The 132,657-nt window shown below is 34.4% G+C and overlaps 1 protein-coding gene across 1 annotated transcript; it reads left to right on the top strand.

Annotated features, from left to right (window-relative positions):
• The first annotated feature begins 35,368 nt into the window (after positions 1 to 35,368).
• Positions 35,369 to 80,730, top strand: LOC132555092 (protein Wnt-16-like). The gene is made up of 4 exons (XM_060219432.1): positions 35,369 to 35,641; positions 37,539 to 37,774; positions 56,424 to 56,707; positions 77,342 to 80,730. Exons 1-4 carry the CDS (start codon positions 35,547 to 35,549, stop codon positions 77,804 to 77,806), a joined length of 1,080 nt encoding a protein of 359 aa, XP_060075415.1. The 5' UTR covers positions 35,369 to 35,546; the 3' UTR covers positions 77,807 to 80,730.
• The last annotated feature ends 51,927 nt before the right edge of the window (positions 80,731 to 132,657 follow it).

The following is a 132,657-nucleotide window of genomic DNA, read 5'->3' on the forward strand; positions in this document are numbered from 1 at the left end:
ATTTCTCCTCACAACAACCGTACCCATACTGTCAGTATGATATTTCTCCTCACAACAACCATGTCCATACTGTCAGTGTGATGTTTCTCCTCACAACAACCATACCCATACTGTCAGTGTGATATTTCTCCTCACAACAACCATGTCCATACTGTCAGTGTGATATTTCTCCTTACAACAACCGTACCCATACTGTCAGTGTGATATTTCTCCTCACAACAACTAAGCCCATGCTGTCAGTGTGATGTTTCTCCTCACAACAACCATACCCGTACTGTTAGTGTGATATTTCTCCTCACAACAACCATGTCCATACTGTCAGTGTGATATTTCTCCTTACAACAACCGTACCCATACTGTCAGTGTGATATTTCTCCTCACAACAACTAAGCCCATGCTGTCAGTGTGATATTTCTCCTCACAACAACCGTACCCATACTGTCAGTGATATTTCTCCTCACAACACCCATGCCCATACTGTCAGTGTGATATTTCTCCTCACAACACCCATGCCCATGCTGTCAGTATGATATTTCTCCTTACAACAGCTAACCCCATCCTGTCAGTGTGCTTTTTCTGCTCACAACAGCCATGTCCATGCTGTCAGTGTGATATTTCCCCCAAAGTATTATTTAAATGAGAACCTTATTGATATGATTATCAGAAAATGTCCTAATGTGAATTTATTTTTCCTCCCATAAGACGTGTACACCACTGACAGGCCATTTTGACCTTTTGTTGTTTTATAGTATAAAGGTTATAGTAAGTATATATATATATATGTGTGTGTGTGTATTTAAATCATTATAATATTAAACAGATGTCTTGAAATGCATTTAATTAAGAAATAAAATGGCATTTTTTTTCTAAAACTATTGTTAGTAACCTATGTATTGTTGCTTAAGCCCATAACAATGCTAAAACCATGGGATACAGATGATGATTTAAAAAAGTATTTAAATTGGTGTTATCCTATCAACCCCTGTTCGTCCATTGTGTTGTTTTCTTTATTAGAGATTCCTTATAGTAAGCAATTATTTTTATATGATTTTTTTCATGCTACTGCTCTTGATTTCCAGCACATGCTTTAAGTATTTTAGAATGTGTACATGAGTCAGGTTTTTTTGGTTTTGTTCAGCATTAGATAGCAGAAAAATTCTGTAATCAAAATACATGTGTACATTCCTCTTTCTGTTTGTGTTGACTTTAAAGTGGATAATTATGCTAATTAGTATATATTATTTATGTTTTGTGATTTTGAGTTTGCTGGACAATCTTTTGTAACTTCAAACTTCCAATTTATCTATTTGAAGATTGCTGTGTATTATTTCCCCCACTTAGAGTCAAGCTTTTCAGCTTTTTTTTTTACCTTGGCAATTGAAATTTGATTTGACATTACACAGAAGTAGGTGGTAGGAAATGCTATAACAGTATGTTTTATTGGTTAATGTAAAATCAGTGTTGATATAGGGATGTAGAAGTCAGATGTGTAATATCACCTACATGTAATGTGAAGTGTTCCCTTACATCTAATCAGTGTTAAGTATATGTAAAGTGAAACCAGACAGATTACACATGTCACCACCCTCAACTAAAACCACACTGTTTATGTATGTTACTTGGTAGTCAACATTTGGTTTTAATTAAGATAAATTACTGTGATATGCATTATTTCTGCTCATCAATTAAAATTAAATTAACTTTATGATTATTTAGTAAGTGTTGTTGCTATAAAGAGTTTGATTTTTTGTAGACTCGTTGATGGGTGTAAAATAAACAGAAGCTTTCCTTGTGTGATCCATTCCTATAAAGATATTCAGAGTTGACAGACAGGAGATTAAGTATATGTTGTATGGAGGATAAGGTTTCGTTAGTGTGCAAATAAGTCTACACAGGAATTTTAACAATAGGCATACCTCAAGATCCATGTGTTGCCCCAGTAGATTTAAAAAAACAAAAATATAGATATTTTGAACAAAGAATAAGCAACTAGCTAGATCATGCTCACTGTTTTAGATTGTATTTTAATTTTAAGCAACCACTTGATTTAATTTGTAGTACCGGTAAATATCAAAGAAAAACAGTATCCTTTATCATAATATGTTTAAAAAAAAAATTGTATTATACTTGTCAGTCACAGGGACCAGACATGTTTGTATTTTTTTTGTAGTGGAATAATTATGAAACTGTTACAGTACAGTCATATGTCTGGCCCCTGTGTTATAATTTCTACCCCTTGTGTTTATTAATGAGCTTTCCCATTCTCAGATGTTGGGTGTGCCATATGTGTTTGTAGAGGTATCAGGTTGTCCTGATAAAGATCTAGTCACTTGTGTTATTAGTTTTGGTGTTTGTGTCTGCTGCTGACATTAAATTTTTTTTTTATTCTGCAGCTGTAAAACTTCAGATCTACTTTTACTTGCAAAATTTCTATGAAGCATTTATCTATACAGATATTCTGATTAAAACCTGGAACTGATGAATATAAAGCAGATGAAAAATAGATATTATTTTGCTTGATCTTATCTTTATTATTGACAAAGAAATGCTTTACAAGACGGTAGTTTGGTTACTAGCAAACTTGTCTTGATAGGAATAAACTGAACCATTATGGTTTCCCGTCCCTTTTTAACAAATCATTAACATTTATATTCTACAGATTACGTAACTGCAGTTTTGTCAGTATTTGCTTGGCCATATAATCTTTGTTTTTGTTTTCATCTTGCTTATAATTTTTAGCACACCATTATTCAGTTCACATTGTATCCATGGTCTGTGGTCTGTTTGTCAAAGCATCTTTCCCGGTTTTCATATAAAGGTTGCCATTGGTCCCTAGTTGTGCCCTTTTGATTTTGGGACTGATCAACTAAACAAAGTAACTGACAGGAGGCCATCTTGGATTTGACTGTTACAAATCATTATTGATATTTCTAATGAGCTCTTAATTAAGAGCAGTGGAGAGAAGAGAAAAGAAATATTCAACTTTTAAAGAGCAAATAAAGATCTAACGATAGTAGGCAAAAAGATCCCCCGAGTTCTCTTGTTCTCCTATTAGATCATACAAACAATTTTGAGAAACACATTCATATAAAATCAATATTGACTTTTTTCAAATTTTAGTCCCATTTATTTTTTTCACCAAGCTTTTTTGGCTTTCATCACTAAACACGAAAAATGTTTTCTCCTTGTGTTCCTTATATGGAGATTTATTTTAAGTACTTGTGTTCTTCATTGTGTTTTTACTCTGAAAGGGATTTTTTGTCGTAAGTTGTATCAGCAACCAGAAATATTAAAAAAAGAAAATCATGAAATATCACCAAACTGGCAGTTCTTTTTTCTTTTGTTCATGCTATTATCTTATAATAATTATGATAAGGATTCTGACTTGGTCTTCATGAAGTCAAATAGTATGTCAACTAACCTATTTGAATTTAAATTAATTCCATGTCCCTATTACTTTTCCCTGGAAAATGAGTTGTGGAGGCCAGGTCTCTATTTGTAATTCAAGGGTTTTACTATTTGTTGTTTTAAAGTTAATGTAGATTAATGCATAAATGCCATTTCTTTGATACCAATGAAAAGAATCAACTCTCAGTATACAGGTAAGATTGGCTTATTGTGTGTATTGTCTTTATCTGATACCAATCCAATAGTTTATAGAACATGTTCCATATCATTAGGACATATTCTAAGGTTGGAAAGAAGATCAGTATATTGCAAGTGGAACCCTTGAATTTTGAAGTTTGACTGCAAGGCACTCTTGTTATTTATGCATTGTATTTCTTTGAATGTGACTATTTTGATTTGTAGAAAGTTAATTTGGATCACAATAAGTTCAGATGGTTAGGGATATTTCTCTATTGGAGTTTCGTTTCTACCTCCACATGGGGATAAAAGTATCTGATTTCTGATGTTTTGGAGAATTCTATTGGATTTTACAATAATTTGGTTTAACAGTTTGGAAAAAGTCACTCAGGAACAAAATTTTACATTCCTTTAAGACATTTTTGAAAGGAAAAATGAAAAGTGTATATATAGATATATATATATAAAGATATATGAATGAATTTGAAATAAAATAGAAAAGGTGCAAAAGATGTAAGACAGATTAAACTGTGCCGAAAAAGTACAAAAAATAAGCAGTCCATTCTTTTTTAACCCTTTATGTTTTCCCCTATCTATGCAAATTTGTTATTTTTTTAGGAATGTTCCTTGTGCCTTTAATCTTGTGACAAGTATATATATCTATTGGCATGTGTCAGTTATTTGGTGTTCTAATCTTATATATTTGTAAAATTAGAGAAGACAGATCTTTGGAATATTTAGATCTTTGGAATATTTTTTATGGAGAATTCAATTTAAAGAAGGAAAATAAGTTTGTGGAACAAAAAAAAGTGGAAATATTAAAATGAGTATAGCAAGGATGGCTTATTTTATCTATGTCAATATTTGTTTTTCCATGTCTACCTTTGTGGAAAAGTCTATTATAGCTGTAATATATACTGGGGCTTAACTTGGCAGAAGTTCCTTGCCTACTTTGTCATCTTTTTGACATCAGAATTCATCTGCCTCCACAAGAACAGATTTAGGGAAAATGACTGTTTTTGATGTAAGTATTCAAAATGAAAAATAAAAACATGCCTTGTTTATTTAAATGTTAAATCATTGGATGAGGACATGCATGCTTATTTGTCACATTGTGTAATCCTGTGATAAATGTAACTTATCTTTAGATCAGGAAATGGTAATGATATCCAGTCTGTGTTATTTACCTGTACAGGTATTAACAGCAACCCTGATAGAGGTCTACCATGTTCAATACATCTATTTACAAGGAAAAGTTTCCATATGAATTGTGTTTATACTTGAACTTTGGTCGAAGAAGTGAATTTGAAAAAAAATATAAAAATAGATAAAAAGGAACTAAAATTCCAGTTAAATGTGAGTCAGAGAATTAAGAAGCTGTATTTTTTAAATGCAAGAAGTTGAAACGTTGAATAGAGTACTTTTTAAAAGATATTAAGTAATGTGTTTATTCCATTTTAAAAAGAAATAAATGTGGACAAGACTTGTATATCCATTATTTAGGTAGGTAGGGTGCTATGCTAAGTCAGATTGAACAATACAGGAACAGCTATGATGTTTTATTTCTGAGCACATGTATACATTTTCGGAGAGTCCACCTATCTCTTTATTATTGTTTTAGTCATGTTGAATTATTTACAATGCTTTATCAAGTCTAATAGTGTCGTAATAAAAAGTTACAAAACTAATATATAGTTATTGTTTTGTTTACAATATAACAAATAATGAATGGTTGTTCGGTCCTTGCTAATGTGGTTGGGTCCTTCCTTGGGCAAAGGCACTGGACCTTAATTGGAATCTCACCTAACCCATAGGACGTGGCAGAGGAGTGTGACCAATTGGGAAGTGAGATGTAATCCTTTAGAATGCCATTTTCCTTTGATTTGATCAATTATTTTCGGCCATAAGTCAGGTGAGTGATAAAGGCCCAATAGGCCTTTGTTCTTGGTGGTGTGCGACAGGCAACCCATACCTTTTGTCAGTGTATAAAAGCATTCTTAGGTCAGAAGATGTAACCTTTCAAATATAACAACATTAACATATAGTAACCTATAGATGCTGCTCTTGTTAGTTTTAGCTCACCTGCCTGAACATGAGCTTGATGTGGTTCCGTTTTGTTCAGGTATGGTGGGGTAAAATTGAAAATGTTGACCAAAACCCCAAGGTCATATCCATTGGAGAGGGAAAATAAGTAAAATTGGACACCGGAACTGAATAGCTGCCTGTCCAAGGACCGTTTGCTTTCCAGACCAGTCTTACGTCAGCTTGTCCGCAGACGAACGCTGGAGCCGTGTGACCATTTTTCCTTCATATTGTTGCAGACGGACACTAGGACCAGAAGACAGTTTTACGCCAGTTTGTGTCCAGGCGACCGCTGGAACCATGTGGCAGTTTGTCTTCATTGTGCTGCAGACGGACGCTGGAACCAAACGCCAGTCTTATGTCAGTTAAACTGTTCGTCCGTAGACGGACGTTGAGATATCTTCAAGGTGTCAACAGACAGCCTATGAAATTAGGTGACAATTTTACGTCAGTGTTTTCTCAGACAGACTCTGAAATCGAGCGATCGTCAACTTTCTCATTAGTTACAGACGAGGTAACCGTGAAATCTTCGGTACGTTCAAATATGCACGCAGGGATATGTTGACGTTAAGTTCAAGCATCGACATAGGGATGGGAAAGTATTTACAAACATGCATTATACAAGTTGTCAGTGCTTCTTTAACTGTAGTATATATTTCTGGTAAGGCTGAATTAAATATCATGAGACATTTTAGTAACGTCCACTTTAAAAAGCCCCAGTACAGTTAATGATACGAACTTTCTGCACTGTGACAGGGATTGGGATTTACTGAAGGTTAGATGATTTACACGAACATTTAATGCACTTGCTTAATGCACTATTTTCATTACAAATTAAATGGATCTCTAAAAACAGAAAGAAAAAAAGAAATGAAAAACCAGTAAACCTTTCCACGTCTCCTCGCCTTTCTAGACGTTATCAGGGTAAAACTGAAATGTCAAACCGTCAGAGCTACAACTACATTAATACGTCATCATCAATTAATTTTGTTTACAATCACCACTTTCCATGTGTGACAACTTTACTTGTCTGATGTCCGGTTCTATAAAACGAGTTACTTTCTCGATAATATAAAGATAAAGGCGTCAACTTTTCTTCAACACCAAGTTAAGTTGTAAGTGAAAATATCTATCAGGGATTTAAGGATTGTCGTAAACAAAATTGATAAGCATTTTAGAATTGTTGAAATCGTGGTAGAGTCCTTTTATTTTGACACTTCCCAATTCCCTACCCCCCGTAGTGAGAGATTTTGTTTCCTAAATACATATTGCTATGGTTATGTTCACATAAATTATTAGGTGTTCACAATTTTTCTGGGATTTCGTAATTCAATAGGAAACTTGATATCAGAGTTATCGTTGTAATTCCGAATAGTGCTGACAGATGTATATTTTAGAAAAAGAACACAATCCTCCTGGACGGTTGGTATCAGCAAAAGATGTCGGTAAATCATTGCTTTAGCCAGTGTTATCAATCAATACTTGCTATTATGAACTGTCCATGACAATCCTAACCGGAGTGGTACCTGTGCATTTGTTAACATGTCTAAACTAATAATTAGATTTACTCACTAGTTTAAAAAAAGTCATAAAATATCAACATATTCTCTTAAAGTGAACTATGAACTAACAAATGTGTATTTTAAATGTCAGTATTTGATGTTGACCTTGAAATATTTATACGGTTCTGTGTGTGTATATAAGTGCTCTGAATCCTAAAGACAAATACTGAAAAATATAAACACATTTTGTTCGGAATGATAAAAAAGATCGAATTTCCAATATCTGTAATGATATCTATTTGGTCACAAATCATTACATGACGGTAACAAGTACACTGTTTGTAAAATCGACCGCAAAATGACATTTACAAATGTGAAAGCTACAGGGAAGCGGGGCCACCTACCGCACGTGACCATTGACATATTGACAGCATGTCGATTTCAACCGCACGAGCCACAAGACGCCACCTACCGGACACCCTCGTCCAGAGACAGGTATGTGTGATTCAGTTTTTGTGTATCAAGTTGACCATGTCTTTATCATTAATCAAAGTACCAGCAAACATTGAGACAAAATTGGAATGCAATTTCAAGATGAAGTCAACAGATACAACTAAAAGACAGATATCTAGAATCGTTATAGGGACGTTTTAGCGAAGTGTGCATTTTTTCTGCATTAAAATACATAAAACTTATTCCTTTTACAACAAATGGAAAACAAGCTTTAACCTTATATTAATCACTATTGTTGGCCCAGTGGAAGCGCGCTAGGGGTCTTTATTGTGGGAGGAAATCAGAGTACCCGGAGAGAACCAACGTGGTCGGGCAGATGACTCCATATATTTTCACGTCCGTTCCAGGAATCGAACTCGATACACCTAGGTAAAAGGATACTGCGTTACCGCTCCGCCAACCCATCTGCACAAAAAAGTCTTTGCAGAGTAAAAGATTAATAGTTTTCGATGTAATGAAACTGGGATACCGAATTATTGGCCGTTTCGTGTTTATTCATAGGCTCAGTTATTTTACAAGCATAACTATAAAACAAGGCAGTAAGACGGAAACTTTATGGTCACATTGATTATCCAGCTTGAACCAAATAATAATTTTTCGGATTTCCTCGCGCGATACAATCGACAGAATCCATCGGCAACATACGGAGCCCGTTAACTGACATGCTCCATACTTATTTTATTTCGAAATATTAATTCGTTTTTTCGAAATATTATTTCGTTTTTTTCGAAATAATAATTCGTTTTATCGAAATAATATTTTATTTCGTTTTTTCGATTTCGTTTTTTCGAAATAATAATTCGTTTAAACGAAATATTATTTCGAAAAAACGAATTATTATTTCGAAAAAACGAAAAAACGAAATAAAATAAGTATGGAGCATGTCAGCTAACGGGCTCCGTAGCAACAAGTTATTTCATCTTCTAAATTTTCATTAAAATCTACAGGTTTTCAGCACTGACCGAACTGACATTCATCAATTAACGTATTTGTCATTTAAAAAGATTAAAGATCGCACATTTTCTACTCAGAAATTGAAGGAAAGATATGGTGCAAGTCCATAAATCGAATGATGTTGTTGGCCATTTTAGTACATAAACAAAGGGCTTCTAACTGACTGCGAGAGTCAAAGGGGATTCATGGTGTGTTTAAATGACAGAAGGCTAGCAAGTTCACTGAAATATGAGATGTGATGTTCGAAATGTCAACGTTTACTTTGATGTAACATATGTCGTATTGTTCAATAAACAGATGACATATATTTCTGTATATATATTATTTCTAAAGCAGTTCCGACTGAGTGATAAAAAACAGTGTCGCGATAAAACAACAAATGTGACGTAGTTGTAATCCCATAATGCACTTTACCAAAGTGTCATGGCTTTCAGGTGTGTCTGCTTCCAGTCTCACAAAGAAAAGGGAAACAGTATAATTCCGGGGAAAAACAAAAACAAAAAACATACAGTTAGGTATGTCTCATCGCATTGCTTTTACATGAATTTGCTTTTCTGTTTTATTACAATTCATTTTTGGTTTTACATTTTATTACGACTAAGCAATTTCCACGGTTCCAGGTGTGATCGCAATATTGTTTGTTTAAGGTTGTTTGTTGATTACGTTTCACGTGTTTTAAGTACAGTGATTGATTTCTATAGCTGATGTACATTTGAACCTAAACATTGTTTTGCATACCAGTAGCAAGTGTTAGAACAACTGACAAAACGGTTAAAAAAGTATATTTCGATTTTCCCTTACAAAGCCTTGTAAATGCGGCTACATACATACGACCTCAACGAGTTAGAATTAAAATCGATAAAACAAAAAGTACCCATCCTTATAAGAATATCATTATGGCGGTTTTTTTTTTTTTTTTTTTTGTTTGATTTTCGACATTAACATCTATGTAGAGCCAAATACTATATAAACAGTAATCACTCTTGGGACCTTTGACATTAGATAGAGTATGCATATTTACATTTGGAAGCTATTTGAAATTACCCGTTTTTTAACGTAGATATGTGTTGCATGCTGCTACTTCCCCTTAAACAAACACAGTGCTGACGCATATTTGCTTAGGTGGTTTCGTTTTAATGAAAAGGACATTTTATTACATACTAAATATATTCAAGTTAAGTGAAACATTTAAAGAGATTATTCCATAGACGAACTTCAGTTACAGATATATGTCATTGCAGCGTTTTTTTCATTTTTGTATGGAATTCAGTTTTTCTGGTCCATTTGTTCATCGTCAGTCTTTTTATGAAGCTTAACACCTCGCCAGTCTTGTCAACAACCCGTGGCTCTGTTTAATCAGAATAAAGTCTCGTGCTGTGAAATTTGAATATTCACACATGCTACACAGGCGTTAACACGGGGACGTATCGTCATGCAATAATTTGTAACCTCTGATTTCATTAGTGATATACTGATATTGAAAAATTTTCTCACAAACGATAATGTTTGTGTCAACGTTGGTGTTAGAAAGCGATATCAAGGACATTTTTAAAAATCAATTACATTGATATCTCGGAAACTATTTCATTTTACGAGTCATTAAACAACCACTAAATCTAAGTACTGACTGTAAATGCTACTTGACTATTGGATTACTGTGATTTGTCATTTATAATTGAACCATTTGAGTTATACAGATATTTATATTCATAGTTTCACTGAAATCAATTTAAAATAAAGTGAATTCCTTTAAAATCGTTAGATATGCATTCGAGTTGTTAAATAAGATCTTAAAGTACATCGCAAAATTCCCTGTTCTGAAAACACAAAGTGAGATGTGTTTTACCTGTTTCCTAAATCACTAATTGCTTTACGGTACAAAATGAGTTTTCTCCAGTCTTGCTGAGTGTTTTACAATAATTTTTCCCTTGTATAATTATTAATGCGTTATTCAGTTGACAATTTCCATTGAAGTGCTAACACGTCTTTTCCCAAAGTATTATAGACAATTATATAGTGAAAAATGGTGGAATATCCTACAATATACAACAAGCATTTCTCCTTGTAGCTAATCACTGGAGTGTAAACCGAACCTTTTCCATTGACTCTCTAACCTATAGTATACAATGGAGTTTCCCTTCGGAAACTGATAACTAGAGTATAAAGGGAACATTTTCCATTGACTCTATAGCTTATAATATACAATAGGGATTTCCCTTGGTAACTGATAACTAGAGTATAAAGCGAACCTTTTCCATTGGTGCTCTTTACCTTGTAACTGAAGTGCAAGACGAGCCTCTGCCCAATGTGTGATATACAATTATGCAATGGGAAACTAGTCCCTTGTTGCCAAAATACCCTACGAATTGTCCAGAAACTTTCCTACAGTAGTTATACACAGAGAGGCGTCGCTTGTTACAAAAGTACACGTCCATTGCGACACTTGTGCAAATGACTTATTGCCAAATGATTGGTTAGATAATTGGAAGGTCCGTAAGAGCAAAGAATGATCAAAGATGGAAGTAATTTCTTCGAAAGCAAGCACTTGCTTTAATACATATTGTATAACATTATAGATGCTCCGGATCTAAGGCGGGGTTCGACCTTTGTCGATGTTTTGTCAATCTTGCTCTGCAGCAGACATGACCTATTGGGTAATTGCCCATGTGTAGGTTCTCTATCTTACATAAGAGTACACCTTCCCCCTTTATCATAGTGAAGTCAGCCATATCGAGTTATATTAAGGGTGTTCGTATGTCAGTAAGTTGTCTATAATAGGAGCAATGATGAGTGTAATTGTGGTTGATTTTGTACGAGAGAGAGGAAAGTTCTCGATCAGTGTTTAATAGTTTTTCTCTATAAACTTTATTTATTCAACAACAATTGCGAAATAAGCAATTATCTTATATAAATCACGTTTTTACAACTTTAACTAAAGTACTAAACAGTAAATGTTGACATAAGAACTGAAATTACATCGACTCGCATGTATATTGTTAAGATGGCTTCTTCGATATCGTAAACACATCTTTTATGTAAATTATGACACATAGGCTATATATATATATAATACATCGTGAATATTACGGTTCTTGAATTTGAAATAACTTTAAACTAAATGTAACATCCGTATAGAAGTTTGTTTGACTGCTATATATTGCCTGTCCCAGTGTCTCGATATGTGATATAATAGTATATTTTTAACTAGGATTTGCAACATATATTACATCACACCATTTATCATATATATTTTCTATCTGAATTTAATATTGAAAATCAGTGTTATAACGACCCAGGTATATTTAGAATGTATGTTTGAACCCTAGTGTCACGTTGGCTTTGTTGCATTTTAGAGATGCTACACTTTTCAGCTATATTGATGACATATATCTTCAAATAACAGTACACCTTCATCCCCACCCTATGGTCTTTACATGTTGCTGTTGTTTCGATGTTCAATGACCTGTTACCTATATCTTGATTTCGTGTTCAATATCGACAAATGACACAAAAAATTTCAACACAGGGTTTTGAGAGCTGCAGTTTGGTGAAAATGATGGGGAATTTTTTGTGTCGTTACAGCGATCACATTGAGAAATATTCTATTTCTTTGTTCGATATGAAGCTGTACATGTTTGATGCTGTTTAGTTTGTGTGTAAATTCGTTGTTTATAACTTATTCTCATCTGGGAACGTGACATTACTTACTTGAATTGACCAAGATTTACATGGCGGGTATTTCCGGTGTAACAGAAGACGCCATCTCGAACTCCTGTTCTTTATCTGCTAGTCTCCATGCTCAGTTTTTGTTTCTTTCGTCATATCTCGTGTTAGTTTGATTGGATTTGTTTGGAGTATGATTCTGCTCACATATTTGTTTTGCTGTTTTTGTTTTACAAGATATGTTATTTTAGTCTGATTTTCTTCTACACAGTCTGCTTGTTTCAAAGCCTACCTGTAACATTTTTCCATAAGTAGTTGTTAGTGTGTTAAATTGCTGAAGATTGAGATCCATCTTCCTATAAGCTTCACGAATGACAGGTTTATAAACGTATTTATTGTCCAGATCTATTGTGATTCAAAGTGACGGCTGTATTGTAAAGGTACTCCGTATATGTTGTTCGCATACGCGTGTGTCTTAAATGTTCCAGATGTATTTCAAACGTTTTCCGTAAAAACTGTCAAGGTAGTAACTCTATAGTTTAATGTTTGTTTCTGGTGATTTTGATTCTCATAACTTGCCCTCTAATAATAAATAGAAATAAGAAACTCCATACTTTAGACCCTTGACATCACAACAATTGTATGGTGGAGTTGCTACAAGGTGCATTTAACTTATGTGTCACTGGAACAATTCTGTAGTGCAGCAGCATTTGAATCCGAGATGAGAAAGGGAATAATATTGTCATGGACAAAAGACAGCCGGTGAGACGATACCCAGACACGGGAGGAGTCTCGGAGACGAAAAACTTGTCCACCAACCAACCAACCATTGGATGGTGGATAAAAGTTGGAGATCTAAGAGTTTGTTGTTTGATATTGAGGCTGTATTAGAGATTGGTTTGATATTGAGGCTGTATAAGAGATTGGTTTGATATTGAGGCTGTATTAGAAATTGGTTTGATATTAAGGCTGTATTAGATATTGGTTTGATATTGAGGCTGTATTAGAGATTGGTTTGATATTGAGGCTGTATTAGATATTGGTTTGATATTGAGGCTGTATAAGAGATTGGTTTGATATTGAGGCTGTATTAGAGATTGGTTTGATATTGAGGCTGTATTAGAAATTGGTTTGATATTGAGGCTGTATAAAAGATTGGTTAATATTCAAAGCATTGCCTTATTGATATGGTGATATGCAGTTCTTATAATTGATTTGTGAAAATGAGAAGCATAAATAAGGAAAATGTCCAATATATTGAACTGACGATTACATTTCAGAATTGTGTCAAGATGATGCGTTGAAATATTGCCTAGGTTGTATTGTGTACTGGGATGCCTTTTGAAATTTTAGCGTTTTTAGTAATTACATGAATGAATTCTTATGAATGACATCAAATGAAAAAAAAACTTATGTTTTCTCAGGTATTGAACCTTTTTTTAAATATATGTAGAATATATCAAAAGGTTTCAGCAATCGACTTAACTTGTAATGGTTGGAGAAGAGAGAGAGTTTTACACATTGACTTACAAATCGAAAGTTACTTATTTCTATTTGAAACACTGGCCATGGATTCCTTCGATGTTGACGTTTTAACAAGTTCATTGAAACTAGATCAATGGTAATCTAGAGATTTCTGTAGGGGTTCACCATCGAAACCTATCAACTGTTTTCATTAGGGCACCCCACCTAGACCCACGCCTGTTCACTTGATATGTGAATTGGTTCATGTGTCCCATTACAGGTTTGTGTACGACTTGTTGTAAACACTCAGTCCTCCTTCTCATAATGATATCTACTTGTAATTTCTTCAATTGTGAACGTTCATGTCGTTATGAGAGTCGCATACAATATTAAAATACGATCTTATAAGTGTAAAACATGCCAATCACTCACACCGGCACATCGTTTGATTGATCGTGTTTGACACCTTTACAATCCCTTACGTTACAAACTCGTGCAAGACCTCTACACCTGCCTGACGGTATGACGTAAACACGTGTAAACGTCCGTATTAATACGTCTAGACCACGACCTCTCCTCACGTGCCTCCGATGACACCGTAAGGTGGTTTAATTCCTATGTGTTCTATGAAATACCTAGATATTAGAATTGAAACTTTACGGTAGCTTCCAATTCAATTAACAGGCAGAAAATCGTCTCGAGTTATCGAGATCACACATATCACGTGACAAGAGTTGCTCAAAGCGGAAAACAGAAAAGAGAGAGAAAAAACGTCCATGATTGATTCAAGCACTCAACCAAAATATTGATATGTTGATAACACTTGTCACCATGCGTATATACCCTATACAAGAATATGTGTTATGTCACATAAATTATTCAAGAGATTAAACACAAGAGAAGATTTTATCAGTTCATGTTGTTTGAAGTTGATGATCACGCTAAGACATAAACGGACTTTAACATTTCAACTTGTCCGACGAGCAAAAATGATACAACTTTTCATGTAGTTCGTAGTTCATGAAAGTTGATAAACGATTTTAATGCTTGGTATTCACACATTCATACCTTCCTTTCCTCTCGTTTTCCCTCGGTATGGCCTCTTTTCTGTCTTCTTTTCTCTTATATTTCTCCGTTTATAAATAACGAAAGTTTTTTGTTACTGTACACGTTGTCAAACGATTTTTATGAAAAATATTGTGATTTTATCTTGAGATTAATAAACATTAAAATATCTTCACGTTGAATCAGATTTTTTGTATAGTTTTTAATGAGACTATATTGTTTAGAGGTAAAAAATACATGCTCTACGTTACCCCTTCTGAGAAGATTTTATTTCAATTGTCAACAATTCAGTTTTAATTGCAATCTCTCAGGATTAATTTATGAAACAGATGTAATCTCTCAGGATTAATTTGTGAAACAGATGCAATCTCTCAATCATGATATCATGTCACCATGGTACTTCTTATTACTTCCGGTTCTCAGGTTGACAATATCACAGTAATTCTTGTCGTGATAAAAGTCATAGACTTACTCATGCTTCAAGAAGTTGCCTATCAACATTCCGTGTTTATGGATTTTTGTTTCAGGTTTGTACATGTCTTTATCAATTTGTTTTTACGTCAATTTGATAAAATTTAATACGATTGAAAACGGAAACTTTAATAATTTAACACTCAGTTACCTCAGCGTCAAAGACTATAAACAACGCAGCCTCTCCGATTCCACAAGCTGACGGCGGCGTTATCCTCCCTAGTAAGATTTCCGGTAAATTATCACGGACCTCAATGTTGTGTGGTACTGAATCTGAGGAAACATTGGTCTATATGTTATCGAGACGCTATAACCGAATTCTCCAGTCAGCGCGTGAAGGGTCGTGCAGGTTTTACTTTCTTTGGTGTACATACCTCAGCTCCTATTAATGTCACATGCAACGGAAGCTGCATTAGAAATACAGCCACGTATTTTAAATAACTTACAAAGACCCCATTTTTTTCTGCCCACATAATTTCGGATTCTGACATAGCTTTTAACCTTTAGTCCGTATCCTTTTTCTATTTAGATGAAATTCGACCATTGTTATTATTTTGTGTGAGATTTTGTCAGTAGCTCTTGATGTGGGCTATACACGTCTCGGCTTGACTAGCAGTAGTGACGTATGATATACACAAACGATAATTATCTGTTGCCACACTACACAGATTATAGCGTCAATCTGCCACTAATCGGGTGTGACACTGATGATGTCTTACAGGTCGCATCCTCCAAATTATCTGCCCCTGTTTTTGCGGTATTATATAAGATGGCGTTCCGACGTTTTATTGTCTGGATTTGTTATGCTGACAGTGTGGATGAAATGTTTAATCCCCGAGTTTGTTTTTTTCCTTGGTGTAATCATAATAAAAAATTATCGCGATGTTTATGAAGCTGGTGTTAAGTTTCTTGTAGTCAGGTGTGTGAAGATTTTCACATCGACGCTGGGCTGGCATAAGAACAAGTGTTACAATTATTTTGCGACATAAGTGATTCAGTCGTGATTCATTGAGTATAACTTTACTGCTTTGTAGAAATGTTCAAATTAGTCCTCTGTATGAATCGTTTTAAAACCAGTAATTCTTAACTTAGGTGATATAATTGGTGAGTATCCACTTTTTTCGTCAAATTCATTGTCTTGTTTAAAGTTTTGCGTCCTTGTCACACCAATAGCCAAACGACGTCCATGGCCTTAAGGAAGAGCGTTGTAGAGCGTCACACTGAAATGTTATGAATTGGACACGATCGGTTTACACTCCAACAGTTGGGGTCATTTGTGGCCAAACTACAAACTGTGAGAAGAAATGGCTAGATAAAAATGATAGGTAGATTGTAATACAGAAGAATAGTATATGACAAGTTAAAGTAGCAACACATTAAAACGTGTTCCGTTGGATAATTCAAAGGATAGAAAGTTAATACGTCTAGTTATAACATCTAATTTGGGCAACAATTTTTTGCTTAAAAGTTCTCTGACAAAATTCAGAACATGGTCCGTCCGAAGGACGTGTACAGGCTATTCAGGTCCTCCACCTGGAAACACTTTCCACAAGTTTGTAAAAAGATCGAAAACATTGTAGGCATAGCAAACACTTCGCCCAATCACATTGAATCCATGTCCTCTGCTTAAAACAATAAAAGAAACAATGTCACACGAGATCGATTTTAATTAGATGTCCCCTAGATGTATTCTGATATCCCAAGAATACGTTATAATCGCCGACGTTATGTCTCCTGGCAAATTGGAAAATATTCATGTAGAACGTCAAAACGTGTTGTCTTCAAAAAATGTCTATTGAAGATCATTTGGTTGTACCAAGGGGCTAGTACTGGTATTTTCGACCTCATAAATCATCGCCAATCTAGCATCGGAGAACATCAAGAAGCTAAAAACCATGTGGTTGATAACACAGTTCTATAATAACTTCAGATACTTAATTATTAAGTGATTAATCCAATAAGGAGTAAACAACACATATAAATACTAAGCATGATGCGCTGATCTTAAAACATGTTCTATTCGTAATTATGTATGATTCTGTGAGCCCTTCCTCCAGAATTCATTTGTTCAAATATCAGAATGTTCCCCCCTATCAAGAACTTTTCTTTTTCTTAGCAAGAGAATTGCGATAATGAGTATTTTGGTGCGTAGACGCGACCAATTTGCAAATTATTGAATTTCTGTTTAATAATATATTTGTGGTGTTTGGAAGCAGGATTTTGTCCAACAGATAGGTTAGGGATTCCTTCGCTGTGAGGACAACTTATCGAAGTGCTTATAAAACAAGTTTGTCTCGTTAGGTCTTTCAATTTCAGTTATATTTCAGCTGGCTAGTAGCACTAGCTTCCAAATTTATCTATTGGGGACATCGGTATCCTACGTTATTCTACTTGTCAGTTTTCACTGTGAATCTATGGTCGAATGTTTTAAAGTAAAATTCTTGCCTTATCATTTAAGATATCAAACTGTTTTTCAAAATCACAATCAGCTTTTTTATATTCTGTACAGAACTGATGTCGAAAAATTAAAAAAAATCACTAATCCTTTAATTTAAAAATGTACTATCTGCTTGATAAGTTTTATCCATTATAGATTAAAATTTTCTTGAAGTTTAGAATTCTTATTAAATTTGAATTGTCTTGTAGGAAACTGAAGTATGGGGCAACTCTCTTTTCATTTGATGATACAACAATAATTTATCATACATTACAACTTGCTAGTGACCTATTCACAATAAACCATGTAGCTCGGCGTACTTTTTAAACATCTAATAACTTGCAAAATGTTGAATAATAATGAAAGGATATAATTAAACTCCTATTACAAAACATACAAGTCTTGATTCATTGATGTTACAAGTATTACCGACACAAGTTTTCGTAACTTACAAAATTATTAAGTGTGTCTCTCTTTGATTACTGGAGTTTCTTTATTCCAGAAAAATCACTTAATAGTCTTTCTTTGTGATGTGTAGAGCTGAATCATCCTATATCATAATTTGTTGTTTTTATATACGATTTAGTACTGAATTGTCAAATTAAGGTTTTTCTATTGAAATTTCACACATTTATCACTTTAAGCAACACTATTACAATGTTTTCAAAATTATCATTCATCAAATGTGAAGAAATATGAAACACCTGTAAATCTCAGGTAAAATCCAGGTAAAAAAAAACAGCTTATATGACACGGTATATAATTGACTTGTCAGTGTTTCTTAAAACAACACTTTCCTATAGTTTAACGTGTTCCAGATTGAGTTTTTTTTAAAATTCTCATCCAAAGGAATAATTATATATAGAGAGTTATTTATCCGTTTATTGGAAAATATATTTTCACAACTATCTAACATGATGTTTATTCTATAATTTCAGGAGTTATTCAACTTGTTCCGTCACTACCTGCCGTGCAACATTGAACACCCGTAATCGGATACTCGTCGGAATTAGATATCACCTCCACAACCGATGAACCGTTGCCAAGAGATTTATCGGGTATATTTGTTTTATTGCCAATACTCTAGTTTTATTTAAGATATATTTGGGTTTTTTCCCTAATACTCTAGTTTAATCTCAGGTACATTTGTTTTTATTTCCAGTACTCCATTCTTATTCCAGGTATAATTGATTTTATTTCAAATACTTTTCTCTTTATTTTTAAGTTTTGTTTCTGATACTTTATAGTATAATCATTATTAAATTATTGTAAAATGATTATCATTAATGTAATGTTTGGTAATTACGTTAAATATTTTACACTATCTAGGATATATAACTTAGTTTTATATTAGTTCTATTACATATTTTCTCTTCATATTATACTAATTTTGGAGATATATTAGAGTGTAGTGCCAAATCATCCAATATAACGATTCTATTTATTAATATATGCTTTATTGCTGAAGAAACAAAAGGGCAGCTTATATGAAACATTATATAATTGCCATGCTCTTGTTAAAAAATGTTGGCACTCAGAGAACACCCTGTTTGAAAAATGCCGGCATTCAGAAAACACCCCGTGCATTATAGAGGGCCCTTATGTTTATCTATGCGCATGTTGTACACGTTAATATCAATATCTGGTTTACACAAGATAAAGGACCACACCCACTCGACTCACACCTGTACTGTCGCATCACGTGTAGCATCAATATAGGTAAAAGCAGTCACTATTTACATTCGAAAGCTATGAATCAAGACTTGGGGTGGAGTCGCTGATCACCTTCGGCTGTAACAAGCTTGCAATAATCGGTACATCAGGTTTAGGTAGCTAGTATTTCATTAAAATTAAATTATTTTTTACATAATTTAAAAATCCTCAAAATTCAAATTTCTCTTGTTTTGTTTGAATTGAAAAATATCACCATCTGAAAATGGATTAGTTTGGAAAAATATTTTGAAATTTTAATTTAATTCATTAAGTTAATGATGCTTAAATTTTCCAGTTAGTTACGAACAATGCATACTGGTGTAAAAAATGTAGTATCGTAACATCTAGAATAGTGGTGTGCGCTCGGCTATCTAACGAAAACTCAAGATATTACAACATTCTTCTGACATCAGATAAGTCGATCCTATACAAGTGGCCACAAATTAAAGTTGGTATCGCCGCCATCTTAATACCGAAGAGGTATGATGGAGTGTACCGGATGTTTTGTGACTAAGTATTAGGCGGAGTGTTTTACATTCGTCATAAAAATGTTAGGATAATTTTCTTTATTAATCTTGGGGGTTGTCAGCACTGTTACTAGTATGACGGGTACCGATGTTAGGTATGGTAACATCTCGGATTAGGTGGAATCAGGGCCCGTAAATATCTGTGCTCAACTCCACTTTATTAAAACTCGCTTCAAATATGGGAGTTACAAGGACATATCTTATCATTGAAAATAATACCTTACTTGAATTTTTTCGGAATCGTTGAAAAGATATTTATTCAGATATCAGATTTATCAATTATACAAACTGTGTCTTTGAGCATGAGAACGGTTCCGTGAATACAGGTCCAGGAATGGTCTTAACCGCGATAATAGGCTGATTTTGGCTGGACGTCGGAGTTGTAATGCTAGTTGAGTTTTAGGGATAAGACTATGTATAAATAAATAAATAAATGGTAATCGTAAAAATGTGTTCTTTGCAATAATAGTTGAAATTGAGCTATTTGAGCTTTAGATAAACATTTTTATTGAAGTCACAGTGGAATTTGATATTGTTTTAGGATGTAGAATTAGCTGTGGGAGATAGTCTAACAGGTATATTAGCCAGAGGCAGCAGCGCACTTCTACTATGGGTAACATGCATGTAAACATTTTCTGCAGGTCGTCTCTGTAGTATAAGGGGAGGGCATTGGATCTATGGGGATGAATTCGACAGTCTAGGAGTCTCAGCAGCGGTAGATGCCTTTAATGAGTGTGTTATAAATGCATAAAAGTTTGTGATTTCTAGTATGATACAGAGCATGTACTATTTGAACCAATGATATCGCTGTTGGCATGTTCTGACTGTTGCTTTTTTCTGTATGGTCACCGGTGGCTTTCTGATTGGTCACAAATGTTGTATTCTCACTGGTCACGGAGGTCGTTTTCTCATTGGTCACTTTTGCTGTTTTCTCAGTAGTCACTTTTATTGTTTTCTCATTGGTCACTTTTGCTGTTTTCTCGTTAGTCACTTTTGTTGTTTTCTCATTGGTCACTTTTGCTGTTTTCTCAGTAGTCACTTTTATTGTTTTCTCATTGGTCACTTTTGCTGTTTTCTCATTGGTCACTTTTGTTGTTTTCTCATTGGTCACTGATGTTGTTTTACTCATTGGTCACTTTTGTTGTTTTCTCATTGGTCACTGATGTTGTTTTACTCATTGGTCACTCTGCTGATTGATAACCTGTTGATTGGCCGCAACGCATACTGAAATGTTCTCATTGGGGATGAGTTACCATCAACCGATGGTGTTATGTAACATTTTCATTATTTGTTACTGTTGTTTATAGTTACTTTGTTTCATATTTAATACACTTATCAGCTGGTTAAAGGTCAAGTAGTGGGGTCGGGAAAATCCCTCTGCATTTTCAACCGTTTATTTTATAAACATTCTGATTTTACAAGTAAACTTAATCTACCTTTCATTTCGGCGAATGAAGAAATGACACCAAAAGTAGAACTTGCTTTTGAAACAAATAGAGAAGTTTTGAGTGTTTTCACGGGGAAATTCTTGCATACATCACGTCCATTCGTACAGCGATCAAGTGCGATGAGTTTTCCCCGCCAACATTCTTGACAAAAATCTTTATCGGTGAGTGCATGTCTGACTAGAGAGAGTTAACATGGCGTTAATATGTTACAGGGGATGAGATAAAAAGTGTTGCGTTATCTTTAAAGATTCTCTTTATATTTGCATTTCGTTACTCAGTATAAAAGTATAATCTCATCAGGGATTGCACTTATAGATCAACCAAACATGCTTCCCTCTGTTAAAAACTTTAGAAAGCTAGTTGTGGCAAATGTTTCCCTTTTTTATTAATTTTTAATTAAAAAAAAACATGGAATTTCATCCCGAAGTGTTTGTATGATGTAATCCCGCTGTCTTGGAGAGCCCCGAGTGTATAGAACAGGACCCCTGTTGTATTTAGTAGCATTCGGCAGTTATGTAAGTGTACTAGGTCTGCAATATACAACAAAAACATATATGCATAATCTTCATTCAAACTCAAAATTAATGAGGTTAGATTTAGTATAGGGGAATAAGATCAAGCGTTCCGGAAGGATAAGTGTTCTGATTCTCATCTACAGATTTAAAGGATTGTTCGAAATTTTCGGGCGACTTACATTTACTTTGATTTCTCTCACTTTACATGTATGCTCTACACTAGTTCGTCAGATGTTTGTATTTTAATAAACATCATTAGGTTTGTTCTAGTATGTAGTCTAATCCTGACATCTCATTTTTACTACATCCCGTGTTGTTGTGCAACATTAATTTTGTGATCGTTGATATTTGTTTTTGTTTCAAGCAGACATGCGACGTGTCCGTTACTTTTGACCTAAACTCAGTTATAACGCAGACCACCTTCATTTGACAAGGTTTACCTTATAATCTATTAAAAATTCTCGGATCGTCGGTTGATACATTATATGGTGCGCTAACCATGTTCTGTCGACTCTAAAAAGCAGCTGAATGTGTGCAGCGCGAGAAATCAAGAGTGATTCGGTCAGAAAATCGAACATAATATGAAAGAATTTGGTATATCAGTGATGAAATACGAAAATGATAATACACAAACCAAAATCAATTAGATGAATGCATGATGTTACCGCCTCCTTGTCAAGAGATAGCAGTGTGAATTTGTTTGAATCTATATTCAAGAAAGACAATATGATCACCACAACAAAATACTCCTTTCTCGTTAGAGCATTGTGGTGAACATCGAAGCTATTCTAGTATTTAAAACAAGAATTTCATAAATGTGTTTATCGCTACCGTTAAAATCTTACGGGCATCATTGAACGTAGAAAAACCTCTCCGAAAGTGGGAGTAAAAAAATAAAATGATCGTGACATGCAAAATTGCAAGGACATCCCAAACACTCACCAAGATAACATCACCATGACGTAATATAAAAGGTGAAAACCAGTACATGTCGGTCAAATGGTCACAGAAAAAGTGCGAGGGAAAGAACCCAATTTCTCTTTGTCTTGAATCGCGATCTGGGTGTCCAAAAGATCAGTTACCACAGAGGTCAAATAATTCGATATATATTTTTGTGGGTTATTTTTAAACATTATACTGATTACGGCAGCGTGGCTAGTTCCTGTCAGCAAAAGCACAAAGTCTTGGGATGCCGGCGATAACTGAAAGCTTGAGCAACTCCAAATATCACGTGGAAGCGATTACACAGAGAAAGTGCTTTATTGGCTCGTCAGCCCTCAGTAATGATCAGGAAAATCTTAATGATTTAGATAGAAACGTGATACCAGATCAAATAAAACAACCTGTAATTTCTACATATCAAGAAAATAAATTTGCTAACAAACTTTTAAATTACGCCATTGTGACGACCAGCTTTACAATCAGCTCCATTCAGTTGATAAAACACAAACCGGAAAAACAAAACGGCTCTGAATTGAAGTTTAGAATCTGTGGCGAAAAGGTAATAAACGGCGCATTCCGGTTGGGATTGTTCGTGTGTTATCTGTAAAGATTATCATTAGAAATTACATCAAGTATAATTACTAATTTTAGCCGATAATAAGTCTGTTTTATGTGGCATACGGTCTTTGTTGCTGGGAGAATACTAATTATGGAGGTCTTTCATCTGCTTTCTGATATAAGTAATGCATATACGTTACACAGGGCCCAAACAGACATCAAACAGAGGCTAGCCCTTGTACATAAATATGGTGTACGTGTCGTTAACGGCTGTTGCTTAATAAAATACACTTGGGTAATATGTCCTACTAAATACCTAGAGGTTACTCATCAACTTATTCTGTCGTTTTTAAACAAGTATTTGAGTACATTGTGTAATTATTCGTGCTAACTATAGTTTCTCTGTTCTGCTGAGTGGTTTTTTAAAAAATACAAACGCTTTTTAAAATATACATTAGATTTTCATAACAAACTTTAAGTAGCTTCGCACTTGGTGACATTTCAATTATCCGTGGCAAATCCTCTCCTTGGAAAAATGGAAAACGTTGACATGTTTCGTAGGGATATCTATATGGGCAGTAGATTATGTTAGATGTATCGCATCATGAGGAGTGAGAAATTAGATGGTGATGGAAAGTCAAACTTTTGATATAAACCAGTGTAATTTCTCGATAGTTTGTTCTTTATAGGTCATTTGGAATTCTCTGTTTACAATAGTAATTATATACTGTCATTGTGACTTCCCGATAGGGGTAAGTTCTTTCGATATATGTGTATATCACTTCCTTATAAGCGATGAAACTTCCATGTAATACCAGTTAGTAGGCTGCTGGACTATTGTATGTGCATGTATCCCAGTGTAAGAAGCAAGTTTGACTTCTTTACAAGTATATGTAGCTGTTATACTTCTTGGTATTAGGACTTTAGCATGTCTCTCTACGGACGACAGGACTCCGTGGTTTTGCCTATATGACTGGCTTGCTTCATGAACAGAGGACGTTTGTAGAAATATATATTATAGTTAGTAACAAGCTTTACGAGGATGTAGGATAGAACAGAAAAGACTTTTATACGGACGGGACATTATACAGAGAGGAACGTGCCATCTACATGGTAGTGATTTTTGGATAAATCACAATGCTGTGGGGAGGCGTTTGAACGTACTGTGTCACACCTTCAGTGACTAAGCATCTGAAATATAAACTTTAAACACATAATCCATTAAAAATAGGGGAAGTGGGTTGGTTCACGAACATCTGGAAGGCGTGAAACTGAAATTTAGTACGACGATTGGATACAAGTAAATACACTAACGTTTCAAAGATACAACCACTCCTTTCGATGTTGTGAAATAACTCTGTATTTTGTTACCATTTTCAACAATTTCTGTAAAATTCGAGTCTCTGAGTTATATCTGAGACATAGCGAAAATACGATAACGATAAATTTATCATCGTTTGATACCTAAAGTGTAAGATATCAAATAGTCGATCCCAATGAGTTTTAAAATAACACCAAGCAAAACTTTCGTCCTTTTTAAAGCAGGTTGTTTCTCTCCTACTGTCTAAGCAATAGGATTCGGCAATGTCGTTGTGGAGAATTGTTCTTTGTTTACATGTTATGTCGTTCGACTGTTAATTCTGAGCTTGATTAATAGGTATCACTGTTCCATATTTATTAAAATAAAATCGAATTATTGATCTAAACGTTCATAAAATAAAAGAAAATGTGATTTGTATGCTTAATTTCATAATATTTTTGTAATATTTTGACTCTATATATTGGCTCAGAACGGACCTATATACAAAAATGTCTTAGATTGAGATTGTCAAGATAAAGAGCCTAGGCTAGTTCTGTTAATAATCTGGACATTTCCTCATGGGGGACGATTGGTTTTTTTGTTTGTTTATTACATTTTATAATAGTTTTCATTATTACATTATGTAATAATACAAACGCAACTGAAACAAAAATTTTAATCTCACAGTAACACTATCGGGGTCAAATGTATTTGTTAGGCATTGTTCTAAATATGGCGGCGGTTGTTTGCTTTGAAGTCAAATGGTGAGTAAAACATCTCTAATTTCTCAAGTAATTCTGTTTCGGATGTAGATTATCAATTCTTTGTAATTGTACCATAAGGTTTTTACGGTATTTCTGGTAACTTTTGAACGAAATACGCACATTTTTGACAAAGATAATGCATAACAGTTTGATAAGTTAAACACGTGAGTACTTCTGCATCATTAGAATATAGAATTACCGTCATGGTACATCCATGTGTGTAACAGGTGATTGTAATAGTTCACCGTGTGTAACAGGTGACTGTTATAGTTTATCGTGTGTAACAGGTGATTGTAATAGTTTACCGTGTGTAACAGGTGACTGTTATAGTTTATCGTGTGTAACAGGTGACTGTTATAGTTAACCGTGTGTAACAGGTGACTGTTATAGTTTATCGTGTGTAACAGGTGACTGTAATAGTTTACCGTGTGTAACTGGTGATTGTAATAGTTTACCGTGTGTAACAGGTGACTGTTATAGTTTATCGTGTGTAACAGGTGACTGTTATAGTTTATCGTGTGTAACAGGTGACTGTTATAGTTAACCGTGTGTAACAGGTGACTGTTATAGTTTATCGTGTGTAACAGGTGACTGTAATAGTTTACCGTGTGTAACTGGTGATTGTAATAGTTAACCGTGTGTAACAGGTGACTGTTATAGTTTATCGTGTGTAACAGGTGACTGTAATAGTTTACCGTGTGTAACTGGTGATTGTAATAGTTTACCGTGTGTAACAGGTGACTGTTATAATTTATCGTGTGTAACAGGTGACTGTAATAGGTTACTTCTTGTAACAGGTGACTGTAATAGTTTACATTGTGTAACAGAAGACTGTAATAGTTTACGATATGTAACAGGTGATTGTAATAGTTTACCGTGTGTAACAGGTGACTGTTATAGTTTATCGTGTGTAACAGGTGACTGTAATAGTTTACCGTGTGTAACAGGAGACTGTAATAGTTTACCGTGTGTAACAGGTGACTGTTATAGTTTATCGTGTGTAACAGGTGACTGTAATAGGTTACTTCTTGTAACAGGTGACTGTAATAGTTTACGATATGTAACAGGTGATTGTAATAGTTTACCGTGTGTAACAGGTGATTGTAATAGTTTACCGTGTGTAACAGGTGACTGTTATAGTTTACCTTGTGTAACAGGTAACTGTAATAGGTTACTTCTTGTAACAGGTCATTGTGATAGGTTACCGTGTGTAACAAATCACTGTTATAGTTTACCGTGTGAAACATGTTACTGTAATAGGTAACCATGTGTAACAGGTGACAGTAATAGCTGACCGTGTGTAATTGGTGACTGTAATAGTTTACCGTGCGTTACAGGTGACTAATAGTTTACCGTGTGTAACAGGTAACTGTAATAGTTTACCGTGTGTAACAGGTGACTGTTATAGTTTACCGTGTGTAACAGGAGACTGTAATAGTTTACCTTGTGTAACAGGAGGCTGTAATAGTTTACCGTGTGTAACAGGTGACTGTTATAGTTTACCGTGTGTAACAGGAGACTGTAATAGTTTACCTTGTGTAACAGGAGGCTATAATAGTTTACCTTGTGTAACAGGTGACTGTTATAGTTTACCGTGTGTAACAGGAGACTGTAATAGTTTACCGTATATAACAGATGATTGTAATAGTTTACCGTGTGTAGCAGGTGATTGTAATAGGTTACCGTGTGTAACAGGTGATTGTTATAGTTTACCGTATTTGACTGGTGACTGTAATAGGTTACTACGTGTATCTGGTCATTGTAATAGGCTACCGTGTGTAGCAGGTCGATGTCATAACTCAATGTGTATAACAGATTATTTTGTTTTCCGTGTGTAACAGGTAACTGTAGTACATGCAGTTTACCGTGGTAACGGGTCACTGCAATAGTTTACACGACACTATAATAGCTTACTATATATAACAGGTCAGTTTTATAGTTTACTGTTTGTAATACGTCACTGATAATTCACCTTGTGTGACAAATTATTGTAATAATTTACCATGTTTAACAGGATATTATGATAATTTACAAGTATTTAAAATCACTAACAGTTTACCATCCATTACAGGTCACTGTAATAGTGTTTTCACGTGGAACAGGTAACCGTGTATATCATGTCACTATCATAATGTATCACGTATAACATGTCGCTAAGATAGTTTAACACGTGTATCAAATCACCTTGATAGTTTACAGTGTGCAGTAGGTCACTGTGATAATGCACCATGTGTAACAGAACACTTTAATGGTTTAACGTGTGTAAAATGGCACTTAAATACTTAACTGTGTGTAACAAGTCACTATAATTTACTGTGTCAAATATGGCACTGTAATTATTCACTGTCATGATTTACAGTTTGCAATAAGTTCCGTGTGATAGTTTACAGAGTGAAACATGTCACTGTTATGATTTACCGTGTGTAACATTTACAGTGTGCTAGGTAACAGTGTGTAACATGTCACTGTCGTGATTTACCGTATGTAACCTGTACAGTGTGCTAGGTAACAGTGTGTCACATGTCACTGTCGTGATTTACTGTGTGTAACATGTACAGTGTGCTAGGTAACAGTGTGTCACATGTCACTGTCATGATCTACCGTATGTAACATGTACAGTGTGCTAGGTAACAGTGTGTCACATGTCACTGTCATGATTTACCGTGTGTAACATGTACATTGTGCTAGGTAACAGTGTGTTACATGTCACTGTCGTGATTTACCGTATGTAACATGTACAGTGTGCTAGGTAACAGTGTGTCACATGTCACTGTCATGATTTACCGTGTGTAACATGTACAGTGTGCTAGGTAACAGTGTGTAACATGTCACTGTCGTGATTTACCGCGTGTTATAGGTCCAGTATGATTGTATAACAAGTCACTCTCTCACGAATTACCTTGTGATTACGTTCCGTGTGATAGTTTACAGTGTGTACATATCACTGTGATGATAAACCGCGTGTAGCTTGTTTAGTGTGCTAATTTCAATGTGTAACAGGTCACTCTTATGAATCATAGTGTGTAACAAGTCTAGTATGATACATTTTAACAGGTTACTCTGTGTGTAACATATTCGTTATGATAGATAACAGTGTGTAACAGGTCACCGTCATGATTTACGGGTGTAAGAGGTTCGGTGTGATTGTGTACAGTGTGTAACAGGTCACTGTCATGATTTACGGGTGTAAGAGGTTCGGTGTGATTGTGTACAGTGTGTAACAGGTCACTGTCATGATTTACGGGTGAAAGAGGTTCGGTGTGATTGTGTACAGTGTATAACAGGTCACTGTCATGATTTACGGGTGTAAGAGGTTCGGTGTGATTGTGTACAGTGTGTAACAGGTCACTGTCATGATTTACGGGTGAAAGAGGTTCGGTGTGATTGTGTACAGTGTATAACAGGTCACTGTCATGATTTACGGGTGTAAGAGGTTCGGTGTGATAGTGTACAGTGTGTAACAGGTCACCGTCATGATTTACGGGTGTAAGAGGTTCGGTGTGATAGTGTACAGTGTGTAACAGGTCACTGTCATGATTTACGGGTGTAAGAGGTTCGGTGTGATTGTGTACAGTGTGTAACAGGTCACTGTCATGATTTACGGGTGTAAGAGGTTCGGTGTGATTGTGTACAGTGTGTAACAGGTCACTGTCATGATTTACGGGTGTAAGAGGTTCGGTGTGATTGTGTACAGTGTGTAACAGGCCACTGTCATGATTTACGGGTGTAAGAGGTTCGGTGTGATTGTGTACAGTGTGTAACAGGTCACTGTCATGTTTTACGGTGTAAGAGGTTCGGTGTGATTGTGTAAGTGTGTAACAGGTCACTGTCATGATTTACGGGTGTAAGAGGTTCGGTGTGATTGTGTACAGTGTGTAACAGGTCACCGTCATGATTTACGGGTGTAAGAGGTTCGGTGTGATTGTGTACAGTGTGTAACAGGTCACTGTCATGTTTTACGGATGTAAGAGGTTCGGTGTGATTGTGTACAGTGTGTAACAGGTCACCGTCATGATTTACGGGTGTAAGAGGTTCGGTGTGATTGTGTACAGTGTGTAACAGGTTACTGTCATGTTTTACGGGTGTAAGAGGTTCGGTGTGATTGTGTACAGTGTGTAACAGGTCACCGTCATGATTTACGGGTGTAAGAGGTTCGGTGTGATAGGTAACTGTGTAACAGTTCACTGTCATGATTTACGGGTGTAAGAGGTTCGGTGTGATTGTGTACAGTGTGTAACAGGTCACTGTCATGATTTACGGGTGTAAGAGGTTCGGTGTGATTGTGTACAGTGTGTAACAGGTCACTGTCATGATTTACGGGTGTAAGAGGTTCAGTACAGTGTGTAACAGGTCACTGTCATGATTTACGGGTGTAAGAGGTTCGGTGTGATTGTGTACAGTGTGTAACAGGTCACTGTCATGATTTACGGGTGTAAGAGGTTCGGTGTGATTGTGTACAGTGTGTAACAGGTCACTGTCATGATTTACGGGTGTAAGAGGTTCGGTGTGATTGTGTACAGTGTGTAACAGGTCACTGTCATGATTTACGGGTGTAGGAGGTTCGGTGTGATTGTGTACAGTGTATAACAGGTCACTGTCATGATTTAACAGGTCACTGTCATGATTTACGGGTGTAAGAGGTTCGGTGTGATAGGTAACTGTGTAACAGGTCACTGTCATGATTTACGGGTGTAAGAGGTTCGGTGTGATTGTGTACAGTGTGTAACAGGTCACTGTCATGATTTACGGGTGTAAGAGGTTCGGTGTGATTGTGTACAGTGTATAACAGGTCACTGTCATGATTTACGGGTGTAAGAGGTTCGGTGTGATTGTGTACAGTGTGTAACAGGTCACTGTCATGATTTACGGGTGTAAGAGGTTCGGTACAGTGTGTAACAGGTCACTGTCATGATTTACGGGTGTAAGAGGTTCGGTGTGATAGGTAACTGTGTAACAGGTCACTGTCATGATTTACGGGTGTAAGAGGTTCGGTGTGATTGTGTACAGTGTGTAACAGGTCACTGTCATGATTTACGGGTGTAAGAGGTTCGGTGTGATAGTGTACAGTGTGTAACAGGTCACTGTCATGATTTACGGGTGTAAGAGGTTCGGTGTGATTGTGTACAGTGTGTAACAGGTCACCGTCATGATTTACGGGTGTAAGAGGTTCGGTGTGATTGTGTACAGTGTGTAACAGGTCACTGTCATGATTTACGGGTGTAAGAGGTTCGGTGTGATTGTGTACAGTGTGTAACAGGTCACTGTCATGATTTACGGGTGTAAGAGGTTCAGTACAGTGTGTAACAGGTCACTGTCATGATTTACGGGTGTAAGAGGTTCGGTGTGATTGTGTACAGTGTGTAACAGGTCACCGTCATGATTTACGGGTGTAAGAGGTTCGGTGTGATTGTGTACAGTGTGTAACAGGTCACTGTCATGATTTACGGGTGTAAGAGGTTCGGTGTGATTGTGTACAGTGTGTAACAGGCCACTGTCATGATTTACGTGTGTAAGAGGTTCGGTGTGATTGTGTACAGTGTGTAACAGGTCACTGTCATGATTTACGGATGTAAGAGGTTCGGTGTGATTGTGTACAGTGTATAACAGGTCACCGTCATGATTTACGGGTGTAAGAGGTTCGGTGTGATTGTGTACAGTGTGTAACAGGTTACTGTCATGTTTTACGGGTGTAAGAGGTTCGGTGTGATTGTGTACAGTGTGTAACAGGTCACTGTCATGATTTACGGGTGTAAGAGGTTCGGTGTGATTGTGTACAGTGTGTAACAGGTCACTGTCATGATTTACGGGTGTAAGAGGTTCGGTGTGATTGTGTACAGTGTGTAACAGGTCACTGTCATGATTTACGTGTGTAAGAGGTTCGGTGTGATAGGTAACTGTATAACAGGTCACTGTCATGATTTACGGGTGTAAGAGGTTCGGTGTGATTGTGTACAGTGTGTAACAGGTCACTGTCATGATTTACGGGTGTAAGAGGTTCGGTGTGATTGTGTACAGTGTGTAACAGGTCACCGTCATGATTTACGGGTGTAAGAGGTTCGGTCAGATAGTTTACAGTGTGCAACATCATGTATTTTATCAATGAAGGTCAGGATCAAAGTATTCTTTTGATACCGCGAAATAACGAAATCGTACATTTATTGTGTTAATGTACTATGAATATATTTGGATATTGCAAACCTGATACTGGTTCCCATAGTGATGAGTTGAAAGTTATATATTGTAAACGGTATCTCCGGACTTTCGTGTAGCATGGTTTATTGTATTGTAAAAGTTAACTATGTTTGGCAAGGTTCCACTATCATTTAATGTATGTAACAAGTTACCTCATCTCTGTACAGTAGTTATAACATGTGTAACATTAATTATAACAGGGTTAACTACAGCTACATGTAACATGACCGGTCACGTTAGGAATCGTGCGAGATTGATAACACTGATAGGTGACAGTGAACGCTGACCTGACGGAGCGATACTGTATGTTATAGCTGACAGTTATAGACTTCAAATTGTCTGCAATAGCTTGCTATTTCCTGAACCCATGATACTGTTATTAGAGTAGATTTTTTACAACATCACGGCAGAAGGTGGGAAATCCACATTCAAATTTCTGTTTTCAAGTTCTTACAATAATTTTGCAGGTCGAGGAGAGAAATTTATCTCATGTTACTCAAATGATTCCTTTGGAGGCGACTAATGTGAAAACACCTTGTAGAAATGTTGAAGTGATCTCACCGAATACGTGGAACTCGTACCGACATAAAGGACTTTATCATTTATACTTTGTCATATTTAACACATCACTATACTAAACGTATTTTTTTTAAATGTTATGTTTTCTGTTTACAGACTAAAACAAACTAATATCTTGTAATTCACTGTAACCGTATCTTGAAGCTCATTCTCTCGCGCACCTATGACCAAGTGTTAAACAAAGCCTAGCCGAATTGACTTTATTACATTGTTACCATCTTGTATCGTTTTATCTTTAATCTGTTTACTATCTCGTCACACTATATTCGGCCTTATTGTACATGTGATTTTTGTACAACCAAAAAGTTGGCCGGTTCCTTACCATCTCGTACACTACAATGTCAGTACTAGTACTATCTACAATGGTCATTTGTCTAATGTAGGTGACCATGTAGTCATCGAAAGATCACACTCTAATCTTGTACTAGTTGTGCTATAAGAACTTCTATTCTATTGACATTACCAGCCTGAAGAAAATGTTCCGAAAAAACGAGATACCGCTTTATGTTGTACAATATAGTATATCAGAAATTAAATGCCCGTTTTTATTGTACTCCTAAACCAAAGTTCATATTTTCCATCCTGGGTCATCAAGGGTGATAAGTATACGTTGATAATAGATAATGTTCCTGTATTTTAAACCATTTTATCGTCCAGACTATCAAGGATCCGTTGTGCATTTTCTTATAATATAATAATGATTTTACTCTTAACAGAAAAATATCTTTGGTTAGGGTCCTGACTAAAGAAAGTTACAGTGTCCAAGTACAGCAGTTAGATGGCATATTTTTTTTTCAATTTCAAAACTAACATATCGATAAATAAGATTTTCCCATTAAAAGCTGGTTGATAGTCTCTTTGTACATTCTGTCACGCAGTAAAACTATTTATTTAAAAAATAAATATCAGTCGTTAAAAGTACGTTTAGGCTCTCTACAATAAAAGGTGTTATTTATTCCAAAAAAATCATAAATAACACCTTTTCTCTCGTAAATGTGTCTATCAGTCCTCCATACACTTAAAATTTTGCATTGATATGCCATTTTTCAATTTTCACGGATTCGATTTTTTGTTTCCATCGATCAACTGGAGAAATTGATTGATCGATTGATAATGACAACGTATAAATCACAAGATAAGAAAAACATGCCAGCAATTTAATCATTAAAATGTTTTTATTACCTGTAAACTTAAAACATATGGTAGGAATTGACATAACCGTGATACAGCTTGATATCATCTGAAAACATTTACTGTTATTGATTTAAAAAATGTCATTAACGAGACAAACGTTTCTCCATCAGAAACTGACACTGACGCTAAATATGAATCGTCTAGTCATGTAAAGAAATCTAGAACATATCATTTGTGATCGATCTATTAAAGACATGTTAAATTATAGTTTAATTGCTCAAAGTGACATCCATTTCGTTGTGGATCTGTTAATTCAACACCTAATTTATATAGGTAATTATCTAAACTTATTTTAGATGTTTACGAATCACAGTGTAGTTCATCGCTATACCATACAGCATTTCAGTTTATCTAGCTATGATACATGTATGTAGTTTATCTGTTTATCTGTATATTATCTTCATTTAATTTATCTCAGTTTATCTTACGTAATTTATCTGCTAGCAGTTTATCTGTACAAAGTTTATCTCATATAATTTATCTTTATATATTTTATTTTACGTAGTGTATCGTTTATTTTAGTTTGTCTGTACAAAATTGATCTGTTCGTAGTTTACCTGTCGTACATACTCTTCGTTTATTTGGAATGATTTATCTGTATGTAGTTTAATTATTTATCGGTACATAGCTTACTTACATCTTTATCTATTCATACTTCAGCTGTATCTCTAAATAGCTTATCTTAGGTTATCTGTACTATGACTTTTCCTATACATACTATATCTAAGATTATCTGTACAAAGCGCATCTTTGTTTATCTGCACACAATTTACCTGTGTGTAGTTTATCTGTTAATAGATACATAGTTTATCTTAGTTCATCTGTACATCTTTATCTATGCGTAGTGTGTATGCCTATTTGTACAAAAGTTATATGTTAAATGGTTATAATGAATGTTAATTGATTTGTGTTACCTTATCTATACAATGTTCACGCTTATCAGTGTCACAGTATCCTTGGGATACTTATAACGTGTGTTACTTAATGCAATTCATTAATTAATTATCTTTTTGGAATTAATTTAAGCCTTTCGAATGTCATACGTTCGTAAATAATTCAAATAAGATTGTATTCCATTTAAGCTATATTTTGAAGGAGGTGGGTTTACTATAAACAGCGAACAGTGAAGAGAATTTAATTGATTAAATGGGTTTATCAGCATAGTGAAGGTTTGGGCTATCAATGTTTTTCGGTCGTGCTGTGAACAATAGCATTCGACCCTTTTACTAAGATATAACTCGATACGATTGTTCCGCGTCTTTTGAGTTTCACTTTAGCTACCTTTGTGACAATTCAACACGGTGGGGTACTTTTAAACAATCTAGTGTTTTCCTAATCAATTTAAAATGTTTGATCATTTCTCTCTCATATTTGCTCACGACCTCTCAACCAAAAATGACACCCTCGGCGAGTAGGACATCTTACGAAAGGTGATTGTTATCGTTGCCTATATGCATTGTCACACGATCGCATATATTTAAACACTGTGTGTAAACACCCTAGTTTTCTTTTCCATTCACACATAATAAGCAGATCATTAACTTTTGTACACGTGCGTTAGACTGTTAACCATTCTTGTAAACTTTCATACTCACTGTCCTTTTCTTATCAAATTGATATTATTGACAAAACACTGATGACTAAATACACTTAGCGAGACCCTGAGGTGATAAGTTCCTCGAGCGAAAAGCTAGTGCTAAGAGACGAAAACAAAAAAAATCTGTGGTAGCTATAGTATATATACTCTCTGTATATATTTGTACATAGGACAGTTAAAACGTAAGTATTTGACAGCGCTCACTAAGATATACGTATCAATACAAACGTTAAAAGTCACATGCGGTTTTTATCCAATCACATCCATCCTTACAACTGTACCTGTTTCTACCGAAGCCAATAGCGTATCGAGTCTGGCGATGAGAAGGACTGAATGAGTTACCATCGGGTTATCATATAGATTGTGTTGAAATGTGACGGGTCCACAGCACGAGATTTTAACTCGCCCAAATGTGTCTGTTTTCATCGTATACGGAGTTCGTTCGATCGCTATGGTGGCCCTACCTGTACTTTAAGTGAAAATGAGGATTTCTCGTTGGAGTTTCCAAGGTTGGATTACACTATATGGAGTACTTGTATTAACATGGACTCCGTCGTTTTCTCTCGACAGCTGGATGTAAGTTAATCATAGTAGACAATATAATTATATTTTTACGCATTAAATTAATTAATTAAATTAATTTAGATAAATTATGAAATATTTTTTAGTGAATATAAATACTCAAGATACCATCTACAATATGATTTTACATTTTCTAAATAGTTTTCTTCCCTAGTGATAATATCGGAATTATAACTGATTTCTTATCTCATTGCTTCAAAAGTATCGTCTAACTGATCTTAATTTACTGTGTGTGGAAAACATGTAAGAAATTTACGTACAGTAGTGTTAAATGCTTCCTATCAGGAAAAAAACACGATACAATTGCGCATTTTTTGGCGTTGCGCCACAATCGACAACTTTTCTTTTGGTGCAGAAATATCGTCGGACAGACATACGTTTAAATCTTAATCTTTTAATGTGGCACTTTTCTATTATCAGCGAGTGGGGGATAGGTCGTTAACTTTTATACCACACAGAAACATACCTATAACGTATACACTATATACCTATATATACAATTTCAAGAATGTTTTGTAAATAGTAGGTCTAACGAACTCCAATAGTGTTCCTTATGATGAAAATTTATATTTTCTTTTCGTTCCATTTTATGCTTTTGTTTAATTTCATACGCAACTTCGGTGTGTATTCCAGACTTTCAATTTAAAGAGACAGAATGCATAATTTCATCATTCAAATTCATATAAAGTATTGAAGATACTTCTTGTTTCATGATTAATTAATATTCAGTTTGATCGCCTTTGCACCTGTCTTTTAGGTAATGCACATATTTTCTCCATTGTTTTAGAGTTACTCAAAGTGTTTATTTACAAGGAGTGTTTCAGCTATAATTTACCCAATCAGGAGCACTCGATCGTTCCATATGTTAATTAATCAATTTAAGACATGAAAGTACTGTGAAAATTAGACGAAGCCTCCCCGTCCTTTGTTCTCATAGAACATTTTATATCTAATTATTTAGAATAATAAGAAATTCGGCATGCAGTCGCTAGTGGGAAATTCCATGTTTACACGTGTGGTCCCCCAAAATGCACATGCATGTATTAGGTGCAGTAACGATCGCTATAACATTGACCAATTTAAATACATAGAACATTTGGAAGATAGAAATTAAAGACGAAATAATCATGTAACAAATTTAACGGGGAAAATGTTGAAATATCTTTAATTATGGTTTTCTCTGGATTTATTGTTGTGAACATGGCGTGCCTTTTAAAAAAGTACGCCTATTCAGTATGTATTTACATCGGAAGACCCTAAGATTAAAAATCGGTTTTAAGAGATAAACAGTATGTGTTTATTTACACATTACTGTGATAAACAATCTGTATATATTTACATATGATTACGTTGATAATTTTGGAGATAAAACTTACAGTAATATCACAGCTCGATCTACCACTTGACACACTTGAAGTCTCCACTTTATCAAACAGTAGTATCAGCTCCATTAATTTCTGTCCAAGATAACACTGAAGTGTATTTTGTGCATGATCTACCACTAGCACGATCAATCTTTCAACAAAGATTGTATTCTGTTATTTCAACAATCAATTACCTTTACGTATATTGATTTCTCTTTCGAATATCTTAATTATGGATGAACCTAACGATAAGTGTAAATATAATGACAAATGAAATAAAAAGAAAATTAATTTCCGACATTAAAAATTAACTTGAATAAAGAAATATTAAACGAAAATCGATAGGTTTCATAGAATTTCTAAATAAATAAAACACCTGCTTCGAACCTTATTAAAACGCAAACCGGTTTTATAAAGGTATATATTTTGATATATTCTTAAAATAACAAAATGTTGACATGTGATTTTTCGTATTTCGGATCTATGGACATTGTGACGTAACAATGGCGCTATTTGTCCCCCTACAGGCACTTGGGTGTGTCGTCACTGGCCGCTGTCCCCCAGGACCGCGGCACGTGTAGCTCAGTCCCGGGGCTGGTGGATTTACAACAACAGGAGTGTCTTAAAAACCCCGAGTCTATTTTGTGTGTGAGCCGGGGCGCTAAGGCGGCCATCACAGAATGCCAGAAACAGTTTAAATTCGAACGTTGGAATTGTACAACGTCCCAGAACTACAGTGTATTTGGACCAGTTTTAAAGAAAGGTGGGTATGATTTAATTAAACTTGTTTTTAGACCTTTAATTCCACACGGAAATGTTATGTATATAACGAAACCCACAGCATGCTTGCAGAGTGAGGCATTTTTTTCTCATTCATAGGATAACTGTGATGGATGGCTGTATTTTTACTAATACCTGTGATTTAAGCTGTTTGGTGTATTAACTCTTCGCCATGAAACAGAAGATACATAGATATTAGACTTGATCAAAAGAAATAGAACCCTGAATATGATCTAAAAAAACAACAACAAAAACACCTTGTTAGAATATTTAGACAGATATAGAGTATTTGCACAGGGAATTTCTCCGGGCAGTTTCAGCGTTACAAACTTTACTTTTTTCTCTCGACAATTACGGGTTTTATTTTCAAATTATTCCGACGATAAACTCGTGAAATTCTGTTTAGCGAGTTCCCTCTTTCTTAAACAGGATTGACAATTATGTAACCTATCTTTGTTTTTATTTCATTTGCACCTGTATCGTTTCGCTTTCAACCATAAAGATAAAATAAACTTTGATGCCATGGAAATTCTCTTTTGGCTATTAGCATAATCCAGAAGGTTGTTTTTAATATAAAACAAAATGATAAAATTTCACACAAAGCAAGGAAGAGATAAAATTCTAGAAGCGTGTAGACAAAACACAGGTTCAATATCTTGCCAAAAACTTCCCCAACTTATTGGATAAAACTTACCCATGTAAATATGGGTTTCCACAATATCATGTTCTCGTTTTATTAGACAACCTCAGATTTTTACTTTTCCATTTGTGAAATTTCGAGTATAAGTAACAGAAAATATGTTTAGAGAATACAACAAAACATGCGGTTGGGATAAACTATGTAATTTAATAATTTTGAAAAGAAATTTGAATATTATTACTGGGTCTTATGCCAAACGTTTTCAAACCACAGAACCATGGCGATAGATTTATTGCTTTTACGCTTTTTACATTCCTATAAAAGTACATATTCATGCAATACCCCCGACCTTAATTAAGCCGAAACGGTGCTGAAATGGGGGCCAATATGGCTATAAATACACGAGGTAGGATATTATATAAACTATATCTCTCATATGACATTTTGTTGGTACCCAGTACCCGAGCCAGCGAGCGCGCTGTGATGTTGAAACCATGCCGAATATGTCTTATAGTGGGGGTCCATTTGCATTCAATGAAGTCAGCAGGGTTGATTTATATTACCTGTCTACTATTGAGGAAACTGACAACGACATATGTATATCATTTATGTTCAAATGCAGAAATGTATTTTTCTGATCTAGACAGACATGAAATATATTCAGATCACAGCGTAAGACTGCCCCGTATCGTCATAGTGAGTTAGTTGCTATCTGACGGAGCTTTGAAGAGTCGAGATACTCGGCGAACGTAGTGTAAGGTTGTTTGAGCAATTTGTTGGTGACTATAGATTAGATAGAGCCACATTTAAAGGTTTTCGTACGATACAGTGCGCACATATATCTAGAACTATAAGAGGTGCCCATTGACAACTTCGCACCTTGAGACCTATCCTTTTACCCTCGTCTGTTAAGCGAAAAAAGAATTTTATTTAGGGGTGTATATACCCTTTTAAAGGATCGCCATATGGAATAAATATCCATGTATCTAAAACTTGAGCGTCAAGCCCTGTCGATAGGAGCCCGGATAGCAAAGCTCGCGCGGTAAACATGCCGTTTTGAGGCAATCGGGCACTCTCTATAAGACTCAATCAAACCGACCAGACACTTGTAATGTATAAACACATAAAATAGACATAGGCAAGGACGTCTGTATTCATACGTTCTGCTCTATCAATCATTCATGTCTAGCGTGCAGGTATATCGCGGAAAACAAATTTTGATAATGAGCGTTTTGTTATATTTGTCGCGTCACGGGACGTTAAACGCTCAAATATGTGCTAACGTGGGACGGTACGGCTCAGATAAGGCTTATCATCACTTTGACTCTAGCTTATTAGTATATTTTATTTCAAAAAATATACATGTTTTGACAAATTACGGAAGTCCTTTGGGCGAAATGCACGTATCTGCTTATAAACGGTTATGTTTTGTTTGTTTGGTTACTGGATCTACCGCCCCATGGACAACCAGGGTCATTTTGAGGTGGTGAATACCTTACTGAACAACAAGGGGGAGGTCCGTCGTATATCATTCAGAGGAATTTGATTGACATCGATAGCACGACCACGATAACACAGATCGGTCCGTTTCTCAGATTCACAAGAAAAGCATGCTGCCTAGGGTATGGAGTGTCGAACCACGCACCAAAACCGGTCCGGGTGCTTCGTATACCAATCCAGAACCAAACATAGTCTGCTGTTCACCAATGTTCTGTGAAATAAATAAATTCTGAAATTTCTCTGGACAAATATATATATTACGGTACATCGTCACGTGACTGTATCATATAATTTTGTTCTCTAACTGGCTTTGTTATTGACTTCAATACCGATACTGTGGAAGGTAGAGTGTGTGAAGTTGAAGAACTCCGGTATAGGCAAGTCTGTGTCCTAATTTCCGTTTGTGTGATATAACAGGTAATGCCGTCTTATGGCATATCGAAACCTTTATTGTCCCTCGGTGCTAGTTGTTGACCATGTGTTATCAGCCGTTTACTCCGATTTTTTTCTTACAAAGTAACCAACACGGATAGCATTTCGTTAAACAAGCGTGATGATTTTAATTGTGACTTTATGCTGAAATTTCATGGTTGTCACGGAAATGTATTTCCTGGTGTGATATGGAGTGCGAGATATTTTCCCTGCTGATCGTGTTGTTTACTTTGTTCTCATTTGAGAACGTGACATTACTCTGATTGACCTAGATTTGCATAGAGGTTCTCGTCGATGAAGCGGACAACGATTACTCTTAAGGAACTCCAGGTTTTATCCCCTTTGACCGTTAGAGAGGTACGCATTAGATGTCTATATATTTAAAAAATGTAAATATCAGAATAAATGTTAGTATTGTGTGGATGGCCTGAGAAATGGCTACAAATCTTCAGTGTTGGAAGCAATGACGCATGACAATGTTTACTTCCGGTCTAGCGCACTCGGAATCTTGTGTATGGCAGGTTACTATGGAGGCACGAGTCTTGTGGAAGACATGCCGTTTGTGATGCGTTTCCAGTGCTCACTCCATAGCTCAGGAGTAATAACAGTTAATAGAAATTCAGTTGACACGACGTTGGCTGTCCCCATCAAACTTCATTATACAGAAGATCGAAATAGTTGTGGTACATTTACCGACACCGTCGGACGCCATGTTGAAAGTTCAATCGGCCTCCTGTCCGATAAATACTCGCTAATGTATGGTCTCTGGTCTATTCAGTCACTACACGATGGGCCAGTTAATGGCTTTTTAAATCGAACATTTACGGTAAATCTCAACTTGACGAGCGAATGAGACAAAAATACATAGAGAAACGGAATAATTTGTGCCATATCGACGAACACTTGATTTAAATAGCAATGCATCATTGCTTAGTTGGTAGTGGAGATATAAAATCCTGGTTAATATAAACACATTTCTTTCCCCCCATAATGTTTATTCGATATACAACCAATTTAAGTTTTAATGTTCAAACAAAGCGGAGACATGATCGCACTGCCGCCCTTCTCCGTCGGAGCCGACATATTCTCACTATCAGTCATCTATTAATTTTCTGTATAAATTTATAGAATAAAAAAAAAACAAAGCAATCAAAAAGAATCTCTCCTCATAGTTTCTTTCTGCCATTTTGTATTACTTCTCGACATCGCCCCTCCATAACTGACTGTAGCATTCGCCCCCTGCCGAGTCCCACGTGCGTGTTTGCTATGTGTGCTACAACATTTCAAGGTCTATGTAGCATGGATTATACAACATGGCTAGATCTACAGTCTTTCGATCTGTCCCCATCAACAAACCCAGTAAGCTATTAAGAGATGAAGCCATGCCCGGTTACACGCACGCAAATACGCGTTCTTTGCTATTTTTTCTGTGGCAATTATCAAAACGAGTCTAACGACTATGATGCAATCTTTCATCGCTTTTGGGATGGAAGAAGTGTAAGGTACACAGACAGCTTATTTCTACAGCAAACACCAGAAATTACAAAGTATTTGTTGAAGATTGTACTCCAGAACAAGAGTTGTTTTCAACGACAGCTGACTTGGACACGCGATCTGACAAATGAACCAGCAAATCTTTCGTTAACACTCAATAGAGATCATTTGAATTGAAATACTGCACCACAACTGTTGCATCATGTATTATATACAACCTTATGTAATATGATAGTACAACAACCAAACAACAGATGCGTCGAGACACTAGTACACTTTATATCAAAATTCCTTATTATGTATGACAAACAAGTAACAATATTTACGAAGTCTACAAAATACGATATTTCTTAAATAACCGGATTCTGTTTCCATTTTCATGCTCTTCTACCTTAAGTTAGGATACACAATATTGAGGTGCTTGTACATGCTACATATTCGTTCGCCACAGTTTGTTTCAATGTGACCTGATCCGGCTCTGGTTGCTATGTATCGTGCTAGCATTTTTGTTCTTCCCAAACAATATGAATGCTGCTTGAAAGTGCTCAGAATGGCGAGGAAGACTTTTAACTTGAAAGACAATGATACCAATAGATTATACTTTAGAACTTCTCCTTGAGTATGTTTAGATATCAACTGCTCTTATTTCAAATCGTCTTCTTGAGTGTGTATGGTATCATTTAGCCGGATATGATGTTGTCGTTTGCTTAACATCTTTTTAAAGGTCAAATAGTGTGACGTCAACGTGTAATATCTGATGTGAATGGAAATTTTTATTTACGTTTTATCTTATCAAGGGTCAACTATATTATCAGATACGTTTGTTTATCAGATACACGAGTGTTTGTTTATGTTTGTAACATTTGCATCTCATAACAGGCCTAAAATGACCTTGATGTTCCCACCCTCATTTACATCCCGTAACCTACCTTACTTCTTTATAATCTCTTTCCTTATCATAAGATCAAGAACATGCTATCATGCAAATTATATTTTTTCTAGCCTTACCTTTTGACCAGGCCCAACATTGGTATACTGGTCAGATATTTTCTAGATTGATTACCGGGCCCTGTGTATTTCGTGTGTTCTCTAGTTTTATTACTACAAAGGTTATGCATACCACGTGGTCTTAAATTACTTGATTAGAATATTTTACTGGTTTGCTTATAATTTTTCTCCTTCGCTTAGTTTCCTTTAGGAATACAAACAAAGCCTAGCGGAGAGAAATTGTACTAAGTCAGGTAATCCGGTTATCCCAAAATACATATATAGGGACTTTCTGGAACCAATCGACTAAATGCCTTTAGACATCACAGCAACGCGGGTAATATCACGTGGTATAATGTGTGATTCGGATTCTCTCTGGCTTTATTACTAGAATCGGATTCACGAAGGATGTATCAAGGAATTCTCTGACTTTGTTATAAGTTATCTTTACCTTAATTTTAAGAGAGGCGTTGATAATGGTGGCTGATGGTTTTTCTTATGTAATATGAAAGCTAAATTTATATAAAAAGTTGATCAAGCACTACTACCCGTGTGTGGTACCCCATGTTATCTGAAGAAACTGACAGATTTATGGAGCTATTTAAATGGTACGTCCATGAAAAAAGACATTTTTGTCGAGTTAAGCTACTTTTTTTCCTAATACCAATGTATATGTTGCGTTTTGTTAAGGTATGAAAATTTTCTTTATATAAATAACATGAGATTTCTTTTCCTTTTTATGGCGATAACACTTTATTAATGTTTTTAAAAATGTAGGTCAGGTTTTTTTTAGTTGCATTTATTACTTTTTAATTTGACTTATCAAGATATCAAATGAGACACATCTGAATGCAGCGTCAAGATGTTCTGATGTCCGTATAAAGTCTAGTGAGATTCAGGGAGACCCGACTTCTCAGTGAGTACATGATGATGTCCTCATAGCCTCATGGAATAGAAATTAGCAGACCATTCTATTTACCACGAATTTGTAGAAAAATACATAGATACTTATGATATTAACATGGATAATTCATTTGGCCTGTTATTAACTACACAGCCATGTGGTAAGGCTGCTGTGACCTGCTGTTGTTTGATGTCCTTTAATTGATCATTCGACCTACACCACAATTGATACTGAAATATGTTATTATATGAGTTTCTTGGAATCCATATTTATTTCATTTCTACATTTTACATACAACTATTCTACCTACAAGTTTTTCCCAACATCATTTGCCCGATTAAAAAAAAAATCGTTTCAGTAAGACCTTATTGGATTGGTGCAAAGCTAGATCTTGATCCTTATGTACGTGTCTGTAATAGGAATAGTGCCTTTATCAGGGAGGAAAATACAATTTAAAAACGACGAAACTTGGTTAAATACGTTTATGATTTGTGTGGCATTTCGGGCAGACGTTTTGAAATTTATTGTGCGTTTACAAATCAGATAAACGGAAATTTGATGGCGATCGGTTAGATCAATGATCACACTATTTCCTGCCATATGTTAAACCGTCACAGCTATGAGCTTGTCTAAAACTGTTTTGTTTTAACGTCCATCAATACTGTTACGTCATTTCGGGTCCAATGGGATCTTGTGAACAAACCATCTAATACCTATTGGGTTTTGATAAAGCACTTAATCATTAATGAATAAAAAAAATTGAAATCAATTACTCGACGGCGTTGAATTACTCCCGAACAACACGCCATCTCTCCATTTTCTTGGTCTAATGCGGTTGTCCGCTATATGCGGGTATGACAACAAACACAAACCTCTCACACTCGTGTTTCTCACTGTCAACCGCATCAACTTAGGCTGGAAAGCATGAATTGTAAATCAAATTACTAATGAACCAAAAGCAGCGGGCAAAAATCTTTGAAGAGAGGTAATATGAAAATATCTTTGTATCGCTTCATTAAGTTTGACTCTAGGGTCTGATGGTTTTAGCAGACCCTTTGCATATTGGTGAAAGCGAGAATAAACCGGCTTCCGTATAGTCAGAACGCTGTTTCTCCACGGTACAATGTAGCGCTGTTATATTGCAATGTGCATTCACAGATCGGCTTTTGAGAACGCCTTTACTTCACACTCAAACACCAGTGCAACAATATACAAATTATCAGATATTTTCCGACAGAATAGACATGGCTTCTTAGGTCTTAGTCGCTCATGCTTGATCATTATGTAATAAGAAAATACCAACATGACAACATCATCATAATCCCAACTCAAATTCAATAACACTAGGGCAAAATGTGAACAAAAGAAAGATATACACGGAGACTCCTGAAAAAGTACAAGGAGACGGCCCGTATTCATGAAACTGTTCTCATGCTCAAGTATAAATTTTGTGTTCAAGCCTTATGTCTTGTTTAAGTTAAAAATTAATAAATAAGGCTGATTTTGCCAAAGATTAAAAAAATTGAAAAGACTTCAAGTCAAAGTTATATTCAATGTTTATATTTGACATTTGTATTATTTTGTATGATTTAGGAGAATTATAAAAAAATGTTTTCTTGAGCACAATATCTATGCTTGAGCATGGAAATGAATATACGCCCAGATGTTTCAAACGGTCAAGTGTCTTCATCGACGATGTAAACCTATACTAAAAAAATATGTCACGTTTTCAAATGAGAACGAGGTATAAAAACAACGGAACCAACAGGCAAACTAACGAGCTTCAAGCATGTCCAGCTTCATATCGCACAAAGAAATAGAATAATCAATGAGATCACTATGACGACCGTAAAACTTTCCCATAATTTTCATCACCTAGCATATTTTGAAACTTTATTTTAACGAAAATAGTGAAAATGGAACAGGCCCTAGAATGTCGAATCAACTGCGACATGCTAACACCATAGGTTAGGGATGCAGGAATGTTGCTAATCAGAAATGTACAATTCACAACAGGGAAAGTTGGAATCATCACGCTTATCACACAGCTTGGTGGAAAGCTGTCCGTGTTGGTTTCGTTGTAGAAAAAGATCGAGATAAGCAGTTGATGTATCAGAGAATGTCGTGTCCTTGGTTTCAAATCCTGTTGGGTATCATATACTATAGATAAGGTCAATAAAATTCTTATTTATAGACAAGACGTCATCAATATATCTACAAGTGATCAATCTAGATCACTGCAAAACTGAAAATTCAAATATTTCGAAAGAACATTCAGAAATTTGATATCATAACAACAATAATCATTTGAAATATTTATTCCCGAAATATACATTCTATTTCCAGTTGTGGTGAAGAAAGTAAAGGGGTAATTCAAACATAATTCGAAAAGGAAGCTTTCAAGATCAAGAAAAACAGATATTGAAACTTTTATGGAATATACATCTATTTGAAAATCGATGTTACGACTCTAAAGAACCATATTTAGAGACAGGGATATTGAAGTCTGCTATTCTCAATGTCTCTCTGTTTCAGATCTTCACACTGATTTCTGTAAAACGTATATACAGTTTTTTACCTCAGTTAAATTAAATCAGAATTGTAAAACCCTAACAGCTGATTTAAATAGTATTTACGACTCGAACGTAATTACAAAACGTGCATGCTTTTATTTCAGGACGATGATCGACACGAATACGGAATAGACGCTACGTGACAAAAACTCGTTCAATTTAATAGCAGGGCTTGAAGTTGTTTTTTCATTAATGAAAGTTTTGCGCATGACTTAGGGTTAAAGCGATATTGATAACTGGTGCAATGAGAATGGTTTTCGCTTTAATTGATTTATCGTAATAGTCTAGGTAAAACGTTAATTATAATTACTTCAGATATTTTCTTAATATTACCAGATAGCTGTTGCAGTGTCCGATTATATTTGTAACCGTTCTAAGGAAACGACTTGCCTCAGATGTATATAAATAGTTAATTACAAGATTAGATCGGAAACAGTCCCCTAGACCTGGCAAATAGACATCTAGCCCTAGTAGGCATGCACTTTTGCTCAGTGTGAAATGGGAAAATCAGTAAATTTTGGCACAAAGTGCAAGGTGTCTGTTGCAGAGTCTCTTACATGGGGTTGATTTTAGGCAAGATTTTCTAGTCTAAACACCTAGATGTTTCTATGGTATTTGTATTAGTATTGCTATCAAGTTTGATAGTAGACTTATGTGAAATAGTTCCGACAAGAAACACGCTGGAGAAGAAAATTCAATGTTCTGACAAACCTTGACTACAGAAATATTTTGATTATTTCGTGAAAATGGTTACGTCATAAAATATCTTCAAACTTAATTTGAGCAGTACCAGATGAATATTCTCCCAAATAACATTATGAGAACTGAAGACAATTAACAAATTTAGCTAAATATGGTATCCTCTGTTATCAACTGTTCCTTATAATACAAGCAATTTCTCTGGATTAGGTAGACATTGATTTTTAGTCGGATCATTTAAACTAAGGTTTTGTTACTTCAAGACAATAAAACAACGTTTAGGTGGACATTGACCAATCGATAAATCTCCGCAACTGGCGGATGTCTGTGACCTTAAGCAACTTCGTGAACGAGACGACCTAATTATGACCGGAAACAATCCAGATCTCGTCTGAAATCTTGCCTTATCTTCATACTTGAATATCACACTGAATTATCAAAAGTACCGGCTCAGGGGTGATTTAAGTCCTTACGGGCCATATTCATACTTTTCTCTCGTGACTATACTAAGGGTCAATATAAAGAGATAGGTTCACAAGACAAACAAGCTATACGATAAATTTGTAAACAAGGTATGAATAGGTAAATCGCGTAACTTACTGTTAACTGCTACGAACTACCTACGGCAAACGCTCGGTTTTATCGGTTCCTTGCCAAAGGTCTCTCGTGTTGCCATGCATTTATACCATATAAATAACCAGTATTAGGAAATTTCAACAATAACCTTCTGTGAGTTTACGTCTTTGGAACAGTAAATCTTCACCACAATGACAGAAGTTTATCCATGGGCAATTTCTGCGCAGGAACGCACATTCTTACGAAGATAGACTCTTTAATTTACTGGCGAGTTATAATGCTCGGTATTGGAGTAATACTCTAGTTGACAGAAACGAGGCCGTAGCGGGGATACGGAACACAATGGATTACAATAATAAAAACCAGAAAGGGCAAAGGAATTCCGCTTATCATTTTTGTGTTTGTCGAACACATGATTTCGTTGCGCCTACGCCGGAAGCATATGTGTACAGTGAAAAGTGTGAATAATTGATTCACAAATTATCCATGATCTATAAAAACAAAAACGTTTTAAGGGGTATATAATTAAGGTGATGAAAGACAAAAAGAACAATGGAAAGATAAAGGGAGACTAAATATAAGTATAAAATGAAGCATAAGGGCACAATTATGGTACTTTAGTTATACAATTGGATGGGCACAGAAGCTATAGATTGTGCAAAAGATACATAAATGTATTGCACCTTTTAATACAGAGTAATATACAGTATAGCCACACAATGTATTAAAATTCAGCAAACAGTAGTTTCATTCTTCTAACACTCGTCAGTGATGCTAAGGGCCTGAATTTGGAAACCTCGAGAGCGACTGAGGAAAATTCAGCATACAGCTGTTTCGTCCTTCTAACAGTCGTCAGTGATACTAAGGGCGTGAATTTGGAAACTTAGGGGGCGACTGAGGAAAATCTCGAAAAGATCGAAAGAAATGGTAAAAAAAAGCGAGACGGGGAGGTGTACTAAGCTCAGTTAAATCAGCCAGGAAAACTGAACACATATTCACCAGTATCACAGAATGAATTTCATTATATCCGTCAAAATATGTTTTATATACACTGGAATGCGGCAAGCCAATTTATTCATTAATTTTTTACTTGGTATGTATAATGTATTACCCGTGGTATCGTCTAAAGTGTATATCAAAAATTGAAGCCAGTGGTAATTTCTGTACATTTCATAGAATATAAATGACCTAATTATGGAAACATTGAAATGTATATGTATTTGAGTGATTTTATTGATTTCTTCGCGTCATTTAAGGTATTGATTGCGACAAGTTATTCTGTTTTACCGCCGAGATCTGCACTTTTCAAACCGGTCCAATTATGTGGGGCGTTACGGCAAGTGTATCATGACACTCAATATCAATTACCATCACATTACAACCTGTTAATTAACTTTGGGTCATGTTATTGACAAAACATCAAAGACATTCTAAGTATACTGATATAACGTTTTTGTTGATATTTCATTTGTCGAAAAATATTTTCGGATTCCGAAGAAATGTCGTTTAAACACGAAAATATGGAATAAATGAGATGAGGTTAATGAATAATTTTTATAGTTTTCGAGCTTATTTCTTATTATGTTAATTATTTGTCATGACACAACTAGAGTACTTTATTAACATAATGAAATGCCATTACAGGGGTTGCAAAAATTAAAATTTAAACAGCTTTAAAAATGAAATCGGTTGGGTTTTAATTATTTTCCTTGCATCTTTGAAACAGGCCATTTTGCCTTGTGTGGAATTAGGAATTGTTGTGTTGCAAATGCATTTAAATTCATAATAAAATCAAAGACTTTTAACTACACTTTCAAAGGAACAAAATGATTGTTGTGATGTATGTGATATTGTTTTTTGATATTCTTGTTACTTAATTCGACAGTGCCGCTCACTACGAGAACTGAAGCCATGGGTTTATATTTCAGACAATACTAATTACCATAAGCACGTTGATTTATGCGTTGTTATATTGTAGGATAATTTCGATATGATCACATTGTCTCAACCAATCCTTAGTTCATATCTATATGCAAACACATTGACTAGAGAATTTTGCACACATCATTATCAACCTCTCCAGTGAGTCAAATTTACACAATCTATGGAGTAGTTGGAAAAATTGAAAAAAACAGATCAAATAAGGAAGAACCCAAACAGTATCAAAAATTATATATATATATAAGTTGCAGATAATGCAGATGATCTGGAGATGACAACGCATCTGGTAATGTAATGTGGGTCAATCAAAATTTGAAAATAGCAATGAAATTTGGCCGGATATTCATAAAATGTGTAATTGACATCCCTTTATTTTTATGTATAAAAGAAATTCAAAATTATCATATCAAAATCAAGAATATTTCCTCCAAAGTACTTAGCAGGATAATAAAATGACAATTTTGGTAAAATGATATTGAAAAGTTTTCAAAATACAATATTTGATGTGTAAATCACTGTGTCCTATAGATTTGTACGTCAATATAACCAGATTTCATACAGGGATGTGTGCTCTTTTTTTCTTATGGGAAGAGAACATTTATGTGTAAAAAATGTTGATGTTGACAGATAAAATGTCGGTTCGCATTCTGTCTGTTTTTAACTGTCAGATTCGTTTAAACTCAACAAGTCGAGAGATTTACATACACATACCATCTACGAAAACTCCTGTTCCACTTTACTTTAGTCAGATGATACCCAAATTTTCGAAGGTATGATAAATAATTTAAAGGTTGAATTACGACAATGGCATTGTTCATTTTCGTTAAAGTTACAAAATAAAAGATTGCTATATCGGTGTATAAAATCTCATGTTTCACTATCATTCACCTTTGCGTTTTATGTCTATGCTCCATATTGTTTAGATAAGTAAACGAGACAGCCGTTACATAAGACATCCGGGCAGACCTCTCCGTCTCTCAAATCCGTGTTAATTGCTTAGATACCATGGAATCATGTTCACACTTTTGTGACGTCTCATGGATCACTGTCCCGCAGAAAATAACTCGTGACGTCACCTTATCCGTGACCTCAATTGACCCTTTTGAGTGATGACAGGGTCGAGTTGCCTTATTTTGTATTTTGCCGTCTCGGAATTCATTCAGTGACTGTATACTGGTAGTAATAAGTAGGTGTGATTATTTCAGACAGATTTGATCCTTTAAACTGTGAATTCCAACTCTTTCCCACCAAGTAATACAACATGTTCACGGTCATGTCAAAGCGACGGTTTTATCAACTCTTTTTCTAGACATCAATCAAGGAAAAAATATGTTTTGTAGCTGAAGGAGGTTTTAAAACCTTGCGTACTTAGTGAAAAAACCTATCAGATCTAAAACTTAATAAGGTTCTTTATAACAATTTGCTTATTAATTTTCACATATTTTAAATCATTGCAACTAAAGTCACATTTTGTTCTGTTGAGATTTGTAATATTTATGATGCACATTTTTTAATTGCTCTTGGAGCATCCAAGACGTTGAAACAACAACTTACTAACAATCGGGGAAATAAGTAAAATATTCGCGTTTTCTCACAATTTCTATATGCCCGAAACTGGTTTAAAACGCATTGTGACCAAAGCTTTGACCAACATTTGCTGATAATACACATTGCTGATCTTGGTGTACGTACAGAGCGCCACCTAGCCTTGTCATGGTAGATCAATCATATCGCAAGTCTAATTTCAAATGACAAGATACAATTACTCTCGACGATTGTAAGACATGCGTAATGATTAACACGTGTTAAGGTTTTGCGCGCGAGTACTGCTCCCTTGCTGGAAGGGCGAGAGAGGTTAATACTGCTGAAACGGTGGCGGGCAACGAATGCAAACACCGTCCCGGCAAAACAATCAACAAACGTTTTAAGTTCAAAGTACCCGATAAACCTGTGTCTTGGTTGTTTTGGTAAATAGAATTCCGGGATTAGTGTAATCCCGGCCTCATCAAAGAGAGGGTGGCTGGCAGAGATAAGTTATCGGCAACATTCTCTCCGAGGAGCTATTTATAACCATCAGGAACATAGGCTCTCGTGAAGAAGAATATTGCTATGCCACAATTAATTATATCACGGAGTATTCTACTCTTTATATACGATAGTATTCTGTAATATTTGAGTTAATAAATTGATGACCTGTTTGTTATTTTTTTTTTTTTTTTTGCTGAATATATATTTTGGATCGTTTTGGTGAAAGCGACATTCAAATGAAAACTTACTATTTGCCAATTAGTAAGTACCTGTGATGTTATCGTGCCCTATTGAATCTGTCCGTGTCGCTAGGACACAACCAGGTCAGTGTCGCGTCCGCAGGATCTTACTGTTGTACCAAGTCATACGTGATTTTAACGAGAATTATCTTCAGATGACCGTTTAGCCAATAAGTAGGTACGGTGTGTCTTGAAATACAGTTTTCTGTTTTGCTTAACACAGATGTGAGTTATCTTCAGTGCAGTTTGAGTAGGTAGACATAATAAGTTGGCCTAATACCAAACATCACACTATAATTATGTTGTAATGTGTATGATTTTAAATTCTCAGCTCCTGATTTTAAACAGAGTTATTGCATGTTTAGTCCAGACATCTGATTAACACGCATGAGTACAACGTTCTTATTTCAGTATCCTTTGGCCAAGAGGTAATGATAAATTTTGGTGCACTGATAAATCAAGACTAATAACTCGATGTCAGGTTCCTTGAATTATCCAGTTTTTGTGTCCGTAAGATTTTTTCTGTGCTCTTCTCTGTGTCCCACGTTGTCATCAAAATGATATTCGGCTCTGATTGTGAATAGATTAAAGTGAGATTGTAAGGTCATTAAGGTGAACACAGTAATGTGATTATACCGTGCTGTCAAACAAGAGCCATTCGCTTAATTATCTTATATATGTCGTATTTACAATCTGGACCTCACTCACGGGTTCGGGATTGTATCAGTACGTGCTCTAGTTAACATTATATTGTACCTAGAACTTTCGTTTACCTGGAAGCTTCGCAAGGCCTCTGTAGGAGGGACATTGCTATGCACGAACATGCATCCCTGGGAGTCCATTGTCTCACAGTGTTTTCAAGAGCTTTACGTACCGGTTAAATAGGATCCTAATATCACAAACAGAAAAAGCGAACTTTTAATAAAGTTTTATAAAAATAGTTTAAAGTAGTATTTACCTTGTTTTGTTACTGTCAATTAGGGATTACTGTTAATTTTCAAACAACAACAAACAGTCAAAAATCAATCACAATATCAGTGGTAAAATAACTCGCTCGTCTTTTTTTAACAACCTGCAGGACACTCAGTACAAAATAGGTTAAGACATAATACGTTCGTTTACTAAACATGCTTGCATAAGCAATGCACATGTTTTCTTCAAAAAATCTGATTTTGTGAAAAAAGATAGTATTATAAGATGATAAAATGGGGGAAAATATATGTTCTATCAACGAGTACATTTATCTGATTTGTATTTAACTCTTATCAATTTTGAAGGTTTTGGAATTGAGCAAGGTACTGGAAGTCTTTTATTATTCAAAATCACATCGTAGATAACTAAACTAAGGTTGGAAATTGCCGAGCAAGTGTCATGAATGTTAATTGGATGTGAACGGAAATATTTTTTCTTGAAACGGTTAAAGAATTGACTTTGAAGCAAGACTTCATGAACTTTGAATCTACCGAGAGTATTGGCGTGATTGTGGTTTGTTTTTTGTTTGGATAAAACGACTGGAAATGTCAGAACATGGGCTACACAGACGTATGTTTATACCAGTGTCTCCTTGAACAAAACATTATCTGGTCATTGAGTTGATCCAATTGTCTAAGCAATCAAAAATATTTTTTTCACAGTCACGATAATAATAAACAAAACACTGATCGTATCTGTTTAAAGGGATTGCTTTTCTCTGTGTTATATGGGACAACTTTTTTCTTCCGCTGACTGCATATAACTGATGTATTTTTCTCATTTTCTGAAAACGCCGTTTAGATACGAAACGATACAGCATTCAGTAACCCCCTTTCATGCTCTTAATTAAAGTACGTGGGTGCGAGCGCAACATGACAGACTAAAAAATACATTTACACATAAATCATTTCAATCTATTTTATGGTCTCTAAAGGTCGACTATAAGATAAAATATTACGGTAACCTTAAGAAAGATACAAAGACTTTGAAAGAATCGAACCGCTTGTGAAGTGATCCTCTCATCAGCATACGCCATTGATAAAGCCCTATTAAAGCAGCCAGCGGATAAAAACTTGACAAACGTCTGTAGTTTGATGTGAGTGACACATGTTTGTCTAATAATTTATTTATACACATGAATCATCAGTGATACTCCTAATAAACCCACCCAAGAACTATGAAAATAAAGTGTTTAGGGTCCGCAGGTTTTGTCCTTCGATGGTCGTGCCCTTTTTCCTCCAATAATGGCTCTAGTTTAAACCTTTTAATAAATTTATCGCGAGCCAGTGTGTCCATGCTGTGAATTGCAGTTAAATACTGTGGCATGCGAAAAATTTGGAACGATCATAAAAAAGATTGATTCGTTTTTATGTATCTAATGCCTTTTTGACCCGTTGTCGTCACTCGACGGTATGAAATAAGAAAAAAGAAAGGTTTTTATGTACTTGAGAACACAACTCATCACTAAAGCCTGGAACGTTTAAGTCATAAAAATGGTACAAATAAAATGAATGATATTTTCTGGGGAGCTTATTTAAGTGTTCACCGACTCGGTTTCATTGCTGAATCCGAAGTGAACTGGTGTATTGCTTCTACAGACGGGTCTTTTCATGTTCAGGACAAATGGCCCACAAACTTCCATGCTTCACTGCTAATATTGGACAAACGAACGAACGAACAGCACCCTTCCAGCCAACTACGATAGAACAAACACACGTGTACCCTAAAATACCACAATCGCTATATCGGCAAAAATACTTTTTGTTTTGTTTTTCTATCTTTTTACAAATTGTTTTCGACGCCTAGTGCTCTTAATTCTGATTGTATTTATATGTCTTAATTAAGAAATTCTTTGATGACCATGCCAACCCTACTCAAGGTAATCTTTCGGTGAATATGAGTGTATCGTTGCTACCAACACACGAAGGTATGGGCGGTGAAGTCGCCCTGTACTACAGAACAATTTGCTTTCTTATTGTACCCGTAAAACAATAAAACCTGTCATGTTATATTGACGTAAGTTCAAGCATTGACTGAAGTCAATGACCCCGGACATAGCGGAAATTTAAAACATGTATACAGAAAAATACTAATAAGAAATTTAAAACATTGTTAATGACCATTTTGTTAAATGTCGTTGTTTATAATGATATCTTAATTATCATTGTCTGTTTACGAACTTATGAGTAAACTCTTATGTCAAGTTTTGTTTTCCTCGTGTCAGCTTTGCAACTTTGAAATGACATAATGTATATAACTTCAGAAATACCAAAACTGCTGATGAAACATTGATATGCAAAATAAATAATAAACACACTGGTGTAACACTACAAACAGAAATAAACCTATTGAATCACTGAAAAAAGTAGTTAGTCCGATAATCCATTGATCTAACAAGGCTTTTTTTGGGGTCCCAGATCGTGTCGAGGAGACAGGTGTTCAATAAGTACATGTGACAGATCTACGCAGATGTCACAGTAGATAGCGACACACACTTTACCCATCAGCACGTCACCCCCAACACGTGCAGTCATTAAGTGTCCTTCGTCTGTCAAACTAAATGCCGACCTGCCTCGGGTGTTCATGCAGGTGTTCCAAGTTTCGTTTAAAACGAAAGTCTACATGAGAATATGCCCGATCTAGGTATTGTTCAGAACGTTGATAATGCACTTACAGCACACCGTATATAGTCGTAAACATTAGGCTTCAGTCAATATTTACTTGTAAAAGTTGTAGAAAAAATATTTCCTTACGAATACTTGAGGTTTCCACTGTGAGCATAACAACGTCCCCGAAAATACGATATAATCTACTTAAATAGTTGAACATGTACTTCATATTACTGATGTACTTACCAATATGTTGGTACCAAATTATTCAGCTGTATGTGTTAGATCATTGTTATATGTGTGGCGAGGGATATGCGAATGGTCTTGCAGACGCAATTTTACCTGAGCAAACTCATTTTGAAGTAATCAGCTTACACAAGCAATAAAGAAATGACTAACATTTCAATTTCAATGTTTTAAAGAGCAACCCTGTATTACATTAACGTGTACGATATTGTCCTTGCGTGTTCTTTAATCAATTTGGCCTTTTGTGGGGTCTTCGATGGTATTTAATTATGGAGATGAAATTGATCGATTACACAAAACACATGTCCGATTTGACACGTGTCGTAACAAAACTTTGATAACTATCAAACGTCAAGCAGACACGATGCACTCAAAGATAATTAAACGTGATGCACTTGTATGTAATTCGTTTGACAAATTAATTACAAAATTGTCTTAATTTGCACTTATCGCTGATGCCATAGGTGATGGACGCCTTCCCTTTCATTAGTAGTTCGAGGTTTCCATTTCAATTTCCTTTCGTAAGATAATAAATTCTCGAAAATGGGCTTTGACATATTGCCTTTCGTTTATTCGTTGTAATAAAGATCCATTTTCCATGAATGACAATGTATGACAAATCTCTCGCCGTCACACTTTCATGACGAATCATTAGGTCTTGTAAAAGGAGGCAATATATTTTAATATTTTAAAGTTTTCGTTATTTGTTACGTAATAAAATACTTTCAAAAAAATTAATTTATCGGCAAAATGACTATTTCCATAATGATTTTTATTGTGTCTATATTTCAGGAACAAGAGAGACTGCATTTATATATGCTATTTTGAGCGCTGGAGTTGTGCACGCGGTGACGACAGCCTGTAGTCTTGGCAACTTGACGGACTGCTCGTGCGATACGTCACGGTACGGCGAGCACACGGTGGAGGGGTGGAAGTGGGGAGGGTGTAGTGACAATATTCATTATGGAGTGTCATTTAGCAAACGTTTCGTCGACGCCCCGGAAACGCTGATGCATCAAAGTTCGCAGAATCTGCGAAATAAAATGAATCTACACAACAACGAAGTTGGACGTCAGGTAAGGCACCATGCTGAGTATATTCTTAATTCCAAAATTATTCTTTTATCCGGATACTTGATTGGTTTTAATGTAAATAAGATTTGTATATATAATTAAGATAGTATCACCTTTAACCGGATAATGTTCATTGGCCATGACCTATTTCTATATACACCCAACACAATTTCTGTGTTCAATGGAGCCTTCTATTCCGGATATCCACTTTTCTGAGTTAATCAAATTTCGGAATAACGAGTTCCAGCTTTACTTGTATAGCTGTATTGAAGGTGGGTGGTATCTGCCACCGTATAGACTCGATTACCTTCATTGAAGTTTTAAGTGTATAACGCGGCTGTATATATCTATTTATAGCCACCAAACTTGTAAAACAATAGCTCAGTGGCACGCATTGCATTGTATACATAATTGAACCGAAGAATTATTAAAAAACAAGGAAACATCATGGAGAAAATCGGGTCAATCGTGAAATGTTGCCAACTCTACAGTGTAACCAAGGTCACTGTTACGTATCTTAATCGACTCCCTTATCACGCATCAAAGTTGAAATGAAAAAAATTGACCCTATTCCAAAGAAAAAAGAGCTGACGTAAGTGGTGGGTAATTGAACCTGTTGACCCGGAAACGATTTTAATGTGTTACTAAACACGAGCAGGGTGCGGACGTGGAAAAAACCCACTTCAAACAGCGACCCCTACCGGCTGTATTATGTCATTATGACCGGTAATTTTCAAAGGTCATCTATTTGAAGATGAAATTTGCTTTAAATATCGTGTAAAACCGCTATATAGACAAGTTTATAGTATCTGAACCGTTGAAAAGTATGCGAACAAAAAATAGTATAGATTTAAGATCGGACTATTCCACTCGTCAAATAAGGCAGTTGGACTATTCCACACTTTAAATAGGGAAATCGATACAAAAAATGGATTAGTGTTTTTCTTCATCAAATGTTCAATCAAAAGCCATATAGTTCACGAGGCCAATGATTTTTTCTGTTAAAAGATTTTTAATATTTTATATAGTAAACACTTTTTTAAAGATTAGGCAGGAATATAGTTAATTGATCTACGTCGTCAGATCAACTACACATTGGCTCATCTTACCATACTCATTTGAAATTAAGGACAAGCTAATAATTGTCTCTGTTTTATAATTTTTAATCAATATCACTACTACGTAAGGTATTTGGAGAGAACGAGAAGCAGTAAGATTGAATATTATTTTGCATGAAGAACAATTTTGTGTCAACTACCAATTGAAGTGTTCCTTTTGAATATCAACTGTATGCACATAGAACACAGTATGGGGACGGTACCATAAGAGGCATGAGGCATATTTGTGAGAATTGCTTGAACTATGTGCTAACTAAGTAGTGTCAACATTACTGAAAAGATGGCCCTATAAAACGATACACGAACATGTTGGCTGTTACGGTGTGCGGGATGACAAATACTATAAAGCGACCCTGACAAAGACTATCCAATATCGCTCAACATTATTGTTCATTTCACTGTAGAACGCGAAACAATTAAAACGAGTTATTGGCCTTTGATGGTCGTCAGGTTTGTGGTTGTGATTAAGCGTACTTTGGTTAACGTCCGCCATTAATTCTCATCTCGCTCAAGCGACTGCCGATGGCATTTGTCACATTTATAGGGACCGAACTAAACGAGCCAGTTTGTGCTAACCAAAGACAGCCGATATCACAAGTATTGATGAGTCTATCTTTGAGGAATCTATTATTTTCTTTACAGATTTTATATGGGGCAATTACATATGTTGATTTTGAGTTTTCACGTCTTCGCAACACTTCAGGTAATATGATGTTTCCTCGTGCTTAAGACACTCATTGATCACTTTATAGAACCGTTACCTGGTATGTCTGCTTTGGACAAGGGTCAGACTGGATGATTTATACCAGTTTTCATACCTTGATTTCGCACAGAAAGTCACGCGAGTGTATAAGGTATATCAGTATATTGTTTATAATCCTAAAACAGCTGACAGTCTTTCAGCGTGTCAATGACTCCAGGCTTGTATTGTTTGATATACTTAATTAATCCCTAGTTATTAACACTACCAATAAAATTACACTCACAGGACTATGACGGATCTTCATTTATACGCCGAGTGTAAAATATTTGTCATGAGTCGACGACTTGGTATGTGATTAGAAAACCTGTATTTTACGCTGCGTGAATTTACGAGCGATCAGTCAGAGGAGTGACACTTCCGTTATCATTATTAATTAGAATCTAGACAGTTTATGTCTTCATTTATCGGTCTACTGGGTTTATGTGGTCAATTGTGGTCACTTGACCGAGTCCGGACAGTGTTGATACATGTTGGTAAGCGATTTACTGATCAGAGTGTTAAAAAATCATGCCATTTTCTTTAGAATTTTTTTTGTTTTCACACACCTCTATTTTTTTATATATATTTATACGACACTTTACCTAAAACATCACATGACTTATCGGCAGACAGGGCATACGGCCCTATCCTTATGACCCTGCTGACAGACAAAATGATCTCAAATATCATAATGTAGACAGACCATCTAACCGTTCTGAGGACTTTTTTTTCTACTTTTGAGCTAAAATTATACCATTACGGCTAATATAACGGATACATCTACCCGAGATTTTCACCTGCGTTAATGTGTTTAGATAACTACATTCAATCTAAATATCAACATCTGTCTTAGTTCAACAAAGTTAATACAAAAAATCCGAGGACGGATGTCAGTTTTTGAGCATGTTGACGTAACCCGTTATTTGTACTTCGGTAGGGATCCGCCATTGATGTAAACGTAATGAAATAGATCACCTGTCATAGCTCGGTGATCCGTCTTGTAAATATACAATGACTTAAATGGATAACTACTAGCGAAAAGTGTCCTATTCAGAAAGCATGAATTATTCATACTACAAATGCATCATATTATGATTAATCTGTTTTCATATGTGATAATGTACTTGTCTAACGGAAACACGGAACGTTATTCAAACATTTTTTCAGATATTGCTAAATTTGGAATAGGCGATTTCAAATAAAAAAATGTATCCTTTACCTTAGAATCAACGTTGACGGATTCTAAAATAGTTCTCTTTTTAACCTTATAGGTGTAAAATAGAAACACTCACTGCTGGTGTACATATAGGCCCCCAGGTTTGGTATAACATACATACGTTATATAGCGGCACGTTTCAATATATACCGCTGTAAGATGTTGTTTAGTTAATTTCTGACTCTATTTTGTCTAATTCTATATATGTATTGAAAGGTGATCTTCACAATATTTGTTTTCTCCTGTAGTTGTTAAAGAAGGGAGCTGGAATGTAATCGCCGGGGAAATTTTATTATCTCGGTGATACTGATCTAGCGTAGATTACAATAACCTTAAGAACGTCATAGATATTTATTTCATTCGTTTTAGGTTACGTAAATGTATATCTATGTAGGTACTTCTGAATGTATTCAAACGTCCACCGTAAAGAAATTGCCGTTTCACGTTTTATTTCGATTTACACATTAAACAACTCAAATTTGTGAGTTTTACTCATTTATGGTACGGCAATTTTTGTTTGAATTTTAAATATTTACAGTTGTGCAAGTGAAATATGAGGAAAACAGTTAATCTGTCCGTGTTATTTCAGAACACGAATTTTAATTATAAAGTTTGTCGTTCTTAGATGCCATCAATCAAACAGCGTCCTCGTTAGCGCAAATATATTTACTCAGCGAGGCTCCAGGCGATATTCCCCGGGGGTACGGCAAGGTTCAAACCAATTTGTTTGCAAATCTGTTTTTGTTTTATTACTAGCACGTAGTTTATTCAAGTTTCAGGAACTAGGCTTAACTTGCCCATAAATTTCTACTGGATGTGCCCTGTTGATTTCAATGTTCTCATGAAAAACGAATTCATTACCATTAAGTTGATCAAAGTAATTCAGACTGCAGCAGTTTTTATAGTCTTTTTTCCTCGATAGTAAAACTGCCATTGTACACATGCAATTCGTATAAGCTTACTGCCTCCCCCATCCCTCCCCCTCTGCTTGACAGACTTATGTGGCATGTAGGCTGAATGGTATAGTCCTGCACAGCAATCACTGCCTGGCTTTGCAAGACAGGATCGAGAAATTCCTTGCTCCCATCCGATGCTGCCGTTGCACATTAAAGTAAAACGATAGTGTTAATTTTCTCTCTATAAAAATACGGTAGCCCTCTATCAAAGTCAGACAACAAAGCCTTGGCATTCCACTGTGAACTGTTGCATAGTCTATCTACACATACTGCATATCGCACTCATTTCGCGTTGATTTATTTTTGCAATTTGAATATTTTCTTATACCGAGACCCTCGTTATAAAATAGCGGTAGATGAAGATCGGTCCAATCATATTTAGAGACGGTATACTATTCAATGTAACATTCTTAATTGGAAAATTAAAACACATGAATCGAGAAGTTATTTCAGTCCTGTATTAGTGTAAAATAAGATCGAGAGGAGGAAAAACACCTTTTGAGGACAAAGCAATTAATATTCGTTTGTGGAGAAAGTGTGAAACTAAGCATGCATGATGAAGTATGTGTGTTAAAGACTTTTCAATTAGCCAATATTTATAAATTTATTCGTCCTTCGAATGATTGCCATTTATAGCAATGTTAACTTTGAAACCAGGTAACAGTGTCCTCCAAATAGAAGGTATATCCAATGTTGACGCTGTGAAGGTTACATATTAGTTGGAAACAAGATATAAAAGCTCCTATTGTAAAAAAATTACAAACAAACTATACCCTTTCCTAATTATTTCCTGACCGACTTTCAAAATTTACGACAAATTTCTTATCTGGTCGATTCTAAAACTTTCTGGATTCCAATGTAATTTTCTTTCGTTGTTTCTCAGGGTTAACATACACATTCGGTATCCGGGAGAATGTCACTGCGTATATAATAATAGATATAGTATAATTAACAGTTTAAATAACTGAAAGCTGATAGGTGTCCCAGAGATCTTACACGGGCTTTTTCTCTCTCTCTCGTGTAGGGTCTATCACGACAAACTACCGACACCCAATACTTCACCTGTACCCGACATAACACAACTTCTGATCAACTTAACGTCATAGATATACAAAGACTGGTTTATTTCTTAATCAATGGTTCTATGGTAAATGCAGCATTTTAAAGATCTTCGAAACTTATGGATTAGAAATTGTTAAAGTCACGAGGAAATTTACACCAAGTCGTGCAATATTCTTCGCGTAATGATTGAAATAATTACATTTATCGTTTATCTTCAATTCTATAACGTTAAGCTAACACATCTTTATTATAGACGGAGTATCACTGTTCTCTGAATGAAACCAATTTTATGACCATTAAGATGGACCTATAATCAGCGGTTAGAGAAAAAAACTAGAGGGGTCATAATCTAAACCTCGACAAAAAAATAGAATGAATGCTTATACACTTAAATCAGTATAAGTAAGGGAATAAATCGCCGGTAATGATACCTTATTTGTATTTCAATAATTCCTATGCAGATCGGGTCTGTAATTTGCGACCTTTTCAATACGTCATCTGTTCCCATTAAGATTTAATATAATATAAGGAGAATCGGTAATAATTTCCACATCATTTAAAATTTATTTTCAAAATTATTATTGTCATGGGTCACATTTATTCAAAACAATGTTTTATCTTCAAAATTGGTATGTACATCGCGTTTCTAAAAACATCCAAACAAAACAAAATCTAACCTTAAATTTTACAGTCCGGACAATGAGTGAGAACAGCTTAACGGAAGAATACCAGCGTCCGTAAACGGGATAGGATAAATTAAGTTGGTATTTTATGGTTTGTAAAAGTCATGGGTTGATGGGTAACATCTGGAATTTTTTATTTCTGAATGAAAACGCTCTAAAAAGGATTGCTGATCTGGAGAAAAGTGCAAATTTTCGATTTGTTATGCTTTTCTTTCATGATGAAAAAATACATTGAATTAAAGCATATTTCATTAGGGGATTATATAGACTGATTTATCTCATAAATCTACAAAGGAAAACGATATTCATAAAGAACAAACGACAAAATAAGCTTATTTCATCAATGTCTTTTTAACTTTGTTGTTTAATGATCATCGTCAGAAATATGACGTATGGAGTTTTTCTATTTATTAAGGATTTCATCTAACTTTCTATACATCTTAATGTACCACATGCCGCTGTTCATTACTTTCATGTTCAAAATTTATGGCTTTGGGCGGTCACACTTTTTTAAGAGAATTGATATATTTCATATTCAAAACATTATTTCTCTTTTAATGAATAGGCCTAGCCCTTGAAGTTAAAAGCATTTGTTTTATATAAGGATTCGCATTTGTTTGTGGTATACAGGAGTGTTTGTGGTGTATCAGTTCACGAGATCACTTTATTTGAACTGCCAGGGAAAAGTCCGCATTCGTTTTGAAAAGGGTGTGTTTGCTTCATGAGTGGTATTTCATCTACGTATGAATCTGTAGGCAATCATTCTTTGGGAAGATTTTGTAGTTATCTTGTTCGGTCATCTAGTGAAACTCTCTTAATATTTATTTGGTTTCAATTGTTTCATGTTCGTTTAGCTTAAAATAAAACCCATATTCAAGCTCAATTCGTGATTAAAAATGTGTAATCCTAATCATTTCAGTTGATTTGATTTAGAAAATGATCATTTTGGAATCCCAGATATCTTTATACTGATAACTGATAACAGATATCACGTTATCAAATTATTAAAGCTGGTAAACTTGCTATTACTGTCAATTGTAAAGGTTTGCTCTATCATTCTATGTATGTAAGGCAAAAGATTAAACCTTCAATTCCAATTCTGGTCTGGATTTTATTCAGTAGCTCGTTTATTTCAATCCAAACAAGATAACAATATTACGTTGATGAAGAAGAAGACGCTTACTCTTCCAGAACACAATGTCTTCTTCTCCTTGTACTTATTCAGGAGCCTGTCTTTTGTTCAAATTTTTCCTCAGGATTATAGAATTTGAGTTTGGATTAACATTCTGCTAATATGTCGGCATTTGCTCTATTTTGCCCAACAACATTACAGATTTATCACGAAAGTATAAGGGAAATATACTTGTTTAGAAGGGAGCACATATACCCACTTTCCTGTTTGAAAACGACACAACATTGCATCGTACCTAATACAGTTTTCCTGTGTACTTCCTTTAAACGTTTGATACGAATAGCTTTATTGTATAGCTGTTGTAGCTTTTATTTCACTGTTTCCACAATTCAATAATCTAAAGGTTTGTTGAAGTTCTTGATTCTCGTTAAAATTCCGATTCAAGGATTCAAGAACACTCAAATGAAATAGTTATACCAGGTAAAAGAGAGGATTGACAATTATACAAAGACGTTCGTGAATTTGAGACTAGTATAGGGTGTCTCCTAAAAGGATCTAATGGGGTTATCTGATGACCCCGTGTCATCTTAGGGGGTATAGTTTCGGGGCTGGTGTCCCGTGAAAGGGACAGCTGTCAGCGATGAATGATAGCGAGCTGCGAAGTTTTATAGCTGCTCTACCAAAATATATCGTATATTCCAGAACCAGATAGTACATTGTCTGTCTGTTTGTAGGTATCGATCCTTATATCACTTTAAAGTGCAAAGGGACAAACGGACAAGACAATGCCATTATATACAACGTTTGGACAAAACGAAGTTTTAGATATGCTGTCAAAATAAAGATGTAAAAATCAACGACTTAACATTCGGAACCTGTCGTCATTTTTGCTCATAATTGGATAATAATATACGTTCTGTTTCTTGTAAATTGACAACATATGTGAACAATATAGATATTCCGAAATTCAGCCATCCTAATAGAAAGGTCTAACGCCCGGTAATTTATGTTGGGAGGGCTTTCAAAACAGTACTCTTTAGTGTACTCTCCATTTTATGCTGTCGGTATAAGAAAAGACGTTTGTTATAAAGTGGTGTGATTTTTAGATTTAGGGACAAACCTTTGGTATGTTTCCATGAGCAAAGTTTAGATCAAAGCTTTGTCTTGTATTTTGGTTGAGAATGTTTGTGAGGTCTTCTCTTGCGTTTTATGGTAGACTAGTGGTGCCTCGCCTAACTTAACAATAAATTCCACGGCTGGGAATTTCGTGTTTGGAATTGCATGGATATTACTGTCTACAAAATTCAACATTTTACATCACAGCGCGCTCATGATTGTGCTAAACCGTTCAACGTTTGTACTATAGGTAGACAGGTTGTTCGGATTATCCGGGGTTCTTCTTTAATCAAGAGGATCGTACTGTTTAATTGAGCTCCATAGTTCGACCGATATGATGGAGATGTAGGATATTGGGTTGGTAGGCCTTGTGCTTATTGTATGGAATTGTCACAAATAAAACATGTTTATTGGTTGTATGAAGCTTTATAATTCGTCGGTCGATACACCGAAAACACCAGTCATCGTTCCATAGAATTTGTGTTCACCTGCTGCCACTCAAACAGTGTACTGATGGCAAGAGTATAGCGTCAACATGGCGGAAAACGAATTATCAATCAAGTATTCTAAACTGAAGATATTCAGAATTGATAACAAACGAGATACTAGTTTTAAAAAAACCTGACTATCTCAGGTTTAAGACGGTTGATTATGAAATTTTACTCTGGCGGATAGTTCATCATTGAATTCAAACTTCTCATTGTAAATCAACATCCTTTTAAATATTACCGTATTTAGTCTTTTCGAATCTTTCTGTTGACCCTGTGATAAAAAACTTTAATGAAATTCAATGTTTTTTTCTTCTGTATCTAATTTATAAAGAATTAAGACTACACAAATTTACACAAATTTAAGTGCGGCTCAGACGCCCCGGTTGTTACAAGAACGGTAGTCTTGAGTGAGATTTGTGTTGTGTGGTTGTTTTTCTATCAAACTTACATCAAAACATGCCATTATGATGTTTTTCATATTGAGGCATTACCTTTTTGACCTTCCATTAGCGGCTGTCGATATTACCGCCCATTAAGCCTTGACTTGCACTATTCTCTGCTCCATACCATTAACGCTAGTATATCGTCTCTATAACTGTTTGTAATTTCCTGGTCCAAATTACATGTATGTACACGTGTGTTTGAAGAAAGACGGTTGTTGTTTATAGTAACTAACATATCAGCTCCAAAATTAGTATACATTGCTAATATTACGGAGGAAATGCGTTGAGAAAGTTATAAAACTATTCCGTTTTGATATAAATGTAATAATTACGCGACTTTTTGTGTGGTTAGGTGAAGGAAGTTTCTCCCGGTCACTAGCCATTTCACTTCACGCTACACCACATCTTCAAGTGGAGATCGTCCAGAAAAAAGTTTTTAATAAAATGCAGCCTATCCATAAATAATATGCCCGTAAGTGTCTGTACCTCATTTTTATTTTCTCTATAAAATTCATGCATCATTTAACAGAAAATATGTGTTTCTTATACACCACGTGTATGAAGACATTTGAACACGGAAAGTATTCTCCCTCCCTTCTATGTCGCTTCACTATGTGTAATATTTTTATGTTTAATAGTAAAATGTATTAATGGAAAGATTTATCGCGCTAACGATCACGTGAGAAATGGCGGAAACTCATTTCTAACCCAAACGCCGTTTGCGGAATCATGGCCGAGAAGGCGCTTTCATTTACTTGTTAAACCATCTAATAGTAAAACGGTCGAATGACTTTGAATTGTCCTTGCGCTTCTTTCGTATTCTTTACCGCGACGGTAGTTTACTCGGCGGAAGAAAGCACTTTAAGTCCAAATGTCAAATGTATAAAAGAAATAGATTTATGAATTTCTGTCAACTAAATCGCAATGTTTGCTTTTTCGTCACTCTAGGAATCCATGAATTTAGTCGATTCGTGGACGATACATAAAGTGAAAAGGCATATATTTCTGCTTTCTCCAGCTAAGCACACAGGAAAAACGTAAACTTTACGCTAGTTATCCTAAACACCAGAGGTCGCCTTTGGTTTGGCGAAAAAACCACGAAATTACGTTGATAATGTAATATACAGGTGTGCACTCTCTATCGGTAATCAGAATTCCAAACAGTGAACACATAGGATATGAATACCAGAGGGAATACCGAAGAAATGACTAAACGTTTACGGCTTTCCCCGTTACAAAACTAACTTAAATGGTCCTTACCATTTTCGACAGCTTGATGGTTCGGAAATTATTATGCCATTAAAGCCACCTGCCTCAATTTCACAGCTCTAAATCGATTAATTGGATTTTCTATATTTCACCCTGTTTCGCCCCATATACCACAATAACGACGTCGCGCTCCGAGAATGATTGGAGAGTCGGCGAGTCGAATACACCCGACGCCCAGACCTCCTCGTCATTAATCTAACGCTATAGTTTCCCTGCCGTAAAATTAATCCCAAGAGTTTATAAATGTTCATATATACATAATATGCATTCTGGCATCTGGTCGATAAGACATCGACAATTCTGGACGTGATTTTCTCCAACTAAGGCTAATACATGAGTTGTGTGTAATTGCCGTGTTTACAGCATTCACATAGTGTAAAATCTGTTTTCTTCTTACGTGCGCTAAATGTTGACATTCTTATCTGTATATCTACACAACAAGACATCAGGAAAACAGGTGTACGCTCACGTGTCATTTCATTTAATCAAAAGTGGTATAATAAGAACAATTATTATATGCAAACTATGCGAGAACTACAACTGATTACCAATGTTTAAAACTAGCCCGATTATCATATATTTAAGATGCATTGTTATATGGTATTTTGAGCACCTCTCGGGTGTTCATTATGCAGCATGCAATGCTTCAACACGCCAACGAAAAATAACGAGACACACCATAACAGTCTGTGTGAATCTAGCTAATAGATAAACGTCAACACATAGGGACAATGAGTTCAATTTCTACTCAACACCAAAGTACAACCTAGCCTCGCATCTTTAATAGACAGTGATAAGATTCGAGGACAAAATCAAACTAGCAGAAAGACACACGGTCCTATGTATCGCAACGTCAGAGTCATAAAGCTAGGATACAAGTAATTAGTACCTTTTAGCCAAATACTAAATATAATAAAATCTCATCAAACAGCTGTTTCTTCTTTGTAGGACTCAAAAGTACGCAAGCAAAATACCCCATCAGAAAAGAAAAGAGTAGTAAAAAACGCAGACAATTCCATTTACTGTGGAAAATTCCAGAACTCATCTTTGTTATGTATGAGATTACAGGAGTATTTCAGTTTGAAGTCGATGCGATGCTGAAGAATCTGTTCTATTTCCAGCCAGATTCAATAATTTTGTAAGTGATTTGTAAAAAAACATATTGCCCCAATGATAATTAGTACTTCCTACTTTCAACATTGATTAGCTCCTTTGTGTACACTGAGGGTGTGTGTGGTATGTTCCACAGATAAACAGTGAACTGTCTACATCTACTTAGGTTGAAGGTAATTTTCAATGTCATTTAAGATTAAATAATATATACACATTAGAAATGTCTATCTTTTCTATCAAATGTCAAGGAAAGAAGGAAACAGCACACGCGATTGACAGTAAAGACATCAACAGTTATCGAAGGTGTTTAAAAGAGATATCGTTTTAAATACCATCAATATCTGAAAATGTTTCATTACATCATTATCAGGACTGAAGTTCTTATTACACAACCAATAGAAGATCTAAGTGTGACCTTTCGATGACTACACGGTCACCATCATCAGACAAATGACCAGTGTAGCTCGTACTAGCACGTAGTGTGTACTTTTTAAGAAACCAACCATTTTTTCGACTGTACTTCAATTCTGTGTATACTAAGGTAGAAAATTAATTTTAAAGAAATCATCAAAAAAATGCACAAGATGGTGGCATTTTAATGTGGTTGAAGAAAATGTTCAGTCGGATATTCTTTAATTTTGTGTTGAGGAATTACTTGTACAATATCGAGGTGTTGGAACAAACAAGCTCTGGTAGAAAAGAAAATTAGTTATCAATACTCGAAATAACATTGTACGATATTGAAACACCTTAAACTGACAATCAGCCAATCAAACTCTTATGTTATATACTAAAACACCTGCTGTTGAAAGTGATTCAGAGTACCTTTTGAGCGTTCTTTTCGTCGATGTTGTATTCCAGGTTTCTCCGCTGTGATATCTTTACTTATTTTAGTATGGCCCATTGTATTCACACAGAGAAGGCTATTTTTCTGTCAATCATACATAATTGGATGTCAATTTCCAACTTTAAGCTGTACAGAGAAAATTTCTGAAACTCAATATGATCTTAAAGAGAAACGCATATTTAAAGACAGCTATCATCATTTTTATTTCGGTCTTTGATGGGTCATATGTCATTCTTTAAGTAATTTTTGACAAATTTGCAACCGATAGCGTGAAGAATTATAGGAAGCAATTACCCAATAGTCAGCATAAATCAAAAGACGCACACTATTACATAAACTTTATTGATTTCAGAACAAACGCTTATGCTGTTAAATGTTGATATACTACATTCATTGACAACTTAAGCAATTCTAAATATGCATTAAATATTTCTATTGCACATGATTAAAAACATAATTCCATCTGTTTTACTTAAGACAGATCGAAATAAGATTTTTTCCAACAAGTTTTGACGATTGCAGTCTACATTGTGCTTGCTATTATTGAAATCTATTTCTCCATCTGGGTAACAAATCTGTGAATGTTGTGCTTTACTGCTATTGTATATAATTACCAAGGTGCTGTGGGTTAAGATTGACTCGTATAGGGTTTCTAAGTGTTTTCAGAGTTATGAATCATATGTTGATCATATGAACTTGTACCCGTAGATAGCTACAAAATAAAGACAAAATATGACAGATAATTACAACGAAGATCTGTTATCAGGATGATATGTGTGTTTCTTGATAACCAGGGCCTTTATTGAGCAAGCTTTGAAGAATCTTTCAATATCACAGATTTTTTTGTGAATGTAATATATCAATCATTTGAACAGTTCACAGGGTATACTCGTTGTGGTCATCCATACCTCATTCTGTTAAATTTTAATGCTGCGCCTTCATGGTGTCAGTAAAATCCACCACTTATAGAATCAGAAAAGGTTTATGGAAGACGTCTAAACTAAAAAGATATAATAAGATATCAGAAATACCAATTTAAGACGTGAATCACTTAAATAAAGTGTGTTGATCCTGAATTATGATTTAACAAGGTCGACGTGTCTACAGGATTTCATTTGGGACCGCATTGGTTTATTTCATAATTTCTTCGTAAACTTAAGTTTATGCGATTTGATAGATGAGAAATTTGATTTGTTTGTTATCCAGCGATTGTGAGATCGTATATTTGTACGTCTTAAATTGTTAAATATTAAATGAAAATATTGTTTAAACTAAAATTAGATAAATCAAATACAGAAACCTATCGATATCAATGCAGCACATAGTTACAGTAATTCTACCAATCTTATAATTTTCTGGTGTATAATTTTCAAAATGATTATTCAGTGAAAGAAAATTCAGAACATTGATGAAAATAAGTATGTCTCATATTTAAGGTTTAAAGGTACAGTTGTTGAAGTGTTTCGAGACCCCTAAAGACAAAAACGAACGTGAATGCTTTTAACCTAAACTTGTTATGAGGCATTGTGCGAAGGACTCCTACAAGGCACACTGCATGGTCTTAGTTGATACCATTGACCTTTCGGTTTGTTTAACCTCTTCGAGGTAAAAATTAGGTAAGTAGATTCATTCATGGAATATTTCCCGTAGAAAAATTGACATTCCATTTTGTTTTTGAAAAATATTTTTACTGACAAAGGTTTGGGACTAGTTATAAGGTCACTGGGATTATTTGTTCAAAGATTTTGAGATCACATTCTTATGAAATGATATATAGGATGATTGAGGTTTGTTCAGTGGTGTAGTTTGTGAGAGAAAACAGGTAAAGAACTTTAAATGGTTGTTTAACCCCCAAGATAGAATGGATTGTAATTGAAATGATTGTGAAACCCCGTGGTTGGAATGATTACCATCCCATTGGTTGTATTACCCACGGGAAATGTAGCAATCGCTATTCAATGTGTTGTGTAACCCAACGGGTGTGGGTTGGGGGGTTGGGGTTCAGGAATTTTAATTTAGATATTTTTTAATGCGCGGTGGTTGGGGAAATCATAATTTAAATGGCTCGGTAACCCCAAGAAATTGGATAAATAAAGTGTCCATATAGGAATTTCAGTCACTAAAAGCCTTAGATGAATATAGAAATTTCAGTTACTAAAAGCATCAGTTAAAAATAGAAATTTCAGTCGGTAAAATCCTGAGATGAATATAGGAATTTCGCTCACTAAAAGCGAGTATATATTTGACTCGGACATTGTAAATTTTACTGAACGAGAAAAGGAAACAATCAAAACGTCAACGTTTTAAAGCTGATTTCCTTATTTCAACGCTTTACATACATTGATATTTCCATTCTTCCTTGTTCCAAACATAACTACAATGTATAGTGTATATAAAATATAAATCTGAAATCTATTTTGCTGCATTTAGAAAAAAACCCACTTAATCATAACTTATATCACTGAAAAAAATACATATTACAGTACAATTTTGTTTTTCTTTCTTACTGAAGACTTTGCTTCTACACACCTAATCTCCTTTCATGTCTATTGTAGATTTGATATTTATTTCTTTCTGATTAGTCATGCCTTCAGTTACCATACCCTTTTAGATTTTACCCTATCAGTTGTCATAATATGTTGATCCTATGACATGTGTTGTCCATTTACTTCGATCAATGACGTCTACTTATCGCTAGTCACGATGAAAATTGTTTTCTGCAAATACGTCATTATTTGTGAACGTAAAGCGAATAAAACCGTCAAAAGTATGATTTAAATACTTGGGTTATTGAATATACATGAATACATTATAATATCTAGATGATGATTTTAAATAAGAATATGTAATGGCGATAGTTTATGTGGTCTTTACTGTCATTTAGATAAATTTGTAAGGGGCGAGAAAGTGTGACTTACGTCCCCCAGGGCCTGGTTAAAGAGGTCCTTCCTTGTCAGAATCATGGCATGGTGGGGGGCGGGGGTGTGCTTGCGTCGGCCTTCGGGTTCGTTATAAACCATACCTGTCGGGTTTTGATCGATAACCGCCATATTGATTCTCGCCGCACCATTCTCGTCACGTTATCGACGCACAGGAATGCGGTAATGATATTTATATGATGACGTCATAAACCATGACATGAGACTTTTCATATAGAAGTGAAAAATAGGATATTTTTATTGAGATTTTTGCATATATTATACACGTCCTTTGTGATTTGTCTTCATTAAAACATATCTTGAAAAGTCGTTTTGATCAATTGTTAATGTTATGTAATTGTAGGATGCACATTGCAAAATACAAGCACTCAGACATTCAAACGATGGCATCAGCTGGCTCTCTCTCTGTCAAAGAAATAATTCTTTCCAGACGAAAAGTAATCTTTCATTTTATATCATTAGACTGGTTGCCTTCTTAGTAATTCTATCATTCAAAAGATATTCCAGGTGAGTAAACAATAAATATAAATGATTGGAAATTGTGTAATTCAGTTCCTTTGATATCGGTGACTGTCGTCTGTTTAAATCAAATTGTATCTGGGCTTTCAGTGGATTTCCAGATTGATTTCTCCAAGAAAATTTTATCAAGAACGAAGCCAATATAACTATAGTTCACCAAGACCTCCCAACTGTTGTATGTGATATCTCTCTTACACAGACACAAACTTATCAACAAAAAATAAATAAGAAGATGAACTCTATTTAAAAATGTGAGTTTATCGGATCTTGACAAAGTGAACCGATGAAAGGCCTTTACGCTTTCCCGACATCACCGCTGCGCATCAAAGTATCTTACCTTACTAAACACAATAGAGGCTTGCAGAGGGAGGGAGTGCTCCTGTGCCTATGGGAAAAAAGTTTAATATTACCACTGATAATAAAATAGGGGCTTTATTGAGATCTGAATTGCTTGGGCAGATAGACTGGACATTTTCGTCCTCACGATGATTTACAAGATACCCACAACCTTCATTGAAAAGTACATTTTTGTCGTAAACAAAATTTCTGAACTGTTAAAATAACTGACAATAAATACTCTTCTTTGTGCTTTGTCTTTACTTTTCTATATCTATTAAATGCAATTTTGAGTAGTCAACATTGATTTAAATGTAAATATTTTCAATATCAAATTTTCGCCAGAAATATGTTTCTAAAATGATTTAGAAAAATGTCTAATGTTTCGTTTAGTACTAAAATCATGACTTAAATGTTAATTTTCACCCCCAAAAAAGGCAATCTTTTGTTTTAAAAAAGTCCTGTCAGCTATTGTGTAAACGCAGTATGGTTGCAAGAATATCTGTAGTTGGTAGCACCGTTACCTTACTGCACATCTGATGGTAATAACATTTTATGTGCATTATGTTTTATCGTACACTGCAGCTTTGTAGCCATAATGTTTAGAAACGGCATTAAAGAGATTAGTGTATTTGAAACATTCATATAATTATATCAAAACTAAAGAGAAATGATGATATCATCTTTTTATACCAAATTATGAATGGAACTTTTCAGATATAAACAAGCTTGTGAGTAGATTAATTTCCCCAACTCCTACGATTTTGATAGCTAAAGTTTAACACTATCATCCTAAAGATTACTGTTATACAATCATTAACAGCAACCAAGGAATTATTCATTTATCTAAATAGCACATAAGATTGTCTTGCAGAACCTAATAAAATTTTACGATTTGGATCCTCATGATACATTCAATAGGCTGAATCTTAAAGTACCGGGCATGCTCATCTGTTTCTGAAGAAAATTCGCTGAAGGATTAAAATGACACGAGGTATAGGTATAAAATAAAAAACTAATCCGGACCGGATTAACCAATTCAATCCACCATGTCATGCATGCTATGCAAGAAATTATATAAAATCACATTTTAATGTATTTTTCTGAAGTGTAATATTTTTGTTATGGATTTTAGAATGATTAATCTGATGCCATAGGATCGTAGTTATATAAATATGCATCCGAAATAATTGTTGCGGATCCGGAATGAATTTAAGTGTTGCTATTCATGTTTCTAATTTATCTAATAATTCTCTTTTTATCATGAACGATCATTCATCATCCACTGTTTGGCAGATTTCATGTGAAAACCCCTCGAATTACTGTATCCTGGTTTAATTTGATTCTCTGGGATAAACCGATGCACATGTAAACAGACGTATTTGCAATTATTTCTGACACAAACTGGATCATGCACATTCTGTGGTTTATAATTTGTGTGGAAGCATGTTCAACTCTTTAAAGTACTGATCAGTACAGAATGGCACGTGAAAATAACATTATGAAGCGAGTTAGTAGTAATTGTGTATTTAGATAGGATTGAAATTTGTATTAATGTGTCATCATAAGCACGGATTTAAATTTGCTTTGAGTTTTCATGAAGGACACATTATCTGCTTCTTCATTTAGAAAGAAGACAAATCATCCAATTATGACATGCCTACTTTTATATATTACTAGTTTTTTATATCTGTTTTTAATTTTTAATTTCATCAAAAAACCTTTCAGGATATTCTTCATGCAATTTTAATGAGCATTGAAACATGCGCGTTTGTTTCATCTAAGAGATATTTTATTCATAGTTAAGAACAAATATATAAGCACATATAGATCAGGTATAAACATCAACTTGCTCATTTATAAATTAAATGATTAACACATCAGATTATATATAAAATGACTTTTATGATCGATCCAAAATGACGTAAACGTATTAGTTCTTTGGATAGTCACTAAGGTAAATGAAGATAACAACATGGTAGTTTTAATGTGGCATGTTCAAAGTTGTTAGCCCTCCATCCCCCCACCCCCCACAAACACACACTCACATTACATACATACAGCCTTTATTTTGAGATCCTTACAATACAACGAACCACATGATGTATCATGTTATAATATTATTATCGTTATTTATTTATATTTATAATACATAATATATTTGATGTAATCATTATGCAATGCACTAAGTCACTGATTACGTAATGAAAATAATTTGGCGTAATGCCAAGTATCTGCATTTCTGGAACCTTCTGCATGGCTTCTTTGAGACACGTGTAATGCTTAGCTGAAATGTTGGTAGATATAAGGCCAACAGTATAAAGTCTGCATTAAGGCCTATCAGAGAGATGCTATTTTTCAGAAAAGTCTCCTTGTTCGTTTATTTTCCCCTTTCAAACCTGAACTGAAATCAACATTCTTACATACAGTAAAACTGTTTGCAAGTCATGTGAAATCTTAAGGTGAAATGTTGCCTTTTGATTAACAAAAGTGACAATTTTGACTCAAATTTTAAAGGTCAAACGAAAAGTGATATTATTAATCATCTTATTGCTAGTCTGTATAAGCATAAACTTTAGAAATTGTGGATCTTGGGAACAACAAGTGCACCTGAAGTATGAGGGCTTCATCTAAAGTGCACGTTGTTTTGTATATTTGGATAACCTCTACCCCAAGACGGATGACCTTCTTCGAGGTCTGGCAGCAATTGTGAGCGGTGTTTGTTTACTGCATGAAGATAATTGTAAATGAAAAACAAGATGTGTTTGCTTTGTAATGAGTATGAGGCATCTTTACTGTCTTCGGGTGAACCTTTGTCTTTTTGAAACTGAAGGGAGTATATCATTTATAGGTAAACACCTATTTGTTCAACCTGATGTTTGTAAAATGCATTCCGTTTTTACTATTAATTGCATAAATACGTACAGCATTAACCATTGATATCACGAACCATCCTTAGCATCTGAGATGAAGATGTGACAGGGGATGCACTATAATCTGCATTCTGATGAGATGCCACGATTATTAATTGTTAAGAGAAGAGTTTATCTTTATGCCTACTCTTGCTGAAAGTATTGACAATAGATAATGAAAGAAACTGGAAAAATAAATAACTGAATTTTACCACCACATGTAAACTACAGAAAACGATAAAAAAAAATGATAAAAGTATGCGAGGAACACCAATTGTACAGCTGGACCACGATATATCGCGTATTGCGAGGCACTTTGGCGTAAGATTCAACAGCAACGACAAAATTCGTTTTTTATCCTGATTTATTATCGATTCAAAACGTTTATAAGTATGAGGCGAATTTGTGAATGATTATTGAGGCGATTAATTTTTGCTGATAAACAACAGAGGAGAGAAATATTCGGATGCCTATATATTTCGTGAATATATATCTCCATTAATACGCGGAAAATGGACCAGTCATTTTTAACACCAAAATCACGGAAAAATCAGATGGATTTTTTGACGATTAGTAAACTTAAAAATGCTAAGGGAAAGTCTTCGTAAGGAATTCTTTCTGTGATTGTTTTACATGAAAACATTGACAAGGAGTGGACAGTCACTTCCCAAGGTTGGCTGGGACTAATTGATGGGATTATTTCCTTGCATGGTATTCCTCAAATACTGTACAAATCACAGGGATAACATACTATATAAAACATGTTTAATGTAATGGAGGAATTAAAATGTACCTTTTCGTTTTGTTGTTTCTGTATTTTGTTAAGGAAAGATATTTTTCAACAGGTCACCTTTTCTCCTAAATTGACAAACTGACGTACCGCTCCGTGAAAATATGTTCATGGTTTTAAAGATTGACCTAACGTCCTTGTGAGAGAATCAAGAACTTTAAAAACATGCTAAAATTATTTTCAGATTTATTTGTGCATCTCAGAGCATCTTTTGCTGAAAAATCCATTATATGTACATTTAACAGTTCGAGATTATATAAAAACAAGCAGTTTATTTAAAACTGTTTCTCTAACGACACTATCAGATGGTCGAAGCGGTAATGACTATATTCATGATCTGGGATCGTTACTTCTGCCCTAATTTACTTACGTATCTGTGATTAATCTAATGCTCTCATAGTATTATGGTCTCCGCTTTACGATAAATTATCTCCAGGGAATCTGTTACAGCTTTCCGTCAAGGTATTACCTGTTAGCATTTAGCATGCAATCTTTCCGCGCTGATGGCTCCGATATTCTCTCGGGAACCACAGGAAGTGCTGGATTAATTGTCTGAAATTAAATCTTTCTTCATTTTATCCAAACGTATCAGCTTTAAATCTGTTATAATCAAAATAGACTCTGTGGTTAATATCTGAAATAAAATGATATACTATATTTACAGTTATGTGTGTGATTATCATCTTGTGCGAGGGAACGTAAGAAGCAATTGGATTTATATTTTTCTTTCCATTATTGTATCTCTTCTCTGTAAATGTTTGTAGCAACTCCATCATTACAATATTTTTCATTGTTAATTTATCTGAATCAATATATTAAATTATGAAACAGTACATATGAAACACAAATATGATACATTATTACATTGAAAGATCGCTGATATTGGTCTTCAGGATGCATTTTAACAATACAATGAACGACATATGATTACTAAGCAATATTTATATTTACAGGTCATAGAAGGGTCAATGAAACTTCGGTGTCGTTGTCACGGTGTCTCTGGATCATGCGCAGTGCAGACATGTTGGAAAAGTCTGCCGGATTTCCATCAGATTGGCGAAAAACTGAAAACAAAATATGAATGGTCAGTAAGGATTGCAAGACGAGCACGAAACAGACTTCGAAGGCGTGACAAGACCAAAAGGAACGTACCAGTGGAGGCAGATAATCTAGTATACGTCCATCGGTCCCCGAATTACTGTCGATCAAACCCTAAAAAGGGTATTCTTGGAACACGGGGCCGTTTGTGCAACAAGACTGTGAGTGGTCCTGAAAGCTGTGACTTACTCTGTTGTGGGAGGGGCTATAATACTCAAGTGCTGAGACACGTGGAGCGCTGTCACTGTAAATTTATATGGTGTTGTGATGTGCAGTGTAAGAAATGTGAAACGCTCATCGACAAATACACATGTAAATGATATTGACGTAAGAAGGTGATGGACAGTTGTTAAAAATGTGATTCAGGGCCCAAAACGTACTTACCATGTCTTTTTTCGACGTCAAATCGGATTTGCTGTCATGTGTGAAAACGACAAAACACGCGGACAAGTTCGGTTCTGATAGGCATGTCAGTAACAGCGACAGCGCATGTCCAACGGAAATGCTTCGTCGGGGTTGATTCCATGATGCTTAAAATAGCATGCTCACGAACTTGTTGCCGCCGACGTATAATTTGATATAATGTGAAAAATGTTATACTTTGTAACTCAACTTAGATAAGAACGTAGCGTTTCAATTAGGGCAATGACTGGTTTTTTTTTTTATTTCGTTGGTTATGTGCATTGTACACAATTTATTTTTTTTTAAATTTTGTTAAATGTTTTACATTCAATCACTATTAACCAAACATAACATCACACCATCAGTAATTACTTGCTGTCAAAACATCCAGTGCACGTAAAGTCGAGACAACATGCGACCTTTTGATGCCAGTGGATAAATGAGATGTTCTGGTTTATCTTTAACGATAACACGATATTTTCAACAAGGATGCATGCTACTGTTACAAATATAGTTGTGATTTTTGTTAGAATAATTTCCCTTGTTTTTATATGTCTAATTATGTAGGATTAATATCAATTGTTTTGTAAATCGGCATAAAATGAGCTTAATGTCGTCACGTAACATTGCATGTATCTTCCACGGACAAAAAATGTCTGATATACACTTACATATAAAGTAGAATTAAGACTTGTTTCATGCATTTGTGCCCACAGTTATTTAAGACTTGTTTCGTGCATTTTTGCCCACATAGTTATTTTCATGACCGGAACTCATATAAGATAAACGTGACTTCATGCGGCAACATGTCAGTAACTCAACAACGATTTTTTTTAGTTTGTCATTCATTTTTGTAACCGAATAAGATGTTGATTGTAGAGGTCTTGCTGTCTAAATCAATCGATACAGTATAATTAGTTATACGCCAACAATTATAATTATCAAAGACAAATGTGACAAGTGTTTAATTAATTTCAACCCTATTAATTTGACACTGTCACACCGTCATACAAACTGCGCACAGGCAAACATTTGTTTTATTATGTGGAGCAGTCATTATCTCGATTTGGTGTCGTATAAGTGTCAAGTGGACTAATTGAGGGACCAGGGACCCAGTTTTCGGACTTTGGCGATTATGCCAAGAGGGTACCTGTCTGATCAAATCAAACAAGGGCACAGAAAGTCTTTAGGAGATCCACTTCATTTTGATTTCAAACGACTGTTTTTATCATTCAGATAAAAGATATTATACCCTTGTAATTGACTCGGTATCCACGCTCTGCAAGCAGAGAGCAATTAACATGTGTAACGCTAGCAGTTTTATTTGGCATCGGCATTACACATAGCAAGTTGTGATCAAAGGCAGCGAGTAATGAATTCTCCAGTTATTACAACATAAAGCCGGAAAGTCTCTCTCCGGCTCACAACAGTTGTTTAGGCACTGCCTTTGAAACGCGTAAAGCCCTAGTAAACCTACGTAATTTATGTCTTGGAAGAATCCTTCTGTATGATCCGTTCTAGTCAATTGGAAAACAGACGGACGAGAAAACGAACTAAGCTGAATAGTGTTTTTCCAGTTGTGAAGTTTTAACTTTTGAAAAATTATACCTAGATACATTTGTGTGGAAACAGCTTGAGTAAATAACAGAAAGGCAATGTTTTTTTCACCATGTACCAATTATATATACGAATGATAATGCTTCAACTATCAACTAACCACCGATATCAAACGGAAGCACCTGTCATTAAACATGGTCTCTCGTGCTAGCAAATTCACAACACTTGTGTAAATCTCTAAAGCGGCAAATGACACCGTTATCTCAGTTAATCGAGGACACAGTCAGCCCTGTAGATTTTTCAGAAGTTTTAGAAAATACCGGAGATTAAGTAACTGTAAAAAGACTTGAGAATAAGCTCATAATAACTTGTGAAGCTAGATGTTGCTTTATATAAGTGATATTTTCACAAACATTAAACAACTCAGAAATTAAGAAATACCGTATGAAGGACTTGAAAACAAAAATTTCATGTAAGTTCATGTTTCCATATTTTGATTGTAGTTCTCCTTGTGTCTAAAATATTTGATTATGAAATAAATAGTAATTATTTTAGAAAATTGTAAACCGATGCAGAAAGGAAACTTAATGAAAATAACCATTTGTACGATGGTCACATTCATGCACTTCTGAGACAGGTATGGTAATCAAGATCAGAAAAGTCCCAGGAAAACTCAAAATCAGAAGATATTTTGTAGACAACTTCGTATGCTGAAAGAATTCCGGGGAAAATGTCGAAATCCTTCAATTACTATTGGTCAGTATCTGCATCGTATTGTTCACCTGAAAATAAAATCTTCCGTCGTTTGTTTCACGTCAATTAAGATTCGTCTATTTTGTAATTGCTATCTTTTTGCAATATGAAGAAATTATCAATATTTCTATAAAATTGACTTTAAAATAAAAATCTTTGTCTGTGTATGGCAGTAGAAATGTACATGTTTGAAATTAAACAACTAAGCATATAAAATCAATCTGCATTTGTATATACATGTGTATTTTCAACAAATCGTATCCATTCACTTATGAGCCCAAAACCACGATTTTACTTATATCCCAAGCAATGTTGTCTCATCGTAAATTAGGTTGTAATTTTATTCTTTGAATTTTAATTTAATAAAAACACTACTTATCATCTTGCATTGTAAATATAAACATTTGAGATTTGTAAATATACAGAAAATATTTTGTCAACTGTTTTTGTCATAATTACGATATTTACTGTATGCATGTACAATTCACACCCAGTTGTATATTTATACTTGCAATAATATCTAAAACAAGGATTATATTGTATGTGTTGTATTTGTAAATGAATGTCAAAATATAATTTATATCAACCAAAGTATCAGCGTTGTGGTTAAGAAATTATGTTTCCGCGGTAACACGCATCATTTACACCAATTATGTCCTATGGTCCTCCTTACGTATACTGAATAGCTGTTTTCCTTTGGTTGAATTTTGGATGATTTATTAGCAAACAGGATGTATTCATAAACGGCAGGTTGGGTTTCTTCATTAATCAGCAAAAAGAACACCGACTTGTGACCAGAATTAAAAACAAAACAACAAAACTTTGAAGAAACTGGTACAAAACATGGATAAAATAAAGATTTACATGGAGAATCATATGTGCAGGGGTAATAAGACCAGGTGTTTCGGAAGGGTAAAGCGTCTTCTGCTTTATCGACGACATCCACCTTGTAAATCTTGGTCTAACCAGGTAAATAATATCATGTCCTCAAACCGAACACTTCCAACTTTATATTGAACAAGTAATAATTTGTAATAAAATTGTAAAACTTTCCTGTAATCTTTAATAAGTTTATTATCAGGATTTCGCGGTGTAATTCTTTTTCTCAGAAATAATGAAAAATAAAAACGTTTTCAGTATGCATGTCTTTGGTATTGTGGGGATAGATAGTGTATGCAAAAGAGTTGACGGAGCTTTGACATTTGACTAAGAGTGTTCCCGTGTACCTCGCACGCCCAGATTATCGGTGTTATAATATCACACATACAAATTGTAATGAATAATTTTGTGTAGCGTTGAATGATAACTAGACAATTATAATACTGTGTGTTTTAGGAGTCATTACGTGACTGGCAGTATATTTTATTTAAGTAAAATAGAACGAAGTTTAATGTAATCAGTTGTCCGGGAGATATTCCAGCATACACTTCTTCAAGAACATCTCTATAACATTAGATTGAGTATTTGACAACATTTTACAACAAGACAGCAAATATAATCAATTATGCAACTGATATTAAATAGATAAAAACACCATATTTCAATAAGCCAATAACTTAGCCTTTATTAGGTTAACATTGACAGAATTCCCTATTAGGTATTCAAGCGCTAATGCGATTTTAACGAATACCAGCTGCTGCGATGCAGTTCTAAATTGATATAATAGACACCTCCACCAACTTGACGAGTAATAGATACATAAAGATTTTTTAATGTTAACGAAACTGCTATGGTAGTAACCTCTCAAAAGTTTATTACTGGGTAGCTGTATAAATATATGCAAAATGTTAAAAAAAAAATATGCGATATTATCTTAAGACAACATGGATTTAAAAAACAGCTTAAGACAGGAAATAAGGAACAGCAAGAAGCTGTTGTAATTATAAATATTGGTAATTCGATCAAGATGTTAATTACTCGTTAAAATAACAGAGGTAATTAAGGAAATAAACAAGGGAGAAATAAAGTAGAAAGATGCGCTGTTTATAAATAAAACATAAAGTGACGCAAAACCCATTCAACAGGAATTACACTTACTGCACGACTAGCCATGACTGACAAACATCAAAACATCTCGGTACATTACTCACAATTGTAAGAATTAAGAGGAAGTAGTTATGTTCGTATGTCTCTGAAATATCATTTTTAAATTTATTTATTTGGCAAGAGACTATGACATCAGTACGATCAAAAGCAATCTAACGTAACAAATGCTAATATAAGGGCTTTTTAAAACAAAAATATTTGTGCAACAAGAACACGCGTCAACAAGCACATACCATGCACCATATTTACACACTTCTACATGCTGTTCGAGATCAAATTTGTGTTTGAACCCGGTCCTCAACAACCATATTGTTATTTCAAGTACATCTAGATCTGATACATCAATGGGTTTTTTTAATGGAGGACACAGATATGACATCATATCGACATCCGTGTGTATAAATTTAACAGGTCAAACACGACTGAATTCCTCTAATCCCTACAAACCCAAGAATACCTACCCTCCCCACGTGCTTAAAGAGCCAGACCCTCTCCTCGACCAATATGATTTTATATATATAAAAAAAATCATGATTTTCTATTTTTCTCGGGTAGCAAAAAGTTCTGATTAACCCTATAATACCTCAATTTCAAAGTAAATCACTACCAAACTAACGTAATAGATAGTTTTAAAAAAGAATTCGAAACGACTCGGTGCTAATTCATAATTATGCGGGAAGTCCTGTCCTCTGACGCATGCGCAAAGAACTGTAAATTAATCTTCTGTCTTCCAACATGGAAAGCGTGCGAGAGAAGCGGGGAAGAAACGTGTTATGACGGACTTTGAGGCGAAAAGAAGGAAGATGGCAGCTGGTTCATACTCTGTATCGCTCTCTGTTTGGCTCTCTCCGTGTAGTATCACTCTAAAATCATATTCATAAATACTCTTATAATCGAATATTCGCTTTAGGGAGATCCATTTCGCGATGTTCTATATGTTCGTTACCATATTGTAGCCCCCATTTGAGGGCTTCTTTGCAATTAATCGTAGTTTTTCTCGTAATCTGCACGTTTTTGTGTCATATCTAAACATTGAAAGATGTGATCAATACATGCGTTATATGATTTCCATATAGGATATAAAGAGTATTGATTGCATTTATCAGTAAAATCTCTTTACAAGCGATGTCACATGGACGTACTACTCACCTCTTCCTCCATCTTTGTTTTGGTTCTGACCGCGTCTGAACGTATCACGTGACTTTTCCTCATCAATATTCATATCCTGGTGTTGATTTATGAGACTAATTCCGGCACAGATATCTCCGGTACCCTTTCAATTTCAAGTCCGAAACTTTATACAAGTCTTTATCTACATATTATCTATTAGTATACAACAACATTTCCAGCCAATAAAATATGAAAAAAAATCTATAACGGAGTGGGTCAGACTCTTTAAAATTCGAAATGAATAACATACATTGCCAACTGAACCCTATGCGAACAAGCTACGAACTACGAGTATTTGGTATATAATTAAATAGAATTTGCAGTTCCAAGATACTTAACCAATTTCCACACCTTTCGAGAAAGGGACAGCCAACCTGTCAACTCTGTCCCTAGATTGGCCTCCAAAAAATACACCAAATCACATCACAAAACATGTAGCGACATGCTACCAATTTTCATACAATTCGAATTTTTTCCATGAACATAATTCAAACTCTCAAATATACCACATTACGTTTATATTTCAGAAACTGTCTTACTGATATATCTATCATAATCAAGACAAACGTTTCAGCTGTTTCCCTGTGTGGGATAGTTCTGGTAAAATTCAATATCTTTTTCAACACAAAGAAACTGCTATATTGTAAAAAATCAGATTCTTCTAACCGATACGGCACAACATAATATTTTATTCTACATCAGGAAAATGTCGTCTTGATGTCAATATTCAAACAAAATGGTATTTTTCTTAAATTCAAGAAATTGATTTAACCAAAGAAAAAAAAGAAAGAAAAGATTAATGTAAAAGTTGTTTATAAAGAAGAAAAATATCCTGATATTGAATTGTGTTTACGGGGATTAAAATATGATTTAGAAGTGATAAAAATCCAATTGAAGTCAGATTTTTTTTACTATGACGATAATGAATCACCACGAACCAAATCAATATTACGTTACCTAGTCTATGTGAATCAAACCGCGGATAATGTGACAACGTCTCTTCCAGACAATTGATTTCTATTAGGTATAGGTTTCCTATTACAGTCGTTCTCCAGGATCCAGGATTCCAGAAAGCATTTGTTACAAATAGTGCAACATTTCTCTCCATAATTGTATCATTTCATTTCTTCTTTGTAATTTCACCGTCTTGATGTATGAAAATAGTCCACACATCTTTATTAGGAATACACATTGGAATGAAACCGGAGTGCGACTAAATGTATATGACAAGACAAAAAATAAAATTTTAAAAACGTTTGTGATCAGGAAATACAAGGGAAAAAATCGATATATTGACGAAATCTTACTCCAAATTCAAAGTCTATGAAACTAAGACAAATAAAAATATGGAGACCTTTTACTGTTTCTGAAAGTGAATTAAATTTTACACATATCAACAAGGCCAAACAGTGGATATTCACTAAGGGCTTCCTCTAATCATCGCTTATCGGGAACGTCCAACACAATAATGGCGATAACACAGACGACGATGATGATCACGGCTATAAAAGTAGACCTTGTCGGTACATCCACATCATATAATAAAATGTGTGACATTCATTCCAACTATCTTTAATCTGTATCTTTAAAAATACACTTAAAGTCTTTGTGGTGAAAAACCGTTCTGTATACGACATTCATTCGGAAACTAGCATTCCATAAAGAAGACATATGAACCAATATCATTATAACATCAAAGACTGAATATGTTTTATGTGAGTCGCTTGAAAAACAACTTTTCATAAAGTAATTCTAAGCCAACGTACCTTATCACCAAAGCCAAGTTTCACAGGTTGATTTTAACTCGAGGTGTTTTTAAGATCGATAGCACAAACGATCACTCAACACACAAGATTTTACCTCGCACAATGTTATTTGTTTTTGTATTACTGTTAAAGTTTACTTATACGTGTAGTGTTAAATTTCCTTGAAAACAACACTGTCTTGACAATTCAGAGGCATAAAAACTGGGATTAGAGACGTCATTCAAGGTCAATTTGAATGAATGCCAGGGCCACATAAATCATAAAGTCAACAAAGTGTAAGTAATTTGTTGAAAGATGTGTGTAGTTTTACCAGTCATGTTTATATCTTAACTGTAATCACGTCACGGGGAAAAAACGTTGGAATTGGTCGTAAAACCAACATCATTAAATGATATCAAAAGATAAACTGAACTCCAAACTAGTATTATCCCTGAATAATTGCCAACATTTTATGCCTATTGTGATACATTTTATGTTATGTTCATCCAAAATAATGTCTTTATGCCACTTTGAATTAGAAGGGGGGCGTTGAATTAATTGCACAGACCGTAAGTGTACTTGAATTAAAGGGAGGTAACTAGATTGATTGCATAGTCCAATGTGTACAGAGATTTGAAGTTAATTGAGCGGTAAATAAGACATTTGAAAGAGCTGAATCTGTGATGCGTACCATCTACAATCACTGCAAAAGGATATTGCACAGTATGTGTTTCTCTTAGGTGTCAAAGGTCTCGATTTCCTCCACGGAATGCAGGGGCGTAAATGCTTTATCCATACCTCATATATTGCACAAACGCTTTGGTTTCTGTGTAAAGGCTTAATCTACACAAAATCAGAACCGTCTGTGAAGATCAAACGTATATCATTGAACAGCATTGCCTGCTTACAAGATTTCGTACCCAATAGTCGATCCTCTGACTGAATTACTTGGAACAATTAATCTCCACGTTTGTATGCAGAAAATCATATTTCAGGGAGGGTATGAGCAAAACGATTTTGTGTAAAATCAGAAAGGACGATTACAATTTATTGTAAAAACAGGAAAAGTTAAAAATATATTTATATATTAAATGGGTTTCAATTTTAGATGAAATCATGTACAGGACTCGTACCACATTAAATGTATCAATGTGAAAATGTCACTGATTTTGTTACCAATAGGTGAATTAACAACGATAATTCCGTGGTATTTCTTGATAAGATATAAAGAATCTTCGTTCATTATCATAATTTAATTTCTATCGCCATAAGGAATATCATTTCAATCATTAATGAAATAGTTAGCACAAACATTTAATATTTTCAGTAAATGCCAAAGTCAGGTACGTATAACATTAAAACTATAATTGATAGATTATATGAATGAAAAAAGAGAAAGATGAATTAGCTAAAATATCTTTGAATGTTATTTGTTAATGATATATGTATCTTGAATGATCTCAGGTAAGTACATACGCTGTCATTCGGAGAGGCCGTTTTCACCAAACTATTGAACCATATTATTGCAATAATGACAAATAACCTATCGAAATATTTATATTCGCATGTGAAATTGATAAATCGTGGAGCAGACGACAACTGATTCGGGCGGAAAAGATATATGTGGTTAATTAATACTGTTACCGATTTACGGTAGATCACGTCTCCGCGAAATCGAACAACTGTCATGTGTTTAAGACCACTGCACAGTTTGTAGGTGGTAAGATCAGTCAGTGTTGCCATTAACGGCTGTTCGAGGACACTATCCCCTTAGCCACAGGACAAACAGGTGATCTTTTATTGACAGCCATATTAATTTACTGCAGTGTATCAAACCGATCACGTGAAATCTCCGGGCGTTAGTATATATGTACGTTACCATGTGTCTTTATCATTAACCACAGATACAAATACATACCTGTCTGATATCACACCTGAAGCAATAAACATATCCATTTTTTTCTTACACAATTAACGAGTTTTTCCCCTTTTTCGTTACACCTGTACACGTCTCTAAGAGGATTTAACTTATTTTAGTTATACTTGGTAGTTTATCACCGAAATATATTATATACTTATATATTTTTGACGTTGAAACACAATTGACTAAGGAAGATCGTTTTCGACTGGTGTCCTGTGGGAACCTCAAACGAAACCTCCTAGCCAGGAAATTCCAAAACTGTCGAAGTGACGTTATAGATTTTGTCTAGAATTCTACTTATTAACAAGTATTCGCATGTTCTGTCGGTTACCATCACCACTTTCTGTTGTTAGTAAAATCCGAGAAAAATTTATGGTCACCATCATTAAGTTTATTGGAAGCTACATAGATATGTTTGTTTACGTGCATAAGAAAAATGTTAGATGTCCCTTGATTTCTATATTTATCAACATGGACAGCTCTAAATCATTCTTTAACGCCGTATTTTCCAACATTCTTCCTGTCCCGAAACTTTTACACAATATTTTTACTCGTTGAAAATATTTTGAATTTGACTTTTAAATAGTATTCGAAATGTCCTTGACTTTGCGTGTTTCGGATAATATCTCTGAAGTAACATCACGCAAAATAAGAGGTAAGCGAAATGATCACAATAAAATGAAGCAGTATTGACTGTCACTATTTGTAATATCACGAAATCCTACACAGATCAACAGCGATCAGCTAGCTTTGAAGGATATCAGAGACAGGTATGCATATCAGATCTCATTTCATTCAACTTTGGTACCAATTAGCATTAATGTGACATATTAATTAGCCTATCTGAGTGGTAAGTCGACCGTGCTGTCACATGTCGACAGTCCCTAACGAACGGGAACACGTTACCATGCCAGGACTCTGTTATTTACAATATCATTAACGTTTGATTTATATCCGTATCTGAATTGATCTTTTTATCATCCTTTCAAACGTTTTTCAAATATTAATCAGTTTAATACAATGGTAAGCCTCTGTTGGTTTGAACCATACATACATATCACTTTAACGCATTGAAGTCCACTCACATGCCGGAGATTCCTGAAACCTATTACGACTGGCATTTATTTCAATACTTAGAAATCATTTGTACCGGAGGTTAGATTGTGATGATTCCTAAAACGATGTCAATGTTATACATGTAAAATCTTATATCAGTTTTTGTTTCATATGAATATTGTGAAAGATTTTTTAAATTTTTTTGTAGGCGTGGCGAGCCAAAAATTTAACTTCAAGACGAGTTTCATAAAATCTCACATAAAATGAAAAGAGATTTAAGGACCGCTTAATCACATCGAAAAGAAGATGGACAAAATCAAACGGAGGCAGTTTTTTTGTGCCGTTATCAGTTCATGACGTAACGTCATTATCCATATTTATGACATCACAATAGATTTCTGACTGGCGTAGTTAATGAAATCACCCTAATATATATCAGAAATATTACACGGGCGAACTCACTGGACAACAAGCTGATTATGTGATAAAAGAGAGTATATTGATGAAGTGAGAGCCAAAAATTTGGTGTAGAGATATTGAGTAGAAAGAATAAATTGGAGTGTATTGGAAACAATTGTAAATTATGACACGGAAGAATAAAACTTCATTCTAATCAATAGTACTGATTACCGAACATGTTTAAAGAAACAAGACACGTATGTATAAAGTTCTGTTAGGATTATCTATTATTGTCAAGAAAGATCTTCAACTTAAAATTATCTATACAAGTAGGGTAATATTGGTACAGCATTTCAATAGAACATTGGCTATGTATGATATAAACTGCTGTGATTATTTCAATATCACAACTAACATGGGTATATAATTCTTAAGATTGATAACATTTTGTATGCTTTGATACGATCTGATATTCATTTCGGGTCATTTCCAAAGAATCACGTCAGATTACTTCAGAAACAGTTTAACAAAATGTCCTTCTTCTATGTTTTCAATAAAATGATTTCCGCGGAGCCGAAAAAAAACACAGTTTGAAGTATAACCACGAATATACCTAATCTTGAAATCAAACTGTCGCGCAGTATGTTAATGTTATACCCTAACCTGAGATACAGATTACGGAGATATCCGTAAGGAATATAAGAGTAAGTTCCCCTTACACACATTTTTATCAGTGTACTAAGAAAAAATTACCCGAGTGTCGTCCTTAAAAATGTTTCATGTTCATTATCAATAAAACTAATCCTTGTTATCTCTTTACAAAAAGCTTAATATGTGTGCCTTTATTTGGAACTCTTTAGCAAAGGAGACCGCAAAGTCAGGAAGGTTGTGACGTCTTTAATAAAGGTGATGTAATCCAGATTGGAAGAGTCAAAATTTTGACTGTTGATATTCCCATTGCCCAAACTTTATATTACAGCTACAGGAAAAAGTATACAGAATTTTATCAACAAATTAGCTTCTGACATGCTTGTTTAAAATGATGTCAGACTATGAATTTAAAATGACTTAGACACTTTACCACTCATTCACAACGTAAGGGTGTAACTGTAGTGTATTCAGAGGAAAACGAGAAGCTAGCTTTGACATTTAGCAGGTGAAATATAGATGTTAAAATTTAATGAGGTGTGTCGGGGATTTTATCAACCGCAGCCCGTGGAGGTACGAGATTTGATCACTTCGTTAAGTGGTGCTTGCCTTTTATATTCGTTCTTGCCAAAAAAAAGGGCACGATGTATTCAAAATTATCAGAGCAAGGTGAAAAGTGAAAAATTCATTGATAATTTACACTGAAGTATCTTGTTAATATCATATATACATACATACATACGTCCGTCGTAAAAAGGCGGTATACATCTCTATCTAACATTGTAACGTCGTGTTTCTCTACTATTCACATTTATCATTTAAAAAAAGAACGTGTTTAAATTATACGGTAACAAGTAAACAAAAGTCAAACACAATATCCTTTACCAAGTTTACCATACATTGCTAGGTGAAAAATGATGTCTATATGCTTTGTCGTTGATCTATTGGTAATATACGAATCAAGAGGTTGAGTGGATAGAGACTGTGATGGGAGTGTGTAGGAATATGTAGTGACTTCAGAACGGAAACAACGAGAGCCTAAATCTAAGCACGCGTAGACAGAAACACTCAGAAAGGATTGAAAACATGACATTTTCAACAACAAAATCCTTGATTACAAGTGAGAAATGCATAGTGTAGCCCAAATGGTACCCGTCATAATATTCTGGTTACCATATGTCATATCAGTCTTGATGTTTACCGCCAAAACATTTGTCACCCATCCTGATGTCTCCCGTTACCAATGTCACTCGTCCTGATGTCTCCTGTTACCATATGTCACCCATCCTGATGTCTCCCGTTACCATATGTCACCCATCCTGATATCTCCCGTTACCGTATGTCACCCATCCTGATGTCTCCTGTTACCATATGTCACCCATCTTGATGTCTCCCGTTACCATATGTCACCTATCATGATGTCTCCCGTTACCATATGTCACCCATCCTGATGTCTAACGTTACCGTATGTCACCCTTCCTGATGTCTCCCGTTACCGTATGTCACCCGTCCTGATGTCTCACGTTACCTTATGTCACCCATCCTGATGTCTCCCGTTACCGTATGTCACCCATCCTGATGTCTCCCGTTACCGTATGTCACCCGTCCTGATGTCTCCCGTTACCATATGTCACCCATCCTGATGTCTCCCGTTACCGTATGTCACCCGTCCTGATGTCTCTCGTTACCATATGTCACCCATCCTGATGTCTCTCGTTACCATATGTCACCCATTCTGATGTCTCCCGTTACCATATGCCACCTATCCTGATGTCTCTCGTTACCGTATGTCAGCATCCTGATGTCTCCCGTTACCGTATGTCACCCATCCTGATGTCTCCTGTTACCATATGTCTGACATCCTGATGTCTCCCGTATCATTTTTTCTTTTTCCTTATTTTTACCTACAATTTGGTATAACACCCGATAACAGAGCTAGAAGGTATACATATCACCAGGACAATCAGAAAGTAGTTTTAAGATATGTTGAAAATTGACTCAGCAGAGGCCAACAAAGCTAATGATCGGGCTGAGTGAAAAAAATCTCTGATATACCTAATGTATGTTTTATCTTAAATCATTGGCTTTTTGACTGCCTTAACACATTCTCAAGTATAACGGTTAACCACAATGCAGCAACTCTTTTGAATGTTTGAAACCCACCAAACTACACTGAAGAGATTCGAGGGGCGGGGAAGGGGAGGATAGGAGGGAGGCTGAGATTTAATGTTGTATCTGGCTAGAAATCCCACCACATTATGGATTAACAGACTGTTCAAAGGGAGGAAACTCGAAAAGTTGTCCTCGATTTTCAGTTTTAGAGAGATAACTACCCTCTGAAGCTTCATTCAAATATTATCATTATTACAATAATTCAGTTTAGGATTTGCTGTATTATAGATACGTATTATGTCATGTGATTCGAAAATTAGACACAGATATAAATTAGACAGAGATACAAGTTAGACACAGATATAAATTAGACAGAGATACAAATTAGATAAATGACATAATTTGTACAATTCATTGATAAATCTATGCCATTGCTGTTCTGTATCATATATCTGCCTTCTGTTCTCTAATCAATATACATTGTATTTTTTGATGTTCTTCTAAAATGTTTCCATATTTCATCATGAAAGAACCAGTAAACCACTGGGTCAGATAAAAATGTGGCGGCCGCAAAAAAAATCGGTGACAGGCGCCACATAAAGTATTGTTCACTTGGGGCATCAGCAGGCTTCCGTAGTTTTTCTCATGCATCCTTCTTGTGTGCTTACTCTTATTTTCGGGTATATATAAGCCGTTTTACTTATTCAAACTGAAACTACGGACTTTCATGTATCCGTGGCTCAACTATGAATAAACGTGATTAATTTTACAACACAGGTACAAGATATACAACATAATAATAACATCTTTCTATAGAAGATAAGATACAATAAAATATTGACTTCTACAGCACCATGTATCTGTTTTGTCATTTCAAGTCGAAATTTAGGTAACTACTGAAGAAAATAAAACTTTGTCGAGAACAATGTCAAACTATGGATGTTGGAATTCCCAAATCTTCTATTTCAATAAACTTGGTAACAACTACGCGTTGTTCTGAGCAGAGACGTATATATACGTCTCTGTTCTGAGCCCGTGTGTATTTCCCCCTGTGAACGAGATAGATAACATTAACTGTATCCAATTAAAATCACACAAAGCTTTGTTCAGGACCAAAAATGTTATCAGTATGAATGCTCGAATCACGGGAAGGGTTAGCATTAGTTGAGCTTGTGTTCGGTTTTATCTCCACATTATTTCAGTTTCCAGCATTAAAGTGAGAATTGTTCAGTGACATACCAGCTGTATAATGTACATCTTGTACGTAGTGTTTCTTTGTTTATCGTTTTTTTATTAGAAAGAATATTTTCTTATGAGTCTTTCGTGAAATCAGTTTGACTGTTATAAATATCCTATTTGTTTTCCAAAAAGTTGCAATTAATTCTGTAACTATCCATAATATAAATAATTGTTATAGAAAAATGCAACAACAACCTTCATAAAAAGTAGAATTTTATCCTGGAACATTTTAGAAGTGATGATAAATACATTATCAATTTAATAGTCTCAATTACATAAATAACATGAAGGAACATGTTTGTAGTTAACCTATAATCACCATAGAATTATTACTTAAATATAAAATATTTCTATTCAAGTTTTTTCACTCTGCATATAATGGTGTATAAACAATACAATTTTGTTTCGCTGAGAAATATTGCTTTTTATCTGTACCTCGTTTTACTTTCAACGTTATACCGCCCGCATATAGCTTCATATCCGGTTCAGGTCAGTCCAAAACAAGTGGCTGAATGATATTGGCGACAAGGGTCTGACCACGTCACCATTATCCATTTCCCGGCGGTCCTTTCTCAGCGTCTGTGATTAGTCATGCATGATATCGAGTTCCTTTCTAATGGACGAGTAAACTTAATATAAAGCAAATTTATAAAATATCTGTCGAATTGACATTATTTCACGTTAAATCACAATATTGTATTTTATCATTATAAATACAATAATATATAAACCTTGATATACACAATATATTTGGTGTGATTGTGTGTACTGATAATATTGTAAGGCTATTTTTTCCTATTTGATTAACATATATTATCAATGAAAAACAATTACTGGATATTTATCAAGTAACACGAAAATTTCTTACCATAATTTATTTCTATAAAATAAGAGGCCGCTGATCGGGATATGTATTATGAGACTGCGACATCTGACATAAGTTTCTCGCCGTGTAAACCTCTAACATTATTTGAGTACCCATAAATCCCTCAGTTTGAATGCTAATCAGTGTCCTGATTTTTTTTCAGTAATTTCTTAGGTATCAGCAATTGTTATAATCACAAATGTTTTTATTCTAATATGTGACTGACACATCGTTTACACGGAAATTTAATAATTGAGGTTTTAATACTCTATTAATTCTATATACTTTTTGTTGGCGATAATTCGTGTAAATTTGCAGTTTGTTTATATATTATTATCTGTGTATAGACATGCGAGATCATCAGACAATTTAAAGCGAACAGATCAGCTTTGTTTAGTTGTAAGTATCAATTTATGTCTGATGTGTTCATCAAAATCTTAAATCATTTAAATTCTTAACCAAGAAATTAATTTGGTGAATTTGAGTACATATTTGTACTAAACTACATAAGATAGCTCCATTTTTTCTAACAAAATTGTATTATAAAATATATCATTAAGTTATTAAGAAGAGAACTGAATTGCGTCCAGACTTTTTGCTTCGATGCGTTAAATCTTCGTTCAGTATGTTTATTTATCGCCTTTCGTGAAATCTCTTGCCAATTAAAACGAGTAAATATGGTGAAAACGCCAGTCCTTGGTGTGTAAGATATTTTTTTTAATCCAGACTATCAACATTTGCAAGGTCTGAATTATTTCTAAATAAATCAACAATGAATGACATTTATTTTGTTTCATACGAGGCTGGCTATTAGGTCTACTTAATGTCACCAATATCACGTGGTTATATCTTACCTCTATTTATAGTATTTCTGATGCTTTATTTCTAGTTATGATATCACTAATGATTTATCTCTAGTTACAATATTACTAATTATTTGTCTAGTTACAATATCACTAATGATTTATCTCAAGTTATGATATCACTAATTATTTGTCTAGTTACAATATTACTAATGATTTATCTCTAGTTACAATATCACTAATGATTTATCTAGTTACAATATCACTAATGATTTATCTAGTTACAATATCACTAACGAGTTATCTCTAGTTACAATATCACTAATGATTTATCTCTAGTTATAATATCACTAATGATTTATCTCTAGTTACAATATCACTAATGATTTATCTAGTTACAATATCACTAATGATTTATCTAGTTACAATATCACTAATGATTTATCTAGTTACAATATCACTAATGATTTATCTAGTTACAATATCACTAACGAGTTATCTCTAGTTACAATATCACTAATGATTTATCTAGTTACAATATCACTAATGATTTATCTAGTTACAATATCACTAATGATTTATCTAGTTACAATATCACTAATGATTTATCTAGTTACAATATCACTAACGAGTTATCTCTAGTTACAATATCACTAATGATTTATCTAGTTACAATATCAATAATGATTTATCTAGTTACAATATCACTAATGATTTATCTAGTTACAATAACACTAATGATTTATCTAGTTACAATATCACTAACGAGTTATCTCTAGTTACAATATCACTAATGATTTATCTCTAGTTACAATATCACTAATGATTTATCTAGTTACAATAATACTAACGATTTATCTAGTTACAATAACACTAATGATTTATCTAGTTACAATATCACTAATGATTTATCTCTAGTTAGTTTTACTAATGGATATCTGTCATTACCTTATTTTATTTTATTCAATCCGGAATATGTTGAATTTCTGTTCTATGATAAGAAATGGTTGATTAGATTTCACCAATTACGTATACGATGTAGTTAATTATTTCATGATCACATTGTTGGTTATCTTAGCATTCAGTTTTAGAATGTTGATCATTTTAATCAACATTCACAAATTCACAGTAAGTTACGACAATTTTTTTTTTTTATCTTCATGAAGTCTAATCTAGTTATATACTTTTAATGAAATTACCTACATTTACCCCCAGTATTCAAAGTAAAGTTACAAAGCGTCAATTTTTTATTTCTGGAAAATTAATTTCAAAATTGTCGTCGTATTGCAGATATCTTTACCTCTAGTTCAAAGACTGTACATTTCGTTATAGCATGATATACAGTCTCTCTATAATACATCGAAATTTCAATCTAGTTTTCTTTATTTATGCTAATGTTTCGCTGTTTAAACCACAAACCTTCTCTTTTCTTTGTCTATCCCTAGCATCACCATTCCCAGCCACGGTCACGATAAAATTCATATTTGTTTAAGGAAAATCATCTTTTCTAAAAAAAAAAAACTTTGGATAATTTGATTGGTACAACGATAACAAACCATAAAAAAAAGTTTTAAGGACGAACGCGATATCTGATGTTTGTTAATAAATTCAAGTCTGGGGCCTGTTTTACATAGATTCATTAATTGTTCAAACTTTATAACTTTATAATTATTCAAAAACGAAATGCTGATGTAAATGATATAAAAACAGAAATCATCATTATCCTGTAGATGTCATAAAAATATAAAAATTTGCTAACAGGTATTTATCACAAGTGTGTGAAATATTGCCAAGTCGTTGTATAAAACGTGGATGTGGGATGATGGCGGAGAACGAGGAAACCTCAGAGGCATTAATAGCTAAATCTGCATGTCTTTAAAACTTAATATAGCACAGATAGTGTTATAACAAACAACATTGGCAGAATGGCTTGATGCATGTCCATCATCTCGTGTCTGAAATGGAAATCAGAGGCGGAAAGGTTAACGGAACCCCACACTGTGCGGTTTTCGCTTGAGTGAGCGCCACTTATGTCACTCAATGTGTACTATAAAAGATTAAAATATTATAACTCTCTTTTGCTTTATCACAAGGTATGTCCAGGGTGTGATAACAAGACTGATTCCTTAGAGAAGTATGGGATATCGTGGGGAAGGCCAAGGTAGCCTCGTCCTGGCGCATCCTCAGGTATGACGCTTTTTTTATGTTTTAACATTTAATCAACTTGTCGAGAAAAATGAGAATATGTTATAAGGTGAAAGTAATGAGTAACTATTTTTTTTTTTTTTTTTTTTTAATATTTTTGCTCTAAGTAGGTATTTCATTTAAACCTTTACAATATATATATATATATATCAGGAACTGCGAGCCCGAGGAATGAACATTTACAAAAGAGAACCTTTTCGTAACGTTAAAAAAATGTGTATATGTTCCGCGTTAAGATAAACGCTTCACATTTTAGCTTCTTAATTATTGCATATTGTGTCGTATTATACGTTATGAATTTTAGCCCGAAATTATTTAGTAAGAGGGTGATGTATATTTACACAATGTAAGAACATGGAAACTGACGGTTTGTGTTTCGTTTTTGTTTCTGTTTTTTGTTTGTTTTTGTTTTCTTTGTTTTTGGAGCATACCCAATGATGATAAACAGCTTACAGTATATCTAACATTACTTCTCGGTTTTTGAAATTGTCACCAATCTGTTCAGGCAATGTAGCGAGTTATGCGTCATTTCATAGATAGAAGATTTAATTTCCACTAAAAGGAAACATATACATAAGAAAAATAAGGGATTATAATAATCTATTCTCAATTTTTTTATGAACACTTCTTTGTGTGTTACCTTAAAATTTAACTTATGAGAAATAAACAAATATCAACAGATAGAAATGTTTTCATCGACATATACATATGTTAAATGATATTTAAGCTTTGGATACATATTCCAGAAAGTACTATGAACACGATATTTCTTCAAAAGGCATTATGGAGTCAACATGCAGCTGAATAATGGCTTTGAGATCTTGGTTTGGCCCCCATTTTCCATTTAAGGTTACACATGGCTGTGTGGAGTATGTCTTTTTCAAATACTTAAGAAGGTTAAGCTTCCTAAAATATTTTATGAATATATGAAATTGTACAAAGTATGAAGCATAAATATTTCGTATGTTTTATAAATATTTAAGAAGAACATGTTTCTTAAAATATCTTAGAATACGTGTTACTTAAGATATTTTAGTCATATATAATTATCCAAATATTTTAGTTGTACATAACCATAAAATATTTAAGAAACACGTGTTTGTTAATCTTTTTTTTTTAAGAAAACATTTCTGTAACACATTTTAGATTACGTGATTCTAAAGAATACTTTAGAAAAATATACGATTTTTAATTATTTTAGAGGAACATGTTTTTTGAGATATTTTAGAAATATATTATTATCAAACTGTACATAACCCTTAAATATTTTAGAAGTACATGTTTCTTAAAACCCTTTAGAAGAACATGTTCTTGAAATATCTTATAACATGCGGTTATGAAAATTAGAAGTACATCGCTTTTAAAACATGTCAAAAGAACATATTTGTTCAAAGATTTAAGAAGTACGCAAGTCTATGTTGAGGAATCTTGCTTTTAAAACATTTTTAGAAAATATTCAATTGCAAATAATAATACACGATGCTTTGAATACTCAGAGGGATGTGTTAATTTGAAAACGATCCTCCACTGGTCTGTCCGTCTACAGCCCCAGGCCACTGACCAATGAGTGAAGATGAAGGAGGTGATCACGTGTAGAACACGCTTGATACACAATAGGTCTTAGTGTTAGATATAAAAGTCTGATAAATATTGAAATCCATTTAATTATTATTATTGATATCATTATTTGCTGTTATGTTTATTTTCATAGCACTGAGGTTACGATTACGAAATGAAACAGCCAGAGATGTGTAGCGGTACGCTGTCATGGTATTAAAATGTAATCATTCGGATAATTTAAATGTATGTTTGTAAAATAATAACAATTTCGTGTCATGTTATTATTCATTTCCTGGACATCCTAAGTTTTGTTGTAACGAAAAACAAATGATTTAATGACTATCAACTGACCGAAATATATACAACAAATGTGTGTGTCTGAAAGCTTACCCCACTCTCAACACGTACAATATAAGTAGTGGGAAATCTATGTGTTATTGGGTGGTCCCCCCTGGGACTAGAATGTGCCACTACATCATGTTGACGAAGTAACAGGGATGTGTTAGTGATTACAAGCGGCTGATAAACAAGGTCTTACAAATAACGCCTACTTAATCAAAACACAGTGGTCAAGAAAAGTGGGAGAGAATTGCTTGAGTGAATTTACATCGAACACCAAAGTAACAATAATAAACTAATGGTTTTGATGAATGACCAACTAGTATTTTGAAATCCTAACAAACTCTTGTGTTATTTACGTTATTGATAAGTATTCCAAAGCAAACTTTGCCGTTAATCCGACACTTTGTATGCTTACTAAAGCTTATTATACGCCTACTTTGGTAAGCGTGTACATGTAGTAATCAATTTGAGCGTTCATGCGTTCATGCGTCCGATTTTGTACAAGACTTGTCAGGAACCATCAAGCTTTATCCCCTGATTTGATGTGTGGACATCGGCCAAGGTCAAAGGTAACAAAAAAATCAAGAAAATACCATAAATCTAGGGCAAAATACGAATAAAGAAAGGTTTACAGGGATACTACTGAAAAAAGTACAAGAATGATACCAGGTGTTCCGGCAAAGTAAGCGTCTTCTACTTCGACGACAACTCCTGATGTGTTAACCTTGGTCAATCCAAGTAAGTAATGTCACGTTCTTATATGATAACAAGTTATACAACAACGGAATCAACTGTCAAACTAACGAACGCCAAATACGTCCAGCTTCATGTCGCACAAAGAAACAGAATATTTCTCAATGAGATCGAAATGGCGACCTTAAAAGTTCCACATAATACATGTACTCATCTACCTTAATCTTTTGAACCCATGTGTAACGAGTTTGTCCGTCAGTTGATGATTTCTTGCACGAAAGCCGTGATAATGGGAACAGGCCCTTGAATATTGAATAAACTGTTACATGACATGCTTGAAGATGCAGGAATATTGCTATTAAGAATTGGAAAATTCGCAGAAGAGAAATTGAAATCATCATGCGTATTATAAAGCCGTGTTGGTGTTGTTGTAGGAAAATATCGAAATAAGCAGCTGATATAGAAGAGTCTGCCGTACATTTGATTTCCAGTTCTGGTGGGTACATACGATGGAAGTGGTCGATAAATTTCTTGTTTAATAAAGACAAGACGTATTTCGAAGTTAGCGTCTTCTGCTTCATCAACGTCACTTGTTGGTCAATCTAAGTAAGTAACGTCATGTTCTCGTTTCAGAACAAGGTACACATCCAGCTTCACATCGTACAAAGGAGTAGAATATTTTTCAACGGGATCAACATCCATTACTTTAAACCCTGTGTATCGAGTTTGCCCGTTATTTTACGACTTCTTGCAGGAAAATCGTGACAATGGGAATAAGCCCTTGAGTATCGAACCTACTGCGACATGTAAACAACATAGGTTGGGGATGCAGGAATGTTGCAATCCAGAAATGAGAAATTAACAAGAGAGAAATTGAAATCATCATGCTTATCATACAACTTGGTGGAAAGCTGTCCATGGCGGTTTCGTTGTGGTTAAAGAGCGGCTAATGTAGAAGAATCTGGTGAACTTCCATTCTAATGTTTATATACGATGGACATGGTCAATACATCTCTTGTTATTTAAGAACAAGACGTCTTTAATATATATAACTTCGGCCTCATATAAAAACAAAAACAGGTCAACCAACAGAGAGGCACTGTTAGATCCTACAGGTAGCCAATAGTCTGTTGGGAGACCTCTCACCAATCTCGACGAAGATGTTCTCAACACGAAACTCACGATCACTTTCATGAATTCGTCTTCCACATATTCTTTGATTCGGACGAAACGCGCTACGTATAGTTTACAACCATATATTGATACCGCCGTTCAAAATTAACGGAAAGGAAAACTTACATGGCAAGGGAACGAATGTGTCCCTTCATTACAACACGTAGAATGAGCCTTTAGGAAATCAAATCTGTTCGAAAAAATGTCAAAAATCTACCTTGGGAGGTTCCATATTTATTATAAAGCTGTTAACAGCGTGACCAATTAATAGAAATAAGAAAAGCATCCCAGAGTTTTCCTTTTCATGCAATTCTTCGTACCCGGAAAGACCATTTTCTAAACATATATGGCTGTCAGCCACAAGATCTTTTAATATCCGGAGGTGAACAGCTGATCTATTCAACGTAACTATGATGTCAACCATATCGATTTTGTCGCATCCGTTTCTGTACTTTGTCTTGATGAAGACTGATAAAAGCATGATGTTAGTGCAGCGCACTGAACATCAGAGATTAAAATCGTAAAACCTGTACGTTACATTCTCATTTCCGGATGGTCAACGCTTTGCACATTTCCTGTTATAAAATGAAACTGAAATATAGAATAAAGGACTGTGCTTTAAGGATAGATATTGTCAATCTATAAATTGTAAGAAAACTACATAATTAAACAATCATAGTTTATTAACTTTATAGTCGTTGTCTTGACGTAGAGGCTATTATCTTCAATATAAAGTTCGCTAAATGGAGAACTGTTGATTTATTTTATGCAAGATATCTATCATGAGCCATTTCGAAATTAAAATTTAGCTACAGAACAATAAAACTAAAAATTCAGTATCTACGTATGTTTTCGTTTAATTTCACCATTACATCAAAACTGTTAGTGTTGACTGTCGATAAAAGTCTTAAAGTTTTATCACCAAACTCTCTGTAACGTGTACGGGAAAAGCCAGCCAACGAAGTAGGCACACTGGTCGGGTTCTCACGTGGAGAAAACATTAATATTGAAAGATAGATAATGTAGGAAGACAATTTTGGAATTCGACACACTTTATCGCTTATACACTAGTTATGCTAACTCTAAGGCTTAACGATGCTACAATTGTATATACAATTATCTGTTTTAATTGAATTGTGTACATACGTATTTGTCCTATGTGTATATATAAAGGTATACCAGTCTTGTAAATTGTTCGTTTTTATCAGTAGATCAAATTATCCGTCACGGAATATGGAGCTGTGTAAATATAGAACGTGCTGAAATGTACTGCACCCATGTCGATGGGAGAGATATATTTTCGGACCATGTGCCCGGACGTATAACATTGCCTGTGGTGCTGAGACACAACTCGGCGACATATCCGGGTGATAGAAATGTGCATGTTGGAGGTTTAAGACCATTCCGGAAATCAGACATTTAAATTATCTTCCTGGTCTTTCTTTAAAGAACTTTAGCGATTGAACGTTGCTAAATATGCCAAATTTTTAATTGTTGTCATAGAAACATTTGTAATAAGTGTGATATGATTGGGTCGTTAATTTACCGCGGAGAAGGAAACGCAAGTCTCGTTCTCGCTAACATGCAGGTATGTTAAATAACGTACAGTTGTGTATCAGAATTTTTTCAGAAGAATATGGTTATAAGGCACTGTCTGGTAGCAAAATATGTAAACCTGGATACACATCACAAGATATAGTGGTTTTATCTATATTTCCATCTATTCTGTCTATAATCGTTTCTGTTACACAATAGTTTGACGTGCTTTGGAAAACAATATATTTCATTAGTCTCAAGAGTTACATAAATTAATACATTAATTGCATACAAAAGTAAAGAGTAAATATATTTTGATAAATTACTATCAAATTCAACTTTATTAGCAAAATTTGATGGCTAGCATGACCAACACAGAAATAACTAATTAAGGTTTACAAATATAGTCAAGATTTTTAACCAAATAATACTAAATCAGACTGGTTACAGGCCTGTCTTCCCCAGTTCTGAAGACTTTTAATATATGAACATGTCGGAGGTGTGATTTTCAAAGTGAATGACATATTTTTTGTAAAATTTGTGTAATCCCTTAAGTAGTATTTAAGATTTCCACAGTTTGGCATTACAGAATGAACGAAAGCAATTGTACATACGCTTATTTCTATAACGGTTGTGAACTTCGTATGTAAAATCGCGTGTGTGAACGTGGGACTTTTAAGTTATTGTATGGTCACGACAGACTCGGTCATCTATACCAGTCATTGATCATGACTTACCTGAATCAATTATTTTCCAGCAATGAAGCCGGCAGTGACAGCATTCCATCGAGCTGTATGACAAACGTGATAATTTAGATTTCTCTGATATGAATATTCCCTTTCTAGTTTGTAACAATCCTAGTTGCTTCCCCAACCTACGAGGGTTTTGCATATCATAGTTTATTCGATATCCAAGGGGATGTTATCGATATCACGATTTTCCAGGAACATCTAGACAGCTGGCAGATATATTGAAAACGTAGGGTTTATAGAGATAGATCTATAGGTTAAGGAATGTTATGGAGAAGTTTTATATCGTGATCACTATGATTTCATCAGAAATTATTAGACGATTTTGATTATGTTCTTTATCGTGCTCGGTGGTTTTGTCTTTGTTAACAATTATTGTTCTTATTAGAAAACGTGACATTGTCTTGGATTGGCAACGGACTTTTATAGCGTACCCTCTCGTCGACGAAACAAGAGATGTTTTTATAAACCCTTGCGGAACACCTTGTCTTAATATTATACCGTTTAAGTGCCTCTGTGTAAATCTTTTATTTACAGGTTGAATTTTAATTCCGGTGACATGTCTATATGTTATTGTTTTCTGTGTCGCGTTCACACAGTAGTCCAAATTATGTTGATTGTGCCAATAGAAAATAGTGTTATATGATGGACATTTGAAATGTAGACCTATCCATAACCATCGTGAAAATGATATTTATACATAGTAAAGCATCAAAGCATTATGGAAAATACGGTAAGACTTATAAAAAATGAACAGATAGCAAATAACAATTCCAGTTTCTCTGGCACACATATTTAGTCAATTATGTCTGGGTTTAGGCCGCGTGACAGACTGTCAGTCCATGCCAGTGACTTTATCTCTATAATTCAACAAACACGAGTTGAATATACATCATTTATGGTTAAAGTTGTTAGATTTGATGACTTTTGCTTCGATTCGTGTTTGGATTTTGTGCGGAATGTCACTTTTTAAAGCGCTAACGTTGTGATTTGGTCCGAAAAGTACCTATACTCATTTCCTTTGCTTTACACTCATGTTCGAACTCTTCAAAAAGGAGGTAAGTAAAGTAGTGTTACATCAAATCATGGGCTCTGAAGAAGAAAATGTCTTATATCGAGGAGAGGGTATTAGGAACCTTGTTTTATCAAATATCAAGGTAAGAAATGAAATCTATGTTTCATTAATAAGGATTTTCATATTTTCTACACAAATGGTATTGATTTTTCATTATATATATGCTGAAAGTACTTTTCACCCACGCACCGATACTAGTTATTTTTGGTGTCTGATCATAACACACGTGTATAATGTTGGTAGTACACACACCTATGCCTCTATCACTTCCTTAAAAGAAATAACCCCTGATCTAACTCCAGATTTAAATCACATTGATTAACGTACATGTTCTGATTACTACTACATTAGAATTATCACTTTGTTGTTGCGTTTTTGGCAGAAAAACAAGACTGTTGATAGCTATACATTTTCCATGGATTTTCGATTTCAACATTCGCATAATCATTCTCTTGTAACCTTTATAACTGTGTCACAAAGATTATATTTAAGTAATTTTTATCCTTCATTTTGTTTGACGGACGTTAAGATTTAGTTACAGGTATATGTATCCATTCATAAGGGACTGAACTCGTTCGATGTAAGTGTTGGTCTATTCAAATAGCAGTAATATGATACTTGCCAGATTGCAGGCTCATGATAAGTCTCACAGCCTGTTATGTTGATACCATAACAAGGCATGCCAGCAGTTGAGTACTGCAACATGATCATGACAGTACCATTATAATTGTTATAATTTGTCAAGATGTTTTTTTTTTAATAATTGTCTTTTCCAGATGTTTATCATTGTAAAAGGTTGGAGACTGTGCCATGTTTGCACATATTGTAGTGTGAAAAACCATCCCTTAACATCACTTAGTTGACAGAACACGTTTCTTTGGATTAGTTGGTGAAGCTGTGAATTATCGGATTTGAGACTCTGGTTTGATATTTCTGTCAGAGACTAAATTAAATCAGCAGAATGTGGTGTTGTGAATCTCAGGTTGAGATTTTTGAAGTCTTATAGGGATTTTATGCATTGCAACTTCCTTGTTGAGAATCAGAATTTATACAATATTAGTGTTCACTAACATCTGCATTGGCAGTATAAAACATGAATCATCTGTCACTATTATCAGAGTTTGTCAACAGTTTAAGAATATGCATGAAGTACATTTTATATTTGGGTCTAATACAGGTGTGAATGAAAACACCACTGTTGGGGATGTATATATGTTTAAAAAACTACAGTATGGGTGTGCAAATTCAGGTACACATATACCAAAAATGTGTAATTTTATGAACAGAAAGTGAAATATTTGTTTGTAAAGAAGATCACATGTTTATCAATGCAAGGTATATGTCTATGAAATATATACTTTGTTTAGGAAGAGGAAGGTCTGGTGTTGTATATAAGCATTAACATTAATTTCATTTGCCCATATTCAAATTAGAATGTAACTACTAAGGAAATGTGCATGTAGTGTTATAGGCATTGGTCTAAGTAGTCTATTAAATGACTGAAAATAAAGTGAAAAGTATGTATGTAAATTACATGTAATAATTGAATGTGGTTTACCATTTTAATGATATAACCATTTTCAAATTCTGCCTAACATTATTTGCCATATAACAAAAGAATTACAAATTAAAACAAGTTTTTACTTCCTTCCTTTCTTGTAATTTGTCATTTGTAATTTGGTCAGTTGAAAAAAATTGACTTTTTTTTCCCTTCAGGATAAACAAGTGTACAGATTACAGAAAATTGTTCAGAGATACAAAGCAGATGAAATCCATGATGGAAATCAAAGCGAAACAGAGGAGGTATGAGAATTTATTTATTTTTCACTTGCTTATAAATTCCGTAGTTTAGATCAGTGGTGTTAAAAAAAGATGAGTGTGTACCTACCCCAATACTTGCATTCTATTTTCCTACCTCTATGGATGGATCTAATATTGTTTATTCAATGATTTTTTATGCTAAGAGCATTTTCAATGCTCTTCAGCATGTTGCTATCGCCCCTGAGGCTGAGTATCAAGTACTTCGTTTTCATTGGTTCATAAATCGAAAGTTTACTCCTACTCCATCTGCCGGACATTACCGTAATCATTGGATTATCGCCCCTACAAGTTGCTGATGCTAGTCATTAAATGAAACAACCTTATCGACATTTTCTTCATTACCTGTACATCAAGAAAATGTTTTGTGTTGTGTATTAATGATAATCAGACATCGAAATTTGTAAATACAATGACAAAGACTCACGTTTATGGTGGTAAATTTTGCGAGGCGATGCCAATATGGCGGCTTAACATTCTTTTCCGCGCGATGCATTGTGGGAGTCATATACATTTGTATATCTTTCTATTTTTCTTTTTTCGAAAATTTACTTCCCGTTTAATACTGTTGATAACTATTAAAAATACTTATATATGTAGTTGAAAATAAAAATGAAACTAAAATAAGAATGATTTAGAGTAGCATAAAATTTTGACGGAAACAGCCGGGGTGCTCTGTGCTGCTGGACCCTGAAAGAAGACGGCGGCTGAAAGAAGATGGCGGGTAATTCATGTAGGTAAGTATCACTATATATATATATATGTTAGCTGAATTTGAAGTCAATACTTATACTGAACTATCAATTGCATTTTTTGCAACAATTCATTTGGAATGAGCCTTCGCGTCTAGTGAATTTAGGCTGCACTTTTTTTTCAAAATATTTTCAAGACTTTTCCCTTGAAGCAGTATGCATTTGAAAAATGTGATGTAAGCATCTAGCACATTTTTGTTGCTTCCGTAAAGTATTTCAGTATTTTGGAATGGATTTATTTTGGAATGATCGTTTCATAATGGTCTCATCGCAGTCACTTCTGTCACTGGCCCAACAGATCGGAAATTAACCAGAAAAAAAAACTTATCCGTAATATTGTACTGTACTACTTACGCTACCGTGAATAGATCTAGGAATCTGTCTGGTTAATATATCGATTTTACTTTAAAATATCTGTCACTGTCCGCGCTATTGTAGGTCTAGCTCTTTCAAATTTCTGATCGGAGATAATTTATAAGTACCCCAACGGCCCAAGGCCAGAGTATGAAATCGTACGGGAACTCTACAGCTATGCTAATTTTAAGGTTTACATGTGAAGTTAATATATATAGTTTTAGCTTAATTTTAGTTTTTGTCTTTCTGACATGATGTCTCGTTGATTCTGTTGAAGAGTGATGCATGTGAACGATTACAATATGAAGATTAGGAATAATGAAGATGTCAATTAACATCTGATTCCCGGAAAGTATTTTAATAAAGATTAGGATAAACCTAGCAAAGTGTTAGGTCCCAGTGTGAATGTGTAAAGTTCCAGTGTGAATGTGTAAAGTCCCAGTGTGAATGTGTAAAGTATTATTGGTACAATTGAACTTTTTGATATATGTACTGTATTTGTTCATCTCAGAAATTTCAGTATTATGTCAACTGCGTCCACTTTCAGTTCAACACTTTTGATTCATCAATTTTACCCAGCCCTAGGCTCAATATTTGTCATTAATTGTCGACTGTTTTTTAGAGTTTTGTTTTCATGGTGAATGGAATGAAATGAGATAAATAGTCTAACCAATACCCCTCGAGAGCTAATTAAGACATTGCAGTATTATCATTTTGGGCCTTATTAAAAGTCAAATTGCAACTTTTAAGAAACTCAAGTGACTGTAAGTACAACAATAAGATGTCAATAATCAATGAAATTGATTAATTGAGAAGACATTTTCTTAGTACAGTTAACCAGGCTTTGTAGTGGTTTGTTCAGAACTGTAGTTCTGGTTAAGTAACCATTAATTGTGTCCTTTCAGTTACAATGACATACATTTTTGAAATACCTCTACTGTAGCTAAATATGGCATTTGTAATAGACAGCCAACATTAATTTTGTGATAGACATAGCCAAATTTAATTTTAGGATCAGTTAGGACAGCTACTGTTTGTAACAGGCATGGGTTCAATTACATGATGATGTAATTAATGAAATTACAATTACATTATGAAAATGGCATTGCCATTGCATGACGGTCCAATGTAATTAATTAAATTACACATTACCTTTCAAGTCATAATGATTTTTGAAATACAAACGTCAAAATAAATTATCATACTGCACAGATTTATCTCATGAATTTAACTTTATGATTCAATCTCTGTATGACCATGGTCAAGATATTCTTATTTTCTAGCTGTCCATCACTTCATAATTTGACAGTCCTGAATGTCAAAACAATTAATTATATTTAATATAGACTCCTATTGGGAAGTTCAAGACTATAAGCTTATACAGAAGTGTATATTTCTTGCACATAATCATAGCAATAAAGAAATATAGTTATTTATTTGCTTTACTCTCTTTCAGCAGGTGGATGTCCCTGAAGAAATGAAATCTGGAATGGTAGAAGGTATCTCTTGATTATTCTAACTTGGAATTGGCCATTGTGACCAACAATGGATTTGAGGACCTTATGGTGGAGAAAAACGTCCTTCTTTCCGACCTCCAATTAGATGTTGAAGATGGTTAATCACTTGAGGATATGCTAACAACCATGTTGCCTTTTAAGGTCACAGTACTCTCTAAAGGCGGCAATATAATTACCATCACAAAAGAAGAATCAACAAATGGCAGAAACTAAAAAAATGTGGAAAAGATCATTGTATGCTGCATTTGTAGTAAATTTCTTTACAATCTTCAATTTACTTAAGTAGAAAGATTCACTAGTTATACCAAGTTTATGTAGAAAGGCTCACTGTAAACTGAGTTTGTAGTGTACATAGAAAGGTTTACTTTTTTTTTTTCTGAGTTATGTATATACAATATATATAAAAACTTTTTGTAGAAAAGATCACCGCATACTGAGTTTGTTGTTTACAAATGTGTAGAAAAGATCGCTGTATACCGAGTTTATAGTTTACAATTGTCTAGAAAAATCACTGTATACTGAACATAATACGACTTCTGTTTAAAACCTTCATTTAAACTTAGACATGTATTTTTTTTTATTTATCTTAAAAGTCTACCTACAACAATTTTGTGTATGCAATCTTGTATTAGGATATTGACATGACACGATTACATTGCTGATCAAAGCATGGAAAGTATACTGAATAAAGAAAACAAGATATAAGCATCTTTATCATGTTTTTATTTTTATTATTATCATTATTATTTTTCCATGATGTCTGTCCACATGGAATTTGTAAGCACTCTTGTGCATTCTTATACCACCAAAAGGGTGGGTAAATCGAATCAAGTTGTCTATCTGTCCATCCATCTGTTTGTCTGTCTGTAGACACATCTTGTCTAGACAACTCCAATGAAACTACAGTAATATTCGGGACAATGTGTAGATGTGCATGCACCATTTTCCCCTGGAAATATTGATTGCCATGGCATCTGGTCAATATAGACAGGTTTTGCATGTCGGTCAACTTCTAAACCTGTGGACCAATTTCAACAAAACTTCGCAGGAATATTAGGGAACATGTGCACATGCCGCTGTGTTTCAGAGGATGTTTTTTTGCAAAAGGTCACCATGGGGAGATAACTAAGGCTGTGGGTGATGGGGGTATTAGTTATCATTTGGATTACAGTTTCAGTTATCCCTGGGCAATGTGGAGAGGATATAGTAATGATTTTGAGGATTGAATGTAGAGGTCAAAGTACTTGCATAAGTACTATATGATTACCTTGTAAATGCATTGAGACCAAGACAGTTAGTATACCTTAATCAAATTTGGAACATGTATCCCTTGTGAGGAGAAGTCGGTTTCTTTAGAAATTCAGGGTCAGATATCAAAGATCAAGGTCACAGTCAAAAAACGGATAGTTGCATGGGGGTGTTTTTCCATTGTATTACCCTCGTTTTTCTATCAAATTTCACAACCTAAAAGATATTCACATCTTGTAAATTTCAAGGTTCAAGGTCACTGTAAGGATGTTTAAAAAAAATGATAATAAAAGAGGAATAAAATATCTTGTGACAAGTTTTAGAGAACAAAGAATATATAAACATGTCAACAGAATTGTAGAACCAGCAAAACAAATGTAAAATTGAAACAAAGGCAATATCTACTCAAGATTCACTGAAAAAGTACAAGGAGAATAAGACTAGGTGTTGCGGAAGAATAGGCATCTTCTATTTTAAGTTATGGTGACATATCATTTGTTTCAGAAAATTGGCACTCTTATGCAGTCATTTACAAACAATCTGGAAAATGAAGCTGCCCAATATTTGTATGTAGCATGTTACTTGCATGATGGTCTAACTAATGGTCTTAAACCAATAAGATACACAGTCTTTAAAGTGATAATATGGTGTCCATGATCAACATTCCCTACCATGTATCCAAAGAAATGGACAACTTCCCTATCATTGCATCTTGGAGCCTACTTGGGACATGTATTACATAAGTAATACTACTATGCTTGTTATTTCTGATATCTGCTGGTCATTTTTTATGGGCTGCAATGATTTACTGATTGCATATAGTTGGTTTCAGTATATAGCAAGCTAATAACAAAGAATTTATTTTTTAATGGTCTTAGCATACCAGTACTTTCAGTACTTTGATTCTTCTTGAGTAAACAGTATCACAATAGGTCTGCAACCCAGCTTTGATATTACTAAGAATGGCAGTTAGTAGCTTTGACAGACGTTTGGTTGAAAAGCTAGAATAGCTACATGTAGCTTTCACAATGATTTGAGAAAACTTCCGTTTGTGGGTTTCAGCATATTACACCATGAATGTCCATTGAATGAAAACCTGCACAGATGATTTGCGATCGAAGGAATCAATCGGAGAATTGTCTTACTTAATAGTGTTCTTGAATTATAAAGTTGTCGACTATGCCGACTATTTTGGGAGTAACCATTTGGAATTTCACAAAGCTATTGTTCACCATGCTTAATGACCTATCGGTCATGCTTACATCTGGGCCCACAAAATGATCAATTTAAGCAAATAAATTAAATAAATATTAATGTCTTTGAAAACTTACTTTTGCATGTGCCCATGCTTCAGTACCATAAACATCACGTTTAATACCGGACTAAAAGTTAAATTACATATATTTACAATAACACATTCCTGGTTTGTTAACGATCTGAATCTTACCTGGGCCAGGTTACTTTACCTGTTACTCTAATTGTAACATTAAACATCATGTCCCATAACAATACATAACTATTATCAATAACTGAAAAACAACAACAAAACTGAAATTTGAAATTGAATATGTGTGACTAAATGTAACAAATGTGTTACTAGAGGTGACAATATGTCAACCTCCTGTGATAACATGCGACAAGTAACTATAACAACTTAATTCTGACTAGAAATATTATTATACAGATAATATGTGACTGAAGTGACAGGACTCATGACTGACTGACTATTCACATAGAAACGTCACTTCCCTTAAACATCCGCATTTAAAACCTTCACATGTGACAATTTTATTGTTAACCGAAACGTGTCAACTCGAATGATTTTAGATATTCCAAATTTAACCAATCAATAATTAGAAAATGTTTACTAATTATTTCTAAAATATATCTAAATTGATCACTAAAACAACAAATTAATTGTAGGTCCATTATTGACCTCACATTCATACCATCAATCATTATTCAGATAAAGTTCATGTTACCACGGTTACTGTAAAATAAATCCTAATTATCTTCAATTCTGTTCTGTTCCCATTTAAAAATTTTAAAAAATTATACCAATAAGTAATAGTAATTAATTGAAACTATTGATAACAATACACTATTCTTCCTGGAACTGTTATTGTGACTTACAATAAATACACTGAGTAAAGGGAAACAACTCGAGCTAACATGAGTTACCGCCACAACTAAAGCTGCAAACCGATTATTGTCAATAAGGAAGCAAAATACTGTAACTGTTACATACTACTTACTGATTAATATAGTGAGAACTTCCTAATATTCCAATAGTTTATGGATATCCACAACATCAAACATAAAGTCATTACTCTAAAACATAACACCACACATTGTACTAAAATTTGTGGTCCTTCACACCAAAAGAACCTCATTGCTTTTTTAACTACTTTCCCTGTACCTTAAACATCGACCTTCTGCCAGAACGTAACCAATTCAGTTATAAACGCAAATAACTATATCACATCAGATGACAATGTCTATAAACTTGTTTACCTGTAAAGAAATTGTTACAAAGCACATAAGACGAACATCAGCATCACGTTTAATTCCGGACTGACAGCTTCAATCACACCGCCGCTGCCTACCAGAGTTACCTCTCTTTGCAAGCTTAGTGCATAAAATTTAAGCCTCCTTGTAAAACACCCTGGAATAGGCCTAAACTTAACAATTATAAGAGTCACTTTCCATTCGGCGATTTTCAATAGCTTTACCCCTGAGAGAGAGAGAGAGGCAAGCGGTCTGGCTACTTCAACGAAATTTAACTGTGTGTCAGCGATTGACCTAAGTATATTGTCACGATCGCATGTAAGTATGTTTATGTTTTTGCTATGTATCGTCTGTTGTGCGTATGTTCTTAGCTGTATGGCACGAATGTAAGTACGGCTAAGGCGGAAGTGGTTTAGAGGACAAGATGGCGACTTGACCGGAGCGCTTGTTGGTTCGGAGATCTAGGTTTGTCGAGCTTTCATGCTAACACAGGTCACAGTACTATGTTATTGATTTCGATGATGTTCTTTTGTTGCAACTAGCAATACCAAGTTGCTTTTGTTGCTTTATGAACTCTATGAACCTTGTAGCCTGACACCATATACATGTATATGTGTATACTGTAAACAAAACTGACCGCCATATTTTCCCAAGGACATACGTGGTACTTGGAATACGCTCTCTCTTGATTGGGTTTTTGACCATACATATTGCCACATTTATATATAAACATTGATCAATTGTCTGATCTGGAATCTGAATGTTCCAACAAAAGAAAATTTAATTCTTCTCCTGGTGCCCCAGACCATCCACGACATAATAGATCTAGAGGTCACGTACGTGGGAATTCTGTGCCAAATCCGATACCCGTTCCCAGTTCTACCCATCGGATAGATATCGGAAAAGGACAAATAGTTGACATGAACACCATCATTAAATCAACATTATCTAGTCCGGAATTGGCTAAATCCACAGCACCCGTGTGGGCGGAGGCATTCGTCCCGTGTATGTCGGTCATGGTAAAGGACATTATTGAATCTACAATGACCAGCCTCCTGAAGCCACTCCAGGATAAAATCGAGGTCCAAGAGTCATGTATATCTAGCCTGAAGACCTCTAATGACACTCTGATTAATAAATGTGCATCTCTTGAAGAAAAAATTAATGACTTGAGTATTGCACTTGATGAAAAATCCAGCAAGCTTGATGAGAAAGTTGAGGAACTTGAACAATATGGCCGCCGGAATTCGTTGCGTTTCCATAACGTTTCGCTTACTGCGGATGAGAAAAAGTTTACAGATCCCAAAATTGTGGAAATGTGTAATTCTAAGCTCAATGTCAGAATTGAGAAAGATGATATATACAGATCTCATATCATTGGGAGAGAAAACCGTGATGGAAAATTCCAAATCATTTGCCATTTCCGCAGCTGGAACGTGAAAAACGAAGTCTCAAGCATGACCATGAAAAGATCTATATCACTGAGGACCTCACAAAGACCCGTCAGTCAATCATCAAATCACTTGGTCAGGCCAAACGGAAGAAATATATTGACACTTACTGGACGGCTGATGGAAGGATTTTTGTCAAAAAACCACCTACTGCCACTAAAATCCTTATTAAAAGTCAAATGCAACTTCTTCATGAAATTCCATCCCTGTGTCTGAAGACAATATGCTTTGAAAATTGAAATAACTACCGTGTGTATATTTTTGTCTTAAAAACAATTTTAATTCAAAATTATATGAAGTTTACATATTCAGAAAAAAAAATATCAATATCTACAATCTACATTCCTTTTGTAAATATGAATTGTTTATAATACATTGTCTTATATATATCTGTCTACTTTAGAACTCATTGACCTAAATCCATTTTAAAAAACTGGTCAAATTGCCTGTATCAGTTTTCATAGATTAGTCCAAACTATTTGTCTGTTTGTCCTACCTACCCTGTATATAGTTGTACATGTACGTGGGCATATCCTACTATGAACAGTATAACCTTTCTACAAATGATATATCCTATCTACCAATCAATCAGTAGAAATATTACAATACTCTTATGTAAATAACAGCTCATTAGGATTTTACTTCATGTTTATCCCCTACTGATATTTCTCAAAATAATTTATATTTGAGTTGTGTGTACTAATGTTTACACTACCCAACATAAAGTTCCTTTACCGGTGTGTAAACTGCATGTTTACACGTCTATACTATCTGTAATTAAATATTTATACATAGTACATGTATTTACATAATAATATACAATGTTCTTTTACTTGTAGGGCATGTTTATATACTCAGTATTTACATGTTTTTATGTCAATTTACAGTAAGTATATGTTTATACACAGATCTGATACATGTATTTACAAAGTTCATATATTTGTATTTACAAATCAACACAACCGAAAATTTCATGTTTATACAGTATAAACAGGTTTATAAACTCATTATACAGATTTGATAACTGTATTTACACATTTAAGCATCATGTATATTGCATCTCTAAATACAGCTGTATTAAATACAAATGTACAAGTTTATACACATAATATAAAGACCCTATATGTTTAAATACTAAGTATTTTCATGTTTATTCAGTATTAATACAAATGTATGTCCATATACAATACCATTTAGTTTATAAACAAGCTCCAGATAATCTATTCAATATTTCGAGTTGGACACCAGTGTGTACATATTTATAAACACAGGTACAATTATTGTATTTATATGTTACTTCAGGTATTTTCATGTTTACAAAGTATAAACATGTTCATACATCAGCTACATTGTATCTACATGTTTAAACAACAATTACATGTTATACATTAGTTACATGTTTTTACAAGATGAATTTAGATGTTTAATCAGTAATTACATGTCTATTTATAAGGTATTTACATGGTTACACAGTAATTACATGTGAATATATCAGGTATTTAAATGGTTATACATCAGTTACATATTTATACAAGATGAATTTAGATGTTTGATCAGTAATTACATGTCTATTTATAAGGTATTTACATGGTTACACAGTAATTACATGTGAATATATCAGGTATTTAAATGGTTATACATTAGTTACATGTTTATACAAGATGAATTTAGATGTTTGATCAGTAATTACATGTTCACTTATCAAGTATTTACATGGTTCACAGTAATTACAAGTGAATATATCAGGTATTTACATGGTTCACAGAAATCACATGTTGATATATCAGGTATTGAAATGGTCATACATAAATTTCATGTTTTTACAAGATGAGTTTAGGTGTTTAATCAGTAATTACATGTTTATTTATCAGGTATTTACATGGTTACACAGCAACTGCATGTTAATACATCAGGTATTTGAATGGTTATACATCAATTTCATGTTGTTACAAGATGTATTTGGATATTTAAACAGTAATTACATGTTGAAACATCAGGTAATTAATTTGTTATCCAGTAATTGCAAGTTGATTTATGTTATATCAAATGGTTTTACAGTAATTTCATGTTTATTCATCCAATATTTATATGGTTATCCAGTAATAACATGCTGATATAGGAGGTACTCACATGATAACACAGTTACACAGTAATCACATGTTTATACATCAGGTATTTACTTGGCTCTAATAGTAATGACATGTTTAAATATCAGGTATTACAGAGTAATTACATGTTTTCTTATATCAGATATTTACACGGTTACATAGTAGTTACATGTTTATACATCAAGTATTTATTGGTTAAACAGTAATTATATGTTTATACATTAGGTATTTACATGGCTGCATAGTAACTGTGTGTTAAAACACCAGGTATTTTCATGGTTACACCGTAATGACATGTTTATATGTATCAATTACTTACATGGTTACACAGTAATTTATATGTTTATCGACATATAGTGTGTAGAATACCGATAAGATATTTTTGTACGTGTATTGTCATTTTGATCTATGCAATGAATTTGCATATTTTTGTACATAGTTCTTATTGCTGTATGTGTTTATTTTTTACATATGTATTTTTACTTGTGTGCCTGTATGAATACTTCTGTAAATTGTCCTTATCAGTGAATAGGGTATGCATGTGTGTGTGTGGTTTCATGTAAGTGTGTCTGTGTGCAAGTCTGGTAATATTTCCACTTTCTGTAATATTTTCATGTCTAGATGGAATCATATTATTGTACATAGAAATTCATTTTAAAGAAAGCTATATTCACTTAGTGACTAAAGAATTTTCATATTGTTTTATAGAATTATTCTATAACAAATCTTGGCACTTCACCATTTTCTATTTTTCCTCTCCATCTATCCTATTATGACATTCCACATGAGAATACTTAGGTGTTTTGTTTATGTGTCCTTTCTCTATATTTTCTTCTTTCTCACCTTTCACCTTTCCTGTCACGACCTATATATATCACACCTTAAGACTGAGTGTTTTGACAATTACATGTTTAATTTAACTGTGGTTTATTTGACCGATGGCCTCTCTATGTTTAAGTTATTGTTTGACGATCAAGGATAATGATCTAGCCCAGTATCGGGCGGCTATCGGTTGTTTCTATCTTCGTATCACCGGTATACCTATTTCACAAAAGTTTTTCATCTATATAAATATATTTAAGTGTTTTAATGACTTCAGGTTTAGAGTGATATATACCTTAACAAGATTGTGCTGTTTCATTCATGTCCTTCTTTCTTGTATAACTGATAATTCATGTTTCCTGATAATACTGCATCTCCTTCTACTAGTCTGTAATGATATCCATCCTAACCCTGGCCCCTCTGAAAATAACGATATATCTATTTTTCACCTTAACATCCGTAGTTTGAGGAATAAATTATCTCAATTAGAAAATTTGACATCTGATTTTGATATTGTCTGTGTCACTGAGACTCACCTTGATATATCTATAGCGGATGCTGACGTACTCCTAGATGGTTATGAATTATACCGTAAGGATAGGGGATCTCCGGGTGGGGGTATAGCTGTATACACATCCAGGCTCTTGCGCACCCGTCGTAGAGCTAATTTAGAATTTCGGGTGTATGTATGTATATGCGGTGTATGTATGTATGTGCAGCGTATATATGTATGTATGTATGTATGTATGTATGTATGTATGTATGTATGTATGTATGTATGTATGTATAAACAAATATAAATGTAAGCATATATATATATATATATGCAGGTTACAGTATATATTTATGTGACTTCTCAGCATTTTTCAAAGCATTTACACATGCTTATATGCAATTATGTGCAAACACATGTACTTGATGTATGTTTTGTAAGTAACACAATAATTATAGTCAATTTGTGTAACATACAATTATAATGAATATATTCTCATGTCATAAAGTACAACTTAAATTTACAAATGGTAAAACTATTTAACATTTTTCACTCTATTACATTATGTTAAAATTACATTTGATAACATTAAATGTGCAGGGATTAAGAGATAAACAAAAAAGAAGTAGATTCTATGAATGGGTAAAACAAAAAAAAGTCACATAATTTTGGTACAAGAAACACATTTTACACAAGATATAGTTCCAATTATTAATGCTGAATGGTCAGGTGAAATAATACATAGCTTTGGCACATCAAATAGCAGAGGAGTAAGTATTTTCATACATACAAAGATCAACTCACAAATAATTAATTCTTATAAGGATAATGAAGGCAGATTAGCAATAGTAAACATAAAAATAAATGACGACATATACTGTATCACAAATGTATATGCTCCAAATAAAAAACAAACTAGAAATACTTTTCTAGGGCAGGTAAATGAACAAATATCAGAAAATAGTGAAGGCTTCAACATAATAGGTGGAGACTGGAATGAGGTACAAACACCCGATGATAGAAAATCTATAGCTAAATATCAAAAACATGTAAACAACTTTAAAAAATACTAAAGGAAAAGAATTTTCTAGATCCTTGGAGGCATAGAAATCAAGGAAAGAAACAATATACATGGAAGAGAAAAAATAATAATCATGAAGCCAGCAGAATAGATTACTTCCTCATACAAAGGGAGTTAACTCCACACATAATATCATCTGATATTCGCCCTGCAATAATTAAATGCACAGACCATTTAGGGGTTTCATTGATTTTAAATACTGAAAAAGTGAAAAGGGGTCCTGGTTACTGGAAATTAAACAACAGCCTCCTGAATGATGTAATATATATAAATATGATACAAAAAAAATTAAAAAGATACAATAGATCATTAGAAGAAAACAACAAAAATAAAATAACATTGTGGGAAATGTGTAAAGTAGAAATCAGAGACAAATCAATTAAATATGGTAAACTAAAAGCGAAAATAAAGAAAAATGTTATAACAGAACTAGAAAAAAGGCTTCGTGAAGCCATGGAAGTAAATAATAATGAAGAATATACAAGAATAGAGAGTCAATTAGAAAATATCTACATAAGTAAAGCTCATGGAGCTCAAATAAGATCAAGATCAAAATGGTGGGAAGAGGGTGAAAAAAATACAAAGTATTTCTTATCACTAGAAAAAACTAGACAAACACAAAAATCTATAGTGAAAGTATATGGCAGTCAAGGTAATATTTTATTAAATCAATTTGACATATTACAGCGTGAAAGGAGATATTATGAACAATTATATACATAAAAAAACCAGACGTAAAACAAATTTATAGTTACATAAACAATATAAAACTAGAGCAATCCTTATCGGAGACTGAAGCAAATACATGTGAAGGACTACTTACGTTAGAAGAATGTACGAAAGCTGTTTATAGAATGAAATTAGATAAATCACCTGGGTCAGATGGACTGACAGTAGAATTCTACAGAAAATTTTGGCCTAATTTGAAATCAATTGTTGTAAACTCATTAAATGAAGGCTATCTGACTAACAAATTATCAAACTCACAATGGAAAGGTATATTATCTCTCATATATAAAAAGAATTATCCACTTGATTTAGGTAATTGGCGACCGATAACACTATTAAACACTTATTATAAATTAGCAGCCTATTGTTTAGCACAAAGACTAAAACCTATACTTCCAAATATAATAAATACAGATCAGAATGAATTCATTAAGGGCAGAAACATACACTACAGTATCAGACTTATTCAAGATGTTATTGATTATGCAGAGAAATTTGATGTAGATGGGGCGGTTCTTTTCTTAGACTTTTCTAAAGCTTTTGATTCTATTGAATTTGACTTTATGTTTGCAACTTTACAACATTTTGGGTTCAGGAAATCTTTTCTAAAATGGGTTTCTACCTTGTATAATGATATCAGCTGTGCACTTTCAAATAATGGTTGGATATCTGAATCTCGTAAAATAACACGGGGAATTCGACAAGGCTGTCCCTTGTCTGCCTTATTATTTGTTATTACAGTAGAAACAATGGCATTAAAGATAAGACAAGATGAAAATATTAAAGGTATAAAGTTTTTCAGTAAACAAAGAGAGTTCAAAATATCTAAACCGCAGGCGGTACAACTTTGTTTTTAAAGTCAAAAAAAGATATAAGCAAAGCATTAAACTTAATTGAAATATTTGGTACTTTATCAGGATTAGTCCTTAATAGACAAAAAACTCAAGGAATAAAATTAGGACAAAGGTTACTTATAGATGAAATCTTTGAAAACATTGAATGGTCAAGTATATATGTGAAAGCATTAGGAATATACTTTTGTAAAAATAAACAGTATGATTATAAAAACTGGGAAACTAAGATAGAAAAAATTAAAAAAAAACTTTTAATTTCTTGGAACAAACGGAACTTAACAATGATTGGCCGAATACAAATTATAAAGTCCTTACTTATACCACAAATTACATACACCTATTCGGTGCTACCAATAACAAAAACAAAAAGAAAAGAAAAAGAAGGCATATTGTATAGTTACATCTGGGGAGGGAAAAAAGAAAGGGTTAAGCGAAAAACTATAGTTCAAAATTATGAGGGGAGGATTAAATACAGTTGACCTCACAGCACATGTTAAGTTAATGTTAATAAAATGGGTGAAAGCGCTAACAGACGAACAGGATAGTCAATGGAAAATAATTCCGGGGAGATACCTTACCAAAGCTGGGAGAAAATACATAATTTTTGCTATGAATATTGATAATATAAACCAACTGCAAGAGTTTGACATTCCCACATTTTATAAGAAAATTATAAAGGCCTGGATTGAAATGGGAGGGGGACAAAAACAATATCCAACACACACTGTAGACATTGGAGGCCAGATAATATGGGGAAATAGATTCATCACATATCAAAATAAAGTTATTGTCTTTGAAAAATGGATTGAATCAAATATTATAAGAATAAAAGATTTATTAGATAATCAAGGAAATATTAATGAAAATATTATATTAGCAAAAATTAAGAAACAAACACAATTGGATTTCAGAATTCGCTATTTTAAAGAAATCCATTCCAAATAAATGGAAAAATAAATTAAAAAACTCAAATATAGACAAACACATATGGAATACAGAACCTTTTAAACCTACTACAAAACTGAAAACATCAACAGCTATATGGGAATTAGATCAGTTGTGCAACAAACAAATATACAACTATCTTAAACACTTAAACTCCCAAAAACCAATCTCCTACATCTATTGGGCTTCCCAATTTCCTGATGAAGAAGACTTAGACAAAAAAATGGCAAATGCTCTGAAATTCACTTTCACTCACATTTATGATAATATGCTGAGCATATATCGATGGAAATTGATTCATAAAATCTTAATAAACAATCAGTTATTATATAAATATATAATAATGATTAATCCACTATGCAACTTATGCAGTGTAGTTGAAGATTTTGATCACTTTTTTACAAAATGTGACTTTATAGTTCCTATAAACAATAAACTGAATAAAATTTTTGAGTTGATAGGCTATAGAAAAGACATGATAACATTAAAAAACTTAGTGCTAGGTTATAAACTCCACAGTGATAACCATGTGAATATAAATATTTTACTAACACTCATTGGATTCACAATCTATAAGGGTTACTGTATGAGTGATAACAAACAAAAACAAGTTAACTTAATAAACGTTCTAAAACAAGAATTAGAAATGTTTCTTGAAATTAAAAAAACAAAAAATAAAAGTATTCCTAAAATTATAAGTAATTTCTTCAACCACTTAGAATAATCTAAGTATTAATTTTAATCTATAACTCTTGTGCGTCTTATCTTGGTCAATGCACCCGGATGGCCGCGAACAGCATGTAAACATAACAACACGTGACCGTTTCCAATGTAAAAATAGCTTCCTCAAACCGTTAAGCCTGGCTGAAACAAAGTCATTTCATATTAAATATTACTTTACCTAATACTAATAAATACACTGTAATTACTATAAATTACATAAGACAGTCATAACTTATTATCTAATTTGCAAGAAAGCGGGCTTCACCCAAACTTAGGCCTGCTACTCTGTTTCTGTTAATGTATATAGATCTACCTGTAATTGAGCTTCAGAAATATCATGCCACGATAAACAAAAAACGAATTCAATAGACTAAAAATACCCTAGCAAATAAACTGAGGTTTTGGAAACAAAATAAATGTCTAGACTTACCATGTCAAGCAGTAAATGCTCAGCGTTATGCAGCCATGTGCTCCGGTTAAAGTACCGTTGGCGCCTATACTAGTGCATGGAATAATCGTGGGCGCGTTCGACTCAAGCGACGCGCATACAACAAATAGCTATGAATACTTATAAACAAATCGAAATTCTTTGTTGGAATGAATGTGATTTCTATTTTATCTACTGTAAACAAATAGCTATAGGTCAGGCTACAGCTACATATATTTAGGATGAATGGTTATGTGAAAGGCGAGTGAAGAATGTGAGCCCTCCTGCGAGAGGATATTTCTGTATCTATTTGTTTATCACTGAATAAAAAAAAAAAAAGAATTTCGGGTGGGTGAAGTTATTTGAACGGAGATCCAGTTTCCAAGGAAGAAATACTTGTTGTGTACTTTATATAGACCTCCGAATATCTCACACGCCTTTTGGAATCACTTTCGACTTTCTCTAGAATCCGCTTTTCATGAAACTTCGCACATAGTTGTTGTTGGTGACATAAACGTTGATCTCCTGACCATAGAAAACACACATGCACTTACTGACATTGTTCACTCTTTTCACCTGACCAACGTTATAGACAGCCCGACACGAATTGGACGAACGACTGCTACACTACTTGACCCAATTTTTCTCTCCGACAGGTGTATTTCTAATTTTTCTGACGTAATTGACATAGATAACGGCCTTTCTGACCATAAAGCGACATCTGTTGAACTGACTTTTGAGACTGCTGTTAGAAGGGCATATGAACGCAAAATTACTTGTTATAGAGAAGCAAATTTTGAACTCTTTAATGACAAACTAAACGACACTGACTGGTTAGATTTATTTACGACGTCGCATTCCCTGGATGACATGTGTGAATAATTTACAAACAGATACCTAGACATTGCCAGGGAATGCATACCGACAAAAACTGTTACTATCTGACCTAACGACAAGCCCTGGTTCAATTCGGAATTACGACGTGAAATTAGGAAAAGAAACAGATTACTAAAAAAATTTAAAACTAACCGCACTCGAGGCAATCTGACTAACTTCCGGAAACAACGTAATCATGTTAATAATTTAAAGAAACGTACTAAAGAAAATTTCTATGCGGACATAAATGGTATTTAGATCGTTATTCTGACTCGAACCCCAGAAATTTTTGGAAAATTGTCCGCAGACTTCTAAAAACATCTGACTCAACAAATAACATACCTCCCCTTATTAGCAATTTTGGAAATCTTGAAATGACAGATGAAGGTAAAGCCAATATTCTAAATGATTACTTTGTTTCCATTTCTACCATTGACGATACTGACGTTGACATACCTGAAATAGAGCTACGGACGGACGCTACTCTATCAGATATACCATTTCAATTAGACGACATTACTGACATTCTAAAATCTTTACATGTTAATAAAGCTGTTGGCAGTGATACAATAAGTCACATTATGTTAAAAAATACTGCAGAGTCGATAGCATATCCATTATCTCTAATTTTTAGATCTTCCTTGGATACTGGTATCTTTCCGTCACAATGGAAACTAGCTTTAATTATGCCATTATACAAAAAAGGGAATAAAAATGAGTCTTCTAATTATAGACCAATAGCTCTTCTCAGTACTCTTGGCAAAGTTTTTGAACGTTTGGTTGTAAAATATCTAAATAACTTTTTACTTAATAATTCTTTGATTTTTAAATACCAGTCAGGTTTCCAGCCTGGTCATTCTACTGTTCATCAAATTATTGAAATTTATCATACATTATGTGAAAATATGGAAAATTTTGAGTCAACATGTTTAGTTTTCTGTGATATTTCTAAGGCGTTCGACAGGGTATGGCACAAGGGACTGAATGTGAAATTAGAAAATCATGGTATATGTGGAAAACTTTTAGTTTGGCTGAACAACTATGTCAGTAACAGAAAACAGCAAGTTTGTGTAGGAAATAGTAAGTCTTCCGTTAAATCTACAAGTTCAGGTGTTCCACAAGGTTCAGTATTAGGCCCCTTACTCTTTATTTTGTATATAAATGATATAGCTGATAACCTTGAAAGTCTTTCTAAACTGTTTGCCGATGATACTTCATTATTATGTTCCGGTACTTCCCTTTTGGACATTGAAACCAAAATTAATAACGACCTAGCTAAAATTCAACATTGGGCAGAAAAGTGGCTTGTAAAATTTAATCCCCTAAAAACGGAAGCCTTACTTATTTCAAACATAGAGCATGATCATGTCATAGATATTAAATTTAATAATGTGAGTGTCGATTTTGTTGAACATCATAAACATCTAGGTGTAACTTTAGATGAGAATTGTAAATGGGGTAAACATATAGAAAACATTTGTAAAGATGCATCTAAACAGGTAAGTATCCTACGTAAATTAAAATACATGTTAAATAGACAAACTTTAGTCAAAATCTATAAGGCTTATATACTTCCATTATTAGAATACTGTTGTGAAGTTTGGGATGGGTGTTCTCTCAGCGATGCAGACAAACTAGAAAAACTTCAGTTAGAATCTATCAGAATTATCACTGGTTTACCCTCTTATACCAGTAGAGAATCACTATTCTGAGAGTGGTCTAGAACCATTATCAGAAAGACGCACTAGAAGAAAACTACAGCTTTTCTACAAAATAGTTAATAATCTCACTCCAAATTATCTGTCTACTCTATTGCCCCCTTTAGTATCTGAAAATTCACAATATAACCTCCGTAATGCACAAAATTATTCTTTACTAAATTTCAGACTACAACTAACAAACTTATCTTTCTTTCCGTCCACTATCCGACTTTGGAACCAACTTGAACTTGAACTTAGACAAAGTGTTTCTTACTCTATCTTTAAACATTCTCTTCGACCCACTACACTAGTTCCATATTATTATTTGCTTGGTAGTCGTAAGGCTAATATACTACAGGCTAGGTTAAGAAATAAATCCAGTACCTTAAATAATGATCTTTTCAGATCCAATCTAATAGATCATCGTTTCTGTCAATGTGGACACCCTGTTGAAGATACTTACAACTATTTTTTTGTTTGTAATATTTATTCGGACCAGAGAGCCATTCTGTACCGAGAACTAAATAATTTTATCCCTCTAGACCTGCAGTTACTCCTACATGGTAGTATTATCTACTCATATGAAGATAATGTAAAAATATGTCAAATCACTCAGCAATATATACTTAATTCAAACAGATTTTGATCTTTATCTCTCTATCTACCTCCCTCTATCTCCTTCCGTGATAAATGTAAAATATTTGGTCTCTCCTTGCTCCGACACAAGTGGTGACCTTTTTTTTTTCTGAAGGACCCGGATGCCAGGAGAAAGCGATATTCGCACGGGATGTGATGAACTGTAGAGAAGTTTGAAAGTTATGAAAAGCGTTTTGTATTTTTACTTGTGTTGTTTGTATCAGGAGAGACCGCTCTACATGAAGTTATTTAAACTCTCTCTCTCACTCTCTCCCCCTCCCTCTCTCTCTCTCTCTCTCTCTCTCTCTCTCTCTCTCTCTCTCTCTCTCGTTTTTTTTTTTCGTATATTATAATTGTATTTAAACATGTCGTCTTGTCTTGCTAATACGTATTATGTAAAATTTTATAGGAAAGGGCTTTATATAAGTTAGAAAACTTGTGCCCAATCCTGCTTGTATACTTTGTACAAATAAAATATGTTTAAATCAAATACTGAGTAACTTTCGTTTTCTCGTTGTACCATCGATGGAAAAGCAAGGTATCATTGGGTGTAGAACGAAACAAATGGGATAACCCAATTAGGTCTGATCTGAAGCCACCTGTGACTTGGACTCTTCCAATTAACCTCTCGCGACAGTCGAGTGTTTGTAAAATGCCGATGTCTGCACAGTATTTTTTCACCTGGCTCCACCCACAATCGATCTAGACTTGGCTCTGCCAATCAGAGAGCTTGTTGCATAAATTTAAGGAATTCGATTGGTGAAGTACTTCAGTACAATACTATCAATACTTTGTTCAGTACTACAGTACTTGAAACGTTCACACCTTCCCTTCATCGGTAGTAATAGTTCACTTATTTACTTCGTCTTCAGAATTTTAAGAGTAATAATGAACCGAGAACAATTTTCTCTTTGTCTCAAACCTTTTAGCAATAGACATGTTGAATTTGTTTTCATTCGCAAAATACTATTGTTGCAAGTTGTGGTGTTGTATTTTGCCGGGTTCCTGGAAACAAAGAAATACCAGATGATGAAAAAATCGTTCCGCAAAGAAGATTTGTCACGACCATTTGATTTTATCGGTGAACGCTTTAGAGACAGGTTGTAAGATACGACTTACCGTGACCATTTTGTTTAAAACTGTATATATAAGTGTTTTGTTATTTCTGTTTTATCATAAGTTTGTTTTATGCCGTTTCATTTTGCATCTTTTATTCACACTTTGTTATCCCAAATGGTCATTTCCGTGTTAATGAACCGTTACAGACATTCGTTTATCATCTCGTCCAATTTGATATGAAATTACATAGAAATTTCCAAGAAGACTTTTGGCCGTGAGTACCTCTCATGTGAATATGAAACTAAATCCTTTCAAGTTTAACGATGTGAAATCCCAATTGGCACGAGATGTATTTGCCCGACACTCAATTTCTATTCACACAGCATATATGGATGAATGTTCGGGAAAATACTTATCACGTTTTGTCAAATTAGACAAATAAGGAAGGAAATTTAAGTATACATCTACACTGAAGATCATAAAGAGTATTTTAGGAAATGTGCTTTGTTTATGACATTGCTATATAAGTGGATCGTGTTTATTAATTTCCTCCACTCAACCTATGACCTTGCAGATAACACAGCCAACAGAACATGATATGTTTGGGCTATCATCATCATATAAAGCACATTTATAGAAAAACTTTATTTCGTTTTCAATGTTAATAGAAATTTTACGCTTCGAAATATTCTTTCAAACAGCATATACAGCGTTCAGCAGGCTACTCCTGGATACGGACACACAGTTTTCTCCCACCTCTGCCCATGTAGGATAGATATGTCCCATGTGGAACACCCATGGAGGATTAATAGAATCTTCCCCTACCCTGAGGGTGTGATTTCTCTGCAGAGCCTCGGGTTAGACAACAACAAAAATCACCCCTCTGGTTGGAGATTTCTCTGTCACATCCTCTGAGGGTAGGGGTTGATTATTTTTCTCCCACCCCATTATTTCTGCCACGACGTAAAAAAAAAATTCAACGGTACAAGTGTCTGAATGGCGCATGAATATCACCATTCACGTTTCCAAAATTCTACATTCTTCCGCGAGAGCAAAATGACAGACTACAAACGCAACATGAATAACCATTAGAAATATTTATTTTTCGGAAATTAAATATTTCAATTACCGATAGATACATGGCAGAGCCTCGGGTTAGACAACAACATAAATCACCCCTCGGGTTGGAGATTTCTCTATCACACCCTCCGGGTAGGGGAAGATTCTATTAATTTCCTATACTGATGTCCAACGTATTGCTAGCGTTGTAAGAAATATATTGCTGGATGATGCCAATGCTATTGTGAACAAATAGGTTGTCGCCGTTCTAAATCGTCATGCTATGTCTGAGACCAAAAAACACTGGTCTTCCTTGCGTGAAAGAATAACTCCTACTAAAAACTTGGACCACCAACGGTACAGGTATGGTCAAGTCGTCAAAGGTGTGCCAAATACGGGAAAACACACTATCTGGCGCCATTTGGTCACGAAAGCTAAATATTGTCTTATTTGCCCTATTAGGGCCCCGTCCCCCCCCCCCCCAAATGTTATAAACCAAGCACATTTCCTAAAATACTCTTTATGATCTTCAGTGTAGATGTATACTTAAATTTCCTTCCTTATTTGTTTATTTCGACAAAACGTGGTAAGTATTTTCCCGAACATCCATCTATATATGCTATGTAAATAGCAATTGAGTGTCGGGCAAAAGGTTAAGTAGTAAGGAAAAATTGGAATGATAGTATTACAAACACAGTGATAAGTATGTTTATTGTTTTAATCAAAAATTTAGAAGACAAGTAATAAACAACACGTAAATATGATCACGTAGACATCACAGGTTATATTACTGATATGGACATAAATCTTGATTTAGAGAACATTCTGCTTTTACATTCCAACATCAACTGTGTTTAATGCCACATCTGAGAGAAAATTTACTCTTTTGTAGATAAAGGTTACTCTGTGTGGCAAACAAAATTTACTGTTTTGTAGATAAAATATTCATCAAGGGTTGATTCTGTTTCAAAAGTATTACACATAACTTCTCTGGTAAACTGGCAGAATGCAAGTAGGTCTTTTTAATCCTCATTATATCGCCAACTAAACTTCAAATTTCAGTAAGATATATTTTCCATTAAACTTGCAAACCTTCATACCTCTATACCAAGCTGATGAACTCTTAACACATCTCTCGCTACTGAGCTCACATAACCTCTCTCTCCCTCTCTCTCTCTCTTTTATGCTCTCTAGCTCAGCACACCTCTCTTGACTCAACTCTCTACACATCTCTCTACTGACCACCAAACATTTATTACACTACTGAGCGCCAAACACATCCTTTTCTACTAACCTCTCACAAATCTCTAATGAATGTCTAACACATCACTCTCTGCATACAACTCTCTTCTGCACTCTACACACATTTCTCTCTGCTGTATGCCTCTCTCTACCTAACTTCCAACATATCTCTCTTTATTCAAATCTCCACACATTTCTCTGTCTACTTCACATACAACTCGCCACTACTGAGCTCTATATACCTCACAAATCTTTGATGAACTCCAAGCACATCTCCCTCTACTCACAACACGTTCTCTGTTGAGCATTCACCACATCTCTACTGATTTTTCGATACTGTAGAATCACTAAGTTTGGTGGGGTTTAGTTTCGTTCCTTTCTTGGTTACTCTTAAAACATAATTGTTAGTACACTTTTGGAAATTTAACATGAATTTTCAGTACTACGTGACTTCATGGTTAATTCAAGTGCTCTCTTATTAGTATTTTCAAGAAAATCCATGAAAATAAAAGATATGATGTTTACATAACACCATCCCTCAGCCTTTTCAAAACTCAATATCATAAATCTTTATTAGTTCAAAATTCACAATAACTATCAACTGAATTTGAAGTAATCATTTCTCTCTTCTGAACACTAAAATATTTCATGTGCTACCTGAAACCACAAGGAAAACAACTTGACTTATCTTCAATATGCATCTTTGCCCAATCTCTGAAAACATGCCACTGCTCAACTTGAATTTTGATAATAACCCTACCTCTCTACTAAACTCTCAACACTGTTCTCTGTTATCAACCATTTTCGTCTTGGTGATTCAAATTTGTTTTAGATTACCTTGATTTGAAGAACAAATATGTCAAAGAAGACATATTCTTTGTAGATAAAGTGACTGTTGTTTGAAGAACTATTTTATAAAAAGAAGACATCATTATTTGTAGATAAAGTGACTGTTGTTTGAAGAACAATTTTATAAAAAGAAGACATTATTCTTTGTAGATAAAGTGACTGTTGTTTGAAGAACAATTAAAAAAAAAGAAGACACATTATTCTTTGTAGATAAATCGATTGTTCTTTGAAGATCAATTTTAAATTAACAATTATTTTGTCCAATTTAAGAAATCCTTCAAAAGTCTGCTTTTATTTTGTTTATTTTGTCCTATGAACATGTATAGCCATTTAAGGATAAAATCGAATCAGTTCATATCAATTTATACCACTCTGAAGAATTTAATATACCTGCATGATACATATTGTATACATACATTAAAATCTGGTTATATTTTAAGGATATTATGTTAATGTGCAACATTATGCTATATATCAAAAGATCTGATTGAAAAAAGATAAGTGATTTTACTTTTTCGTTTTTTCCATCTTTTCACAAAATTTTTTTTTACAACCCAACTGAAAGGACGGACACAGAGATTTATATATGATGCACTACTGTATACATTTATATTTTCATAGTCATCTTATTTTAGCCCTGTTTACACTGAAAGTATTGCACAAATTCACAAAAAATTGAAAATGTGCTAAAATTTGATGGCACCAAATTAAATAGGGTTTACAGAATATAAATAACATAACTAACATTATACAACAACTACAGGCTATGTATTCTCTATTAATCTCGCATTTTGTGTAGTATATTTAACAATGTTTCTCATTCATTATAACTTAATAACCTCATTGTCTGTTGGCTATGTTTAAGTCAATCTAAATTGTAATTAGAGAAATAAAAATACTTTGGATTCTAGCATAGTGAAAAATTATCTGATATTCTGAACAAAGTGTCCTTTTATTTTTCCATTTGGTATTACCTTCATATATTTCAGAACCTGTAATATATTACATATGTGATAGAAAAAGCAAAAAAGACAAAAACAAAATAACTGTTAAACTGTACAATGTCAAGAAAAACATCAAAGGACATTGAGGAGGCTGTTACCTACACAGTAGTTCCATACACTCTAGTGGTTGTAAAGATTAGACCAGGAGAGCAATGTTGAGACAACTAGTGTCAACATTTTATATAATAAGTGCCTGTTATCAACAGTACAACAACCAACCTTTGTAATTTTTCTTTTTTACAAAGGATAAAACATCACAACCGTGTCAAATTATTGTTGTCCAGTCCAATATCATCATATGCTTAAGTGATACAGACAAGACCACTTATACATTATTGAATAACCTGGATGATACTTTGTATGCCAGATTATCTAAATCAAAAATATGATATTTATATCATGTTTAAAGCAAACATATATCCACAGAAGACTGAGAAATGATAACCAAATTATTATAGATTTACAACTACCTTTTACAGGAATTTTCACTTTGTTAATATGAGGTGAAATTGTACTTTTTCAATGGGACTTTTTGAAATCTGATTACTTTGTGCTCACTGATGAAATGTACATTAAAAGTTTATTGAAACAAACTTGCTACAAACGGATAGTATTTATATAAGATGATGGTGTAAATCATGTATAATCGGGATTGAAAAAAAAATAAATATAAGTTATTTGGACTTGTTTCCTTTGCTGGGATTAGATATGGAAAAACTCTCCATGTAAAATATCTTAGGCTAAAAATGCTGACATATAGGAGGACTACAAGCAGAATGTTTAACATTATACTATCTGCAATAAAGCTATGGTTTTACAAATATCAGGAAATTAAATTGTATATCTATTAATGAATTTACCAATGTTTTCTTTATCTTTAATATAATAAAAGTCAAAATGAAAGGGAATGGAACTGTTAAGTGAGGGATGAAAGAGACAAAATCCTCAAACTACATAAGGATGTCAATGGCAACAATTGAGGGGTCTGTCAGATGCTTATTTGAGGGAATGACCAGACACCAAATTCAGGGATCTGTCAGATGCTTATTTGAGGGAATGACCAGACACCAAATTCAGGGATCTGTCAGATGCTTATTTGAGGGAATGACCAGACACTAAATTCAGGGATCTGTCAGATGCTTATTTGAGGGAATGGTCAGACACCAAATTCAGGGATCTGTCAGATGCTTATTTGAGGGAATGGTCAGACACCAAATTCAGGGATCTGTCAGATGCTTATTTGAGGGAATGGTCAGACACCAAATTCAGGGATCTGTCAGATGCTTATTTGAGGGAATGGTCAGACACCAAATTCAGGGATCTGTCAGATGCTTATTTGAGGGAATGGTCAGACACCAAATTCAGGGATCTGTCAGATGCTTATTTGAGGGAATGACCAGACACCAAATTCAGGGATCTGTCAGATGCTTATTTGAGGGAATGACCAGACACTAAATTCAGGGATCTGTCAGATGCTTATTTGAGGGAATGGTCAGACACCAAATTCAGGGATCTGTCAGATGCTTATTTGAGGGAATGGTCAGACACTAAATTCAGGGATCTGTCAGATGCTTATTTGAGGGAATGGTCAGACACCAAATTCAGGGATCTGCCAGATGCTTATTTGAGGGAATGACCAGACACCAAATTCAGGGATCTGTCAGATGCTTATTTGAGGGAATGGTCAGACACTAAATTCAGGGATCTGTCAGATGCTTATTTGAGGGAATGGTCAGACACTAAATTCAGGGATCTGTCAGATGCTTATTTGAGGGAATGGTCAGACACCAAATTCAGGGATCTGTCAAATGCTTATTTGAGGGAATGGTCAGACACCAAATTCAGGGATCTGTCAGATGCTTATTTGAGGGAATGACCAGACACTAAATTCAGGGATCTGTCAGATGCTTATTTGAGGGAATGGTCAGACACTAAATTCAGGGATCTGTCAGATGCTTATTTGAGGGAATGGTCAGACACTAAATTCAGGGATCTGTCAGATGCTTATTTGAGGGAATGATCAGACACTAAATTCAGGGTCTGTTGGACACTTATTTGAGGGAATGATCAGACACTAAATTAAGAGATCTGTCATACTTATTTGAGGAATCAATCAGAAACTAATTTGAGGGAATTTTCACAGGACCTTTCAAGTATTTATTTCAGGTAATTAAAAGGTCTTTATTTGAGGCAACTGTCAGGGACTAATTTGAGGGAATTAAAAGGTCTTTATTTGCGGGAACTGCCAGGGACTAATTTGAGGGAATTAAAAGGTCTTTATTTGAGGGAACTGCCAGGGACTAATTTGAGGGAATTAAAAGGTCTTTATTTGAGGGAATTAAAAGGTCTTTATTTGAGGGACATGTCAGGGACTTGTTTGAAGGGTTATTTTTTCAACATTACAATGTATGCATGTTTCATTATCTGCACATTTACTTCAAGCAGTATACACAATGAATTGGTCACAAAGACGCACTATGAAGCTGAAATGCTGAATACATACATATTTTAGTGCTTTTTTACTACCCTCATTTCAGTGCTTTTTGTGCTGAAAATATTGCACTAAAGTGACAATGGATAGGACTGCATTTAAAAGTTGGTACATATTTTTAATGTATTGATGGATATCTTTACCTGTAATAATCAAGGACGCTGGTTATTCAGATGGTGTTAAAAACTGTCTAGGATTATTGTAATATATTTAAAGTTGAGAAATATTTACACCAGATGATTTTAGTTTCATGAAACTTCACAAAATTTCCATCATATTACAAAAATTTGATTTTTATAGTCCATAGTCATATAAAAAATGTAACAAATAAATATCATTTCACATTAATATTTGTATATAAAGATAGCAAAGATAA

The sequence above is a fragment of the Ylistrum balloti genome, unplaced genomic scaffold (genome assembly GCF_031769215.1).
Source record: "Ylistrum balloti isolate Yb309-2 unplaced genomic scaffold, AGI_CSIRO_Ybal_v1 Utg370452, whole genome shotgun sequence".
NCBI classification, from domain to species: Eukaryota; Metazoa; Mollusca; class Bivalvia; order Pectinida; family Pectinidae; genus Ylistrum; species Ylistrum balloti.

What these genes read in the sequence shown, in the direction of transcription:
- LOC132555092 (XM_060219432.1), top strand. Translation starts at nt 35,547, where the DNA reads ATGAGGATTTCTCGTTGGAGTTTCCAAGGTTGGATTACACTATATGGA. An exon ending in TGGACCAGTTTTAAAGAAAG is followed by an intron (nt 37,775 to 56,423) that starts GTGGGTATGATT and finishes TCTATATTTCAG; the next exon opens with GAACAAGAGAGACTGCATTT. An exon ending in ACAACGAAGTTGGACGTCAG is followed by an intron (nt 56,708 to 77,341) that starts GTAAGGCACCAT and finishes TTATATTTACAG; the next exon opens with GTCATAGAAGGGTCAATGAA.